This window comes from Meleagris gallopavo, chromosome 6 (assembly GCF_905368555.1).
Source record: "Meleagris gallopavo chromosome 6, MGAL_WU_HG_1.1, whole genome shotgun sequence".
Taxonomy (NCBI): Eukaryota; Metazoa; Chordata; class Aves; order Galliformes; family Phasianidae; genus Meleagris; species Meleagris gallopavo.
The window spans coordinates 25,520,986-25,665,164 of NC_139409.1; the positions used below are offsets into that span (position 1 = coordinate 25,520,986).

The window sequence follows — 144,179 nt, forward strand, 5'->3', positions numbered from 1 at the left end:
ATTAAAGCTTTGATTTTCTTTCAAATGCGACAAGAAATTAGGTGAAGAGATTGCATGTGTTTTATGGTTAGTACAATTTGGGCTTGAGGAAGGTTACCTAATGCACATTTAACATTAGTCAGAAACAAAGCTATTGTTAATTCCCTGCAGATTCTCTTACTATGGCAACCCAGCAAGATAAAGATGAAAAGAACTTGCTATCTTTTGCTGTTGCTGTACAAATCTTTATGCAGTTTTCTTTTAAATGCTTTCAATTAAAGCTGCTTGACAGCTGTCTGAAAACTTGGAGCTAAAAAAAAAAAATAAATAAATACAAAGTGAGATTGTAAAGATTACTGATGATAAAAAAAACAGTCAGGATTCATCTCTACTTTCCCTCTTCTGTCATTCCTTTTTCGTTCCTGCTTTCCTGTTTATTAATATTTTGGTGTTTAGCATGATGCTTACTGTAACTAAGTGTTAATTTGCTCTTTGGCATGTTACACTGAGATGAACCTGATTAATTAAAACAGGAAGCACCATCCCTGAAGCACAATGAGTGGTGCATTGGTGTTGATGCCTTGGGTTCTGTGTATAATGAGTCTCTTAGCTTCAGGCAAAGGGAGACTGCACGCTCTCCCATCTCTGGTGTGGAACAGAATTAACTCTGTAGCAGACCCCTGCTTATCAGCAACCTTGCTATTACTACACCGACCCTGATGTGCATAAGCAATATTTTCATCCACTTCCCAAGAGATTTATCTAGCTGTTGAAGTAGAAAATGAATATTTTACAGTTCACTTGTCTGATCAATTACCTACAAGCTGCTGCAGTATTTTATAGCCAGTGGGAGAGCTGTGTAGGTGATGATAGAGAAATCTGGAGGGAATCTGTTAGCCAACTACAAAAAAGAGACTAAAATTGTGAATGAGCCATCAGTAACAGTCCTTTTGTTCATAAGGATCTATCAAGAAATTACAGTGTAACCAATTAAAGTACATAAATTATAATCAGTAGAATGTGAATTCCAGAGGTGAAGAAATTTGATTGCTTGATTGGAGGGTAATGAAGTGCAGAGATGATTCAAAGCCAAACCCTTCTCAGTGAAACATCTCCCTCAGTGCTTTATTTGCCATTTTTGTCTTTTAGATAATTGGAAGAAACTCTTTCCTAGAGACACTTTGGAAATTAAATGAAATCAAAGTTAAACTGCATACACTTTGTAGTCAAGACATTACTGATCATAACACAGAAAGTTTCAACAGCCTAAGTTCCCAGAGGTTTATTTTAATAGGAAAAAATTATGTTGGCAATTCATTTTAAGAACTTTATACATGATAACTTGAATAAGTGTCATGGTTTGGACTGGGATATTCTCTTTGTAGAGACTTATATGATGCTGAGTTTTGAATTTTTTGATGAAAATAATGATGACAACACACCAGTGTTTTATTTGTTGCTGAGCAGTGCTGCACAAACCAAGGACGCTTTAGCTTCTTATGCTGCCTTGCCAGTGAGGGCCTTGGACATGTACAAGGACTAGAAGGGAACAGAACTAGGACAACTGACCCAGACTGACCAAAGGGATGTCTCATACCATATGGCATCATACTGAACTGTAAAATTTGAGGCAAAGAAAGAGTAAGGGATGTTTGAAATAATGGCATTTGTCTTCTGTATGGGGCTGCTGAATCATGGCCTGAACCTTTGATTGATCACCTGAGGTGAGCAATGAGTCAGCCATGGGAGCACAGGTGAAGGCAATTCTCCTGTGCTGCAGGAAGGGGTGGAGCCTGGCTCCACCTCTCCTAGACCCATTTAAGAGCTGACTGCCAGTGGGGAAGGATCTCTCTCTGGAGATCTGCTCCATCAGGAGTTCATCTTGCGAGCCCAGGATAGGGTGAGTGACTTTCTCTCATTTCCTCCAATATGAATTATATTAGCCAAGCTCCTGGATATATATATACACATATATGTACATGTACTATCTGTATATCCATTGATTAAACATCTTCCCAAGGAAGCATGATGCAAGATGAGCCCTGCTTTCCTGAGACTGGCTGAACATCTGCCTGCTGATGGGAAGTAACAAATGAATTCTTGTTTTGCTTTGCTTGTGCATGCAGCTTTTGTTTTACTTTACTTTAAACCACAACAAATAATTTAGTGAAATCTCTCTTAACTGTTTGCATATGAATTAAATTTTCTCTCTGAACTACTGAATGAAATTTTAGTCTTTTAATTACAGACTGAACTGTGGCAAGTTCAAACTCTTTGAAAATGGTAAAAATACAAAGAAGCAACCTAGAGGATTCTCAAGATACTTTGTGTTTGTCTGTTTAAAATTCCTCCAGTTTGGCCCAAGAGCTTTAAATGTATCTTCATTCTTTAATTTACATACAACCGTCTGAGAAAGATAAGGTTATATTTGTAACAAGAAAATCAAATCTGATTTGACTGGTGATAACAACAAATATCACTTAGATTAAAATGAGTTTTAGGCCTCAAAATCTAAAGCAAAAATAAATATGGGTTTGGTTAAAATTTGTTTACAGCATTGAATGTTCTTTATTTAGTCTACAATATCATCAAGAAGTAAACACTGTAAATATATGTAAATGCTGCCTGACTGTGGAGTATTGGCCTCTTATTACACATTTCATAAATTGCAGGTACTTTCATATTATTATATAGTGCTTTTGAGTTTTAGGAAAACATCTTCCCCATTGCAATCTCTTCATATATCTTTTTGTTGTGCTTTCATCAGTTATTTCTAAGCACAGGAAAATGAACTAAGGAATGAATTTGGTTTTTCTATAGTTCCCTATTTTAAGTAGTCTTTGAATTAAAATTATTCAAAATACAGAAGAAAAACAAACAAAAAAAGGAAACAACCTGCTTTAAATATAAATAAGAATTTGGGACATGAACAGCTGCATTTATCATTAGTATCTGTTACTCTCTAAAAAAATAAATATTACTTCCCTAACACACACTTTATCCAAAGGGAAATACAAAGTCATTTTCTGTATTATTATATGGTTGTTAGTAAAATGCCTTTTGTCCGTTTTGCCAAGTCTCTGAAGACACACTCTTCAGAGATGATTGTTACTGTGTTGGCCCAACCATATACCACTCCTTCACAATGCACAACCTCTTTCAAAGTGCTACTTTATATATATTCATAAAATCATAGAGTGGCCTGGGTTGAAAAGGACCACAATGATCATCCAGTTGCAACTCCTGCCGTGGGCAGGATTGCCAATCACTAGACCAGGCTCCTCAAAGCCCCATTTAGCCTGGTCTTGAATGCCTCCAGGGATGGAGCATCCACAACTTCCTTGGGCAACTTGTTCCAGTGTGTCACCACCCTCTGTGAAAAAACTTCCTCCTAATATCTAACCTAAACCTCCCCTGTCTCAGTTTAAAACCATTTCTCCTTGTCCTATCACTATCAACCCATGTAAACAGGCATTCTCCCTCCTGTTTATATGCTCCCTTCAAGTACTAGAAGGCCACAGTGAGGTCTCCCCAGAGTCGCCTTCTCTCCAAGCTAAACAAGCCCAATTCTCTCAACCTTTCTTCGTAGGAGAGGTGCTCCATCCCTCTGATCATCTTAGTGGTGATGATGTCAAACACCAAGGATGCACTCAGTTCCATCGTCTATGTCACTGATAAAGATGTTGAAGAACACCAGTCCCAAGACTGGTCCTTGGGGAACACCACTTGTAACTGCCTTCATTCAGATATAGAACTATTCATTACTACCCTTTAGCTGTGACCAGCCAACCAGTTCTTAATCCATTGAATGGAACATCTAGATCTGCTGTTCACAAACAGAAAAGGTCTGGTGGAAGATGTGGAGGTCAGGGGCTGTCTTGGACAGAGTGACCATGAAATGGTAGAGTTCTTGATTCTTGGTGGAGCCAGGAGGGGGAGCAGCAAAACTGCTACCTTGGACTGCCAGAGGGCAGACTTTGAATTGTTCAGGAAACTACTGGGGGGAGTCCCCTGGAATTCAGTCTTAGAGAGTAAAAGGGTCCAAGACTGCTGGTCGCTCTTCAAGAAGGAAGTCTTAAAGGCACAGGAGCAGGCTGTCCCCCTGAGCCGCAAAATGAACTGGTGGAGAAGAAGATCAGTATGGATGAATAGGGAGCTATTCTTGAAGCTCCAGGAGAAAAAGAGAATCTACCTCCTTTGGAAGAAGAGACGGGCAACTCAGAAAGAATACAATAAATTGTTAAGGTGTGCAGAGAGAAAATCAGAAAGGCAAAAGCCCAGCTTGAACTCAACCTGGCCACTGGGGTAAAAAGGAACAAGAAACTCTTTTACAAATATATCAACAGTAAGAGGAGGACTAAGGAGAATCTTCATTCCTTACTGTATGAGGCTGGGAATGTGACCACTGAGGATAAGGAAAAGGCAGAGGTTCTGAATGCCTTCTTTATGTCTGTCTTTAAAGGTCAGACCAGCTATTCTCAGGGTACTCCACTCTCTGACCTGATAGTCTCGGCTGGGGAGCAGACTAAACCCTCCACAATTCAGGAGGAAACAGTCAGAGACCTAGTACTCCAACTAGACTGACTCCATGGGGCCAGATGAGATTCACCTGAGAGTGCTGAGGGAACTGGCAGAGGTGATAACCGAGCTGCTTTCCATTATCTACCAGCACTCCTTGTTGACTGGTGAGGTCCCAGGAGACTAGAGGCTTGCCAATGTGAATGCCATCTACAAGAAAGGTTGTAAGGAGGATCTGGGGAACTACAGGCCTGTTAGCCTGACCTCGGTGCCAGGGAAGGATATGGAGCAGACTGTCTTGAGGAAGATCACATGGCATGTGCAGGACAACTGGGAGATCAGGCCTAGTAAGCATGGGTTCACGAAGAGCAGGTCCTGCTTGACCAACCTGATCTCCTTCTATGATCTAGTGACCTGTCTGGTGGATGAGGGAAAGGCTATTGATGCAGTCTACCTAGACTTTAGCAAAGCCCTTGACACTGTCTCCCATGGTATCCTCCTGCAGAAGCTGGCAGCCCATGACTTGGATAGGTACTCTTTTTTCCTGTACATTCTCTGAATATATTGGATTTTATGTCTTCTTATGTCTTCTGTTGTTCCCAGATTTACAGAAAATTCTTCCTTCAGGCCTTAAAGGGATTGGTATGGTCACAGGAAGACAGCTCTGTCATCTAAATGGAGGACAATGTTCTCACAATAGTCATAGAGAATAATAGACTCCTCATTGTCGTAATGCCAAGAGGAACAGTCACAAAACATAGTGAATGCAGGGTGAGAGAATACGTTTTAGTCCTTACCTCAAGCTGAGCCACAATGAAGCCAGGGGCTCAGGACTGGCCAGGGCTGATGGGCTGTGGGCAGCACGGACCATTGCTCCATTCTACTGCTTGCAGCAGAGGGTTAGCAGCTCAACAGCAAGACCTAAATTTATGGTGTTTTTCATCAGCCCTGCTTCCACTTTTTCTGCATTGACATTTAACTATGAAGTGTGTAGAAATATGTAGAAAGTAGAACAGAATGCAAGGCAAATCCTTCCTGAAGGCCAATCTTTTCCAGTGGATTCCAGCCCTAAATTTTGGTATTTAGCAGTCTAACCATAATGTTTTAGGAAGCTACCCTACTAACTGAACACTGATTAACACCGAGACCACTGGGACAAAACAAGAGAGACCTATCTTCTGTTTCTGAAAGATGCACATTTCATATTTTTATACAGAAATTTCTCTTCATGTGTGGATAGTAAAATGTTTCTAATCTGAATCCTTTGAAGTGTTAGCTATGTGAGAAAACCAGGATGAAAGGACAGACAGTTACATGGAGCTCTCAACATCATAGAGAAAATCAGTGTGATAGAGCAATAAAACATTAAAAAAAAATAAAAAAGAGGGAGAAAAAGGGAGAAATTTCTTAGAAGCAGACAACTGTATTTACTACTTGGCAGGTAAAAGAAGACAGTGGAAAAACAGTGTCTTTCAGGAGTGGATGCAGACTGAAAGTGACAGTGTTTATACAGGTTTTAGGAATTCTTAGTTTTGTTTATTTAAATGTTTCAGTCTAATGAATAGCTGGTGCCATTTTTTTTACATTTATTTTTGCTTTTGGTAATTGTTATAATTAAAACATAGCACAGTTTCTTCTAGACTACATGAAATGGAAACAATGACAAAATCACTGAACTTCATGTTTCTCCCACAGCTGAGGAGTTGGGGAGCTTTTGGCTTATATAGATATATATATAAGCCTAAGGCATAATATGTCATTTAATATATATTTATATTATATATATATATATATATAAAGGCATAATATGTCTTTTCTTACTGACAAATCCATATCCTAACACATAATGAAGGAAAATCTTCTTACCTGCCAGAATAACAACTTGCCACACCTATCCACAAATGATTTAGGAAAAATTAAGTGGGCAACTGTACAGAGATCATGAGCACATACAAGCACAACTAAAGTGAATAGACAATGTTTATTCACTATTGCAACAAAGGAATGAGGAGTATACAGTGAAAACAGCAGAAGTTGGAAGAGAGCAAATATGAATACTATTTAATGTGGCACCTAATGAACTTGTGGGACTTATTGCTACCGCCGGTTTTAGAAGCCAAGATTTTAAAGACAAATTAGACAAATTAAATGCAGGATAGGTAGTATCAGTAGTCATTAAAAACAATGATTTGGATGCAGTTAATGGCCCAGGAAATCCTTAAAGCATGCACCGTTTAAGGAATATTTTGTGGAATTTTTCCAAATCCATTTCCCGCTTCTTTAGTGTTCCTTATTGACCAAGACTAAAGACAAGATTCTGAGAGAGAGGATTTTATGTAAGTCATTCTGTCAGTTCTTAAAAATAAAGGATTCTCCTAATATGTAATGATAGAATACTATTTATATTTGTTCTTCAGGATGTTGCCAGAACTTCTGTTCTAGGCAGAACTTTTTTATCAGTAGAATTCTACACCTTTAATAGTGAACCCAGCTTTCAAAATTAACTTGGTGTCCTACATCCTCCCCACTCCACCTCCAGATTTAAAATGATTATATATTATTTATTTTACCTATAAAATAGAAACTAGTCTGCAGTTGTAGTTCTGAAAAAAATATATTCATATTTTTTCTATTATTATTTATTTTTCTAATATTTTTTCTATTTTGCTATTTAAATAGGGAGGTGTTTGCATCACAGATATTATAGGGTGGAATTTCCCAGGTAAGGCTAATGCACAATTACAGGAGTTTTGGTTTGGCTTTTTGAACTCAATATCTCCTACTGTTCTCTTTCTTTACCATTCTTCCAGTATTTTAATTTCTGCAGCATGGAATGATGATGACAGTAGTAATTGTTGCTATGAATTTGGCATGAAAACAATGGCAGCCATAACAAAATTTCTTTATTTGGGGAAAACGGTTGTTGCTGCAATTGCCATTGCAGTGTGTTCCCACCATAAACTATCTGCTCTGGTCAGCTCATATGAAGAAAACTTCTGAGTTCTTTTACCTCTCTGGAGGTAACCCAAAGAAAAAACGCAAAGTCCTGTATTCTACTGTCAAAAATACAAAGTGATTAATAGGATAAGCAAAAAAATAATCGTGGGAGCTTATTTTTTTCTAACTTCTGATATTTTTTTATTCTACATATAGCACAACAAAAGAAAATTACTTTAAGTTAAAAAAAAAAAAAAAGGAAGACAACAAGTCAATATTTTTTAGTATGTTTTTGTTGAACAGTTATATTGAAGTTGAGCTTTTGTAATACCAACAGCTACATTCTTATCTTATCGGAGGGTGTGTTGTATTTTGGAAACAAATCCCATAAGTGTGTCTACTGTTTGGGATTTGTTTGAAGAGTGTTTTTGGTGAGCACAAGTTGCACTTGATGGAGATTTAATTGGAAGCTTTCGTCTAGATTTCTACAAAATGCACACCAAACACTGCCCAAACCACAGGAGATGGAAATGAGTAAAAAATAGTTTGCTATCTGAACACCTCCAAACTAGAAACATGATACAGGAAATCAGATGAAAATTTAGTCCAAATTCACATTTTTTTCCCAAAACTTCCTGCAAAGTAAAGATCTGTGAAACCATCAGATTTGCTGCTAGCGTTTAGCCACTGTAGTGTAGTTTTTGGAATTATTTGATAAATATTTGACCCTATACATTCACATGTTTTCATTATCACTATCATTTTTACTAGAACAACTTTAAAATATTCTTTCAATCAACATGGTACTGTTCCTGAAAGCTTCAAAATACAGTGTTGTACAGTACACTACAGGAAATTTATTTGTGTTGGCTCTCAGTTCAATTTCTGTCATGTTCTCATCAAGGCTGTGTCTGCATTCATTATCACAGAATTATACGTGCTGCCTCCAAGTCTAAGGGCTCAGTCCAGCTGAGATACAGGTGCTGGGTGATGTTTGAGATGCCCTGATGTATTTCTTGATTTTCAGATCCCATTCAGGTCAGTAACGTCAAATCTGATTGTACCTATCTGCTAAACACATACAGCTGTTTTGGATATCTTGGAGCATCTCAGAGGGCTGTAGATACCAACTTCATTAGGCATCTTATTTAATACTATGAGATAGGCAATCTGGGTTCAGGATATATAAATGCTGTGAGCCATATGACATACAGTACCAACCTAGTTCTTATTGGCCTTTTCACAGTCATTTGGGAAAAAAAAAGAAAAAAAAAAAGGTATGGAGGTTGTAGCACACTTCAGTTTGCATCAGACAGAATATAGTCACCATAGTTTTATACCAAAACACATATTAACTGTCTTCACATAAACATAAAGACTGCATAAATACAGGACTATATATTCTTGCTAATTCAACAGAAATGACATTGCATGCTCATACCTGTTCTGGAAGAGCTGCATATGGATGTTAGTTTGCAATCTATATGTTAGTGAAAAGATTATATTCTTCATTGACCTAACCTATCCTGATATATCTGCAAGATAACAATCATGATTTTATTTTTTTTTTTCTTCTGCATCTGAGGAGCCAAAGACCTATATAAGAAATCTTTCATTCATCTAATAGATGCAAGAATTTTTTTTTAACTCTTTTCACTCTGAATTCAAACATGTAGTACACACTTTTGATAATTTCTAGTGCCAAAAGTTTCCCACCTAAGTGTCCCAGACACATGGAGAAATAATTTCTCAGTAACAATCATGTCTCAAGTACCAGGTGCAAATCTCCAGTTTGAGTCCGAGAAGAGTATCAGTTCCCAGACAAGTACAAAACCAGTGATTTTGCCTTCATTCACCAAGAATCACATTACACAGAACAAGTAATTTAAGCATTGACTTTTTCATCCTGTCAGGTGCTGCTTGGAACATACTCAGAACATCTTCCTACAGCTCTGCAATATTTATCCCCAAAGCCCTTTAATTTGGCAAAATCAGATGTTTTCACTAATCATTAATTGTCTGTAAGCAGATTGCTATATTATTTTTGGAGGGACAATTTTCTGGATTTTGTTCATTTGTTCATTTTTGTTTGGTTGGTTAGTTTTTTATATTTCTGTTTGTTTTTGAAATAGGTATGAATGTTTTTGTTCAATAGTTTGACCTGTTCTTTTACAGATTCTACCACTGTACTTGAAATTATTTGGAGAAGACAAATGTTATATTGTTGAGCTTCCTTAATATATTGAAAGGATAAGAGCTTTCAACAAATGCCTGCTGCTACTTAGAGTCAGATTTCCAGAAATATTTTCAGATGATAAAATTCCATTCCTACAAACATGTCTGTAAAAATTCATGTAAAATGAATTCAGAGAAATGCTGGGCATTTCTTCTCTTCTGCATTAGTTTTTGCTCTCAGTAATTTCAACACTGACAAACAATGTGTTATTTGAAATTGTTGGGACACCCCCAGCGCCAGTGGACTCTGATGACTCTGTAATCTTACAGAAAAGCACTATAATTTCCATATAGTTTTAGATTTGGCCATCATCAACCTCTTTTTCTAAAATGGTAAGAATACATCAGAACTTCATAATATAACTTGATCACAACCTACCAGTTATGGTGAAGAACTTACTGGTGCTTCAGGATTTATCTTAGTACAGAGCTTAGTCAGTACCTAAGAAAAGAAGTCTGGTAAGCAGATATCTTTTTTGATATGAGGTATTCTATCTTTGGGCTGGTTCAACGTGTCACTGAAGGATAAAATAAACTATCACTCTTTCTGAAAGGAAAGAAAAATGAAGAAGTTATATATACGGAAGATTTTTTAATATTTCAAAAGCTAAGCAGCATAAAGTGGCAGGTAGCACACTCAAAACAAAGCAGTAAGCTTCATGATTAGGCTTTGAAGTTTCTTGCTAAAGTACAGTATAGATGTTAAAGTGAACAAAGGGTGTTCAGAAAATAACCATATTAATGTAGAAAAAACTACCATTTTCATTTAAAAATAGGAAAAAAAAAACAACGCTCCTGGTCCAGCATTGTTGTGCAGGCTGGGAAAGTCTCGTGGTGAATCAACATACTTGCCCTATTGGCACAATTTTCTAAAACATCCTTTGTGTGTCACTTTTGGAGACACATATCTTTACTAGATAAACCTTTGATGTATGGAACTATATTGGCTTTTAGGTAGATAGTGGTAGCTTTTAGGAATCTCACAATAATTGATAATTATAAGTTCTTGCAGAGCAAGAACTCCGTTATTTGCTATTACTGCAAATTACATTACGATTGGTTGGCTTGAGAGGTAATAACTTGGGAGTGGATTGCTGGTACATTCTACAAGTCCTGTGCTGTGTTCCTGATACTCACCCTCCATTATCACAGATTGTCAGCTAGATCAGTAAAGTGAAGAGAGGATTTCTTCCTACTCTTTTATTGCAGTGCAGTCCTTTTTACCGTAGAAAATGAGTGGAGGAATCTCTAGTAGTTTGACTTACTGATACGTATGCCAATCAGCTACTGAGCTACAAATAAAACAACTTCTCGAAAGACTATGATTGCAATAATGAAAGCTGGAACATTCTTGGCCATATCTGCTCACCAGATCTAAAAACACGTAGAAAGCAAAGACAAGTGTGAAAGCCTGGAGAGATAATCATGAAGGAAATTGTGCCTGCTATGTAACTGCCTAAACTTTAGGGTTGAGGTTAAAAACCACAACAGAGGTTGTGCCTTGAGATATATGAACCTATGACATTCATAGTAATTAAACTAGAATGGAACAATAGGGGAAAAAAGAAAAAAAAGGAAAAAAAAAAAGGAAGAAAGAAAAAAAAACAAAAAAAAAACCCAAAACATATTCATATCTTCTGCTAATAAAAAGACAGCAATGCTTATTCAATTGGAGTTTGGCCAACCATGCAGATCAGGGGACAATATGACCTTAATTCTGGATAAGTTATAATAAAGAAATTAAAATAATACAGTCCCCCGAGATATTGCTCCAGAAAGCAATTTCACAAATAAATCACCTGCTCAAGTGCTACATTGTTATTATATACAGATAGCAAATGCAGAAAGTTCGCAAACTCTTCTCCTAGTAGCAAGTGAAAAAAAAAAAAATGATTTTCCTTCTGTTTAGTCTCACAGATGCTTTCATACAATTGTTCAGTTCATTTAAGAGTAACAATTTGGCAAGCACAAGTTTGACATGGGAAATTCCACTTAAGAGATTTATATAATAATAATAATAATAATAATAATAAATAACCAGTCTCTTGTTCTCAAGATAATTAGAGAAGAGATTTAGTACATTCACTGCAGAGGATGCATCTATTGACTCTAGTTGCCTCTATAAAGAAAAAGTCAAGTAGGGAATGGTATTAAATATAATTTACCACAAGGTATGTTACCACTAGTTACCCAGCCATTCAGCCCAGTTTCCAGGGCTAGTCATTCCTGGGGACTGAGGTGAGTCTGACCAGGCAGTAATTTCCTGGGTCTTCCTTCTTGCTCTTTTTGAAGGTAGGGTTGACATTTGCTTTCCTCCAGTCCATAAGCACCTATCCCAGTTGTCATAGTTATAAACATTGTTTGTTATTATTGACAGTGGCCACAAGTCAACTTCTTCAACACTTAGTATTACCTTTGATCGTACTTTTCAGTGAAGGAGACAACAACCACCTTACTTTCTACTTTCACTTACTTTCACTTTCACTTCCTCTCTCACTCTAACATAAGTTTATTTCACATGTTCAGATCAAGATATCTTCATTTGATATACAAAAGTAAGTAGAATGTCAGCTCACATCACAATAATAGTTTATGGATCCTGCCAAGTATCCTTTTTTCAAACTCCTGAAAATCATAAAAATCATACAGTATCCTTAGTTAACTACACATGGTGACGTTTTAAATGGAGCTAAAAATGTACTGAAACTACATAAACTAATTCATTCTGACTTAGTAACTCTTTGAAAAGCTAGAGATTCTTTATCAATATTTGCTGGTGAGTTTGGGGAAAGATGACATTTACTCAGTAACAGTAGAGACTTTATACTGTATACTTTACCTATTGAAAGTACTTGTAACAGTACAGTGTTGTTTGCCCTTACAATAATTTCAATATAATGTTGACCAAAGCAAATGAGAAAAGCAAGTAGAGAAGATAGTCATACAGCCATAATTCCAGTGTATTACACTCAGAGTATGAGAATGAAAACAGAGTGATATTTCTGTTGCACTCTTGTTTAACTTCTTATTCTATTCTCTGTTTATACTGCTTCATTTCTTTTGTAGTTTGATGATTTATGAATTTTACTTAAAAATGTAAAAGCATACACGTTTAAAAAGTCAGATTTCAGTGCTATGTGCTCTTTACAATGTGTAGTCTGTAACCTCCATTATCATTAATGGGAATTATAGGACAGTGTAAAATATATAAATCCTTTTCTGCATCAAATGTGTGATACACACATATATCATTTTAAATTTTGCATCTAGTTTATAAGTGCTTTTCAAATATCCATATATTAAAACCTGCTGTACTTCATTTTGAATTAGAAAAAAAATAGAGATTTTATCCCAGTTATTCTTTTCTTTAACAAAGCTTATGGAAAAAAAATTAATAACTTTAGTGATGCTATAGGAACAATAAGGAAGATAGCTTTACTTATTAAAATTTCTTCTGCCGCCATATCTTTAAAAGTAGAATCTTTGGGACAGAGAGGTGCTATCATTTCACATTGTCAAGGATATTAAACCACAGAGAAATGAAGATCCAGACCTAGGAATTATACATCGATTAAGCACTGTAAAACCTAAAAATTCAAAATCAACATTTAAAGATGACACGTGAAATCCCTGAGTTTCTTAAATAGTCTACAGAGACAACTTGGAATTCCTAAAGGAAAATTCTTAGTGCCCTCTAGAGATGCCCTACTCTCTGTCTTCAGTGTGCCACCAGTTAATATTTTTGAGCACGTGAACAACGGTTTCATACCAGGAACCACTTGCTGAGTGACAAATCCTGGTCTGAAAGGTGATGTTGAGGAGAAAAGGATGAAGCAGAGCACCTCTTGTGCAGTAGTCTTGTGGGTCTGTTATTCAGTCAAAATCAGATAGTCCTGGGCTAACTTCCTCTCCTTTACGGTATTTCAAACATACTGCTCTTCCTCCCAGAAGTCAGCCTTCATCAAACACCATATCAGTCATTCTGGAGTTTAAAGGGATATTCCCATCTCCATCTGTTCAAACAACTGATTTTCACAGAAAATTAAATATTGACTTTCAGCCAAGAGATTAGGTCTCCCATTTGAAAGGCAGGGATGACAAACAACTCACCTTGTTCCCGGTGAAGTCTCGGAGCTGTAGACCATGTTCTTACTTAGCAGAGGGTAAGCAATATTTTTTGTTGTTGTTATAAAAGCATCTAGAAAAGAAAAAAAACATCTTTCCCTTCCTACTCTTTGCTGAAAATGATACTTTTTCATAAAAATTAGATATGTGGGCAGGCATTCCTTAAGCAAATAATGACATAACCAGAATCTCCCCTTTTTGACTGCTACGAAGCCTATACTGCATAAAAGGGGAAAGGGTGGAGGGGGCAATCTTTTAACAGGAAGAAGGAACTTTTGATAGAAATGATCAAGGAAAACGTGAGACCACACATCTCAAACATAGATCAAGGCCATGTTCCAGGTAAACTGGGAACTTGATATTTGAAATCAATTTTTTCTCTCCTTCAATCAGTTCCTGTGCAGTCAGGACTCTCATTTTGGAGTTGTTAATTTGCCGATAGCAGAACAATGGGCTAAAGGATGTTCATTCTACTCTGAGCTGCAAATTTTAGATTGAATAGTGCCTTTGGGAAAAAAAAAAAGTCAGAATACTTATATTCCATTGGGAATCCAACTGAGTGATATGTTTGCACTAATTGTGGAGTAAGAAACTGAGCTAAGGATTCTGTTATCCAAAACTAGTTATCTAGCCACAATATTGTTCTTTTATTTTGTTTTGTTTTGTTTTGTTTTTTGTTCTCCTTCCTTGTCAAAATTGATTTTGAGAATTTGAAGAGAAAGAAAACTAAGCTCCTTTTAGTTGGAATATATTTACATCATTTGTTTTGAACATCAAGCCTGTCAGTTCTGGTATTTAATAATTATATGTAACCTCCTATAAAAAATTTGATCCACTCATACTTGATACAGACCTCCGCACAAAGTACCATTACAAAATGCACCTTTTATCTTATCCACAGTGAAATCATATTATTACAGATACTTACATTGAAATTGTTTTGTGGAATGAATAAGGTTATGATCATTCACTGAATGCTTTTCAAACTGTACTTCCACCTGCTCCAAATTGACTCTACTGATGGATATTTTTTTGCATTGATGATTTTTCCTAGCTACCTCTAGCTATAGTTAGTCAATGAAAATGGTCTTTCTCTGTGCCTGGAAAATGTTTTATACTCCAGCCATAGTTCTCTTTCCTTGTTAGCGAAAACCCTTTGACTGATAAAATCATAAACTAACTATCAGAAACCCATTCAGGAGCACCAATGACCATTATTCCTCTTAAAAAATAAACAAACAAATTAAAAAAAAAAAAACAAAAAAACCCCCTACCCAAATAAGCGAGGCACAACAGCCAAAGTATTCAGATTTTTAATGCATATTTAAAAGTTGGAAATAACTAGCAAGTATGAAAAATGTATGCTCATGGTATTTTACAAATTGCTCTGTTGTCATGAATCAAAAGCAATAATTTGAAAATTGTAAAAACAAAGTTGTTCAAAATATCTTTTAGCTTTTGATTTTTGATATTGCATTGTAATGTAGAAGTTATATAGAAAAATCTAGTCTTTGTCAATACTAAATCTTTCACTGAGATTAAAAGGCTACAGTAAACTCATTCTGTTTCTTTTCAGGATGGTTGTATGAAAGAAAACAGGGAAAGCAGACAAAAAGAAAAAAGAAGTTGCAGAGGGTCAAAAGGAAGAGTCAGGAAGAAGAATCCAATTATCCAGAGTTTATTCAGAGATATCCATATGCATTTTTTCCTGATGTTCATTCTTTACTACAAATTTAATTATATTCATATTATTTAATAATTTATATTTAAAAATGCAAGTAATTTCTTCTATGTAGGAATAAATGTTCAGAATAATGCTCAAAGGTTCAGTATTTTGTCTCTTTCTGTTCAGAACTGCATTTTTACATGGCAACCAAAAAGCAAGGAAAACAGAATCTCAGGGTCTCAAGATTCTTCAGTATCTATTATATAAATATTTTATGGGAGCAATATACTGATTTACTATAGTAGTTTATAGTACAGCTTACAAAAGGTTTTATGGGTCAGATTGTGAATTTATCTAAGCAGAGTGGCAAAATCAGGTTAAAAGATGGCTACATCTGCCTGGAGACCACGTGTCTGCTCACATCTCTGAATAGGAACTTATACAAATAAGAAGTGAAATGAAAAATCAAAAGCTCAGAGAAGATAGTGCTGGAATTTCATCCTGAAATTGTGAACTGACAATTGATTTTACAGTTAGTGGAAAACATAGATAATCTTGTGTGACTTGCTTACAGCACTGTGGAGCAACAATTCCAGTCCCAGCAGACATATACCAACAGTTACTCAGAAGCATAGTGCAGTGCTATATAGAGCTATATTACTTCTATTTCTCAATCCAGTGTGGTAAGAATTAGTTTAGCTGTCTTTCCCTGCTCTGTTCAAGCCCAAGTTTTCTGATAGACTGTTCTTGGAAGCTAAAGTAAAAGTTAGGGACATGGCATATGTCAGTGCAGGCATTTCAAGAATCGTCAGATATTACTGGAGTAAATAAGTTTGTATCTCCACAGCCTCTTTTCACTTTGAGGGTCATCACAGACAAACATGTCTTTTAAAAGCTGAGCTGAAGAAGAGAAAAAAAATGCAGGGAGAACTGAACAAAGTACCTAGAGTAATTTATTATTAACTAGGATCAGCATTATGTGCTTTCCTAGCGTTAACAGGCCAGTCTCTTCCATTACAGGAATCAATCCAAACAGCCTTGCAACAGGGTTGCAGAGCCATTTGTCCTTATAGAGACAGTAAGAGATGGCATCCAAGTGCCAAATCCAGACAGATAGCTTTTTCTCTAAGTTCCATCTCAGGGCTTAAACTTCTCAGGCATTTGGATTCTTTCAGTTTGAAGAGTTTCACATTTTATTGTCATATTGATTAGTTATTGTTGTTTATACCAGTAAGGTCAAAACAGACCAAACCACAGAACATAGATTAAGCTGAGCCATACACTTAACATAGAAATTTAAGACCAGATGACTAGCTTGGTAAAACAGAAGGAGAAATCTGGAAAAGACTCACCTTTTAGCTGCTTTTTACATGCTGGCTTGTTAAGTGCTTTAGTTGTATGAATGTTTGAAAAGATGAGGGAAATAGCCTATTTGCTTATGTGTTTCAGAGAGTGAGACTGCTATGTCAAAAGGACAAATGTAGCAAAGTAAAGAAATGCAGAGGTTTCATCAGGAGTGATGTAGGGTGGGTTAAGTAAAGAAACAGTAAAAAAGAAAAAGCTTTGAAAAGTGCTGATAGAGAACAACAAATACACAAAACCAGTTAAATCTATCCTGATTAACATCAAAGAAATGGCAAAGTGTCACCTGTGTTTATATGAAGAGAAGCAAACATGGATGATCAAGAAGTGCACTCATATAGCCTGTGTCAATGTAGTTCACCTGCAGCATCAGAATCTGGCAAAGAAATTTCAGTCTGTGAAGGCAAGGTTTGTAAATCTATGTACATCTTGTTGTGTTTCCCCCCTCAGCTTCATTCAAATATTCAAACATTGAGTAAAAAAACCTGTTGCAGAAAACTGCATTATTATGTACCACGGGACTCTGGAAATCCGTGTACCAATTTACTTAAAATGTTAAATTCAGCTTTTAGAAAAACCCTCAGTACTTCTTATCCCATGCCTGCTTTGCGAAAACAGCTATGTAGTTGTTGTTTTCTTTTCTTGATAATGTGCTAGTTCTTTTCTTGACAATCACATAAATGAATTTAATTCTGTATAATATATGAGAAAAATAACAAGTTTTAGAAAGAAAAAGATTCCGGCCTTCAAGTCTGGTTTCCAAGAGCAAAACACAGACTGCTCTGACAATAAATATGGCTTACTGGTAAACTTATTATACATGGCATTTTTTACACTGAATTTGATAAGTTGCTACAGAGTTGCAAAGAACTGATGAAAAAATTTATCTACAGCAGGACATCTCTATGGTGAAGAAGGTATATATTAAATGGTCAAGTAAAGTTTGGTAGCTAACAGGGTAAAAAGACACATTCCCATCTATTGACTTTACTCAACAAGGACAAATATAATCCAATTATAAATAAGTTAAGCAAATACTTCTTAAGTGGCTACAGAAGGAGTAGAAAATACTTATGAGCAACCAAATGTTACAGATGCCCTATGCAAAATTCCATTAATGTAAATGGATTTGTGCCTTCTCACACTTGCACTGTGCTTAATTATTTTGCCACTTATGTAATTAGCTGCAAACACGTATGTGCTCCAAATGTTATGCCTCCTGTTTATTTCCATGGATTCCACAATAGCTACAAAGAGTACAATAATACTATTTTATAGAGCACATTCTCAGCTACAAAACAGTTTTTCAACTTAATCACAACCATTACTATGTACTTTTGCCAGTGATGACGAAGGGCCTATACGTATGCTTGTGAAAATCTGCATGGCTATTTGGAACGTGGCTAGTCTATCATGCCACTGTCACCGCCCCCCGAAACACAATGAGCACTGCCTCACATCCACTGTTTGGTCTTCAGAAATGCCCAGCAAGCATCAATAATGTCAACAGGTGACATTTTTTCCTCATGCAGGAATTCTATGACACATTTTTACTTCATCCACACTCCCATGTCAGATGCTGTGCTGTCAGAGTCCCCTTCTTCTGCTGTTTGTCACACTGCAACAAAATGTAATGAAATCTAGGTGGGAAGGTTCAGCATCTACTGCTATACCACCAACATCCCCTCTGATGTTGTGGGCCAATATAATAAACTAGGAGACATTACTTTCGGGGCAACCCTTGTACATGGCCAATCATCTAGCACTTCCGTAGAGAATTCATAGTGAAATCTCTTGGGTTTTTGATCTCAAATGTATTTTTCAATTATGAGAACAATTCCTAAGCTGATCTTGGGTTTCAGATTCCTGATGAACAAAACCAAGGAAAAGAACAGGGGAAGAATTAGAACTTCATTTTCCAGGTGTGGCAGCAATGTAATATTCATATGTTTTCTAACAGACTGGACATACACTGTGTCATATATTAATACTGCTTTACTTAGATACACATTTAGAGAAAGATCTATGACTATCTGATCATGATTCAAATGTGAATTTGAAGTTTTTTAATGGCACTTGATTTAAAAAGCTAAAACCAGAATAAATAAGTAGGTATTTATCACATTTCATTTAAATATCCTTAGAAACACAGATTTACTGCTAACAAGTTATGACTAATTGCAAATTCAGATGTATGATATTTGATTAAAAGAAAATTATCTGTTGGAGTTTAGAAAAAATATTACTGCAAATATGGAGATAGATTTGTGAGTTTTTATGTGCTTTAGGTTCCTAGTATCTTATAACCTCAAGCACTTTATATACAATGATTAAAGGAAGCAAACATGACTTTTCATGGTTCTGAAGTGTCTGACATTGTCTCTGCTCAACTAGCTGTCATCTCCTGCAGATTGCTGTACCACTGGAGAACTGCAGGAGCTGGCAGCAAGAAGAGCCCTCCAAGATCCCAAAGTTGTTTTCCTGAAGTTGAATAGACAGACATTTCTGTTTAGAAAGCAATTTGGACATTATGTTCCACAACCATTAATTATAATACCCTTCAGACAGCCTAGAGAAGAGATACTGACCTGTTCATCATCTAGCAATTACCTTCCTGCGCTTGTAAACTAAGAATCAGGTTGTCAACTGAATGTCAAAAGATTATCTTCAGTCTTTTTCATCTTTTAATCTTATTCTGAATGATATATACTGCCTCACTAAACACTAATTCAGATCTTTTCTAGAGGCTATTAATCTGCCTCCATGCTTGCTCTACTCAGTTCACAGCCTGGTGTATAACTTCTTTCTCAGAAAAGTCAAATAGATCATAGAATTGCATTTAAACAGATATTCCATTGCTGTTCAGGAATGTCTGGATTTGTGATATCACACTTAAATACACAAAAATATATACTTAGTAGATTTTTTCTATTTTTTAGTAGATTTCTATATTTACTAACCTATAGAAAGCCATACTCTATAAGACAAATGGTTAGCCCTTGTTAAAATAATTAGAGAATATGACACACCACATAGGAATGCTTTCCTGACACTCATGTGTCTGTATTGGATGATCTTTTGCATTAGAGAGAACAAATCAGACACTGAGTGACATGATTTCCTATCGATTTCTTATTTTTGTGCCCAAGTCTTTTAATCCACTCTGAGCAGTATAAGACAAGAGAAGGAAGCTGGTGTACAAGTCAGAAAGTATGTGACCTCTTTCAAAGGTGATTGATTTTCCTATTAGTATATGATTTTCACATTGTTAGGCAGTTCCTTACATATGAATTATGTAGGGACTGACAAGTTCTGAGCTGCTGGAGTGGGATATTGAATCTCTTTTGGGACATGGCTTGCTCATTTCTACTGTGTTATATAATAGTTTTAAGAGGTGTATTTTGGGATTTTAGTAACCTCTGTTTTTGTAAGCACTATGAAACTAGCCCTTAGTTTTAAATTATGCATCTGTTAATGTCACATACTATGTTTTCTGCAATAAGAATTAGCAAGGCCAAAAAGCTATGCTCCCTTTATCTTTTGCTCATAAAATATTCAGATTCAATTAAAAGGCAGTATTGATCAAGGTGGAAAGGAGAATCTAAGCATTATTATAGCTCAAGGGTATGATAATTGTCACCTGTTAAGCTACATAGTATAATGTGGTGATATTTCTCTTAAAACAAAACGCACACAAACACAAAAACAAAAATAAAAAAAACAGAAAACACAAAAAGAAAGGTGTTCCTCCAGTCATCTTTCTGAGATTTAGGCTTGCTTCTGTTTTATTTTTCTGTTTGTTTGTTTGTTTTCACCAAAACACAGAATACCACAGGTCTAAAAAGTTCACACCAGTATGCCAGGTGAAGATTTATAGAATTACAGTGATTAAAATGGAAAAGTGTTTTACAATAAACTCAAACATCTGCCAACTGTCAATATTTACTTATAGGCAGCTTTTGAAATCTTGTAGAAAAATAGATTATTCTTCTTCTCCCGCCTTCTTTTTCACTGAAATCAATATTACAAAAATAAAAAGGAGAGAAATTATGTTTAGCTGTTCTCTTTCAAGATATTGTTGTACTGATTCTAAACAGTGACAAAGGAAAATGATGACCTTTTACTATTTATTTCATTATTGATCTATCTAAACTCCATCTGTTCATTCTATGGTCAGCTTTCAGCTGTTAATAAGGAACTGACCCCATGCCTACATTTGATGTCTGTGTGTATACAGCTGTGCTTGTTTAAACCACGTTGGCACGCACTGCATATCTGTTGAAATAAGATTTTGCTTTTGAGTTATCTATGTTTTTTTATTTTTTTCCCCCATTCTATAACCTAAGTTTTCCTTGGATGCAACTATTTATTTTGATACAAGTGTAGAATCTTCTTTCACCACAAGCTACAAGAACTACATTATTTTGTATTATAAGACAAAAGAAAGATCAGTTGTGAATCTAAACTTTAATTTTGGCTTCTTTTCTTTTGAAAATATATCAGCTTAAAACAAAAAAATGAATGAACAGCAATAATAATACTGTTCGGATGAACATATGTAAATATTCTATTTTAGAATTCGTAGAAGGTATTTTTTTTACCCTTTTTTTGGAAGAAAATGATTATGTTATTGAGTATCAATTTTTAAATAATTGGATAGATTGGATTCCTAAGACTTAATTTATCTTAAATTCTCCAGAGACCTCTGTTCAAGGGGTCCCAAATGGATAGCTCCCAGGTAGAGTATTAACAAACATTAACAAATACAATGAAGTAGGACTGCTGTTTTTCTGTCTTCTTGTTAGACTTAAATAAACTATTTTATGCAGAACAATCATAATCTGCACCAGTGGCGGTGACCCACTCTCACTGTTGCCACTGCTGAAACTCACCACCCACCACCTCACTGTGCTCACAGCCTCAGTTTGGTGTCCATAAATATTCAGAAACATTGATGAATATAAATGGATACAATTTTTTTGCTCTTATTTTTCAACTTAATCACCATCATTAGCTGTACACTTTTGCCAGTGATGAGCAAGAGCTTGCATGCTATGCTTGTAAAAATCTACATGGCCATTCAGAATATGGCTTGTCTATCACGTGGCTGTTGCCTCTCCTGAAACACATCAACTACAGCCTTGCTGAGTTTACTTACACTGTTTGGCCTCCAGTAATGTTCAGCAAGCAAGATTTTCAGACAGTGATTTTCCGTACATCTTATTTTAAAGAATTAAATATCCTGGTTTACTTGAGAATATCCTATTTATCTTAAGAGAAAACAAGTAATAGATTACTGCGTTCAGTGTATGACTTTGAGGAATATTAATGTAATGACAGTTAGGTAAGGTCAGAGTAGGCATCACAGGGAATCTTTAAGTTTTGAATTTGCCGAAAGGATTGAATAATTATTATAGGAAAATCTAAGCAATATTAATGCACTGAGTACTTTCACTGCAATAAAAAAAGGCAAGGGGAACTTTGTATTGCTAGAGGGCATACAGTATAAATCAAAGTAGTTGATACTGTATCCATGCAAGACTATGCATGTGGCAGACTATGTATTATATTAACATGTAGATTATGTGCTAAAAATGTATGTAATAATTAGAATTGCAGAAATAAACTTTACTAAGCTTCTTTAACTAAAGACCATTCTTTTAAAAGCTAATCTTACAAAGCAGCTGTTAGAAGCAACCATGAAACATATGCAATGTAAACTTGCACTTCTATGGAGTACAAGTACTCCAAGTCTATTATTTACCACACCATATTAAAAGACAGATTTTAGACTCTCAGCAGCCTAAAGTTCTATGACTGTTGCTGGAGAAGGAAGACCAGCTCAATGACATTATTACATTAAAGCAGGTAGTAGGTGCGAACACAGGTCCCTAACTGACACCCAAATCTAACTGACAGTACAGATGTATGACAAGATTCCCCACGAGCTATCTTTGAGTAAGAGACTGTTAATGAAGAGGAATATTGTAAATAATTTTACATTACTTGCACCTACTTGTTCTAGGGAAACTGAATTAGTTGAGATTTATTATTTCTTAAAAGCAAAAGAGAAGTGTCAATCTTGCTTTCTACTTGGAAAAGGGGCCTTCAAACAGGGATCAGAAAATAGAATATTCACTGGTTTTCCATCTATATATTAGAAAATAAAATAAAACAAAACAAAACAAAAGCTGTTCTGTTCTCCCTTGCCAATGAAAGTCAAACTGTTTTGATGTCTTCCGTTTATTATGTTTTTGCTCTGGGAATTTGAAACTGAAATTCACATCTATATTATCTTATTTTGGGAAATAAATTGTTTCATTCCTCCATCCATCAAGTAAAGCACACAGCAGTAGATTAATTTAGATTAGGGAAGAAAACAAGGAAAAAAATAAAAAGCCAAGAGAAAACTCCAAGCGATATAACGTTTTAACTGCGAAGTGATAGCAAGAGAATTCTGAGAATTTTCTATCCTGAGAATTCTGTCTGGAAATAAAGCTTTAAAATTAAAGGGAGCAATATATAAAGAGTGCCATTTTACACCAACTGCACATCTATATTTATCATTTTATTCTTGTTATCTTAAGTAATCACAAGTGAACTCTTTCCCATTATCTATCATCATATTTTTTCATGAAAATTGTGCAAATATATATATAGTAGTGGAACTATCTAAGTTTGTAAAATACAGTAAGAAAAGATCATAGTTTGTGTTTCATACCAGGAAACTACAATTATGATTTTCACTTAAATACTTAAATCTCCCTATTTCTCAATGTATTTGCTGTTAACACTTTAAGAAACTACAGTTTTATTGTCAACCTTCTATTTTTAAATGCAAGGCCATTCTGGAGTAGCTCATGTCCTCTTTTAGTCTTGGAAACAAGGAAAGACAACTATTTCTATATCTCATTTGAACCATATCTATCTGATATGAAAGACAGAGATAAAATTAACATTATATTTATATAAAAAAACAGTTAAAAGTTTGAAATCTTTTTTCTCCTTCTTCTGAGAGCATCTATACGCATGATTACTCAAGAGAGTCAGATACTTCCAGTGTATATGTGGTGAAATATTTGTCTGTCTTGGGTAATTATGTACATACCAAAATGTTTATTGGTAATTGGCAAATCTGACCCACCATCTACTTAAAGTGTTGGGGTTTTTGTTTGGTACATGAGGAAATTACCTTGAAAAAAAAAAGATTGCTAAGAGTTACAGAGAATGTTCTTTCATCATCATTCATTGTAGAAACAGGATGGAGGAAAAACAGAAACATAAGAAGAGGAGATGAAAGGACGATTGCAAAGGAAGCCAGACTTCTAAACTGAGCCCTGTGATCTCTCTGTCCTTCTCTCTAATGTGTGTCTCCCCTAACTAGCACTACATTATGTTTAGTAATAGGCATGTGGCATTTTGTGCAGCCAGAATTCAGAGAAAAGGAGATAAAGCACACCCATCCGATGAATCACCTCATAAAACAAAAAACAAAAAACAAAAAACAAAAAACAAACTGCAACTTTCATCTACAACTTGAAGCAAAGCAAGGACTTTTTGGGGGATCAGTATATTTCCATGTATTCATATGTATATATGTATATGTATCTATGTGTGTATATATATGGTCTTGAGCCCTTAGCGGTGCTCCTGAAAAAGCTGTGTAGGGTAATTTCACAGTTTCTTTGTTCTTTCCTCCTCATGTTTCCATTTTATAGGGAACTGACTAGGACAGAGGAGTCTTCAGCCTCATTCATCACAATTGATAATTTCAACATCAATTTTGATGGGAACAATTGAGTCATGAAAGAGTACCTACAAACGCTCTAGATTTCTTCTAGGTTAATTTCAGGGGAAAAAAAAAACAAAAACAAAACCAAAAACAACAAACAACTCGTAAGTATTAATATAGCATTAAATATTAGTATCTTTATCAGGTAACAATGATGAAAAAGTGCCTGAAGGTTTCAGAGTCATAAGAGTGTTTGGGTTGCAAAGGAACTTAATGATTATTTAGTTCCAACTCTTGCTACAGGCAGACACCAAGCCACTTTGCTCGAAGCCCCATCCAACCTAGCCTCTGTTCTTCCACTTGCCTGCCTCCTTTACTACCTCTGGTCCTATTGGACAGAGATGGATTTAATGTCACCTTAGTGCCCACACACGGAAGCACCTTACCCTTCCAGGATGAGAAGAGGGTTGTAGCACGCTGGTTTGTTTTCACATTTCTCCAATCACAAGCTCCATGAAGTACCTTATTCTCAGGGCTCATTCCTACATCAGCTCTGCTTCAGCTCTTTCTGGGTGATAGCATCATCTTCTTGAGTACATATTGGGGTCTGAATTCAGTTTCTAGGACCAAAAGGAGAAGAATTGTTTCTCACTAGTACATGTCAGTACTGCTAAGATGCTCAGAGTTCTTTGTTGAGGTGAATTCTCTCACGTTTTTTTCAATGCAAAAGAATACCTGAATGCCAATAAAAAATTCCTGGCTCAGAGCCATGGACAGAAGTCTCTGTTTCCCTCTCTAGCCAGATACTGATGCATAAATCCAATTCTCTTTCATTCAGTCCTCCACTTAACAGTTCCTCATCTCATTTCTAAAGATCGTAGCTGTGCAAGTTTATTATATAAGCATCCAGTATCAGAACTAGTGAGCATTACATAGACTACTGGAGCACCTAGGAATTTGCTGCTGTATTACCCTTAAGTGGTTGATCAATGTTGCCAAAAATGTTTGTTATTTCCTTGAAAAGAATTCACAAAGGAAGAAGTTTGAAAAGTGAGAACAAAATAATTTCCAGGGATCACAAACCAGTGTAAACTTCTCTGAGGTTTTTTGGCTTGTTATTCTCCTTTTGTGAAGGTCTGTATATGGAATTAAAAAGAAGAGGACCACAAATTCCCTCAACTTGTAGCTAAAAAAATAAATTGGTATGATTTTTTTTTAAAAACTTTATTTTATTTTTAATTCTGTTAATAGAAACTGAGAGTCTGATTTTCCAAGATGTATTTTGTAGCAAAGTGTCTTGCATCTGTTAGATGGCAGAATCAACTCTACTGGCTTTATTGAATTTAATTCAAGTTGCTCTTTTTACAGCTTAATCAATCTTACTATCTCTTCCCCATAAATGTGGCAGTAATTTCTTCTTACTTAGTGAATAAAATTGGTGTTTTGATGAAGTGTGTATTCTTTACTCCTGCAGTCTCATCAGGACTGTCTTTATACTTACAGGAATGGTAAATCTTCTTTCAGAACACCAGCAGTAGCATTAGGATGTATTCATTTTAACCATAGTTAAAGCAAATCTCCTATCTTTTGCTCTGTAGTCTAGTTTTTCACTGTTTGCCAGGAAAATGTATACTCTGTTTTCATATAACATCAGGATAAGTTGCAAAATTAAAGTACTTGAAATAAACAGCTTGGGAAAATAACTTCCAGCTACTTACTATGTAAATGTGTTATGCTGTCATATTCTGAAGCACACTTTAATATTGCTGAGCTGTGATTCACTGACAGAAAACTATGAAACATATTGTCATCGCTCCAATGATGGCAAAAAGCTGGATTTATGGTATATAGGCACTACTATGATAAGAATCTAAGGAGAATTTTGACGTAAAAAAAAAATGGAGATAGTAGAAGAAATATGGATGAGTTGAGGAAATAATTTCTGTAGTCTATGTTTTGTTTTCTGTTCATGTATTTCTTATCTTGTGAGGTTTCTTGTTTATTTTAGGTTTGTTTGAATTTCAAGGAGATGTTTTAAGGCAAATGATGCCTCAGAAAGCCATCAGTATTCAGAAATAGGGCAGTCCAGAATCCTATAGTACTGCCCCCAACGCTGTGTCAGTTCTTGGTGGGGAGCAATTGCTTGTGCATCTCTTGTTATATACATTCTCATATACATACAAATACAATTGTAACTATTTTCCTTTTCTCTATATTAGTAAGTTGTTTAATCTCAACTCACGAGTTTTATTATTTTTTTTATTCTTGCCCCATTCCACTGGGAAAGAGGGTGGTGCTTAGCCATCTGCTGGGTTAAACCACAACACTTCAACAAGGCTAAGAATTGCATGGGCTCCTCTCTCCCCAGGAGTACCAAAGTAAAAATAACTCACCAGAAGAACAGATAGGCAGGTGTGGTAATAAGAGAAATCAGTGTTTCACACATGTAGCAGTTTTATAGAGAATTTTCAAGGGAACTATTTTTTAAATTTAACATGCTTAAGACTTATTTTCTTTGAATTTGGAATTAAATTAATGTGCAAAACATATAAAGATACAGTTGCAGGGACTCAGGTTTCTGAACAAGTATTAAATAGGTCATGAACTCATGTTTTTTCCTAATTCAAAAGATTTCTTGTATAACTCTAAATGTAGATTTCATTCCAATTCAGACCAAAAATAATCTCCAAAATATGAAAAATTAAATTCCCCCGAGATTTTATTTTCTTGTTATGTCTATTCATAAGAATGTTTGCTTTGGTTTGGTTGTTTGTGTTTGTGTTTGTAGTTTTTTGTTTGTTTGTTTTAAGAATCAGTTCAAAACATGTTACTGAAATAATTCCCCATAAAATATTGAAATTGGATTTTGGAAAAAACCCTTTTTTTTTTTTTAATCCTTGCAGATTATTTTCAGCGAATATAGTAAAGGGCCAGAATTTTTATTCAGTAGAAAATACACAAGCAGATTTTCTTTCCTGACTGTTGTCCAAGATAGCACCCATTTCTTCTAACCATTGGTACAACTATCTTTCTGAAATGTATGCAAGGTATTCAAAAGAGTGGGTCCAGCATCTATAACTTAAACTTTAATGACATATACTAAATTCTTCTTACTGAAATTAGTGGATGTCTTTATCAAAGAAATATAAAAATATGAGATTTTATGTTCCCTTTTACTCGTGCTTTGGATAGCAGTGCCTGTTTCTGCCTACATATTACCGATCACCATAATCTAATAAGCTCACAATAATTTAGTTGTTGAAAGCAGAAAGGTCACAGAAAAATTTGTGTAGGTGAAATTCAGGAGTACTTATTTGTAAAATACCAGATGTAAAGCCATGTGGAACTGCATTTTTTTGTCGCATGCTTTAAAAGAAACACCTGTTGAAGTGATGATAAAACAAGCAGATATTACATTAACTTTTATTATTTGCTATTGCTTTTCAAAATTTTGCCTCACAGACAGGCATATCTTTTTCCTGATCTGCAAACTGCTGAGTGCTTCAGGTATCATGGATGTTTTCGGTGATCTGGAATGAGGGTTCACTAGAATAAAGGTTGATATGTAGGGAACAGTGTTTATATCTGCAATTAACTGTGAACCCAAAAAATAGCATACATATTTTTAATTACAGTTGTAATAAAAACTAGTGAGAAATATAGAAGTTGTCATTTACTTAATTAATTTTACTAACCATTCCCAGTTATAATTTACATTATGCATGAAGCCACAGACAAAGTAGATTATTTAAGTTTTGCTTTTTCATTATTCTAATTTATGCCTTCTGGGCCTATGCTTTATAATAAGATGACAAAATATAATGTTGATCATATTTTCTAGTATTGAATATCATTGAAATTAATAAGAAAATAGAGTGAATACTCTTTATGCTCAAAATATTCTGGAGAAATTTAGATTATCCAGAATTCAAGACAATATTATTTAAATAAAATATCTTAAGTAGTGAAACAGTGTGTAAATTTAAAGTGATAACAAAAATATGGATAGGATAGCTTTTGTACTGAAGGTACTTATGTCAAAGAAGCCAAGCTAGATGTATTCCTTTTGCACAGGTCAAGTAGGATGTGGACCTGCTAGAGAAGATCTGGAGGAGGGCCACGGAAAGTGATCAGAGGGCTTTAGCATCCGTCCTATGAAGAAAATCAGAGGGATTTGGGCTTGTTCAGACTGGAGAAGAAAATACTCTGAGGAGACATTATTTATAAAGCAGCTTATATTTAAGACTCAGGAAGAATTGTTATTGTATTCTGTAGTGACAAGACAAGAGACAATGATTTTAAACTGAAATAAGTCAAATTTAAATTAGATATAAGGAAGAAATTCTTTACTTAAGGGGTGGTGAGGCACTGGCACAGGCTGCCCAGAAAAGCTGTGGATGCTGTGGAAGTGTTTAAGGCTATTTTAGATGGGGCCCTGTGGAAACATATCATCATGTTAAATGGCAACATCCTGAGCGATGCCAAGTTTGGAGCTGAAAGATCAATTGTATTCAATATATGAAATATAACAATTACTGATTCACAAATGCAGCTTTAGTGACTCTAGTTATTATATACCTTTGTTCAGAATGGTGTAAAATTCTCTCCACTTTTAAAGGCATAGGCTAAAAATAATAGAGCACATGCTCAATAAAGGATGGTTGTACATAGGAAGTGGGTTGCTTTTGGGATAGAGTGTGTTTTGGTATTGTCATGAGCAAAGTTAATCCAAAGGACAGCATTCTGCCAGAAAATCACAGATTTTCAGCCTGGGGTAGCCAGTAAGAAGCTTATCAGTACCTTGGTATCACCAAGTTCCCATCCCAGCACTGTTCTTCTTAAGAGTCATTATACCAAATTCACCTAATGCTGCCGACACCTGAGGTTGCCTAGGGAACTATTATAGATCACAGATCATGGCCTCAATCTCCATGACATTGTGCTGTTTTTGTATTCCTGGGAAAAATCTGTACTTTAAATTCTACTGAAAATTTCCAAGTAACCTGTAGCAATTATTCCACACTAATCTAGTGGATGTAACACTGTCAATTGCAGAAGGGTTGAAACTAGCTGATCTTTAGGTCCCTTCCAAACCAAACAATTTTAGGATTTTGTGCATTTTCATCTTTTGAGACTCTTGGGTGTAGAGTGTTGTTGAAGAATACACTGGAACTAATGTCTGTGTGCAAACAACCTATCTTCATGTTTTGAGCACTTTGAACACCAGCCAAATGTAACCAACCAGTGGATTGGATTAGATTATTTTTTAAAGATATCTTTCAAATGAAACTTTTCTATGGTTCAGTGATAAAAGTTTAGTAGGGACAGTTCCAAACCTGTAAAAGAACAACAAGTTGATCAGAAGTAAGTCCTCACCTGAAAAGTGTCACTGTCTCACTTACAATAGCTGAATCATCATTGACAAAATTAGATATGTTAGGAAAACATGTCCAGGGCAAAGAAATTTGAAAGGCTTTCACGTAGATTAAGAACTGTTATACTCATGAATTAAGACATGAACAAAGCAAAAGCTAGTCTAACTCATTTTTGACAATTTGTTTTCTAACATAATTAAGTACCTTGTACACAGCTTGTAGATGTACTAAATACAAGGACAGGAGATCATTGCAACTTCTCTCATTCTTTCGATCTAAATCAGCTGTATATGTTTAGTAAACACTTCTAGAAGAAAAGTGAAATTAAGTAAACATTAGTTCTAGCATTTTGTATTTTCAAGCAACAAAAATATTTATATTAATATTTAGAAAACTTCTTGGACATACTATTTCAAGTCTAACATATTCATGGAAATGAAAGTTTTGAATGCCTAATAAAATGGAAGAATAAACTTAAAGTTGGGTACAGAATTGCCTGAAAATATTGAAGTTTAATATACTTCTAAGGTATTCTTGTGAGAGAACTTGCATTGAATTTAGTCAGGCATTCTCATCTTAGGAAATCTTTTGAGGCAGGAGAAAGCTAATCAGGATATTAAACAACAACAGCACACACAAAAAGCCCCACAAACTACATCAAGCACATTAAATATTAATTGAAAAACATATTATGAATTCATGAATGAGTAACAGAAAGTAAATGATTACTTCTCTGGCGTCTATTAAAAATATTTGCTTATCAATACTTTCATGATTATAGCAATATCAGTCTATGTATTTACATTATTCCCTGACAGTGTGATGCAGAAGAAAACACTCATTCAGAATCTGCCTTGTGGTATGCCATGGAAAAACAAGTGACGAATTATTTAAGCCTCCTCTTACAAGGCATTGTAAATCCTTGCTCTCCAATCAAATTTTTTATCTTTCTCCAAAAAGATGATTTGTAGTCCCTCTTACGTATCGGGAAAAGTTGTAAACTCACCTCTTTAACTATAGGGATTTCACCAGTAACACTACTAGTGCTGTAGATGTATTGATACCAATAACCCCTTGAGATAAAAAGGGAGAGAACAGGGATTTTTTTATTTCAGGAATTAGAGCTGACATTTTAACGGGTATCTCATTTCACCAGTGCTTGATAACAACTGTACACAGGCATAAAATCTATCCTACTGTACATGATCCCGGTACCTTCCTATGCCATGACATTCCAGGATGTTCACTGGCAGCATAGCTGTGTTCATAGCTGCCAGCTTATTCAGGCTGGAACTTGAGCCTGTGCTACACCCTCAAGTGAGCGTCAGTTTAGGGGGTTCCGATTCTTCATTTAATTCAGGTGTATTTATTAATGATATACAGAGAAGACAGTTCTTATTGCTTTCTTGTTCTTTTTTTAAGGAAGCTTTCATGCATACCTCTCTCATCAGAGAGAAAACCACAGAAGGGAACAATACCTTAAATACATGCATGCATGCATAAAAAGAAATAAAACTTCTTTTAAACATTGTCAGCACTGGTAGGACAGAAGGGTTTTTTGTTGTTCTTTTTTTGTTCGGTTGGTTTTTGTTTTGTTTTGTTTTTTTGGAGGGTGGGGGGGTGGGGGTTCTGGAAAACATCTAATTGCAGAACAAGACTACTTAGGACATACTTAATTTCAAAATACCAGAAAACTTGATTACTACACAACATGTCTGATTTATGAGAAAATCACAATGAACCCCTATTTTGATTTAAGCAGAATTCAAAATGAGCGCTAAGCAATCTCTCTCTTCAACATCTAGTCACTTAGCAATTGAGAGTTATTCTCTTGGATTTTTTCCTTATTACTCTTTCTGAATATTCTGATGAAATTCAGTTAGTCTCTCCCTGATGACAACAGTGCTGAAGTACAGACTTCAAAAAGGATTTTGTAGGCATACCACAACTCCTTCCACCTTGCCTGGATTAAATCATTAATTAGAAAGGTCCTTTTCATTTAGATATTAAATCTACTGAAGAGCCCCCAGAGCTGGATAAGGGTGCTGTCTGCAGATACTGGGAAAATAAAGCTGGGTGTTATCTTCATAGAACTGATGCTAGCGTCCATGTTAGTTTTATAATCTTCTCAATTTTAAAATACATAGGAGTCTACAGGTAAGTAAGATCAAGGTAGAAGATTAACTGCCTAGTGGGGCTCTTTGAGATTAATTTGAGGAGAGATGGCAGGATTTATTCAAATCTTTCTACTCTAGAAATGTATTTAAAGCTCCTTATTAGTTATGCATATTTGGGGTCTTCTGATATACCTTGATTTGATACACCTTGAGAGCACTCCATTGATTTGAAAGGTTATAACATTGCTTGAAATATAAACAAACTGTTTCTAGTCTTATGTTTCTATGTCAAGTATTTCAAACACCACAGGAATAAAAAGCATAGTAGTGTAGACATTTGCCCACTGTCAATAGAGCAATTTTTATTCCAAAGATAAAGTAGCCACATACAGACAGCATAATGCCATTGTTACCATCTATTTATAGGGTCAAGTTTATATTGAGCTGCTTTTCTGTAGTCACATAAAATATGAACATTTCCCCCTACGGTGCTATAAAGCATTTATTTTGCATCTCCCATCAGGAACTTCAGCAGACACTAATTAACTCTCCAGAGAAAAATTCTATAAAAATAACAAGAAATTAATAGCAATGAAGCAGATATTTTTCCAGAAGAAGCCATACTGAGACAGCTAATGTATTATTGCTAAACTGTGAATTTAACTCACTGGTCAAAAAAATTTAATGATCCAGGGGATATCACTACAAGTCTCTTTTGGAATAAGGAAAGGAAATGCATGCACAAATGTTTGTATGTTCCCAGACTGGAATCTCCTGCATCACTCTGTCAGATCAGAGAGCTGTTACAGATTTTTATTGATTGATTTATTTATTTTAAGAAATTTTGAACTCTTGTATTTGTGAATAATTGTAGAAGGACCACTTTTCTGATTTCTTTTAATATTTACTTTTGTCCTTACATCTCTTTCACAGTTCTCTTACCTTTTGTGGGATCTCATTTTACTGCATACTGCATTCACATCTTTTTTGTTGTTGTTATTGTTGTCCCAATATTAGTATTCAAAGATAATCTATTTCAGATTTTGCCAGGCTTGATTTTCTACTGTTTTCCTGTCTAACACTTGAAATTTCCCTACAGTTTTCCAAACGACAACATATGCCTTTACCACTATAAGTTCCCCTTCAAACTCACCATTTCTGTGAGTAAACCAAATATTAAAGAGAAAAAGCAAATAATCTAAGAAACTGAATGATCATGTTGCTTTGTTGAGCAATTTTATTGAGACTGTGCATTTTTTAAATCTCATTTCTTTGTTTTTTTTTTTTTAATATAATCACATTATTACATATGTGTCTAAAATTTGTTTGTCTTATATGTTCAAAATGACAACAAAAGACAGAAAGCATAATTTCCTAAAATGTTTGGGAAAAACACTATCCTGAACACTATCATAAAAAAAAATATTCACATTCTATGATTTACAGACTCATAGTAATGTATTAGTTTTAATAAGACGTTACACGGATTATTCAAAGACACCAAATAATTCTGTTCAACGTTTCCTGAAGACATGGCAAACATTAGATTTGGATGTTAGATTTGCCTAAGTCCCAAAGCAATTTGGGTTTCAACTAAATTTTTTGTGGAGATGGTTTCAAGAGCAACTACAAAACAAAAGCAATTTTCCATTGGATTTGTGCTTGAAAAACAACCTTACATCTAACTGACTAAAGAATATTACTAGCAGTCTCTTGACTAAACCAAGGCTTGTATTTTCGCAATGTCTTTACATGATTAGAGAATACAACTATGCTGCATGCATTTATATCTCAGGAGAATCATACTGAACCCACGTAGATGTTGATCCTTATAATATTCTCCTTATAAACAGAGAGCTAGAGGCATTCACCATGAAGTCCACTGGGAGGTGAGATATATCTCATGAACAGATATACTCTCACAACGTGAAATAGATTAAAAAATAAACAGGAAAATACTAACAGCCACAAATCACTCACCTGTAAAGATATGTTCTTATCAGACATTACCTCAGAAATGTTTTGCATTATTTTTAGTAATGGATAATATGGATTTCTTCTAGAAAAATTTTGGGCAACAACGCATAATAAAACTGTATAATATTTCTGTGATGAAAGATCCATATAGCATATTACAATTTTTTTAATGCAAAGAAAATGACAGATTTCAGCAGGAAAAATCTTTTTCATAATATGCTGTATTTCCCAGAATAAATTTAAGTATATTTATATATACTTGGTAATAAAAAATAGAAAAACTACCAATTTCAAAATTATAGTCTTATCTACTCCTTGAAATGCATTTTAGGAATATTTAGAAGGCTATTGATATCTCAGACTGTATTAATTATTTGCACAAATACATTTACAGGTTACTATTTTCATGACCAGTGTTAAAATTCTTTATGTCTTCTGAGATGAGAATAGATTATGATAGGAAGTTTCATTTCAAACAAGTCAGCAAGTATGTTTATAATAAATATTATCCTGAATCCTTAAATTTTAAGTTCTGTGATTTTAAGGTTTCAATTAAAGAAGAAAAGCAAATGAAATACATTGGTCCAAGATTTAATTTATTTTGCTAATAAGCAGGAGAAAGATGCAGTTTTCCTGTACGTACTTGTACCAAGCCAACAATACTACTGCATAAAAGCCAATTTAGCTGTTTCATATATATTATATGTATTTAGTGGCGAAAGATGCTCCTAAAAATGTAAACATAACTATTTCACAAAATGACTGATCACTTTATTCCCACATTTAAAAGGAGCAATGTTACAATTTGGCTTCCTACTATATTTGAAATTAATAGAAACACATTTACCGAACCATATTCTTTTTTCCCTCCCTTTGTAATATCTACATGATAAAATATGAGGTAAAAAGGAACCAGATATAAATGCTGTTATTACAAAGAAATATTTTGATTGACCGACTCAGTTTATCAGTAAATGTTTATATGAAGTATAACAGCTCTAAATGAAGACCACCTGAGAATAATTTTAAAAGTTTATTGAATTTCAGTCAAATTCAACTCTGGAGGGTTAATTTTTGTCTGCTGACGTTCCTAATGGAAGATACAAAATAACTGGTTTATAAGAGGAAGAAACAGTAAAGAGGGGTTGGTTTTTGTTTACTTTGATTTGGTTTTATTTGATTCATTTTGGTTTTTCTTTTCTTTTTTTTTCTTTTTGTCTTTTTTTTTTTTCCTACTGAAATTCTCTTCTGAAGAAAACAGCTTGAGAAGTTTCCAATTTCCAACTAGTTTCTGAGTTCTTTTTCCCGTTCCTATTCATCAAATTTGTGGGGTTTTTTTCTTTTTTTTTTTTCTTTTAACCTACCAGCAATAGAAATTATACAAAAAACATTATACTCTAGAGATCTGAAGGATAAATGAGTAGGGCTTTGCTAACTACATGTATTCATTACAGTTCTTGTTATTTGTATGATATCCCTGGCCAATTTACATCCCCTTGAAAATACTCAGTTACTAAGCCATCCCTGAGGCTCAAAGCTCTGATTATAACAATTTTAATACAGTCAATCCTTTTTGCTTCTATAATTTTGCACATTCAGAAATTAAAATACAGATCCAAAACACACTTGAAGTTTTCTGAAAAAGCAATGAAGTTGCAGGCACAAACAAACCCAAAATAGAAAAGAATTATGCTACTATGTCTATACAACAACTACTGCATTACTACCACTTTTACAATCCAGTCATTTCTCTTTGAACGTGAAAGAGAATGAGTGAATAAGGGCCCAGTTAAAAAATAATAATAATAATAATTTGATATGTATATACATGTGTATGCAAGATTCTGAACTGGAAAGAGCTATGAGAGCTGACATAGAATGCTGATAAAATATCCAATATTGATGTTAATTTCTTAGTTGAGAAGTTTACAAAACTGAACTGGGTGAAAAACAAATTCCTTCCCTTTTTTTTTTTTTTTTTTTTTTTCAGCATTGTCAGAAATCTGTATGAAGAAATATCTGAGATAAGAAGAGAAAGTCAAATGCTCATGTGACAGGAAGACAAGATTACTTTGATGAGAAAGATAACTGTCTAAAACAATGCTGAGATAGAAAAAAAAGAGCTCAGAAGGTATAGCTGGAAAATGAGGAAGGGAGGCCCAGAAATTAACATTTGAAGAAGAAGATTTAGATGCATATTAAGCAAGTTAATTTCTCAGTTTATTTTTCTAACAGTTGTATTGACTTTTCTGTAAAGTACTCAGACAATAATGATTAAGTGCTTGGCATTTCCAAAAATACTTTTTGAAATACATCACTACAGTGCTGTTCAATAGCCAGAACTGCATTGGTGTTTTACCTATTTAAAGGTCAACACTTCTTTTTCAAGCTTGTAATCTATCTTGTGTCATTTTTGATTGCTGTTGTGGACTGAATGCTTGAAGGTATCCAGCTGGTTAGTTGTTTTACTAGTATACTGTGCTTCTTTCGGATTAGAATTTCAAAGTACATAGCAATCTTGATTAGTCTATTAACCCTAAAGCGACAAGTTGATTTAATTTGAGAACTGTGGCCAAAGAAAAAAAACTATGCAACTAACTACAAAATTCTAGTTGAAACACAAAAAAAATTACTATGGAAAAATAACTCTTGAATTAAAAATAAATAAATAAATAAATCTATATCGCAGTGCAGTAAGAAAGAAGAATCTCATAATTTTTCAATTTATACCTGTTCATTTAAAATAATAGTGATGTCACAAAGAAAATGAAATAAATGCTAAAAAAACCCCACATTACAAAAATAATAAATTGTCATGGTTTTATATTTTTTTTTTGTTTTGGTTTGGTTCTCAGTATTCCGCATCAATACATCATGTAGTATACTGGGAGTTAAAGTGTTAATGCTCCAATTCCAGGCACCTATCCCTATACGTTACAGAAGTCATGGGATCTGACCCTTCCGGGTGGGGCGGTCTCTTACTGCCTGGCAGTGGGTGCTGGAGGGTGCTTTCCTGGCCGTTCCAAGCTTTTCAGGTTTGAATCGGTATCGGGAACTCTCTCTCTCCTGTTTTATTTGATTTATTAGTCTCAATTTCAATCAGATTGTATTATATTGTGTTATCTTGCATTCCGATATCATAATTAGTAAAATAAGTTTTCCTCCATAGATTGTTGCCGCTGTTTTTTTGTTTTCCTCCCTTCCTTCCCATTTTGTGGGCTGGGAAGGGGAGGGCAGGGGTCTACCGCCCCCTGTCACGGGTGTAGATTGATCTCGTTAACTCCGTGACATAAATAAAGGTGTTTAGCTCTCTAATCAAACTATATATAAAAGAATTTCTTTTTTTATATTCATTCATTATCACAGAGTAAGACATTATGCAAGTGATTTAAGTAACTATTGATTCCATTAAGTCAACCACAGTAAAGGTCTACCACAAGAATTTACTTGCCTGAAATATTAATTGAAATGCATTTTGTTGAGTGTATAAGCTCCATTTTTGGAGAGTAGTATAGGGCTGCAGAGAAATTAAGAGATAAAGTTGTTTTATAGAGAACATGCAGACTGACAGTGTAAAGAAAGACTCTTTTTCAAGGATTTATAAGAGTGTTGCATTAAAAATGAGTGTCTGAAAAAAATGAAGGGTCAGAACCATGTGATAGATAAATGAGGAAAAATGGAAGCTGGAACTAGGGTAAAATTTTTTAGGTTTGAGTGATTTCTGTTCTTGAATAGGAAAGGAATAGAAACATGTCAGTTCTGTTGATTATGTTGATGTGTAAAGCTAAATTCTAATTCTTGTCCACTTGTGACAAATGTCATCATGGATGTATAACCTTATTCTGTCATTCTAAAACAGTTTCTAAGACATGAAGAAACAGAAGTCTAACTCCTTAATTTCCTTAGACATATTCACCAGCTCTCTCTCTTCAATAAATTATATATTAATTAAAACAATTTCTTAATTCATTAACAGTAATTTCTATCCCACTAAAATAGGTCTTTCTGCAGCAACTATAAACAGCTTGCTCTGAAAGTAATGCCGCCTATTGGTTTCCATGAAAACTACAACAAAAAGCACAATAACACTATTTGATGGAGGAAACACTCAGCTACACAACAGTATTCTTCAACATAGTCACCACCAGTAGCTATGCATTTTCACCAGCTATGAACAAAAGCCTGCATGCCATGCCTGTAAAAATCTGCCCCAGTTGTGATGACCCACTGTCTCCGTTGCCACTGCTAAAGTGCACCACCTACTGCCTCACTGTGCTCATATCCACTGTTTGATGTCCAGAAATACTCAGGAAACATTGATGAATGCCAATAAGTGCCATTTTTCCTGGATGAAGGAAATCAATGACATACCTTTTCTTTATACATACTTCTATGTCAGACACCATTTTGTTAGGATGTCCCTCTGCTGCCATCTGTCACACAGCCATAAAATCACAGAAACACAGCGTTGTAGGGGCTGGAATGGACCTCTAGAGAACATCTAGTCCAGCCTCCAGTCAAAGCACTCTCCCTAGACCAGGTTTCCAAGGTAGGCATCCAGGCAAGTTTTTAACATCTCCAGAGAAAGAGATTCCACAACCCTACTGGTCAAAAATTTTACAGAATATTGTGGGAAGGTTCAGTCTCTGCTGCCATATCACCAACATCTACCTTTGATGTCATGAGCCAACATAATAAAATAGGAGGCATCATTTTCAGAGCAGTCTTTGAAGTTGTATTTCTTTAGCAGAGCACAAAAAATCATCCCACTCTAGAACTAGCTAAGATTTTTCCAAAATATATTTTGAATGTGTAACTGCCACCTCTCAATTATTACTTAGAAAATGATCAGATTATTCTATTATATGAAGACACTTTGATCCTGGATTTTCAGGAAAGCCTATTATACACAGAACTGGGATAAAAGTTCTTCCATTGTCCCTTGTCCTTTTTATTGTTATTGTCCTTGAGGATTTTATAAGGTTGTCTAATATAGAGGTCGGACAAATCTATATACTTACTGATTTTGCATTGTAACCAAAACACAATATCCAAGTTTTTACATAAATTCTATAATAATCATGGATAATACTTAATACTGTGAAATCAATTTCAGGGAAAAAAAAAAAAAAAAGTTAATGTAGAACAAATAGATTCTCTATTGAAGACAACTACTAAAAAAAGATATAACATAGAAAATAGATTGGGGTAAAAATAAATCTGGATTGTCAGTCCTAATATTTTGGATTAGATTACCAAGGACTCAGTTGTTGCACAGAGGATATTGAGACTGACTTAAGTGTGGAAACAATTATTTTTGATTCCATATCAGATGGCATACTTAACTCTGAAGTTAATGAGAAAAGAAACAGGAAAAAGAAAACAAACAAACAAACAAAAAAAGACAGAGAAAGGAAAAATAAAGGAGGGGAAATAAAGAGAAGTGGAAAATTCTTTCCAATAGACAATCAGAAAAAAAAGAAATGGGGTGTGCCCTTTTTTTGGAACTTCTGGCATCCTCTCCAGTGCAACCAGTGCTTCCCTGAATACTTCTCAACAACCATGATATTTCAAGACCTACTGTTCTTCAGTTTAGATGCTTATTACACAAGTATTTCTGACTAGAGCATATGGATCAGGGCAAATATTTTCCCCTAGTATAAAGTTATAAAAAAAAAATTAAGCAAATATTGAAAAGTGAGGAGAAAGTAGGGAAGCAAAAGTGGATCTGTGGGTAATGATTCCTCATAATAAATGCAATGTCAGAGGCACAGCAACGGTCTAAACAGTCACAAAGTTTGACTCATAGATGCTGTGAAAGTAAGAACACTTTGAATTACAAGTCTGAGACAATCTGTAGAGAGAAAGTAGCAAGAAAAAGTATACATGTACTATTCTAATGTTGGCAATTAGAATCTCAGATCCCATGCTTTTCTCTAAACTGGAGAGATATCAATTTGAAGGCTGGATAAAGAATTGGTTGGTCATAGCCAGAGGGTTGCTGTCAACATCTCCAGGTCCAGGTGGAGGCCTCTGTTGAGTGGTATCCCCCAGAGGTCTGTCTCAGAATCACTCTTCAACATCTTTATCGATGACATAGATACTGGGATTGAGTGTACCCTCAGTAAGTTTGCTGCTGACACTAAGCTAAGTAGTTCTGTTAACACAATAGACAAAAGGGATGCCATCCAGAGGAATTTGGGCAGGCTCAAAAAGTGGGCATGCAAGAACATAATAAGGTTCAACAAGCCCAAGTGCAGGTATTGCTCGTGGGCTGAGATAGTTCCAGATATGAACACAGACTGAAAGAATTCCTTGAGAGCATGCCTGCTGAGAAGGACTTGGGGGTCCTGCTGGATGAAAAGATAGACATGAGCCAGCAGTGTGCTCCTGCAGCCTGGAAGGCCAACTGTATCTTGGGCTGCATCATAAAAGGATAGCCAGCATGGAGAGGGAGGTGTTTGTCCCTCTTGACTCTGCCCTGTGCGGCCCCTTCTGGAGTACTCGAAGCATGGAGCCCCCAGTACAAGAAGGATACAGAGCTGTTGGAGCAGGTACAGAAGAGGACCACAAAGATGTTCAAAGCAAGGGAGCATCTCCACTGCGAAGAAAAGTTGAGGGAGTTTGGCTTGCTTAGCTTGGAGAAGAGAAGGCTCCAGGGAAACCTCACTGCAGTCTTCCCTGCTTACAGGCAGGAGGAGGACTGACATATTACATGGTGTGATAATGATAAGATCCAGAGGAATGGCTTTAAACTAAAAGAGAAGAGATTTTGTTTAGATGTTAAGATGTTTTTTTTTTTACTTAGAGCAGTGGTGAGGTACTGAAACAGGCTGCCCAAAAAGACTGTGAATGCTCCGTCTCTGGTGGCATCATCAGGTTTGATGAGATACTGGGCAGTCTGATCTGGTGGTTGGCAACCCTGCCCGTGGGAGGGGGATTGAAACCAGATGATTCTGTCTGAGGCAAATCAGGAATAAATGGGAAGAAAAATCTACAGATGTTATAGAAGTAGTTTGGGTATGTATTGCAAACCTGATTTCACAATGAAGTGAAAAGCTTTTCCTTTCTACATCATGGCTCATACTGATAAAAAAAGACCAGTTTCAGGGGACTTTCCTGCCCATTTTTAATTTGTCCCTGGTTGTTCTTTCTTCGTCTCTCTCTTTTTATTTCTGTCAGTCTGTGTTATTTTAAACTACTTCTTCACTCTCCTTTTATCTTTTTCAGTTACTTCTGTGTTCCAGTTCTTGTTCCTTTTTTCCCTTCTCATTTCTTTTGAATTCTTCCCTTTTCCTCACATTTAATGTATGTCTCCACATTTTGATCCTCATGTCTGTCCTGTTCTTTGAGTGTTTCCTCTCAAATGCCAAAGCTCCATTTTCTCTTCATCATTACAAAATCCTACCACCTTCTCTTCCTGCCTCCTGTATGCCCCCCTTTATGCTCTGTGCTCCCCTAACCATTTTTATCTTTAATCCTCTTCAGCAGCCATGCCCTCAACCTTTTCAGCCTTCCTTCCCTCTAGCCATTTCTTTCAGAAACATACCCCAATAGTGAGGTGGCTCCATTTTTGCAGTAGATTGTGGATGTTCAAGTTAGAGAGTAAAAGTCAAGTAAGTTTATATTTGGTGAGGTGAAAGAGCAGATACCAATGAAAAGCTGTGAATGCTTCTGGAAGCTTGAAGTTATACATTTAGTTTTCCAGTCTCCTTCAGTACAGGAACACACTAAGATTCTTCAGCTAAATTTTATTTTAAAGTGCGAGGGGTAATAATAATACAGAGCAAATAGATTTATCTGGTAGCTTAATAAATCTGACTTGAAAGGGTGAATGTTTTTAAAATCTAATGTGTACCAATGATTAACTCCCTAATACTCCAATTAAATTTTATAAAGATGGAGAAAAAAATATGGGAAACACATGAAAGATGCAGTGAGGGTGGTCTTTCATGCACTTGGCTAAGGTAAGCTGGTCCTCAGGTATAAGTCTGCACTATGGGCTAGAGAAAATCAAAGTTGCAAGGACCTGAAAATCCACATATCACTCTTATCTAAATTCAGTAGTGCCCTGGTGTTTAGACAAGTGCTAGGATATGGCTGTTTTAACCATATATGCTCCTATATGCTCTTCCCTTCTGCATTCAGAGCTACGGAAATAGCACAGAGGAGAATATCAAATTCTCTCTGGTGCAGCACCTTTCTCTCTCTCTCTCTCTCTCTCTCTCTCTCTCTCAAATAAATAAATAAATAAATGAAAGACATACGACAGCTTCTATTGTATAAATATATTCCATTCCAATAGCTCTTGTAACCAACTAACCCAGCTCAGTGCAATTTCACCAGACTTAGAATTCATTTTCACAAGCCTCCATTAAGTTCACTCAAAGTTATGTACTTAACATCTTTTTGTCTTTTTTGTTTGTTTGCTTTTTGTTTTGTTTTGTTTGCTTGTTTTGATGAAAACAAGTATCAGGCTGATTCTCATTCAGATGCAAATATTAAACCCATCAAAATAGACTGAAAAGCTCTAAGCTTTTAAACTAAGAAGCAGGTGAGAAGCACCCGTTCGTTTACATCTGTATAGCAAAGGAAACAGTTAAAGAGGCAGACAGTGTTGTGATATTTCTAATTATGAAAAGTCACTTCTCAGCTAGTTTCTAACCATTTTTTGGGAAGAACTGCAGGAGCCTGTGCCAGGGAAAGAAAAGTATTTTATTGGAGACAAGAAATATTGCAAAGCATTAGGGAGACAAAGAAAGCACTTAGTGACTTCAAAGGATGTAACCAGGGGCAGAGTTTGACTGTGACTGCATCTAGCTGCATATCATTTCACAGTGTCCTGTGCTCTAAGTGGTGGTCTTACTTGCGTACTTGTAAATCCAGCGTATTTCTACAAAAGTCAACTGCTGTGAAATCGATGGACCAAATTGATGCTAGTGTAAATTACATCTCACTCTGTCCTTAAGTACTTGCTGTTTCTCAAGTAATGTATATGTTTTTAAAGTCTTCCTGATAGTTAATTTTTTTTTTCAGAAAATTTGCCTTCACTGATTTGGTGGAGTCTTAGCTGTAGACTCTCATTTTGCTTTTTTTGAACTCTCGCCATTTGAAGAGAAATAAGAAGGAAAAGCCTCTTAGCCATTTGCACATAACCAAGATGTTCTGCCAAAAAAGAGTGCAAATTTATCCTCTCCACTTTCTGTGCATTTGATTGTGGAATTGTGCATCTTTTGCTGACATTATTCACATATTTCAAAACTTCTTGATGTGCAGTTCTCTTAAAAAGACCCACTAACACATAGCTTCTTTTTTTTCCCCTCAAAATGAACCAGTAGATAACCTTCCTGGAATTAATGTCATTTCAATGGATACTGTCTGACAGTAGTAACTATGTTGCTTGTTTGTCAAGGCAGATAACAAAGCAGATGGTGCACCACAAGAACATACCTCTGCTGTTAATACAGCTCAGATAGCTGATCAGACAAAAAGTAAAACGAAATATAGTCTTTTACTCTTAAAATATTACTCAGCCTCAGACCTCTTGAATTCTGTCACTCTGAACAGAAATTATTGAGCTATTTGCCAAAGATGGTAGCCAGTTAAATAGAACAACAGCATATCTTATTTTGGCAGCAGGGTTAACAGGTAGATCTATCAAATCACCCCCGAATCACTGGGATGCCTTCACTTGAAAGGATATCTCCATATCTGCTACTTTCATTAATTATGCTCTCAAAATGGCTTCACTTGCTTTCAGTGATGCCACAGCTCCTGCTTCCTGTGCTGAATGTTTTTACTTCTTTGGCTGCAAGAAGCCAGGTTACACTACTTTAGCAGTTTATATTGCTTGTAATATATAGTACATGACAAATCTTTCTCCCAGATTACTTTTGTTTCTCTGAAGTACTAGTTCAAATCTGAAGGACCTAGTTTATATTTATTATTGTCAATTCGAATTGCAGTTGCTCCCAGACAGTCCATTTAGAATCCTACTGCATTAAGTTTCCCATGTAAACAATTTGATCCCTTCAGAAATTAAACATGTTATGTCTTTTTAAATGTAATTCTCATTCTTAAAAACAGATTCTTCCAATTTAGTCTAGGCATAGAGTCATCAGCATGCTTAGATGCATTCACTGAATTACGTTCAGTTAAAAGACTGCTAGATTACAAACTCTTTGGATGGGCAGACTTGCTTTGCCTCTCTGCTTTCAAAACATCATGTGTATGTAGTGTTTAAGGCTATTAATTATCATTGCAAAATTCTTTTATATGCTGCCATATAATTAGCTGATGGATCCAGGTTGTTACCTGTCCCATTGACATGACAGGTCTGCTCTCCATATTTCTCTACTTCTGCAAACATGCAAATGGAAAATGAAGCAAAGGTTTTTGGTGTGGTCCCAATCCTATGTTCTAATCTGCTCTAAAGAAGTCCAAAAAAGAAGGTACGAATTTTTTTCTTTGTTATGATTGTATATTTTTTCTGTGCTATATAGATTTATGTTTTCCTCGCAGATATACTCTTTTCAGCTCCACCTTCTTTCACCCCAGTAAATTTATAGTCCAGAAAAGCATATGTGCCCTGGAAAAGTTTGATGAAAGAGATAATGCCAAAGAATTATCTCCCTATTTTATTAGTCTGTACAGAAAATATACCAGATATTATCTGACTATGATACTTAAAAAATTATGTTAAAATGTAATTCTTCGTTACTTTAAAAGCTTACAATCCAGAATCATAGTGTAATTGTCAACTATGAAAAAAAGGTAGATGATAAGATTGGCAACACGAGATAATTCATGAAGTCAAACCTGCGTTCATGTGATTTGAAGTGCTAGCCTACAGACAAAAACTTTGCCACAGAAAATATGAAAATGGAAGTACAGAAATTCACAGCACCACTGGGAATCTCACTAATCTTAGAATAAACAGTAATGATAGTACCATGCTACATATTTTGTTGAAAGCCACATTTGTATTACATCTGCTTGACCCTTGCAATAAGAATCTTATCTATGCAAATGAAAACTCTTTCCCTTGTACTGACTATACTAATGTCCAGTTTTCTTTCTTGGTACTTTTTATGTGTTAAATATTGAAGTTTACTTACTGATGTCCTGAAAATTAAATCAGATAAGATTTTTAATGTTTTTATGTTTCTCTGATCCTCATTATTAAAGTAATAAGTTAATCATACTTGAGTTCACTTACTTTGTCACGTAGTTAAGCTGTATTTTGTATAGTCTTAACAAACTCTTGATTGGTAGGAAGTCACAAAAGCAGGTATCTTCTCATGATCTGTTTTTCAATAAAATGCAAATCAAAACTATTTGACTACACAGCGATTTACTGCCAATAAGTATCCCTCTTTTTTAATTATATCAGAAAAAAGTCTGCAAAAACAATTTTCTTGAAAAATATTCCTATTTTTGAACTTCCTTTCTCTGTAGTCTATGAAGCCTACCTCCTTCCTATTCTAATTGCCTAGTGCACTACCTGAATATCTGACCAAAATCTGTGAATGCCTACAAAGTAGAATTGAATCTAGTTGTAATTTGAATGTGGTAAACAGGTTTTATATATATATATATATATATTTGATTAATCAACTGTCAGTTAATGTATCTTAAAAAGTTCAGGTGAATTCACAATCTCTTCTTACCATTGTATATAAAATATTTTTTGTTTTTCTGATTTATCATTGATTGGTATAAGGAAATAAGGTCTGCAAAACAGAATGACATAATAATTTATTAAACAAGACTGGATACTAAACAAATTAAGTAGGTAATTTTTTAGAATTTTGAAGTTGAAATTCTCCACACAAGCAGATGAAGCTTGCTCAGTGCAATGCAGGTTTAAAATATGGGTAGTGTGTAAGCTGCAGAAAAGATTCCACCTTCTATCACAGAAAAATTGCTAAAATTGGGCATGGTTTTTTTTCCCATATGTCCATAATCTATCCTCTGAAAATCATTTCACCTGCCAGTTTGTCATATTAAGGGTTTATACCCTGTATGTACAGAATATAGTTAGTATCCTTAAGGTGTGAAGGCTAACGCAAGATTTCAGTGCAGTCTTTAGTTACTTATGGAAGAGTATATAAAAGACAGCAATAGACTTCCCTAGAAGTGCACAGTAACGGGACTGAAGGTAATGGACACCATTTCCAACAAGGAATATTACATTCAGGTATAAGGATAAAATTTGTAATGATAAGGGTGCTCAGACATTGGAACAGATGCCTAGAAGGTGATCGAGCCTCCATCCTTTGAGATATTTTGCCCCAATTACACAAGATCTTGAGCTAGTTCATCTAATTGGATATGGTTTAATCGGAGGAGCTGGACTAGAAAATCTCCTTCCAATGTACTTGATTCTGATTTTACTCATGAACTTAACAAGGAAATGTTTAGCCTTGATAATTTATATAAATTAACTAAATGAATTTAAATTGTACCTGCGATATAAACACTGAATCTGTGTTCCTAGTTGCTGGTAGACATTACCTTGCCAAAATACCCTTCACAGTCTCTTAGATTCATGCCAAAAGCTTTCATCTGAGTTTAGCAATGTTTTTCTACTTTCTCCAGTATCTTATTTCTTGGTAAAGACTGAATGAGGCTTGAAAGTGGTATGGTTCGCTGCCCAATTTTTAGCATACATCAAGGATTCAGAATAACAAATTCTTCAGTTCAAACATAATTTAAAGAGACAGACAGATAGAGAGACAGGGAAAGAAAGGGACAAGGAGGAAACACTGTTTTGATTTTATTTAAAATTATGTAATTAGTAAATATTAGTAAAACAAATATTTCCACAATTACTTGTTGCAGAATCTGTCACCTAATTACAGTGTCACCAATCTTAACATTTGTCAAAAGGCATTGGTAATATGAAGACAAAAAGGAAACTTTCCAGCTTTGTTAACTCCAGAGCTCAGAGCTTGACATTCACTTCTTGGTGGAAAACATATTCCAAATATGAAATGATTATCTAATGAAGTAGGCTGAACCTCTGGAGTGACTGAGATTTCTTCTTTTCAATGTGCCTCTTTTGTATTAAATATAGGCTAGGTTCAAAGTGCTCCTATTCTTGGAAATGATGAAGATTACCTATATAGAGACATGCATAGAAATGTAGTTTGCAATTATACCTGCCTTTAAGATACTCTAGTATTTTTCGCAAAGAAACATACTACTGAAGAACTACTGAGTACTTTGTGAAAAAACAGGTGGAGATATGAAATAATAGTAACAAAAACAGCATCAAAAAACTAATTCACTTAATCTGAAGAAATACTATATTGAGGTATTGAAATATCATAAGATCTGCTTATTAGCAGAAATGTCAGGTGAAACTTGATCTAAAGCATGAAAGACACATTGGAAACCATCCTCTCTCCTTGAGAAAAGATCAACCTACTCAAACAATTCTAGATATGTAAAGTTGAGGCCCTTTTTTAAAATGTCAGAGGTATTCCAGTCTTCTGTAGTCTTAACCGAACTTATACACAGGAATTTTCCACATTTCTTCTGTGATTATTTCACATCTTATCCACACACACACACGCACACATACACACACAAAAGAATAAACCAGAACTTCCATCACAGTATTCAAACTTTGCATGTTTAATAATGTCTTTTTTTTCCTTATTAAACTTCTTCACAATTGAATCTTAAATACTAAAAATGCATCTTCATTTATAATAGTGTTTTTACCATCCACAACACTTTTATCAAAGACAGTCTGCTAACGACATATTAACTCAGCCAGTCCATGTCCTACAAATGGCAACACAATCATACTCCTATAGCTACAGGAAAGAGTAGAAGATGAAGACCCAGTGCTGTTGCAATGGTTTTCAAGTCCTGGACTAGAACTAAGCTGCTTATTTAAGATCTAATATACTTTGGCTTAAGTACTTGATTATGATGAGCCAATATGCCCCATATCATAGTCCAGGTATTCACAGTCATATTACAATTCTGAACTATGTTTGTCTTCTGTCCATAAGCAGCAAAAATATCAGCACCTGTTTTCTTACAGCTAGATTGTCTGCATCTGAGATAGTGTTTATTATGTGTGGTTTATGCCTTGCTAACTCTCAAAAGAGAATCCTAATTTCGGTATGAGTATCCAGAGGATTGAAATAGAGCATGAAACTTAACATTGGCAAGAGTAATTTTTATGATAAAATTGTCCACTTACCCTTTGAGCAAACCTGATAATTTCTACTCAAGGAATCCCACTTTCATATTTGCCTATATATATTCAAGTTCTTTAATAACTGCTAAGGGTTAAAAAAACTTAAAGATCTAAAAACAATTCTGGGGAGGAAAGGGATTGCTTTTGAACTGGCAAAACCTGAATAACTCAACAATTTGTAAATCTTATAAATATGCCATTTTCTGCAGAGGAGGCTGTAGGGCCATGTGAGGCCATGTGCTTAATTTTAAGTCAGAAATATGTAGTAATCCTGAAGCATATAAAACTTAATTGGAGAAAATTTTAAAGGTCAAGGACAAACAACTGAATTTATTAAAATACTTCCAAATCACAGCAACAACCCAAAACAAGATATTCATACACTTTGAATATGCTGCATCTTTATAATCAAAGTTTACTGTGATTTGGGGATAAGATACACAAATGGTCTTTGCAGCATATTTCTGCCAATTTTTATTTCCTTTTTTTCTATTTCCTTGAGTTATTTCAGCATGAAAAAAGCAGTGACTTCTATATATTCACACTACAAATCTTCCTGATACATGCATATATAAGGGTCAAATTTGTGAAATATCTTGAGCCATAGTTTATTTGTTGATATCATTTATTATAATTGCAAATGACTTTTTTTTTTTTTTTTTCCCACTGAGAACTATGCCAGGTAGGACATAAGCATTTTAATTTTCCTGTATTAATGCATCTAAAACAAATATCCTGTTCCCCCTAATATGATCTGACCTGTAGTTCATCTTGCCATCTTAACACAGATTTGCATCTTTGTTCAGATTATTTAATTAAAGATAATAAGCATATAAACAGTGTTACTGGGCATACAGACTATATCCTAAGGTTCATGAAAAGTCTATCAAGAAAAGGAATTTAAAATCAGATACAGTCTGAAAGATAATGAATAAATAGAAACAATTCAAGTAAACAAAGAAACAAGGCTGGCAGATTTTAAATTACGGAAAGTAGCTAACTGATCTTGGCTTTTGATTCTCTCCCCCACCAGCAAAAAAAAAAAAAAAAAAGAAAAAAAAAAGAAAAAAAAATATTACAATAAGACACAAGTATTGTACTCAGATTTAGACTGCTAAGAGCACACGGTTATTGAGTCTTAAATAGCACTGTGATTATTTGAGCTTCTAAAGAAGCCGAGACATGTCGCCTTTCAGAGGGATTATTGGCATGAATAGCACAAAAGAATGAAGGAGACTTGAAGGGAGAAATGAAAGAATGAATAGGGAAAACATCTGTGTGAAAAAGCATCTGTGGAAAAACATTTTACACCTGTTGAGATATTAATGGAAACAAATTCTGAGTGCATGTAGAAGGAATAAATGACAGGAAGGGAGAATATTACTTGTTAAAATTATAATTGATATTGCAGTGGCAAAATCAAACTCTTACAAGTACAAAATGAGAGAACTCAAGTCTTTGAAGTGCAATTCTCTTCCCTGGAGGGTATGCTTTATGAAACACACTTTTAATGCATACTCAAAGACTGTATTTTTTCTGCATGTGACCTTTATCCCATTGAGTGAGTAAGATGGATAGTGACCAGTTATAAACACTAGCTATTCATTATTTTGTTTTACAATCATTGTTCATTCTATGGACTATCTATTGCACATGATTCTAAGGCTGCCTCATGGGATTTTCTCTGGCACTCAGCACTGTGATGCTTCACAAGCATTAATCTATCTTCATAAAATGTTATGTGATATGAGGGGTTATCCCCATATTACAGATATACATTGGAACAGCAAGACAGTGAGAGAGAAATTACCTGCTTATTAACAGTCCACATTTTAAGGTTTAGCAATTTATTTCTCAAGTTACACAAAACAGAACTTAGCACATTGAAGACAATATTCCAGTCAACTACATCTGTAGCTAAGAATGGCCAGAACAACTTAGATCAACAGACGTCTACTGTCTGTAATTACTTCTGCACTGACATCAAAGTAGAACTCTACAAATTACTGTGGAGTGACACAGTAACATACTATCTTCCACATAAGATGATCTAGTATTAAATGTGGAGGTTGGTGGCCCTGCATGTGGCAGGGGTGTTGGAGATTCATGATCCTTGAGCTCCTTTCCAACCCTGGCCATTCTGTAATTCTGTAAGATATGTTCATTCCATTTTAGTAATAATATAGAAATAATTATTAAAAACAATAATAATTATGAGTGTCATAATTATAATAAATATTTTCATGTTACTTGCCTATACATAACTTCCTATATTAGATATTTACTCTGCCTGAAAGAAACAGAACTAGGCTGTCTGGTCCTCAAAATATCCACTGATATTTGAAAATGTAAAGTTTTTTTTTTTTTTTTTTTTTTTTTTTTAACTGAAATGAGTTACAAGTTCCTTGCCTTTCCTAAAGCATTGGACTAAATAACACAAAAAACAACTTTGATATATCAAGAGAAAATATTGCCAGAGATTTAGTCTCCGTGGTAATAAGAGATTCATAATTTATTATTTTTTTTAAAGTTATGTGCTCTAGCAGCCCAGACTTTCCTAAACATCTTCCAGATCAGCCAATTCACCCTTCTTATTTGATTGCAGGAAAAGAATAAATAAATAAATAAATAAAATATTACTGATAGAAATCACAGAGCTGTCGTATAAAAGTGGACACTATTATTAGCATGACTTGTCCAAGATGGTTTTGAAGCCTGAAACTTTTACGGAAATCTATAAGACAGTAAACCTCTGGGAACTGCTAGTGGAGAAAAGACCTTCAGTTTGAATCAGAATTATTGTTCTGGACTTTTTCAGAAACTAAGTTTGAATTAGACATGTGTTCAAAATTTCCTGTTGGAAAGCGTGAGCAGATGCCTATTCACTGTGCTAATTTTTCTGTTTATGCTTTTTTATGTATATTGGATAGCCATTGTATACACTTTATAGTGATGCTATAATACTTAGCAGTGTGATACCTAAGTCTTTTTGTGCATTCAGTTCTTGTACATTAAAATCATATATTGCTTGAATGTATGTCCAATACTTTAGATTAATGTGATTTATCTTTTTAAACAACTACAGAAAGGATATAGAAAGAGTATAGGCTTCTAGGCTAAAATCAACTCATTTTAGTAAAACTAGGGCTGTTCCATGGAAGCTGAAAAAATGCCCATGCCTCCCAAGTAAAGTATGGGCAAACTTCCAATGATAAATTTCTTCTCAGAGAAACTCTGTTTGAAACTTCAATCTTAGAAATATATAGAATAATGCAATACCGTATTTATAGAATAGGTTAGACAACTCTCCATGATGTTTTTTTGCTGAGTATCTGTCACTAAAAACTCTGTTCGTCAAAGGTTTCTTTATTGCATCTATTATTGCTACTTTGTGGTAAAATAGCACCTATCACAAATTCAGTGTAGTTTTTCATCTCTCTTGGAATACAAATAATAAAACCAGAATTACACACTGAACTACCGAAGTGTATACTTTAGACGAGCAAGCTTTCGTCTTAAGCAGACACTTTAAAATATTCCCAGGGGTTGTCATATAATTTTATTTGACATTTAGTTAAAGACCATGTCTACTAAATGATCAGTTTTTCCTCATTCCTTAGGTTGTTATTTAGTACACAATTGTCTGTGTGACTTCCTGTGTTATAAATAGCCTTAAAACTTAATGTTTTTACTACAGCTGTTGTGCTATATGATTTGTTTGGTAGAGAGGGGTGTGCCAAGAATATTGCCCTGCTCTGCACAATGAATTTGGAAGCACATGCACTATATGTTTCAATAAGATGAGCTGTATTCAGCTTTTCCCGTTGACTCTGGTCTGCTATCAAGTAATCAGAATTAAGCATACTGTTTTATAGTTGTTTAATTATGCACACACACTAGAGTAATGCAGTGCTGATGATGCCAGTAGGTACTCTTGAATCCTCATGAACCAAGTAATTTTGTATTTGCTTTCCTTCTCTAACTTTCCTATGCATCCATCCATTTTTATATACAACATGCACAGGATCAGGATTAGCATTTTTAAGCATTCTATGTTTCAGAAAATGTCATAGAATCATCATAGAATGGTCAGTCTTAAGCAGCAATGACCAATTCTTCAGCAGTAGGCAAGAAGATACAACAAATCTCTCGAAATTAACCTGAATTGATCTTCCAAAATTAGGAATAAACATACACTGGTATACAACTAGAATAAATGTTAGGGAACTGCAACTGGGGTTAGGACTTGATGATCTCTGGAGCTCCTTTCCTACCCCTACAATTCTGTGGTTCTGTGATACTGTAATTAATGCTTAAAATAATGTTGCAGTTGGAGTTTAGATTTGTTATTTTGGTAAGATTTTTTTGGTGGAATTATTTGAACACTGTCTTTTTGAAAAGTTTTGTCTAAGTACACTGCATCTTACACTGTATTTCACCTCATAATCATATGATATAATCCACATGTTATGATTTCTTCTTTTTTTTAAATCCAATTTTCTGAAGTTTATTTCCTTCCCTGCAAGGCAAAAATAAAGCCTTTCGTTGTTTTTTTCCTCTGAAAGTATCTAGTTGTCCATTTACCCAAGCAACAAATCTGAAAATATTAGTCATCATTTAGTTAAAATAAAATTTGTAAGAACAAATAATCTGGGGTTTCTGCTGTATATGAGTTAATATCTCTTACTCTAGTGAATATTTCATTAAATAAGAAGTTTACGGGAATTGTAACAAGACAAGACTGACAAAATACCATTAGAATTAGTCACAAAGCCAAAAATGATATGTCTTGAAGGTTCAGCAGTTTTAATTTTTCTTTTATCAGGTGGAGATTTTTTGTTTTTTTTTCTTTTTATTCTTAAAAAAAGTGAAAAAGATGAAGGAAAAGGGAAAAAAAAATGAGAAGGAAAGGGAAAACTAATGGAAGCAATACTAAAGAAGCTGTATTCTAAACACAGCAGAGTTCTCAAACTAAAGCAGGCTAAGCAAGGATTTACCTTAGAAACCTTCCCCATACTTATTGCTGTGACCTATATGAACATCAGCAAAGGTCCAGATCTGTATCTTACACACCCATCATCCTTTTCACCAGGATCTACATGGTTTGACTTTGATCAGAAAGATTTCGTCTTGAATGTTAGATATCTTTTTGCAATTCATATTTTTAAAGCCAATTTATCAAAACAAATACTCCAGTAAAGCTTTAACATAAATAAATTAAATGTCAGAATAAAACAGGTCATCAAAAATTTCTAGAACAGATCATTTTTTTGTGAGCACCTTTAAAGAACAGGAGGATCACAACTCATTCAGTCATTTATGTTGTTCCACAGTTCTGTATTTCCTTCATGAAAGATAGCTTCTACAAAAAACATTTTATTTTACAGAATGAACAAGGACATAACAACTCCAATACATCTCTCATTGAGAAAAGCATTCCTACTAAGGAGATAAGTGATGTCATTTTTGAAAACCTATCCATATTTCTATAGCAAAAAAATATTTACTTCTTCAGAAGAGTGGGAGGGGAGGGCTTGTTGATAGATTTTGACCTTGCTATCATTGGGTTTTGCTACTCTTTACTCTGATTTCCCAGCTGTTGTGAGTGCAGGTAATTGACTTGGTCTCCTCCAAGTCAACAGGATATCTTAGAACACCAGAAATAGGGGAAAAGAACATTTAATAAACACGTTGTTGTGTACTTTCCATGGCAACCATGTGCTGATGCACAAATAAACCAAGAAACTTGGCAGGGCTAATAAACATTAGTCGCATTAGAGGAGCTTTCCGTAGTCAGTTTGGAAAGATCATATGTCAAAGTTAACTCACTTGTAACAAAATACAAAAAAACCTCATGCTATAGAGACAGATCTGTCAAATATTGTCCCATAATCCTAAATCTATTTTGATATTTTCTTTCCTGTAAACTTGTCTGGTTTAATATTTACTGCCATGATTCTTTCCCACAGAGTCTTTAACAGATACATTTTAAGAATGTGTGTCCATATCAAAAGAACACATTCAAAAAGAGTTAATGAAAAAAGTCAAAATAAAGTTCACTTATTACACATTACTGTTATGAGAGTGACAGTAGTGGCTTTGTTGTAAAATCAAACACGATATAAAACATTAATTAGTTTAATTAGTGACATGTGGCCATGATATGTTCAATCGCTAAATGTTTCTAGCAAGTTGCTAAAATTATCCACTCGTCACAAGATGGTCATTTGAAGCACCTTTGCTTCAAGGAGGCTACAGTGATATGAAAAAATTCTTCATGTAATGATTCTGAGATTGATTGTGTTTACCAAAGAAGGGGAAAAGAAGGAATCAGGTGGGTTGGGAATGAACAAGAGAGGGAAAAGAGGACAAAAAGACTAGTTAAATATAAACAGATTGTCTGTCTGAACTCTGCACTGCAGTCTGTCCCATGTTCTTATTAAATTTCTCTTTTAACCACCTTGAATGCATAGGATCCAAAAGAAAAAAAGCAGGAAAAATATGCAATCTGATTCTTAATATATGAAAAAAATCAGATGTCTCAAGTTATAAATATACAGGTTTTGGATAATGATTTCAGAGAAGATATTTGAAAGACAAAGATGTGACAAAAAAATAGCAAATCAATAATGACTGTTTATAGAAACTTTGATTACTTAACAGATCATTTATCAAATGTTCTTTTAAGACGGTCTTCTATTTTGTATAAGTTTTGTTCACTATTCTATTTTACTTCATGAAATACTTGTTAAATAGTTATTTAATAAAGATTATTTGATAAAATTAGGCAAATGTGAACATATTTTTTCTCCTTATAGTGAGAAAGCTTTTTAGTGTTCAGCAATTTTTGAATAAAAATGTTAAATAATTCATGAAGTATTCAAACAAATGTTTGCAAATATATTAGCAGTAAGCTCTCATGAATACACTCTGATATCCAATTAAAGCAATCTAGAATTCTTTGCAGCAATCCCAGTTTACCACTGGATTACAAGAGCTTTTGGATAGTGACTCCTTGAATCCGTTACTTACTAATTTATCTTCAACTATTAAAATAGAAGAGCTGAACTAAGAGTAGAATGTGGTTCTTATCAGTTTTGAATGACATAAGCACCTCTCTTTATATATGAGGTTAAGCTGTTGAATTCTAAAGGATTTGTAGGTGAACCATATTTAAGCAGTAGATAAAGAAAATTAATCTATGTGTAAACGAGAAAAATATTCTAAGAATATATAGAGATAAAACCGATCCAATATACAGCCTGTACTGATATGAAATAATGTGAAGTATTTATGTTTTACTTTTTTTCCCTATAGCTACCCCCAAGTTCTAGAAACCGTTCTTTGTTTCTTGCAGCTTCTTTCTGTTAAATGAACAATCACATTTTCTCATTTTTTAGAAACTATAACTACATTTCTAAGGCTTCACATGATCATGAAAGTAAAGAAATACAAAATTATAATATTTTCATTTGTCTAGGAATTTTAAAGATGGTGAGAAATACAACTGAATACACCATTTCATACTTTTGATGTGAATTTGTGTGCTACATTCCATGGTGAAATCACATGGTTTCGAGATTCACAGCTAGACTGCTGTTGTGGTTTAACCCACCAGGTGGCTAAGCACCACAGAGTTGTTCACTCACATATCCCTTGGTGGGATAAGGGGGAAAAACAAAATAAAGAAAAATAGAGTTGATAAAAATAATAGTTATAATAATAACATAAGACGTATTTACAAAACATGTGATACGCAAAACAATTGCTTATCACACACTGAATGATGCCAGTCCCCAAGCAGCAGTCAGAACTAGTCCTGGTTCTGTCCCTTCCCAGCTCCTTGTTCCCCTTAGCTCCCACCACTAGCAGAACTGTACAAGAAACTAAAACATCTTTGGCTCTTTTGAGCCACTGCTCGGCAACAACTAAAACTTTGGTGTGTTATCAACACTGTTTTTCTCCCAAATCCACAAGATGTATCATATCAAATACAAGGAGAAAAAAATCTCTGTCTCAGCCAAAACCAGGGCAATTTCTCTTAACTTATTTACAAGCAGAATATTTAATCTATATGGCAAAACCTCCATCTGCAAGTAATAGCGTAAATGTACATGTAAATGTAACAGTACATGCCTATGTTTTATGTCAGAACAATAATGCTCATGGAAGGCCACTGTTGGCATTAGAAATACTGTTTAGTTTTGCCACTTGTTGGTGCTGTCTGATATATTAAAAATAGAAGAAGAAAGAAAATCCCAAATTTAAAGGCCTTGTACATGTCATGTCTTAGCAATCATATAAATTTGCAGATGCAAATGCTGATTTAGAAGGAAGCTGTGGGTATTTATTTTGCTTTGAATGTCACTTGGTACAATCCAGCAGCTTAGAAAAAAATAACTATTAGATAGCAACTCCATGAGGTAGAGAGAAGTTATCTTTAGGTACACATTATGTCAATCTTCAATGGACCTTCCCAAAAACAGATTACTTTCCCTTCACCCTGATCAAAAATCCTTACTGTTATTCAGTATATAACAAAACAACCAGGGAATCTCTTCCATAGAATGCAGAATGTATTAAATAAATAGCAACCTGAAAATTTTGACAGATTTCTATCTAAAAAATGTATCTAAAGTCCACATTTGTCTAGTTTTCAGAAAACAACAAAAGAAATTTCTATCTCAATAACATCTTCCAAATGATTAAGACCTATAACTTTATGTTCATATAATTTTGAAACAGAAATTAGAGAGTGTAAACTCATTGCTCACAGACTATTTTTTGAAAATAGAGAACATTGTCTGTACTGTTTTAGTCTTCCACCGAACACTTTGCTATAGAATTTAATTTACCTTAAATCAATAACTTCATGTGAACTTTCTCAAAGGCTGGTGCTTTTTATGAACTGGGTTTTAATGTGGGTCATTATGTGGGACATTTGGTCGCAATCTTAAAATAAGATCTTTTATAGTCACCACCAGGATCTGGATTCTCTCTCACTGCTGTTAGCTTACTCTCCAGACAAGCTAATATGATGTGATTTACGTTAGGGAAAGATTCTTCATCAGAGTGGTGGGCATGGAACAGACTTTCTGGGGCAGCAGGCCTGGCCCCAAGCTGAAGGAGTTCAAGGAACATTTGGACAAAGCTCTCACACGTTGAGTCTGGATGTTGGCTGGTGCAGTATGGATCAGGCAGTTGGACTCAATGATCTGTGCAGGTCCCTTTTAAGTCAGATTTCTCTAGGACTCTGCAGTGATACTAATTTATTTTTAGAACACAGAAAACTTATTAAAAAGGATATAGTATATACGCAAAAAAAACCCCTCACTTTACTATGATAGTTCTAACTTCTTTGATTACCATCTGTGAATAAATAAACAGCTGAGCCGGTGTCATCTTATATGGACACTATTTTTCTCAGCTGAATGTTAATAGATTATCTCTTTTCTCTGAGCTTTTTTCCTTTTTATGTGCTCTAGACCTGAATTAACAGGTCATTATTTCATGATTCTTTTCCAGGCCAATGGTACAATACAATAATTGCACAGACCAGCATAAACAATTTAAGGCTTTCATTTGGATGTTTCCAGAGTGAAATAGACTTGATTCTGATTTTTCACAGTTTAGAGCTACTATAAATAAAAGTATAGAACCGTTACTAACAAAAGAACCAGTACAGGTGATGCAGACTTTAAAAAATCATGGAAGCTTCCATTATAGAAAAGTAACCATTGTTCATTGTTCCACTGGAATGCACTCTAATCTGAGTTAAATAACTGAAGCTTCAGCAGACAACAATCAGCAAGAGTTCTACTTACCTTTTACAGTTATCAGTGACCAATTTACCAATGAAACATAAGTTTGAACTAAACAGCTATTATTTGTATGGAATTTTGTACAAAACAGAACAAAATAAAAAAGACTGAAACAACATGACAGGTCTAAGCCTTAAGGGTGACACATATGTTCATCAATTTTAATTGTGTTTCTAAATCTAATCTTTTGTTTCAAGGTGTCCTGCTCATTAGTAGACAAAGATTGGTAATTATCACAATAATTATATCACAGTTATAAATTTTCAATCAGAGCATCTTCTTTAAAATTAAGAGTAAACATATTGTGTGATATGATAATCGAACCAGACCTAAAAGTGGAAGCACAAGTAGATGGAAGTTAAGTAAAATGAACCATTCACATGCTTCAGCAGGACACCAGGTTCAGTACAATTTGGTCTCAGGATAATTTCTGCTCACTAAAACCAGAAATAACTAAAAACATACTTTTTTTTTTTTCTTTCTTTTTTTTTTTTTTCCCCCAGAGACAGGGGAAATAATGATTGAGAAAGAGAGATGAAGAACACCTTTAGGACAATAACATCCCAACTACTATTGCTTTTCCTGCTAGAGAACTGAAAGAACTTTCGGTTTTTGATGTAATAGGAGAAAGAAATAAGCCTTCTTTAGGAACGGTAAGTTGAAGAAAGCTGAAAGTTAAGATGCGGAAATGATAGTAGGTCAGTTAGCTAAAACAAAAGTATTTTATTTAGTATCCGACAGTTTTCTAGTAGTCCCTTCTCCAGGTTTGCACATGCTAGTATCACAATGAAAGAACTACATTCACTGAAATAAGAGTTAAATGTTGATATTTATATATATCTTTTACAATCAGTCACTAATAACCTTTCCCACTTTTTTGGAGGTGAGATTTTTTTCTCTTATTTGTTTTGGTTTTGTTTATGATTTTAAACATGGCTGCTATCCAGTGTTGATTAAAAATATTTGTAAAGATTAAGTTGGCTATTTTTCCTTGTGGCTTTGTTGTTTATAAGCTTTTTTAAAACAAGATAATAGAAAAGTGTTCAACAGTCTTTTATAACTGTAAACAAATCTTTCTATCACATCAGCATTCTACAACAAAGAGAGAATGTAAATTTCTGAGCCTGATTTATTATAAAGCTTACATTGCAAATGCCCATTTCTGCTTAAACTGTAAAAGGCAGAAAAAAGTCAAAGAATCAAATAGCCTCAACACTTAGTAATCATTTGGTTTTCATAGCAGTGAACTACTCAGTAGATCTGCTCATAGCAGTGCATTAAGTCGTTCTTCACTGAAGATGGACAGCATAGGATACTTGCCAAGGCACTTCTGAAAAGTAACCTTGACTTTCATGGAATCTCTTTGGGCACTAAGTGTTTTTCTTTGAAATTGTGATTGCTTTTATACACTTGAAAATGTACCTAGATATATTTTTATGTGAAATAAAGAATCTTTATGCAAAATCATTTATTGTTCTTAAAAATATTGATCTATGAATTTTAACAAGTACAAGCAAACCATCGTGTTTTCAGGAAGTAAAAGTAACGTATCAGCAACAAAATTCTAATATAGAATCTGCATTTCATTCGTTACATTAAACAGAGCTACCATGATTTTCTACAGAGACATACTTAGTTATTGGAGGACATGACTTTGTGAGTCTAGGCTAAGGCCTACGTGCCGTGGTATGTGTTATTCTGACAATGGTCAGTCACAGTCCTTGACAGAGTCAGCAAGAATAGGGAGATGCATAAGCAGAAAAAGAGCAGCATTAGCAGAAGAGCAACAAGTTACACTTTAGGGTGAGGTAAGAAGTTGCTTGTTACCAACAAATCAGAATAGAAACTTAGGTGAGTGCCTCGTGCCATCCACATACTAAGCAATTGATTATGGAGGAGTTACGTGTGATTCACACCTGCATCCAATCAGAAGCACGTTTTGTATTATTTAAGAGTTGTATTTTTTCCAATACGTGGTCTGTTATCACTTTCATAAAGTGTCAGAGTTTGTTCTATTTCTCCCAACAATTTTCTTTTCTGTTTACTTGAATAATCTATTGTAATTGTACTATTATTATGAATTTTTAACCAAATTACACTGTCATATTACACCCAAGCTTTGGAAACTATTAAGATATTTACTTATGAACATCTTCCATTTCCTACATCAACTGTAGTAGGAACTTTCACCAACTACACTGTCTTTTTAAATCTCTGATTATAAGTTTCAATTTACAAACAATATTATAGTAGTCATAGTTCTGTTCTGGAGGAGTAAAAATTGTCTAAAAATCTGCCCAACTATATTAACTTAATTTCCTCCCATGTTATTCATGTCCCAAGAGAACAACTGAAATGAGTCACTTTGAACACTGCTACTAAAATTGTCTGTCTAAAGGTGAGACTAAGCTTATGTTTAGACATACTGAAAATGACTGATCTGCTGATCAGTATCTTGCATTTACTTTCACATAATCTCACTGAAGGAAATAAAATATCACAAAAAAGTCACTAGCAGCTTTTTGGCTTAAATGGCATATTCTGCTTTAATTTTCTAGTTTTCCTAGAGTTTCTGCTCTGGTGGAATTTTTTTTTTAATACTGAATGGGAAAAGACAAAAGCAAAATTTCCAACAATGCCAAAGAATATCTTTCCTTTTCACCTTCCACTCATTTTCGGAAGAAAACATTCACCACATATCAAGTCCAATAAAGCACTTCTCATTTACATGCCTAACTACATACTCAGTTTAGCCTGCTTTATCTTATCAAAGTGAATTTTATTAAAGAATTTCTTCTCTCTCAGTAACACTATACACTGAAGTATTTGTTGAATTATGCTAGGATTGTGAATGCTCTTATTTTCTTGGTGGGAAAGAAAATAAGGCCAAATGCTTTCTTTTTAAACTTCTGAGAATGTACTGGGGCTTCTCAAAATGTCATTGTCTTGCATACTCTGGATACTATTTAACACTGCATGGAGAAGAAAGTAGTAGAATATTGGATTGATTGTTCTTGCTGTTACTCAACCATGATTATGCCTGAAACACCTGACCAGAGATGGCTGGTCACAGCTGGATAGCACTGGAGCTTAACCATTAGTAGCTAAGGCAAGGAGACAAAATAGATGTGAGCTTACTCAAATCAGAAATATCTGAAATAGAAATAAAAGGTAGTGAAAAAAAAACCAACAGACAAACAGATCAGCAGCCAGACTGTTACACAAACTGCTAACAGATCCAGTGCAACCAAATTAAATTTGTGTAAATATTTTTTTTTTTTTATTAAGTCTCAACAACCTCTCTATGCTAAAACAAGCTTACTGAAAAATAATTAAGGTGGAATATTGCAAAGTCTCCCTTCATACTCTATTAAGGTTTTGTCAGTCTTGATTGAATGAGAGTATGCATTTATTTACCTGCAACACTGTAAGAAATACTTCACAATAAAAGAAACTGCTGAATGAGAAGAGGTGATTGGTGAAGGAACAGGAGGTCAGTTTCTTTATAGGTATTATCAACTGAGAGAAAAATCTCCAAGTAAAGTGAGGTTTGCACCACACTGTAAAACAAATTGGGAAGTGAATATTTTAAAGTTAGCAAAAAGAGATATTAAGGTGTATTTCACTATATCCTCTTTGCTATTATTTCAAGACACAACAATATTACAGAATTCTATTTGAGATACTGGCCTACAATCTTTGATCACACTTACAGTACAAATGTAAAATCAATTCTCTGCACTCCCATTTATCTCAGTACTGATGTTAGCTGACTCTGACAGAATGACTCTTCTGGAGAGGTAATTATTTTACCTCAGAGTGGCATTTCAGAAGCCTTAAATGGTCTGAAGAGATGGCACATGACCCTTAGGAATATTTTATCTCTGCTTACCTCTGAAAAATTATTATTTAACTCTGTGTGATCATGTAGGTCCCTTACCTATCTCTTTTTTATCTCAAAATAGTATGGCTGTATCTTATTTCAGAATCGTTGATTGTTGACTATAACAAGTTTTTAACAGAAAATGTGGATAGAAAACTAGGTTGAATATAATTATTGTCTGCTTTTTCGTAAACACTTTGGGAGTATTAACTTGTTTAATTTATAATTTTGCAAATCATTACTGGAACTTCAAGCTTCATGAATTTTTTATTGTGTCTAAGATAGGTGGTTTGTTCAAATGAAATTATAACAAAGGTCTTGAATTCCAGAGGTTCTGATGAATAATATTCTATTTCAGAACAAAGAGGCAAAAAATAAAAATTAGAAATTCATATACCAAGCAAAACAACCATCAGTCCTCTAGAATAGCTATTCAGATATAGAATTACTCAAAAAGCATGACAAATGCCTTAAAGCACCTTATGATGATACAGACCTATATCTAATTAACCCAAAGCAATGCATTATTAAAAATTATGCTACCTAGCAAATTATAATGAACAACAGGAACAATAACAAAAGAAATTTAAGCAAACATTCAATATATGTGTGTAATTGAAAGATATATAGAAATATATATGTTATACACAAAAAAACGTAATCATTAACTGGATAAGAAATTCACCAGTGAACTGAGAACAAGAAGAGTTAAAGAAACAAAAGCACTGCAGAAGCTGACCACAGTAATGGGAAAGTTGCCAAAATTCCTTTAAACTTTGGCTTTGCCTTTGACATATGAGAGCTGCAGAAAAAAAATACAGTAGCTAGAAAATTATAAGTCTTCATGTTTTCCAGTAGTTTAATTGCAGAACAAGTATTTTCACTTATTAATAGCATTTGGTTGAATTTTCACTCTTATCAGACTACAATGAATTGCACAGATCAGTCTTGATATAATGTAACATAAAGAAATGCAATGCATCATTATGAATTTCATATAAAGGCTTTGTGATCTAGTCCTTAACTATAGTTATTGCCATTTTTAAACTATAGTCTGACATGGCAATACAGACTTTAGATTTTCACAGACTTAATATAGGTCCTGAAATAAGAAGTTCAACTCTATTCGCTGCCTGCAAAAAAAAGGCTCCTCTAGGGTTGGAATCGAGAGCTTAGGTGCGCTGAATTGTTCTCTAGAGCATCCCCTAGACAACTGTGTATAAGACAGTTTTCCTAAAAGAGGCAGCTATGTTATATGCCAGTAGCTATACCATATAAATATCTTTCCCCTTTTGATTAAAGTTTGAATTGAACTAACTCAAAGTGGCTTTCCAAAGTGAGACTTTATTCTCATGCTACTTTCATCTGAAAACACAACATAGAACATAACACCACAAAACAAAAAAATTTTCCAAAGCAGATAGAAATTTGCAGTTTTCACTTACTATAACTGAGATAGTAATTTCAGGCTCTGATCTCTAGTTCATAAGTGTAGTTGTGGAAGGAAAACTTTGTTGCATGAAAATGCCTAACATAGTAGTTGTACAGCAAAGAAACTCCTATGGTAATATTGTTACTGTCCTATGTGAAACGAAACCCCTTCATTTACTGCAGCACCTAACTAGACTTCAATCTTGACTTCTTTTTAATGGCTGCAAAATTTTGTATTTTAATCCTACATTTATTATATTTCTAATTCTGTATTTCTATGACACTACTCAATTCAATAAAAAACAGGCCTAGCTAGATCACAGTCAGAGTGAATTAACAAATTCACATTGCCCCCATCGGTATCACTGGTTTCCAGTTCCATTCTTTTCAATGCAACAAGGCCACTTTTCAGTGAGGGAAACTATCAAGTTCTGGCAGTTATAATATTTTTGCTAGCCTGCTTAATTAAATTAGGAACTACAGCTTACTTGTCACTTTTTTTTTTTTTATTCTCTTCTCTGAATTCTTTAGAGTTTTAGAAATTATTTTCTGATACTGTGCACAGGATTTGTGCATTGTTTTGCTTGGATTTTGTCTCCTCAAGCTGTTTACTGTTTCTCTTTCTGATTCCATAAGTAGTTGCTTATCCAGTTTGCTGTTCTTCAATACTCATTCATCTCAATTGTCTTCCAAATATCTCCTTTTCATTAAGTAACAATATTTCAGATTATTATGCCTTCACTGTATTACAGCAGTTTGGTGGATTTTTTTTTTCCCCATACAAAGTTTCATTTTGCAATTTCTCACCTGGGTTTCTGATGTTTTGACATCTCCTCATATTAATTTTGTGCTCTCACCAGTAACACTACATCTCTCAATTCAGTATCATCTGTTATTTTAATTAACTGTTAATGTCTTCTTCATGATAATCAGAATAGTTGTATTATAAGGGAGATTTTAATAGGTTTAAATCTACAGAAAAATATTTCTGGTTTGTTAACACTTATAAAAGTCTTGGTTATCTAATAAGATGTTCATCATCAACTATACCTTTGAAAAGATGACAAACCTTATGTATGTCTACTTCACTAAAATAAATATATATATACACACACACACACAGATTAAAGCACATTTGCATAAACAATTTACTCACACGAATAAAATTCTGTGGAATTAATTCTTTGTTCAGTTATATTTCTATAGTTGTTTTTTCTCAGCTCATGTAAGTAAATTACATGAAGTCAGTTTGTAAGAGTTGAAAGACACTAGAACTTTGCATTGCTTCTACTAAACCACGTAACTTTAAGCACAAACAATTCTTAAAACATTGGCTAACTGAAATGACCTAAATAACGGCAGACTCAACAGTGTAAATGAAATAATTGCTCAATTTATCATCTACTTCCACTTAGACTTCTCAATCAAGAAATTATATGTGATTTAAAAAAAAAAGCATCTGTCTCATAATGAAAATGGAAGTAAGGTATATGAGTAGGAGATGTCTAGATTTGCATTATTAGGATTTGCTGTGAAATATAGTCTGCTTATGTCATAAGACTGAATATGATTTGTCATCATTCAGCTGTTAATTGCATTTTAAAGAAAAAGACAAAAAATGTACTCAAGGACTACGCTCAGAAGTTTACAATATGGACAGTCAGTAGGTATGGACTTGCCTTAACCATTACCTTAACTTATCTCAGGTATTGCACTGGAATTCATTTTATGCAAAAGTTTAAATCCTGTTTTTTCTCCCTCCACAGTCAGTGTAGGAAGGGAGGGAATCTCCAGTGGGCAGTTCAACTGATTTATCTGAAGATGGATTCAACTCCCTGTGGCGGTGCCTATCTCTTTCTCCTAACTACAGGACAAAATGGAATAGTTAGTTTAGATTGAATGCCCATACTGGTTAGTTTTAGTTAGAAGAGAGGACATCTGAGGTATGAGAAGGGGCTGAGTATCAACATTGTACATCTTGTCCCGTGAGCTCCAACAGTAATTACACTGACATTACACTGGTACTTGTCAGAATGAGAGAGGAAATCTGAACTTGGGCTGTAGTGTTTATGAATTACTGCAGAGCTTAAGAAATCTCTGATTTTTCTATGGGTCAGTGGAAATTCTCACCTGGTCCTTCCAGAGGCAGCGCAGAGCTATGCATAAACTCACAGTGTGTCTAAACAGCACTCTGGGTAATTTCAGCCTCTGGGTAGTAACAGTAGCAGATGCTTATTATATTTAATTATTAACCATCAGCTCTTTGAACTTATCACCTTAGTCTCTCAGCACCTGCATGATGTATGGCAAAATTCTCACAATTTCAGCTTCCATCAGTCAGTAAGTAAAAGATGAGCATCTGCTAGCGCTCACCAGTCCCTCAGGGTATATGCAACTATCATTATGGTTGTTCCTAATGGTGTTTTACACAAAATGAGGTAGGGTCAAGAAGGCATGCTAGGTTATTTTACACATACACAATGTCAAAGCATTTATTGCCCTGCATATGTCAAGTTTTAAATTTAAATAGATAATACTAGTAGATCATTTATTACTGCATTTAATATTTATGCAGTGACATAAATTTATATGTCCTTTTAAATGATTTTGAATTTTAGATTTGGTAGAACTCTTAGGTGCACTTGGTTCCCAGTTAAAGAATGGAAGGAGAAGTAGGGAAACTGCTGGAATGCTGCACTTTACCCTCCTCTGTCATTTCTGCATTTCAACTTATGCCCATACCACACAATGAGGAAAATCCTATTTGAAAGTGAAAACTAACAAGCCAGATTCTCACAGTGTCATATAAAAGATGACATTTTTAAATGCAGGGCTTTTTGCATGAAACACAGGATCTGGAAACGTGGATATGTTGCCTTCAGTACTTCGGCTGCTAATGCACCTGTATTAACATCTCACTCACATACTCCACCTCATTGCATCCATCTGTTAAGGTCAGAATGCTGGCACCCTTCTTCCCTGTTTGGAAGGAATTTACAGCAGCTACTGAAGAGCCCCTCTCTGCTCAGTCACAGATGAAGGTTGGTTCCTATGTGCTATGTATCAGCAACTTTATAATTTCAAGTCTGACTTTCTTATAAAAGATTTTGCATAAAGTAGGCCAGAATAATGAAGCAATTAGCATCAGTCTTCTGGGATGCTTTCAAGAGATTACCGCCACGTTCTCTCCCAAGGCTATCCCCCTAAAGAGGGGGATATCCCTATCAGTGCTGAGATACAATACTCCCTTGCCTCATACAAGATGTGAAAATAATCTGGAAAGTAACATTTGTTATATCTCAGAGGATTCAGCAATGAACTTTGGAGATCATGTGACTCTAGCGCAAAATGTCAACATAATGGTATATTGATATGTCAAAGGTGTGTTACCAGAATTTGGTAAATTGTGAAGAGACTCCCACCATGCTGAAATGGGAATAAAATTGTCAATTAAAATCTGAACAGAAATACTTGAATATTTCACATAAGTCATTTTTCTGTAGTATTTGTCATACTTTGACTCCTTTTTACAAAGGAAGTTGAATGCAAAGCTCTGTGTTTGTATACCATAATATGGCCCATATATTTTAAAACCATAAGTCTGAGAGCTTTCAGAATGTAACAGTTTTTAAATTTTATTTTTCCTGCACTGCTCAGTTCTCTGAGAACCCTCAATTCATTCAAATGTAATTTCTAAATAAGCTGCAGCAAATCTAAGTTTTTTTCACAGTGCAGTTTATGCTGGTAGATAACAGAGACTGTCCAAGGGTATATAGGCAGATTTGCAGCCTAAATTTTAATGGATTTTTTTTACAGTGTCTGACTGCATGATTTAAAATTATCATTTTTTGCAGCAGTTTTTGTACCCATCTCTCCTTGCGAATGTTGAGTCAGAGAGTTCAGAGTACTTAATTAAAAATGTAGAGACAAGTATTTTACAGCCTGACTGAAAACCAGCAGTCAATGGAAGACATCCACTGACTTCACTTAGCTTTAGAAATCTGTACCAAAGCTTGATGTTTATTCATTATATATTTGCGGACATCATTTTAAATTTGTTCTCATCTCCTGTTATCACACAATCTTAGCTAGGCACAGAAATTGAGGGTTTTAGCCCTTCCTTCCTAGGAAACTAATATTGCATTCCCTTTATTTTGCTAAACTTATATTTAGAAAAGTAATTACATAATTACATAATTACATAATGACAAGAAACATTTGCCTTTTATTAACTTTTGGATTTAACAAAATTAGGACCAGAGATCAGAACATTAGTAGTGGGGCCCTGGTGCAAGAATTGAAATGAGATCCTTTTCCAACCAGCTGTTATAAAATCTTACCTTTTTCTGCAGTCAGCAGTCTGGAAACATCACTGCAGTTACACTGACAGCACATACGGTAGCTCACAGTTGTACTGTAGGACTCTCAAAATTTGTTTGCAATATCTGCAACTGAGAAGTAAAACAGAAATAGAGCAGTGACCTTAAGTATTACTGACTGTTCTGCTGTGCAAAATCAGCCGGAAGGGTTAATTAAAAATTAACCTTCATCTAAGGCCTGAGAACATCTACCTGGACTTCTTGGTTCTATCCAGTCCCTGCAAGCATTATCTAAAACACAAGGATGTTAGATATGTGAAAAGAATTAAAAATAGGCAGTGTAAAAGACATACAACTGTAGAAAAATTTACCAGTAATAGTTTTCGGTACTCTTCTAACATGAAAAAAAGTTCAAATGAGAACATGACAAGGAAGGAGAAAGAGATCCGTAAGAATCGTAGTCACGGGATGACTCAGGTTGGAAGGGACGTAAAGGATCATGAATCTCCAACCCCCCTGCCACAGTCAGGGCCACCACCCTCCCCATTTAATGCTATACCAGGCTGCCCAGGGCCCCATCCAAACTGGCCTTGAACACCTCCAGGGACATGGCATCCACAACCTCTCTGGGCAGCCTGTTCCAGTACCTCACCATTCTCATAGTAAAGAGATTCCCCCTGACATCCAACCTAAATCTTCCCTTCTTCAGCTAAAAACCATTACCCCTTGTCCTGCTGTTATGTACCCTTTCAGAGTGGACTCCCCTCCTGCTTATAGGTTTCCTTTATGTACTGAAAGGCTGCAATTAGGTCACCCTGCAGATGACTTTTCTCCAAGATGAACAAGCCCAGCTCTCTCAAAGTTTGTAAAATAAAGAGAATTAAGCCAGATCTCCCTCTACCTCTATTCAAATTTTAGATAGAGTTCTCCTTCACCATTTGAGGACAGAATCTGAAAATGTCATCTCCCCATTTTCATACAGTAAATCTAGATGAAAATACATTGTAAATAAATACATTAATAAATAAATACAGTGCCATTAGTAATGTCAATCTCTTGCTTTTCCTTGCCCTCCTTTCCCTTTTCTTCTTTTCTTTAATGATAATTATGGCACCTCATATTTTAGAACTACAACTACTCGAGGTTCTCCACAGGCAAATAGTAGCAATGGGATCAGCTGTAAGAGTTTCACAGAAAGAAAGGATCTTGAGAGCATTTTGGTGTTAATCTATCAGTCTAGTCAATAACATTATAGATATGAGGAAAGGGGAATTATAACTGTATTTTTGTGTAAAAATCTATACATTAGGAAATTAGGACATTTCTTTCAACTAAATCATTCTATGATCTTTCTGTATGTTCTTCTAATGCAAATCCCTCTGGGCAACATAGCATCTATAATGAAGGAAACAGATGTTTTCTTGTTTTTATTTATTTGTACAGTAGAACCTCAATACTTTATATTATTGCATGGGAAGATCTATTGTAAATGACAGATTAAATCAATGCTTTGGGGATCCAAATTTTACTCATTTATTTCCTAATTCATTAATTTCCTAATTGTTTTCAGTAACATAAGTTAATAAATCATCATATTCTTATCGGTTGTTATTAGTACTGTTTCTACCTCAGTAAAATTCTGTCCTTAACAAAATAAATAAATAAATAAATACAATCTGTATTCTAGTTAAATGAATATCTTGATGGTGCCTAGAAATAGAGAAGGACTAATTAGTGAAGGAATCCTTTATAGTGCATATATTATCTTTACAAAGTCATTAGGAAAACGAATGTCCAAATGTATGTTGGTTATGTGAAAGAGCATGTATTTCATGGGTTTAATAATGAGAAATAGAATTATTGGCTGGTTTGGTTTGAAAGAGACTTTTAAGATCATCTAGTTCCAACCCCCTACCATAGGCAGGGACATTTCCCTCTGGTAGAGGTCATCCACAGCCTCACTGGGCAACCTGTTCCAGTGTCTCACAACCTTCGCAGTAAAGAATTTATCCGAATATTTAGTATAAACCTACCCTCTTCCAATTTAAAGCCATTTCCCCTTGTCCTGATGCTACACACCCTTATAAAAAAAATCCCTCCTCAGCTTTCCTGTAGGCCCTCTTCAGGTACTGGCAGGTCACTATAACATCTCCTCAGAGCCTTCTCTACTCCAAGTTGAAGAGCCCCAGCTCTTCACACAAGGGAGGTGCTCCAGCCCCCTGATCAGCTTTGTGGCCCTCCTCTGGACCTGCTCCAACAACTTCATGCCCTTCTTGTGTTGGAGGCTCCAGAACTGGACACAATATTCCAGGTGGGGTCTCACGAGAACAGCGTAGAGGGGCAGAATCACCTCCTTCAACCTATTGGTCACACTTCTTTTGATGCAAGTCATGATACAGTTGTCCTTCTGGGCTGCAAGTGCACATTGCCAGCATATGTTGAGTCTTTCATAAACCAACACCCCCAATCCTTCTCCTCAGGGGTGCTCTCAAATTATTCTCTGCCCAACCTATATCTGTGCTTGAGATTGCCCCAACTCAGGTGCAGGACCTTGCACTTGGCCTTCTTGAACTTCATGAGATTGGCCCACCATTCAAGCCTATCCAGATCCTTCTGGATGACATCCTTTCCCTCTAGCATGTCAACTGCACCATTCAGCTTGCTGTCTGCTGCAAACTTGCTAAGGGCACACTTGATCCCACTGTCCATGTCACCTACAAAGATATTAAATGACACCAGACCCAACACCAATCCCTGAGGAATGCCACTTGTCACCACTCTCCAATTGGACATTGAGCCATTGACCACAACTCCCTGAGTGCGATCATCCAGCCAATTCCTTATCCAGTGAGTGGTCCATTCATCAAATCCATTTTTGCCCAATTTGGTGACCAGGATGTCATGCAGGACAGTGTCAAATGCTTCCCACAAGTCCAGGTAGATGATGTCAGTGGCTCTTCCTTCATCCATGGAAGCTGTAACTCTATCATAAAAGGCCACCAAGTTTGTCAGGTATTACTTGCCCTTGGTGAAAGCACGTTAATCACCTTCATCTTCATTTTTTCATGTGCCTTTTTGTTTTTTCTTTTTAGCTTTCATGTGCTTACTGGGGCCTTCAGGAGGATCTGCTCCATGATTTTATCAGGCATAGAGTTGAGAGACTGACTGGCCTGCAGTATCCTGGATCTTCTTTTTTTCCTTTCTTGAAAAGGGGTGTTATGCTTCCCCTTTTCCAACCAGTTGGAACTTTGCCAGACTGCCATATTCTTTCAAATATGATAGACAGCAAGCAGTTTCACAACTTCATCCACCAGTTCTCTCAGAACCGGTGGGTGGATCTTGTTGGGTCCCACAGACTTGTGCACCTTCAGGTTCTTTAAATGGTCTAGAACCTGATCTTTACTTACAGCAGGCAGCTTTACCTTCTCCAAGTTATTATCACTGCTTTCTGCAACTTGGGCTGTGTGGCTAGAGCCCTTGCTAGTGAAGACTGAGGCAAAGAAGTCATTGAACACTTTGGTTTTCACTACATCCCTCATGACCAAGTCTCTAGTTTCCTTCCAGAGAAGGTCCACATCCTCCCTGAACTTTTTATAATTGATACACCTGCAGAATTTCTTCTTGTTCCCCTTTATGTCCCTGATTAGATTTAATTCCATCTGGGTTTTAGTTTTCCTAATCTGATCCCTGGCTGCTCAGACAACTTCTCTATAGTCTTCCCAGATAATCTGTTCCTGCTTCTACTCCCTATAGACTTTGATTTCGAACTTAAGTCCAGGAGTTTCTTGTAGATCCATGAAGGCCTCCTGGCACTCTTACTTAACTACCTTTTTCTCAAGATGCACTGCTTCTGGGCTTTGAGGATAAAGGATACAGTCCTTGAATACCAACCAGCTTTCTTGGGCCCCTCTTCTTTATCACTCTCCCATATCACCCTGCCAAACAGTTCCCTGAAATGTTTAAAGTCTCCTCTCCCGAAGTCCAGAGTAGCAAGCTTGCAGTGCACTCTCTTTGACACCCTAAGGATTTTGAACTCCACCATTTTGTGTTCACTACAGCCAAAGCTGCCCTTGAGCTTCACATTACCCACCAACCCCTCCCCATTGTCTAGCCCCAGATCAATCAATAATCTCTATATTTCTTTCTCAAATCCAGCTAACGTCTTTAAAACCAAAAGGATAAATAATATCGTTGTCAATTCCCGTACATCAAAGTCCATTGAATATAATTATTTGTTCTTATCTTGACTGTAACAGTTTGTATTTGACTAAAATCTAATTTCTGTCTAAAATGTATTTTCTAAAATTTAATGTAATCTACAGATGGAGAATCCTACTTGACATTTCACTCATGTTATTAATTATTTTACTGTGCTTACTTCTCTTTATCATCTGCCTACTAGCTTCCAGCCACAGGTTCTTGTATATCTTCTTGCTAGATCCTCTTGAAAAGAGTAATCCACTCTAAGAGCATCCTCTGTCTTTGCAGTAGTAGATAAATAATCCAGGCTTTTATACAAATGATGGAGAGTTTTCCAGTTTTAAGGATCTTCCTGATCCTTGCTGGTTTTTTCAAGCTACCTAGTAATTCCCAGCTTCCTCCCCCATTAACCAGCTGTTTACTAGTCATCTTATATGTCCAAGAACAATATCATTGCTTTTTAAAGTAGCCCTTCTCTTGGGAACCGGGAACTCGTATTCTACTCCAAGATCATAGCTTCTGAAGACTCACTTTGCTTTTTTGGTCTTCAAGATTTAATATTAAAAATAAATTTCAACATTTTTGTGTTGCAATAGAATAGTAGTTATGTGTCTAATTTGCAAGCTGTATAGTCAATGAACGTACAGATGTTAAAATTATAAAATATACCAGAGTTTGGCTAAGCAGTTACTATACCAAAAGAGAAAAACAGAATGCTTACTCATATTCTGAGCTTGCTATAAAACTCCAGAGGAGATATCTCCAGAAGAGATCCTTCCCCACTAGTAGTCATAGCTCTTAAGTGGGTCTAGGAGAGGTGGAGCCAGGCTCCAACCCTTCCTCCCATGGCTGACTCATTGCTCACCTCGAGTGATCAATCAGAGGTTCAGGCCATGATTCAGCAGTTCTCATACACCAGCTAAGCTAGACTTTCCTAATCTTACCATCCATCTCACCCCACACTTCTGTACCCTTCACACTACTATAGTAATACACCTCTTCTCAATACTGATTGCATATTGATGGTTTTATTTTCAGACATGTTAGTAATCTACCTTAAAACTGTGCTATTGACATTGTATACTGGTGAGCAGTTCGTTAATTAGATACAAGGATGTATTCATTTATCCACTTATTCATTTATCTACTAATAATTTTGTCATTTCCTGTTAAAAATAGGGCAGCAGTAGAATATGGGTCTGTTTCTTTATCTTTAATCATTTCTTTCCTTTTTTTTTTTTCCCTTATTACTATGATTTCCTGTGTTCCTTATATATTTTAAATTTTGACTGTCATTTTCATAAAAGAAAGTTATTTTTTAGTGTCTTAGCTTTCTTCATTAATCTTCTCTATAAATTTTCACACTTTTGTTTAATACGTTTCCTTCTAGATCACCATTTATTTAGAAAATGATTCAGATTATACAGATATATGCTCCCATTAGCCAATGATAATTGGTATAATGAAAGGAAGTGACAATCACTTTGTACGACCAGTTGTGTGTCTACCCAGCTGGGAGTAATTATCAGTGATGGGAGAAAAGATGTAGAGACAAGAAGTATTTGTCTACTTCCTCAAATTCCTTCTTATGCAGACATTCTTCTGAGACTAGGGCAGAAGTTCCCGCAGTACCAGATTCCTCCAGGGTTTGAATCTTTCCAGTCTCAGTAGGCTTACAGCAACTTCTCTTTTCTGCTTGGAGACTGATATCTTCCCTCGGAGGCTGGTATCTTCCTCTGACTGAATGGAACACAGTTCATTTTTGGGTTCCCAAGCTGAAGTTTTCTCAATACAAATCAAAAACAAATCAAGTACTTAATTCATGTCACAAAAAATATTCTACTAGGATACAGAAAACTGATAGGACATTTCCACAAGAAGTCTGCAGTTTACTCACATGGCTCAGTAATCAATCTTCATTTGTATGAAGCAGATATCTAGACTGAGCCCCTCATATTATGCCCACTACATCTGGGTACTTTTGATTTTCTTCTTAACTGGAAATCATGCAGTAAATATAGATAATTCTGTCCAAGCATCTTAGGAACAATCAGAGATCTCAAAGTAATCCAATACTAGTAGAACTATGACAATACAATTCAAATAGCTGTAAATATCCAATTGTTTTTGGTTTGCTGTGTTTTCTGGTTAAAAATATATATATAAATATTTTTTTCTTTATTCAACAGGCGTTGAGGACAGTAGTAATAATACACGATAATGTGTTTCATGATTCCTGCTTGTTAATGTTTTCCTCTCTTTGTTGAAGAGTTCAAGAATCATCACTGGCATTTGAATAAATCATAGAATCATAGAATCATAGAGTGGTCTGGGTTGAAAAGGACCTCAATGATCATCTAGCTTCAAGCCTCCTGCTATGAGCAGGGTCTCCACCCACTAGACCATGCTGTCCAGAGCCTCATCCAGCCCAGCCTTGAATGCCTGCAGGGATGGGGCATCCACAACCTCCTTGGGCAACATGTTCCAGTGCGTCACCACCCTCTGTGTGAAAAACTTCCTCCTAATATCTAACCTAAACCTCCCGTCTCAGTTTAAGACCATTTCCCCTTGTCCTATAGCTATCCACCCTAGTAAACAGCTGTTCCCCACCTGTTTATACGCTCCTTTCAAGTACTGGATGGCCGCAATGAGGTCTCCCCAGAGCCTTCTCTTCTCCAAGCAAAACAAGCCCAGTTCCCTCAACCTTTCCTCATGGGAGAGATGCTCCAGCTCTCTGATCATCGATGTTAATGTTAAATGTTAACTTTCACAACAGCTGATATATAACCCTCACCTCCAGGACATATGTCTAAATACACATCTAATTTACTAAGATTGCAGATCACTAGAGAAATTGTGGCTAGAATTCAAAAGTGCTAAAATGCTTTAAAAGAGTCATAAATTGATTTCTTCATGAAGTTATGTAAAAATCTAAAACCTCTATGTGGATAATACTTTATGGGAACTAAATAGGTTGCTCTGAAAGTAATGCCTCCTATTTATTTCCATGGAAAATACAACAGCTACAGAGAGTGCAATAACACTATTTGATAAACCAAATTTTCAACTACAAAACTATTTTTGAACATAGTCATTGCTATTAGCTATGCATTTTTGCCAGCAATGAATAAGAGCCTGTATGCCATGCCCTTACAATTCTGCACCAGCAGAGGTGACACTGTTTCACCACCCACCACCTCACTGCTCACAACTACTGTTTGGTCTCCATAAACATTCCGCAAATGTCAATCAATGTCAATGAGTGCCATTTTTTCTGCATGGAGGAATTCAATAACACATCTTCGCTTCATAGGCGCCTCTGTGTCATATGCCATTTTATCAGATTTCCCCTCTGCTACCATCTGTCATTCGACAACAAAATGTAACAGAATATTGGTGGGAAGGTTCAAACTCTGGTGCCATGTCATCAACATAATAAAATAGAAGGCATTTATTTCAGCGCTACCCTTTTATATTATAATGGTCTTACTGCGTGTGTCTAAATTATTACTGAATGTGACTGGGTGTTTCTAATCACACAATTATCCTATTTTATTCTTGTCATTTGCTACTGTTATTCAACTCCTGCCTGCCACATCCATCTTGGCTTTGAATTTACAGAAAAGTCACAGGTATTTAGAACATTGCAATCTCAGAATGTCAGCCAGATCTCTAATCTGAGGGCATGTCACAGCACGGTGGAAAAGAAGGTGAAATGTGTGTAATGTAGAGTATAAAAGGCTCCATTTGCTATCCTCGAATTTAGAAAAGTGAAGAATCCTACCAAGACTTAAAATAATAGAGTTGTTTAATGTTTGTAACTATTCAAGTGCTTCTCAAATGAGTGTTTTGTTAATGTATTCTCAATCTGAAACTCAATCTGAAACTGCAGGATGTAGGAATATTTTAGTGTCTATGTTTAAATTTAATACTGTTCTATAATTATTCAGCATTGAGATTGGGAAATGGTTATAGTTCTATTTGGTAAGTTTCCATCTTCAATGATATTACCATGTAATATGCAAGCTTCAAAGTATTTTCATACTTAAGCTTCAAGTTTTTGTGTTGGTTAGTCTTAGAATTCTATTATCACTGACAAGATTTAGATATAAACTTTGTTGGGAATATCAAAGAACTCCAGAGGTGACTTCCCATTTGTTAAGCCAAGCTTTTTATATAAAATAAACGTTTTATATAATGATAGGAATAATTATATAAGAAGATCCCTGTGTGAAATAGTGTCTTCCTTTCAGCATCTCCATTAGCGACAGGTGAGTCAGGTGATGTCTTTTTGAATTCCCATTAGGAATTTAACAAAGTATCAGGTTCAAAATACATGAGCTGAAAATGCTAAGTTAAACCCTACCTTTAGGACACAATAAGAAAGGTAACAAATAATATTTTACTGTTGTATGAGAACGCTGTCCCTTAGCAAAGTATTGTGAGAAATGTTCACGTTCAATAGTCCAGGCTCAGGCAGAATTTGCTATGAATCACGATTTACTTCACACTTTTGCAATAGCAGGCAACCGTAAGAAAAAAAGGGTTCAAGAAGTGGAATGACACAACAGTTTATGTTTCCAACTTCCCAGCACAGAATCCCTCCAGTGTAGCCCATTGATTGAGGACTCCAGGGTTTACAGCATATCTGATGCTTCTAATTCCCTCAGCGGATGTTCTGCCCCTGCTTACTGTTTGGTTTACCCCTATCATTTTTGTTTAGTTTTTACTCACTATAGTATGCTGCAATAACTTCTCTTTGTTAAACTTCTCCTCTGGCTATCATTCAAGTTGCACCAGTGCATCTCCTTATGTTACTCAAAAATGCAGGTCTTCATTCTGCAAGCAGAATTTTACCATGTATCAGAAGCTCCATGGCACCTCTTTGGACTTTTTACAGTCACAACATCATTTTGTTATGCAAAAACAATATATCTTTACACACAGTACTTTCTCCTGAGATAGTGTACCACCTGCATGTACTTTGAGCTTCATGAACACAGCATAGAGCACAACTAGGTTAACTAGGCCAGTGACTGTAGGTCATCCTTCAGAGCAATATCTGACACTGAAGTGTAGACACATTTAAACTACAGGAGTAGAAAGAAAATATAAATAACAATAGAGTGGTTTCAAATCTATTTTCCTTACTTCTACTACAAATAATTGCTACACAGTTATTGCAGTGTGTATTTTAAACATTCCTAAAGGAGTTATTCATTAAATCTGTGTTGAAAAGAATATTCTAACGTATTTACTCAATGCTGTCTCAGTATCTCATGCACTCTGATTTTCTTCCCGTTTTTCTGAAAATATTTCATCAGGAAAACTTTTTTTTTAAGTATGTAAAGAGAAAGTTTCTGTATTTCTATTCAAAAAGTATGAGATTTATTGTGGGACTGTGTGCATAGTTCATGCTCAAGATCTCTCATACATTCAGAAAGTATGTCACATAGAACTGATGAGTCATGTTAAAGGGGCCGTTTGTCCTGAATTTTCAGCAGACATCCAACAGTCTTGTCAGAGCAATAAATTTCCACTGTAAATACTTAAGGGCAAAAATTTGTCATTTTAAATTGTTGAGAAAGCACCACCTAAGGCAAGTAGAGAATAATACATGACAATTCAAAAAGGAGATGTCTGCTACTCTTTCTGCTCCTGAAAAATGCCTAGATTCTCAGACAAATGGCCAAAGTATTTTTACTGCAGACATATCTTCTGAAATCCAACCTTATGACAAGCTAATGTTCAGTGTTACCACTTAAAAAATTGCTTGGCTCTCTATTTAATGCCTGACTTGTACAGGCAAAGAACTGTAGTCCTCCTTTTAATTTATTATTAAGCACCTAAATCCCATTGAAAACAAGGAGTTATATATATAAATATTTTCACAGATCATAGAAGAGTCATAGAAACATAGAATTACTTGGGTTGGAAGGACCTTAAAGATCATCTAGTTCCAACCTCACAGCTGTGAGATCAGGTACCAGATCAGGCTGCCTAGGACACCATCTAACCAATCCTTGAATGCCTGCAGGGATGGGACATCCAAAGCTTCTCTGGACAGCCTATGCTAGCACGACATCATCCTCTCAGTAAAAATTTCCCCCTGATGTCTAATCTAAATCTCCCCTCTTTTAGTTTAAAACTGTTCCCACTTCTCTTGTCACTACCAACCTGTGTAAAAAGTTGATTTCCCTCCTGCTTGTAAACTCCCTTTAAGCCCTGGCAGGCCGCTATCAGGTTTTTCCTGAGCTTTCTGTTCTCCAGACTGAGTAAGCCCAGCTCCCTCAGCCTATCTTTGTAGGAGAGATGCCCCAGCTCTCTGATTTTCTTTGTGGTTCTTTAGATGTGTTCCAAACACTACATGTCTTTCTTGAGTTAAGGCCCCAGGCTGGGATTCAGTACTCCAAATGGGACTTCACGAGGTCTAAGGAGAAAGGGACAATCATCTCCCTGTCCCTGTTGGCTACCCCTCTTTTGATGCAGCCCAAGATATGGTTGGCCTTCCAGGCTGCAAGTGCACACTGCTGGCTTATGTTAGGATTTTCATCTCTACCTGTCCTTCTAAGCAGGGCTGCTCTCAAGTTCTTCTTCCAGTCTGTACATACACCTGGAATTGCCCCAACCCAAATGCAGCATCTGGCACTGAGATGTGTTGAACCTCATGAGATTCACATGGGTCTGCTTTTTAAGCCTGTTCAGGTCCCTCTAGATGGCACCTCTTCCTTCCAACGTATCAACTGCACCGCTCACTCAGATTGGTCAATCTAAGATTCAGTGTCAGTTTTCTCAGTTGCTAATAAAATCCCCAAAATACAACTCTGCTAAAAAAAAAAAAAAAAAAAAAAAAAAAAAAAAAAAAAAGCTAAGAGAAGAAAAAAAAGAAAATAACAGAAGGAATATTAATCTACTAAAAATAATATATTAGATACTTTACATTCTTCAGTTTTCATATTTCTTCTGTGCCCATCATCTCATTGCTTAATCTCAGGCATCTAAATGTCATGTTGCCTGAATGTTCTTATAACGCAGTAATATTGCTGTAACATGACTTTGAATGTAACATGATATAAATGGGTTACTAGAACATTGTGTCTGTGCAGCTTTGTGCGTATGCGTGCTTTTCAAATAATTGTTCTTTTTTCGAGTGAACAGTTAATGGATCATAATGAATAATTATTACAACATTTAATCATTAGAAGTGATATAATGTACAATTGCAGACCACTGAAGAAAGAATGAGTAGTGCATGTTGAAATATATGTTGGATGCTACAAAAGTAAGGCTTCATATTTATTTCTATAGAAACTGCAATAGATACAAAGAGTACAATAACACTACTTCATAGAGGAAACTTTCAGGCATAAAATACTGTTTTTCAACATAGTCACCACCATTAGCTATGCATTTTGGCTTGTAAACAGAGACTACATGATGCACTTGTATAAATCTGTATCGGTGGAGGTACCACTGTTATTGTCACCATTGCTAAAACACAACACTCACTGCTTCTCTGTGCTCACATCCACTGTTTGGTCTCCGTAAGTATTCAGCAAGCGTCAGTGAATGTCAATGAGTGCCATTTTTTCAACGTGAAGGAATTCAGTTCCACACCTTTGCTTCATATCCACTTCCATGTCAGACACCATTTTGTCTGACTGCTGTCATCTGTCAAACAGCAACAGAGTGTAATGGAATACTGGTGGTAAGGTTCAACAGCTAGTGCCATACCACCAACATCCACCTCTGATGTTGTGGACCAACATGATGAAATAGGCAGTATTACTTTCAAAGCAGCCCTAGAACATAAAAATAGACACAAACTAACTTTAAATTGAGTAGGAAGAAATCATCATTCTCCGCCTGAGAACAACAACAACAATAAAACAACAACAACAAAAAAAAACAACAAACACAATGAGTGTACTTCTCTTTGTAAAGAGCTTTGAATAGTGATTACTTACCTTGAAACTTTACTTTCATCTTTTTGAGGAGCACTGGAAGTACAGCGTCAGGGAAAGAGGTAGCTATTAAATTTGTGTATATATCAGCTTTACTTGTATTACCACATTAATGACCATAATAACTGGATAATTTTGATTGCGTGTGATAATAACAGTGCAGTTGTACTAATAATAAATTGTTAAAGCCTTAATTTAAATTCAGACTTCATACAGCAGATATGTTTCTTTAGCTCAAATTGCACAGGCGTTTGGACTGACAGTTAAATTTGAATGAACCAAATTTCACATCACTTCTGTTTATAAACTGCTCCTGTTTTCATTCTACACCTTCAGAAAGGATAACTTGTGTAATGCCTGGGGTTGTTTACAGTATTCTCAGAACAGGAAGTATCAGTACTTGTATGAAACACATGAGAATGAAGAATTAGGAATAATTTCATGAAACCACTTCTTTATCTAACTTTCTTTCAGGACTGAGCTGTAAGACATTCACTTTCTGCATGTTCAGAATTTATCAAAACTTTTGTAAACCTGTGCAAGATATTATTCTGTTAACATCAGTGTCTCAAAGCTTGCTGGGGACACAGATGGACTTGTCCTAGTCCAGGCAAGTCCTGGGCAAAGGTTGTGGAATCCTTTGTCTGGAGAACTGTGATGGACAAGGCCAGGGGCAAGGAGAAAGAGATAAGCTGCTATTTAGCAATAGCTGTGAAGCGGTCTTTTGTGTGGACTTATCTCAGGATGATGGCCATCTCCGGGGATACTCACATGATTCTTGCTCAAGCGCCCCGGGGATGTCAAGTAGGCAGGAGGAAAAGGAGGATAAAAAGAGGAACCGAAAACCATGAGAATAGGTGTCTGCAATCAGATCCCTCACCATGGAATTCCTGCGTGCTGGTGGACTCCCCTGGGCCTGCTACCTGAGTCCTGCTGCTTCCTCCTGGATCGGCTCCGCGACTTCCTTCTGCCACCTGCTTGCTGCCCAAGGCCGGCCACGCTGCTTCTCTCTCCCCTCCCTGTTGCTTTTGCCTCGGACAATTGAAACGGCGTGCAACGGAACCGCTGCTGGATCCAGGTGGTGACTATCCCCGCTTTACGCAATTCTTGCTTCTTTCCTATCTTTTCTATCGTCCTCCTTCCCTTCTCCGTTTCCTGCCATCTAATCACTAAAATAAACTCATTGTTTTGAAACAAATGAAAATAAACAGAATAGATTTGTTTGTCTAAGATAGTTCTCCAAAAACCCTAAAGGACAGAGCTTTCAAAGAAAAAGAGATGTCCAAATTATTGGATAAAAAGTAGATGTATCTCTAGTTATATCTGTACACAGTCTGTATCCAGAGTATCCAGAACTGCAACGATTTGAAACAAACAAGTAGTAAGATACAAGGATTGAAAAGCATCTCTACTTTCTGATGGTAAGTATTGGATAGATATAAGAAGAGTTTGTTACTATCCTGGCTAAAAAATAATAGTAAAACATTATATGATACTTTTGATTCAAGGCATTGCATTGTTAGATTCTTTAGATGACAGCAGCAACAATAACATTGGAACAAGGCTCAGTCAAATTCCTCTAGATGAATTAAAAAATTGGGTCTTTGAAATGGATCAAGAAGCACTTTTCAAGAGATGGCACACCAACCTGCCTACAGATATGACTCCTGCCACGATTATCAAAATATGAAAAGAAAAATTGGTGTAGTAAATGAACATATATTAAATAGATATTAATACCAGCAGGCTGAGAATCAGGTAAGTAGGCTGCTGTCAAAATCACTGTTAGGTGAATGTTTTAATACCACTCCTAGTGATACATTTCTGAGATGTGTTATTAAGCTGACAGCATTCCTTCTCTCCCTAATAACTATTTCCTTGATTAATGTGATGACTTCAAAGCTATGATTGGACAAATAAGATAAGTTTCAGAGTAGGTGTTCGGTACTCCTCAGCAGAGGCTTGAAGACAGTTGACTGTCAATCAGAAACCTTGTAAATAGCAAATGAATTACAATTTGTGTGCTCCATCATGCTATAAGCAAATACAAAGTTTACATTTCAATTTCACTACCAGTGGGTAATAGCAGAAATTATGAGAGTTACTCCAAAAGTAATGCCTCTCATTTTATTATAATGGCCCATGATGTCAGACGAGGTTGTTGATGGTATGGCAGTATAGGCTGAACCTTCTTACCAATATTCCATTACATTTTGTTGCTGTGTGACAGACAGCAGCAGAGGGGCAATCTGACAAAATGCTGTCTGACATGAAAGTACGAATGAAACAAAGGTATACCTTTGTATTATGTTTCCTATACCTTCATATAGAAAAAATGGCCCTTGTTGACATTCATCAACAACTGGTGAATGTTTGTTGAGAACACAGTGTGGATGTGAGCACAGTGAGGCTGTGGGTACTGAAATTGTGAAACATAGAGTCGCGTCCGCAGTTGCAAATTCATACAAAATCATCATGCAGGTTCATCACTGGCCAAGGTGCATGGCTAATGGTGGTGATTACTTTGAAAAATATAGTTTTGTAGACAAGGATCTGCTCTATCAAATTGTGTTATTGTGTTGCTTGTGCCTGTTGTAGTTTCCATGTAAATAAAAAGGAGACATTACTTTTAGAGAAACCTACATATTTTAACAGTCTTCTGTTATTCAATATTCTGTATTTTCATATATATATAACTAGCTGTAAAGTTTCATTTTGACTGAAATTTTCCATGCAAGGTTTCAGCCCAAAGGTGAATATTTTTAATTTATTTTCTTATAGTAAATGTGAGCAAAATCAGCTCGTTTCCATTACCTATGCAAGAAGTTGAAAAACATGTTCTGTATAAAGAAGGTGTTTTATGTATGCAGAAAGCAGCTGAACTTTGTATGAGGAAACTTATACAGTTAATACAGAAGATTAGTCTCCAAGCAATTTGCAAAAATAAATATTAATAAAAAGTAAAAATCTTCTTAAAACAATTATGCAATGTGTTCCATTGTTATTTTCTGCAAAGTCATTTGCAGAAATGATTCTGACTTTGCCACTTAGCTTATAATCATGTTGCCATTTATCTGCATTCAGAATCACATGTGAAAATGATCCTGCATAGTATGAGAACTGCAATTCTAGATCTGCTTGTTACTGGTTTTCATTTAAGTATTTTCTGGATCATAATTATGATGTTTTCCTAAGTAAACTCAATTCCACAAGTGGTATTAGTGTTCCTTCCTCCTTGAAAAGAATAAATTTGAGATTTGGATGGTTTCTCATCCATTAGAGAGCATTGGTAGTCATTCCTGGTCAATACTGTGGACATTCATCACAAGTAGTATTGCTAAATACTACAATATTGTGGGTTCAGGAAACTACAAGGGTAATTTTTTAGTTATTCATATAGAATTTTCTAATTTAAATTTGTTTCTTATTCAAATGAGGAAGTGGAAAGTTAAAAAAGATGATTCTTACCATCTTCCTCAAACGAAGAATTAAGACTTAGAAAAAAGCAATGGCATCTGACATGCTCTTTTGTATTCAGTGAAACACCGAAGTTCAAAATTTAAAATAGATTAATAACTGGGAGACAAAAAGCAATTTTTTTTTTTTTTTTTTCAAAAACAAAGTATGCACAGTCTGGTCCAAAGCTGCGTGGGGTGTAGCCCACAGAAAACCTATTATGGATTGTCCATACTCTGTCCAAAGGAGTTGTTCCTCCCTAGCCATCTGCCCTTAACATAGGCTCCTTCTCTAGCAGTATATATAGACTGCTGGCTTTTCCTGTAAGATTTATATTATCTCTAGCTTCAGGCATGTGGCTATTCCTGTTGTTATGAAAAGGGTATACCACCTTAACTCCTTTTTCCTTTCATTTTACTTCCCATTTCCCTTAAACAGATTGGCCCCTGAAGGTTTGTCACAGATAGCAGTCATCTTCTATGTAGAAGTCAATGTATATGCTGGGCTTTTTCTTATGTAATATACAGCATATGCAACAGGAAAGTTATAAGGCTACTAATATTAAAAATGCTGTCTATAAATGGCACTGCATACAGAAATTTCTAGCTACAATGTCCATTTTCTTTCTAACATGAAACCTAAGAATTTTCTTTTTATCTTTTATAGATCTTTACAGAATTCAGTGAATAAACCTCACTTGAACAGAAGCACAAACATCATGGGTAAAATAAATTATCAAACTAGATATACATTTAGAAAGATATAAGAAAAGAAGCAAGTTTTATACTCAGAGAAGTCAGTTCAGAAAATACTACATTCTTGATTCAACATTGTAGGACATTCTCACTTTTTTTTTTTTTTTTCCAAAATTGTCCTACCTCACTCACATAACATGGGTCTCTCATCACTGTATGAAGTTACTTAAAATAGTTATTATGTCTTTGGGAAAAAAAAAAAAAAGCAGAAAAAAAAGATTGTGATCATTTCTTTCTTCCATTGAGAACAAGACTATATGTTTGTTTTCCTAAATACCCAAAATGAGTCTAGATTAAAGCAATGGCGTTCTGAGACCTCCCTAACTTTGCTTGATGCCTTCTGACTTGCTTGCCTGATATCAATATTAAACATACCCCAGTAGGTTTAATTTCACTCACTGTCACAGATCTTGGCAGATGCAGGCCAAAGCATTCGCATTCTTGTCTATGTTTCTGACTTGTTTTTCCAAGGTTGTGCATTATAAGCATAGTTTCAAAAGTGTATTCTAATTATGCTTACCTCAATTTTATCTCATTCATGCAAGGGTCTGCATGCAGATGCCTCACACTTGATCAACGATTTTACATATATGTCACATATGTATGATGAAAATAATAAAAATATAGCAATTTAGAAAAAGTTTTCTTTACTTATTCTCTTTTCCCAGAAGAGGAGAATGTCTAATAAGGATTGTCTTCCTCACAAATGTATCATAAGGCTGAATTAATTAATGTTTGTAAAGTACTTTGAGACCTCTATATTATTAAGTGTCCTGCAAGTTCATTTCTCCTAGTGACTCAGTACTCCCAGAAGCATCATATCCTGCCAAATACCCATGGGCAGGCAGCCAAAAGAGAAATAACAAACAGGGAACCTGTACCAGAAGAGATCAAACAAGAAACCCATTGAAGTAAATTGTCCAGAGAGAGAGGAAGGAAAGGAGAAAAGACAAAACTGAGGACAAGGAAGGAGCCAAGTCCTTCCTTTCACCCTACAATTCGACTATCAACCTTCTTCTTTTGCTTGCCCTTTTTTTCTGAGATTTGCTAGGGCATTTAAATCCTTTTCCCTCCATCTTCCATCTTAGAACACCTTCAGGAGACTCTCTGAGGAACCAAGTAAGATGTTATTAGTTAGAATGATATATGTTTAAATCCCAGTTTGCTTGCTTGCTGTAGGGGCTCCTTCTCCTTCTTAGTCTATATTCACCCAGGCCAAATCCAAAGCTCAGTGAAGTCAATGACAGTCTATCCCTTGATTATATAGAATTAGGCCTCTGTGCACCCTGGGATATTGCTAAAATTAATTCACTAGTGTCTGTAGAACCCTCTGGAAAAAAATAGAAATAAATTGCTACACATGGAGAAACTGACATTACTGTTTCCTGGAGAGATGATTGCAGATTTATTTGCTTTTTCTTCTGTGTTTAGTTTTTGTGATTTGGGATGCTTTTTTGTCATCAAAATATGCATGCAACTGAAATGCCAGTGCAGGGCGCTATGCTAGTCCCAAGCAACAGAGGAAGAGTCATGGTCTCTTTTCACTTAACAGAGGTTAGAATTTGTTTCATCAGTAGTACCTTGACAAATGCATCATTGTTTATGGACCACTGTTACATGTCCAACAATAGACAAGCCAGGTAGAAGACAGGGCTTATACTTCAGCACATACTAATGAGGTTATTCTTCATGCAGCTCCCTGTGGCCAGATGCTGTACTTGGATGGTGTCCCACAGGCACTCTGTGTGTACAGCTACAAACAGTAAGTTGTAAAACCGCAGTTTAACTGTCAATTTTGCTAGAGAAAACCAGAAATGAGTATCAGAGGTAAAAGGTGTACCGCACTGCTGATAAGGGAGGACTCTACATCCCCCTCCTCACCTGCAAAAACAATATGATACTGCTTAGGCTTTTGCCTAAACCTTCAACATTCAACACTTCTAATATATGTGCATAGTAGGGCATGTTCTTCTGCCCACAGAAACAATTTCAAAAGGCTACTACGTCTATGAAATTTCAGAGTCTGTGTTCACACTCTTGCATGTTAGCAGGTAGAACAGCAGGGCCCCAGCTCTATCTTGGCCAAATGATTTAACTCTTATAGAAGTAATATTACCTCCCTCTCAAAACAGACACTAGTGCTGCATTTAACTGCTGCCACTCCTTGAAGCATCTCAAAGGCTGTCAGGAGGCAGACTGGGAAGGTCTACTGCCTCCCTCCTTGCCCAGGAAAGTGAACAGCATGAGTTCCCCTGCTGGGTTCGACTTGTCCAGAGCAAGGACAAGTGACCATCACCTTCTCTAAATGCTTCAAACTTTATGGCACGAATTATTTAGTCTCGTCAGACTTCAAAAAGCCTTTGTCATCTGTCAGAAGCAGCTTCGTCCCTCCCCATGTGCCAAGCAGTGCTGTTTTGTAATGAACAGCTTCCATCAGAGCGCACATTTTCTCATCCTGTCTGACTCTGCTGATCATTCTTGTAATTAAGTCTCTTTTGATTCTCTTTGGCAGCACACCATCTGCACAAGAAGGCACACCTGGAAAGTGGTTTTCCTCTGGTTTTGTTATCCTTGATTAAACTCTGTTTTAAAGCAGAGAGCCTTAATCAAAAGAATTGCCTGACTGGAAGTAGCTATGTCTGTCTTAGTTTTGTCACAGATTCCCTCTGAAGACTGCAGGATTTGGATTTGCATAACAATTTCAAAAAAGGGCTCACTGTGGAGGAGTAATATTTTCAGAAGGATTTCACCCTTAAGAGAAAAAATCCAACTGAATGAATTAAAGGAGAAAATAATAGGGTACCACAGAAATGTGATAGATTTCAATAGCAATTACTATAAAATCCTATAGAATTTATTAGAAAAATGCTTTACTTTAGTAATATTATTTTATAATTCACAGGAATTTCACTCCTGAATGAACTTAAGGAAATGTAAAAGGAAACACTGGAGGGCAAGTTTAAAGTGATGCTACCCCACAATTTTAGAAAATGGAGGCCATGTCAGTGCTTTACTTCACAAGGCTCAGCAAATGTGAGGCTATGTGAGGAAGAAAAAAAAGGAAAAAAGAAAAAGGAAGAATCTTTTATACTCAGTTATCTTTGAGATAGGGCAGGATCAACAAAACATAGTGTTTATTCTGCGCTGAATCACACACGGGAAGGAAGATCCATGTGGATTCAGGTATATGTATGAAATTACATGTGCATGTATTGCAGAGAGTTTCTAGTGCCTCGTTCCAGGCCATTCCTGAACAAAACTACATCTCATTGCCAGCCTAACACCAACCCCATGCTGGAGCTCCTAGCTTATTACAGATCTCTAATGGCTTCTGGTAGCGTGTAACAAAGCTCTGAGTCCCTGTACCTGTTAACAAAATGACAAGCTGCTTCCTGCCTCTGATCTCTCATCCTGACCTCTGCACCACACAGAAAAGACAGGAAACTATATCTTTGTAATGTGAAAACTTTTTCCCTGGCCATTTACAGTAACCAAAAGCAACTAGATTGAAAGGTTGAGACAAAAGCTACCAGGTATAAAAATAAGCTCCAGGAAAAGAAAAAGAAAAAATAAAACCGGTACAGTTTTTGAAGCGATCAAATGCAGAGAAAGAGGTGTTTACTAAGTTTGCAAATAGTCTGTGCTAACCAGTTTTAGCTTCTTAACAGCAGTGATATAGCTTTAAAAAGCAACAGTAGAAAAGCACTTAGTTTACTAAATAATATGCTTTTTTTATCCTTGATGAAAGGCTGCTTCTTATCACACAGACATCAAGGCAAGCCACCCAGTGGTACTAATTTCAAGCCCTGCTGCTGTAATGCTTACTGCATAGGATAAAATGGCAATGGATTCAAAAGAGTTAGCGGTACATTTAAAACAGAAATAATACTGAAAATTGTTAGCTTCTGAAATATGCATGAGAATTTTCGTAAAACATCTGCTAAGAACTGGCAAAGGTCTATAACCGATAGTTGGGGCTGGGTGAGGCATGGAAATAAAGGTAAGTACCTGAAAGATCTTTGACACTCTCAGTGGGTGTTATGCTACGTGGTTTGTAGATCCCTCTTACAGCAGTGTGGGTTGCTCTTTCTTTTTCCCACTTTACATCCTTTCTCTGAAGTTGTCTGTTCAGTCAGCAAACATGCTTCCACTTGAAGCTTCTTTGACCTGATTTATATTTTAGAAAATACACATGTTACAAGCACAATTGAATGTTCAGTTCCCACTTTCACCTCTGGCACTATTCCTTCCCCCTTTCCTGAACCAAGTCTCAGCACATCCTTTCCCCAAGCTCACATAAGCAGAATGACATGCTCACTAAAAAATAGCTTTTTCTATTAGCTTACTTTCATTTAAAAAAAAAAAGAAAGAAAGAAAAAAGAAAAAAAAAAAAGAAGGAATTAAATACAGATCAGAATGATCTGCTAATACATGGCTTTTTCTAGTATTTTCTTTCCATAGACAAAAAGGATGCAAATATAGGTCTTTTGTTTTCACAACACTGATTCACATAATTACTCTTTTTGTTCATACCTTTACAAATTGGCCTTAGTTTTGAGATTTATCACTGCATCACACCCACCAAAACAATTCTGTTGAACTGAGGAACTGCCTGGATCAAGGCAGCAGCATTTCTAGTACCACACTTGAATGAAGCCATGCAGTAGTGAAATAACCAATTCTATCTTCTTGGTATCACTGTTTTATAAATCACTGCAGTGACATCTGGATAATGTGTGACAGGCACAACTATTAAGACACAGTAAGAGGAAAATATTTTGTGTGCCTGTGGGTGTTGCAAAACTTCGTGAAAAATTATTTAACAGCTTGAATTAAGCTACATAAACAACCTCTCTCCATTTGGTTTGCTTACAGTAATAGTAATGGGCCTTGTTCCTAGCTAGAAACTGGGAAGATCATCTTGTATGCATAGATATATTATTTAAACATAAATAATACAGTCACCAAAGATATCAGCTCCAGTGCAGTCTTTTTACACAGAAAAATCCTACTAAATAGGATTAGGATTCTCTGTGAGTTATTTAGAGATGCCTTTTTCATTCTCCCTGGAATTATGCTTCAGCCAACACAGGGTACTGTCATCACTGGGCCTCGTGATCAGAGTACACCTTCTTTACCTATTTAACATCTATTTTTCCTCAAAGGACATAGTGATCAAGAGAACTTGGGATATTAGTGATCCACATACAAGTTGACCAGAGTAGGTGCAGGCCAGTGCCATGATGCACATCCAACATGGCCTCCAGCTGCACAGAACTATGCAGGGCTTTGGGCCCCAACATCACCTCAATCAGTGCACAGTGACTGAGAAGCCTGTTGGCAGCTCCCACACAGCTGTAGAATCATGGACTGGTTTGGGTTGGAAGGGACTGGGCCTGCCCAGTCCCAACTGACCTGCCATGAGCAGAGCTACCACCCATCAGTTAAAGCTGCCCATGGCCCCATCTAATCTGGCCTTAAATGCCTCTAGGGATGGGGCATCCACAGCTTCTCTGGGCAACAACCCATGACTTCATGAAAGAATGCTGAGATCTAGAAAATGTTTTCACCAACCTCTAGATAACCATTAAGTTCACTTGAACATAGTCATCAAGGTCTCAATTCAGTTATCAAATGCACATTGCTGCCTGCCGTGGTTTAAGATATCAGAGACGTCCAATAGAAATAAGGAGATCATTCTTTTTTTTTCTGACAGATTAAAGCCCATTTGGAGGTCAGAGTATGTTGAACTACCCCATACATTTTTCTTGTTGCAGAATTAATTTGAGGAATAGATCCATAGAAAGAGAGACACACAGGCACTCAACCAATGACTGTATTTGAAACAGGTATAAAGGGTTATTTTGGATCCCTTCAAAAAATCTTAAGTAGTCTGACACCGCAGATTTGCCTGAAAGTTCATCGGACACTATTTTCCTCAGTTTTACTTCTCTATCCATATCATATTAATTCTTACCTTGACACTTGCTTCACTTGATTCAGAGTTAAGAAAACGGCTTAACAAGGAGTATAGATGTGCAAAATTAAAGATGATTTATATACTCACTTAGTAAAGTCACTTCAATGCTTAAAACAGTTGAGACTGATCTGGATCTCAAATCTTTTTAACATTACATTCAAAAATATGTCTAGAATTTCACTACATTAAAGAAGCATTACCAACTTTGGTATTATAAGATCTGCAAAAAATAAAAAAGTGAATAAAGCTACTGTGTAGAAGGAAGGAAGGAGGGCAGAAAACAGTTAATTACTTTCCTCATCAGTATTGCTTTTAAACCTGGGAGAGCTGAGCATTTGGGGCTGATGAAGATACAAGAAGGAATCTGTGGAACTAAAGTTGCTGACACTGAAACAGTGTGCTTGTGATCTGGACAGATGAGACTAAATGCCTTGAGAAATAAAGTTTACTTTCTTCTCGATCCTCTGGGGGAAAACAAAGTCACAGTATTTTTTGTATCAGACTTCATGAGATTTTTTAATGTGAAAAAAAATATATATATATATATATATAAAAGCATTTTTCCTTTATGAAAAGGAAGTGCTGAGGATGGAGAAAAGATGGTCTAAGTTTCTCCACTCAAAAAAGTATAAAATAGAAGGTTTTCACTTTTGAAAGCCAACATAATCCACAAAAACTGTATTTTTGTGAAATCAAAAACCTTTTTTTCCCCTCAGGAAGTCATTATTTTTCAAAAAAATGTTTCATGTTCAACACCATCTAATTAGAGAAATACTGAAATCTCTGGTCATGTATTGCGGTAGAATAAGTTTTCAATTTAAATTTGAGCCTTACTAATTTCAGTGGGCAAATATCCAGTTATATTCCCATTCCCAGCTTCAGGCTTTTGCCTGATGATTTAACAGTCATCAGTTCATATTAGAATTCAATCTGATCTTCTGAAGAAAATATATAAATGTAGTCCTTCATCGCATATGAGATAATGCTACTTAAGTTTGCGCCAGTTTATTCAGCTGCTCTGAGCCTACTGATCAATGAAATTCAACTAAAAAGTTACAGTACTGAAGTTAATCAGTTCTGTTAAAAACTTTTGGTCAGGTAGACACGAAACAATTATATTTCCTTGAGAAAAGAAACTTCAATGAAAAGCTACATCTCACTTAGCATCAAAGGCTAAATCAGTATTAAGAAGCAGGAAAAAAGAACTTGTGCTTGTGACCATCCACACTATGCATACAGTTTATAGGTATGTTGCTCTAATTTGTTTTTGTGAATTCTTATTTGAATTTGAAGTACATTAGTTTCAGTCCTGGAGAATGTTTTGGGGTTTTTTTTATCTGAAAGGAATCAATTTCAGAGATCCCACGTGCAAACATATATTCACCTAAGGAACTCAATCACAAAAGCAAATCTTATGAAAGAAGTCATTTTGTTTCTACATTCTCTCTTTACAGCATTCGTCATAGGGATGAATAGAAATTCATTGACTACAGAAGCAATAAGTTCTCAATAGGAAGTCATAAGAGAGGCAACTGGTTCCTTCTGCATAAAATCAAATTATCAGGTAATAATAAAAATTAAACAAGATGGTGCGGGACACCACTTGCAGATAGAAATACTACATCTACTTTTTCGCTACAAGATTTTGTTCACAACAAGAGCAGAAAAAAAGAAATGATCATAGAACATGAATTAATAGTGGAAGTGACCAGATATTCAGATACGTTCTTAAAATTGTGAAAATTTATCCCAAAGCTCCAAATATTTAGAAGATTGATGTTAATCGCAAAATCAAAGAATGAATTGGGTTGGAAGGGACATTAAAGCTCATCTAGCTCTACCCTCTCTTCTGTGAGCAGGATTTCCAGTCACTAGATCAGAACTGCCCAGGGCTCCATCCAGCATGGCATTTAACACTTCCAGGGATGGAGACATTAATATAAAGCAGCATTGGGATTTTCAAAGGAATATGACCATTAGCAAACTGATGATTGCCAAATTAGGAGCTTTCTTAAATATCTTCTGTGCGTTTAACACAAAGGGGTGACTGACCCGAAAGCTGATGGCTTTGCCCTTCAAAAAAGGCTCTTGCCTCAACAATACACAGAGACAAAAAAAGTTAAAAACTGGTACTTCACTCACACTTTTCTGGCCCTGAGGTACTGATTTAGTACCAAATATGTTCTAAGACATAATGCCTACACTTTTAGAAAGGTTAATGTTAATGGTAGTGACCACTTAATTGGGCTTGCTTCCCTGCTGTGCCCACCATCCCTCCAACAGGAGAAATGAAAAATAACTATGCCCTGCAGTCAAATGGTCAGGCAAGATATAAAACAATTTCCAGCAGACAGCCACTTATATTGAGGAGAAAATGAGAGAAAAGCTAGGGAGACAGACTGACAGCTCAAAGGCTCAGCAGAGAATGAACTTTAGCATATGACAAGAAGGAAGACATGAGGTGAAACATTAAAGATTGCTACCAGTTTTGGGGTAGATTAAACATATTTTGTTGCTGTTACTTCCTACAGTAAACAGAAGCTGTTTTTTTTTCTGTTGGTAAATTTCACCTTCATCGATAATTCATTGTAAGTGACATCATAAAGACATAATATGAGACAAAGCCAATGTGCATTAATGGTTTAAACTTCAAAAAGATCATTAATAAGTTAAGTAATCCTAGAACTAATGAGCTGGATCCTGCATATATTTGTTTCTTGTCCTGTTCCTTAATGCTGGGTTGTTAGACTAGAAAGATTTGTTTTCCAAGTGCAAATCACATTGAATGACTTTATCAAGCTGCATTCTTCACAGTGCTTTCATTTTCTGCATAGATTTGATAGAAAATTACACAAAAGCTGAAAATGCCTTATATATTTCAAAATGTAATAATTGTATACAGTTGTAATTAGAATGGAATAAAAATAAAGAAAGGTAGCTCAGAAATATTTTTAAATAACTGATAGTTGGTTTTTCAGCAAGAAGGATAACAATTCTTGTTGATTTTCAGCAAATATATAGCTAGGAGTCTTAAAAATATGTTTTGACAAGATAGTGGAGTATTTGCAATAACTTGTACATTAACGTAAACTTCAAATTTCATCAGATAGTGGTATTGAAGGGTTAGAACATATAGTCATATTCTAGTTACAAAGTAACATATGATTATTAAAACATTATATCTGCAGATACTGGGAACACCACTATTTACTTTGCAGGTCTGACTTTTGATAAATGTCTTCCCCAGATATAATACATATTTTCTAATTTCTTATGAAATGCAAAGGAAGGTAGCATCATTGTTTCACTTGTAAGTATTATCTAAAGAGAAGGAAACACAAGCAATTGAAAGGCATGTCAAAATATTATTTTCATTTTGCTGATCTGATGACAGTAAATGTTTTCTCCCTTGACTTCAGAGAGATTCAGAGGAAAGTATTCACTGCAACTGCTCAGGCAGTGAAAGCATTTTCCCCTTCCAGCAAGAGCTGCCACGTTTTCAGCCTAGCAGTGAAACCAGCACTGAAGCTCCAGGTATGACACTTTCAGGCTACTGAATGGATAGAGAAAATTGACTCGGTATGGCTTATTAGCAGCAGTGAAGCAGCACAGTGAGCATTCATTCTTTTCATCATAATAATAAGCCTTTTTACATTTATTTGCTGGAGATATTATTTACTCTTACTTACAGTGGCTTTTCCACAATGACTACAAATGCTTTTGTGGGAAATTGTGACTACTCGAACAAGGCTGAAATAGCTGCAAGAGTACACAAAGAATATAAGCATTAGGTCAAGAAGATTGTAATGGTTATTCATTTGGGGTTCAGACAGAAGCAAATAATATGACAGGCTACATTTTTTACTGTGGCTTTTTTTTTTTTTATGTCACACAGTTTGCAGAAAAAATAAGCAGGATATAGAAGCACAGAATCATAGAATCTTGTATGTTGGCAATATATATCAGTATTCAGTAGAATGGCTCTCTATTTACATGAAAATTTGACTTTGGTGGGCTATGTTGATTTATGTTAACTTACAATAAAGTTCTTGAGACTTTAATAATTGTTATAAACACAAATTTAAAAGCTATGTCCAGCAATGCCCAGCACTGGTAGGCTGGATATTGATTGCTGGCCTGCATTTTTTAACGCAGCATGGATTTCTGATGAGTCTGTTATTTATGGAGCTACTTAGTTATAGCACAAGTAGACTTAGATGTCTTTCTTAAGGTGTTGTTTTTTTTTAATGCTGATGCACTGACTGCTCCTCCATAAACAAAGATGGAAAGAGGACAAAGTGAGCAGTGTCTAAGCTGTGCCATTATGCGATGGAATCATTCTTTGTCTGTGTGTCTCCAAAGACAAGAGACAATTGGGAAACTACTGTTTCACCCATTCATTTACCTACATACATACACAGTAAAACACAGTTTTAGGATTTCTTAAAAATATTTATGCTTCATTTACTTCCAATATGACTTCCCCGAACAAGATTATTTTCAGTTTTCAGAATATGAAATCCCTAAAACTTTTGACTCACCTGAAAATCTTTACAGAAATAGACTTCTTCTTTCCCTATTTGAATTAGGATGTAAATCCATTTTGTAATATGTGCCAGTGTCGTTTGTACCTGTTTGTATGGAAATATACATTTACTCATGTAAAAAATATCTGACTATAGCTAAGACAAAAATTATGATAAATCAGATACCTAAACTGGAGGAACAGAAATCTTGTTGGATTACAGATATGAATCCCTATGTATACATTCAGAAATACCCCACAACTTTAGTTGGAAGTGCCCTCTCATAATGTCTTTGATCGTCTCCCACTCACAGCCTTGGATATAATAACCAGCTCATATTTTAAAGCATAAAAAATTGTGGAAGTGGAATCTAGCAATTGGTTTACAGCCTTTTCAGCCTTAAATCAAAACTTCTTTTTCAGATAGTAAATCAACAAAGGGGAGCCATTGAAACATAGGCTGTAAGTTATGTTTAAAGTGTTTTAAAACAAAATAATATGTATTTTAAAATAACACTCATAAAATTATTTAAATTCACAGGAAAAAAAAAATATGAAAAGTGAAAACAAAAGGAGATGCAATAGCAAAGGGCATTTTATTGCCTGACATTATATTTAGCACTCTGAGGACGAATTTTGCACAACTGATTATTCAGACTATAAGAAGAAAGGCTACAATTGCATCCGATGCGTCCATGCAACAGGTTTATGTTCTGTTGCATGCAAATAGCTGTTTTGTATATGCAAAAACAAAGTGTTCAAAGCCCTTTGAGTCTGCTGAGTCTCTTATTAAATGAAAAATATGGATCTTGCTGTGCTATTTAAAAAATATTACCCAGTATATCATGAAGACATAATTGAAAGAATGATTTTTTTTCTTCCTTCATCTACCCAAAATAATACTATCTTTTTTTTTAATATTTCAATTAATCCTAACTTAAAAAATAAAATGTGTACTTTTTTAAAAAAAATAATATAAAATATATCATTGATTGTTAAAAAAAAAAAACACTTCATCTGTCATATCATTTGAAACTTGCTTCAGGACTTTGTTGATGCGTATTCTTGTTGATTTTTAAAGTGATCTTTATATTTAAAATTGATCTTAATCTTTCAACAAAACTTTACTTTGCTATGATGTATCACTAAAATTCACAGTCCTTGATTGCATCTCCATAATTTTAGCTCAAAAAAAACAGGTCATGCTATGATTCCCAGTCTTCTTCATAGTCACAAGGCTGACAAGAAGCTCCTAAGTCCACTAAGAAGCCTGGTGGTTGAAATAGGAATAGAGTCCTTTTGTGCTGTGTTTGGAATTCTCTTCCCTGTCACATCATAATGCCTTGTTTCACAAAGTACTTCTGTCACCTCTTTTTTAGGACGACAACATACTTCATGATAAGAAAACTTTCAGTATAAAGCTAAACTAGATTGACCCCAAACTATACTATATTCCCAAGCTTTTATGGAGTATACGCAATAAAACTTCCCACAGGTGTGAAGTGCTAAGTTACAAGGTTACTCTCTTCATTAATTATGAAGAAAGAGGAAATATGTCCCTTACAACCTTATTCTAATATGTCAGCTATAAAGGACACTGTGTTTTCCCCGCTGCCTTGAAGGACCAGAACAAGACATATGTGTGTTATTTTCTTGTCTTTTAATGCTCAGAATATCAATAAACTGGAGCTTGTAGGTGCACCATTATTTTTTCTCAGCTCATACAATTGTACACATTTTACAGAAATTCTCAAGAAAGACTTACATTACTGATTGATCATGATCTCTTTTTTCAATCTCTATAACTTCTCAGTATTTCCAAGCTATTTGACTTTGATTTTAAAAAGTTGTACTTTATCCAGAGATTTTTCAGTTTTTCAGCTCTGTTGCTTGCCCACTGAAGCCTTATGCTGTGCTGTTACTCCCTCACCTGCTCTTTCAGTTCATTGCAAGTTGCTCATTTTTTTTTATCATCCCTTCACTTATCTGGGGTCTACCTGTTAGAAAGGTTAATGCATTCCCATTGCAGTGACCACAAGCTACAAGCCAAAGTGCTTCCAAATCATATAGAAGCAATTTATCTGGCATTTTAAAGGGTAAAACAAGTTATTAATGAAGCTTTCAGAACAATCAGAAGCAGGCTGAACAAATGCCTGCTGCTTATGTAAGGATTTGCGTGTAAAGCTGCTTGAAAATGCTTGATTTGCCTTTTCAAGTAGCTTTTAAAAAACTCGAGAAACATTTCTCTGTATTGCCAGATCTCTGAGTAAAACTCAAACATCAAGAGATTTTTTTTTTTTTTTTTTTAATAAAGAGTCTAAAAAGTGGCAAAGAAAATTTCAAAGACTTATTTCTCCAGTTTTTGTCAACAAATTTCATGGAAGTTAAAATAATTTCCAAAAATGTCTACTCGTGAGAAACCAGGTGCTTACATCTTATACATACATATATTTATAATTATCATTATGCATTACCATATTACATTTATTCATAGAATCACCACATAATCTGAGGAATGAAAGCTGCTTAGCCCTTTGAAGAGTTTCAAGTAATAATATATTTAATGAAAAAGCAAAGTATCAGCAGTCTGACATCCAGTGCAAATACATACCAGACATGCACTTTCCTCCAAGGCAGATTTTGGATAGAGGTTCCCTAGAACACTACAGAAGTCCTTTGCCAGTTACATTAACATAAAGTGAGTGGGGTGACATTTATTTTGAATAACAATTTCTAAAAACAAATGCTTTTTTATTTTCTTTGAATGTCGATTTACTAACAGCACAATAATAACTCACCATGCAAGGACTGCAGTCAGCGAAGACTGCATCTCTTTTAGAAAGCTGTACTTTTGTTCCTTAATCCTGTATTCAGGGAATACTGCGAGTTCTAATAATCAGCTTGCTACTTTGTGGACTTTGTTGTTATAAATGTATTAAGTTTTTCATAAGGCAATCTGTATTTGCAATTAATCAAGTGAGTTGTCTCTTTAAGATAGTAGCCTAGCAACTTCCCAGAAGCCAGGGGAAGTCCCAGTTGGTGCTGCAGACTGATACAATTATTATCTCAAACCTGATCTAACTTGTGTGAGTGTTTCAAAACAGCCTTCTGATTAAAAGAACAGAAAAGAAATTTTTGTGGAAACTGGAAAAACTGTTACATCTTGGTGTGTATTCTTTATGTCCATGTTTGCTAAAGAATTTTTCATGTGGAAATTACTGGTTTATTTGTCCATAAATTAGTACAGTTTTGTTTCCCATTTACAAAAAGATCCAACTATGAAAAGAAGCAGCTGATTTTCATTGGTTTTCTTCACCTAACCGTTCATTCAAGTGGAGCAAAACTAGATACTGGAAAAGTGACATCATTCTTTCCAGCTAAGTAACCAAGCGTGAACCCCTGAAGTGGATTATACTGAATTTGTCTCAAGGTGTCCAGATTTCCAACAAATACCTTGCATTTTTCATTATTTCTTATATGTTTAAAATAGCATTCTGCTTTCTCCTCCGCTTATAACAACATGAACTGCTATATACTGCTATGAACAACAGCAAATATGCTTCTGAGAGAACAATTTCTGCTAGCAGGTAATAGCAACACACAAGGCAGGCCTCTATGCTTGCGTCCTCCCTGAACATAAGTCTAAGCTCTTTAACAGCATGGATATTATCTATTCCTGTGCAGACAAGTCAAAACATCACAGTCAGGGAAAGCTTTCTTAATTTTTCAGTATACTTTCTCTGAGTATTTGACAATGGTTAAAAGCCTCTCGCTATGCAGGTATGATTTAAAACTTTCAATTTAACTTCAGTTTACAGGGACCAAACTGACGGTGAGTTTGTCTCTTGTGTAAAATCATCTTTGTTGCTCTCCTGAAGATATTCAGCCAAGCAGCAGCTGAAACTCCTTTTCTGAGAGCTCCTTGTATTCATTACCAGAGAAGCAGAACAATTCAGATTCAAATTGCTGAAAGGATTTCATTTAAATCAATATACATTGCTTCAGGGCTGTCTATCCAGGGTCAGATACAAAGACTGTTGTAAACAACAGTAACTGTCTACCGCAGACAGAGACGCTGAATGCTGACAGGCCTAGACAACTGGTTCATATAATCACCTACATTTACATGGTTTGTATGACACGGAGGATGTTTTTTTTCTTTCAGTACCTGACTTTGCAAGTGTTTTCCTACTACACGTACCTCTAAACTTACTCTATTAAAGAGTATATAATCAGTGACCGAAAACTTACATTATTTTTTGAAGTGAGAAACTTAAAATTACTCCAAAAAATTAAATTCCCTTTTTTTTTTTTTTAATCTTGTCAAAGGACTGACTAAAAAGTCAAATTCTATAAAACTTAGTTTTACCATCTGCTAATTAGTATGGTTATTTCATCTTGCCATTTAAGTCCATTTTCTCCATCTTGCAGGGTGTTATACTGCTGCTTAAGATCTATGGATGGTTCATAGAGTCAAAAGATGATTTTTATGTCACTTTTATAAGATTTCCTCAGAAAAACTGGATAAGGCTCAGTGTTCTCTGGACAGCAATCAAAGACCTTTTTCTCAAACTGCAAATAGTCAATGACTGATTCAGATCCCAAAGCATGAAGATTTTAAAGGGACAGAAATCAATACAATGCAGTTGAAAGGAGTAGGAGGAAAACAAACTGAATTAAATGAAAGAGCAAGGGAGTCGACAGAGAATGTTTGCCTACCTGTTGTCTTCACCTTTGCAATTCCCAACCTTGACCTAAAGAGTTCTTCGGTTAGAAGTCCTCCAGGCTTGTACTTATATATATGGGAAGCAAGTACATAACTGAACAAAGATGAATCTGTCTGACACTGAAGTATCAGGCTAGACATGGTATCCTTGTCCTTTCATTTGCTTACATGGTTTAGGAATAAAATGGTCATTCTACAGAATTAAACTATTCTTATTCTGTATGTGCAAAGCACAGCATGATCGCCTGATTATATCTTCAGAAAGTGTAAATATTGGGGCTTTGTATAAAATACAAATACTTTCTAAAAATAACCCCAGTGTGTCAGTCTCAATCATACCTTCCAATATGCTACAGTGCTAGTAGTATAAGTTAAATATACTTCAGGCAGGCGTGAGCAAGGAAGAATTTCATTCAATCAGTCTGGACTATCTGTCATCTAGCTGAGCTGTATCATCCATTTACAGTTTTGTTTTATAAGGCAAGTTAAACAGTAGTTTTAAGAAGACAAAAGACATAATTCTTGTGTGACGAGTAGCATAGAACCCTTCACCACTGAACTGAGTAATCAGGGACACAAGACAGCCGCTCTCCTTGCAAGCTAGGAGACATTTCAGCATAGTCACTTTGTCTGATGATATCTTTCCAACTGTCCAGCAGCATGGGCTGTCATGAGTCTGAAAATCTCAGACAAGTCTGTTTTCAGTTGTGTTCAATCAATTACACAGTGAATCTGTGCTATACTGCTGACACATCATATTTTCTGAAAATAAGCAAGTCAAAAAGCATACAGACAGAATTACAGGGAGGTAGCTCTCATTACTGAAACCTCTACAGGGATGTGATCTGAACAATGCTTCCACAAGAAAATTGAGTTGTTTGTGGAAACCCAATTTTCTACTTCTGGATATCTAATTTCAGATGAGAACTGAACCATAAAGTGTATTCCAGAAAAGTCCGAAACTTTGGCTTTGTAGTCATTTACAAATCTGAAATTATCTATCCACCCAAATCACCTACTTTGTTTTCTATATTCACTATAGAAAATAATATTTATAAGGTCAGCAATTGTTGTCACATTGTGGCATACAATGCTATGCAAAGAAGTTCATATATAGTCCATTTATGTACTTCTACTATAATATTGAGAGTTAAAATAACGATATTTAAGAATTCACATAAATTTAAAGATTTTACAGTAATCTGTAGGTTTTCACCAGTAGTTTTAGATAAGGAACTACTATATTGGAAACAGAGTTACTCTAGCAGTCCTGAAAGCCTGTTGTTCAGAGGCTTAAAACATTGATAAGTCAACATAGCATGCTTTCTTCCTGTGTTCTTCAGATAATTAGAAGATTTTCATCCGGTGGATGTTGACATTTCAGCTCTCTGAACACCAAATTCCATAGATATACCTAAGGAACTACTAACTACTAAGAACTACTAAAGGATTCTTAAAGACTATAGGAACCATTTCTTTACTTTTTTTCTTTATTCTTTAATTATTTTTTTAGAGTTACTCCACAGTTGAATCATTACTGTAAAAAATAACATATATGTATGTTCTTGAAACCACAGACTAAAGTGCTAAGGGTTGTTTAATGGAATGGGTACTGGTATTGATTTCTCATTGCTTAAAAAGGAACTTGCAGGTTAATCAGATCTGCAAGTGTCTTTCTCATTATTTACATTGCTGAAGAGGATTAAATATTAGGGTGAAAAGACTAAGGTTTGCTTTGCCAGGTAAATAAAAATCAATTAGTTGTCATTAGTAAATGTGTTAAATGTAGCAAGGTAACAAATCCTGCAGCCCTCTTGAGGATGATTTTTCAAGACAGAGTGGCCTCTGAAAGGCAGTAAAGACATGCTTATGAACAGGGAACTATGTAGGAGGTATTGCTCACTCCCTCTTCTACTTAATTCTGTTAACCTCTTTCCCAAATCTGATTTTTCATGTAATGTGTGATATTAATCTCCGCAGGGGCTGGGCAATTACACACAGCTGTTTTTCTTTTAATCTTGTTGCCAATACATGGCTTGGACATTTCTTATGCAAATAGTTTGTGTTTATGACATTCCGATTCTTTAACAGATCTGGAGACAGCTAATGAGACTGGATGTGGATTTTGATGAATTTCTGTAATGCTTAACACCTTCACCACTTATTATTTAGTAGATGTAGCAGCAAGTTCTCTATCCTTGTGCATTTGCATCCCTCTGGCTTCTCGCAAGATGGATTGTTTATTATTGTTTGCCAAAGTTTCTTGGTAAACTCCTACACATTCCAGCAGCTGTGGTACCAAGTGTCATGTTCAAAAGCTATATCCCCTGGCTTTGTATCAAGATATAACATACATGGATTTATAGACTGGGGGAGTTGAGCATAATGTGAGTCAAAGTTATAAGTAAAATGATGTTTTATATTTATTTTTATGTCTGCTTTCTCTTTAACAGTCTACCTATGCTAGAAGCATGTTTTTTTTCTCCATCTTCCTAGACTGGCACATCATAGATATACAGGATCTGTACAAGGGTAGGTTCTACCTCCTCTCATGGTGGGATCTACTTCTGCATTAAGGAGTACACACTTCTAAGCCTAAGTAACAGTAGAGCATGTTTTTATCTCATTCAATTGCCTGACAAACAATGCAAGTCAGAGAGCACACCTTATCAGCACTGTGTTTGTTTACTCCTGTATGTCCATATACTGTATAAATCTCTGAGTCTATTTGGCTGAGATTAGAATGGAAGAATCGACAAAGTGACATGAATGAAATGCAGTTTGCATTGTGAATGTGTGTGGAATAGGTTTCATTTTTAAGTATCTGAATAAACCAGATTGCAAGGAGAAAACAAGGTGCTTGTTTTGCACGCTGGGAGCTCAATTTATTTCCTGAATTGGAAGAAGAAAGATAATTCACTTTTTTTTTTAAATTGATAATAATTGAGCAAAGGTTGTTGTGGGGCTACATCACTAAGAAGGCTGGACATTTCAGTTTTGTAGCAAAAAGCCTCTTGCCGTAATGTCAGAAGCTAAGGATAGTCAGTACTTTAAAGGACAAGGACCATAATCTATCTAAGTCCAGAAGAATTCCGGACAAGACATCAGTAATATCTGATCTTCTTAAGCAAAGGATTTACCATTTTGGCCTTTTAAATAGTTTCTCATTAAAATTGCTCCCATCTCTTCCTTGTTCTTGCAAGTATTGTAGTTCTGCCTGGAGCTCACACAAGTCATGGCAAGGGCAGGAGGCATCTTATTGCTTATAGGTACCACTGAATTAGCTGATTTTCAAACTTCTTTTAATTACTAAGAGTGATATCTCTGTTCCTTTGGCTCCTTGTGTCTGCTTCTTTTAAGCAACTGTAATGCCTTACTTCTGTTCCAAGTAGTACTAGAGGAGCCAGCAGCAAAGACACCTGGTTTTGAACATCCTTACAGAGTCAAAAGTCACAGCATGATGTTGCTATGATGAAAGCTAACATCCTATAAGGATACATTAATTAATAAGAGAATTATCACCAGGTTGAAGGAATTTATTATTTTCCTCTATTCAACCTTCTGGAGGTCACATCTGAAGTCTGTCAGTGAAAGAGCACACATACATACAGGAGCAAAGGAGTTGAGTTTTGTTACAGCACATGAGAAAACAATGGAAAGTAGAAGAAACAAGCAGCTCAGGGATGCTCAACCTTCAGTAGTATTTAGGGAGAGAAAAAAGAATAACCATGAATTCTCTGTGGTCATTTTACTATGTTAATATGTAGTGAAATAAACAAAACAAAAAACCACAACCAGTTAAAGATTTAATTTCAAGAATTTGTTTAAAGAATTTCAGCTGTGAGAAAATTACAAACAGCATGTGTACATAGTGACTAGTTTCAGTCTTAGGAATAGGTAGCTTGATGTAGCTTAATCAGAATAACTAAATGACACAGGCACAGTCCTGAGCTTACCTAGACAATCTGCTACATGTTTTAAGTCTGAAACTAAAAGTTATTAATTCCTTTCTTTTAGGCAATAAGTCAAGTACATAAAGCTCTCAGAAAGAGCTTTTCCATTTCTAGATGGCTGTTTGCTTGATTCAGTAAGCATTTTGTTCACCATCACATATTCTACTAATGTGTTTGTCTACAGTTATACGTGCCATAAATTGTTCAACAGAAATATTCCAGGACAGTGTGTTCCTATAGAAATTAGTTGAATAAAATATTATAAAAGCTTGTGATCAATACCTTATTTAAACAAATAAGTATTTTTCTTATGGATATTTTGTACATTTTATGTGCATTCATTTGGGCATGTTGTTATTAAATTGATACGAGGCCAGAGTAATTCAGTTGACATTTTTAATTGCAAACTGTTTGGAACTTTTCATCCACAAAATTATAGACAGAATTTGATTCCTTGTCCTGAACCTCCTGAAGTCAATGCTCTTCATAACAGCAAGTAGGGTATCTCACATGTTCAGTAAGATATATTACATGTTAGAGACATTTTGTTTTTCCTAAGAAGCATCACACATAAGACTTTTCCAAATAAATTCTGCACCCAGTTGGGTTTCGTCTTCATTGCAGGTGACACATTTTCTGCTCCCTGATCTTTCATGTCATCTGCTACAGTGACACATTTAACATTCTCCAGCAACTTTCATAACACTTAAAAGCAGAACAAGTTAGCAAAATGCCCTGTCCATTTCTGTACTGTAAGTTTCTCTCACATGAAACTAAACAGATTTCCTCCAGCCTAGTATGTGTTCGTGAAATGCTGAGAAGAGAAAATAATGAGATTCTAATAATCCTGCTGTTCTGTTTATCACTGGAGAAATAAGGAGAGAAAAAAAAGACTTGACTTTGTAGTAATAAAGCACTAAAATGTTCATGAATCATATTCTGCATGCAAGGGTGGCAGTGGGGCAGGTCCTGTTCTCTACACACGTCAGTAATTAAATGGCTGGCTGTAAAAAACAGTACTCCCTATATCTCTAAATTCTTTAAATTCCACTATTTCTGAGTAGTTATTTTCTTCATGTGGCTTGTTTATTTTTAGTTCACTGGACATTTCTGTTCTGAGTAGTTCAAGGATACAATGACTGCAGGTATACCGTAGCATGCTAACTGTTGGTTATCCATGGTGCTTTATGGAGCAGATTTCCCTTCCCACTGCTTGTAGTGCAGTACAAAAAGGAAATTTAAAATGGAGTCATAAAATAATTGATTCACTGACATGTACTAGCAATGAACTCACAGTTCAAAAAGGCAGAGGAGCAGAACAGAGGACTGTCACATCTAACAGTGACAAATACTGTTTAACTGTTCTGAAATGAAGTTAATACTGAGTGTTACTTGCACAGCAGATGAGGAATATGACAATGCCAATGGGTTGTCTTTTTCTGAATACTTTAATCCATTTCATGCCTTTTGACTGACACATTGTTTTGAGCTAATAGGGGCAAACTGATACTGAAGTTCTTATTTCATATTGTTGGTGGATTTTTTTATTAATTGCTCATCTTTTCTTGAGAGATTCAGCACTCCAGATGGCTCTGTCATACTTTCAGTGTTTGCACAGTAGGAAATAAATGTCTGCAGAATTTGCACACTACAGAGGCCACTGGATAGCTTTCAGATGTGGTCCACAGGATTATATTTTATGGCACTGCCTGAGATTTTGTGCAAGGAATGGAATTTACACCACATGATGAATAATTAATAAATATTCAGCAGAAAGCAATCAAGCTGCTGGCTGCTGGGATCAGCAACAAGCTCCACTGGGCCCCTCATCATCTGAGGCAGCTGCTCATCTTCATCCCAAACCTGAATTATTTCAGAAATCTAAAGATACCCAGCAGATGCTACATTATCCTTCTTTTTTTTCTAATGAACTCCTTCAGTAATCCAGCCTGTTAAGTAAAGATGTAGAATAGCCCCTCAGCAAAGTTACAAACTTACTCGTTCCATGCAGTGGTTTGTATTGCATCTACAAAATATTACTCCATGTTAAAGAGTGTGTGCAAAACTCACTCTGTCATGATACCAAACTCATCAATAGAACTGTACACATTATTAGTAAAAAGTAAAATTCTGAAACAGTACAAGCTAGAAATTAACTAGAAACAGCTAGAAATTAATTTTCCCTGACTTACAAGTGAAGATGACCGTGATGATGATAGCTGATAGTGCACAATTACTGAGTACACCTTTGAAAAATATAGAATGTAAAAAAACACTTTCATAAAAGGAAACTTCTTATCCTATGATGGGACAAATGGCCTTTTCATGTTACTTCTTAACTGTTAGTGTTTGTACTTGTGTCCTCCTTTTAACTATTAACTCAGACCATAATATATTGTTCCTCAGTATCATCACCTCGCATAAAAAGATACTGTGGTTTGCTTTCCATTCTGGACTACACCCAAATTGGATCTGCCTGCTCCAAGTGTTAGGTACATCGTATGTCTTACAGGTTTAAACTAATCCTGCAAGCTGTTCCATATGGGCATAATATTTATATGTATTAAATAAACTGCAGGATCAGGATTCTTTCTTGGTTAGAAATCAGGTACAAACTGTTTAATCTATTCTTCCAATTAATAAACTATTTTTACTACAAATTTGTTCTTTAAAACACAAAGGTTCCTAGATCTCATTGGTCTAAATAATTGTAAGCGTCCACTTTTTACTTTTCTCTCCTTGGATGATATTATGCAAAAGGGTATTGAATCAGTAGTTATTCAATAGAATTGTGGGATCTTTATGATTGAATGTATGGATATAACAAACATAGGCTGCAATATATAATCTTTTTCTAAGAATAACAGCATTTGAGAAAAACCGCCATTATATTAATGGGATTTTCTAAATACTTTTAACCAATAAAACATATCACCCTAAGAATCGGAGTGGAAAAAGAAAAATAAAAATTTTTAAGCATGATATTCATGAGTTAGGGCATTTCCTTTTAGTTTTTATCAATTTTAAATGATGCAATGGGTATAATTCAATTTAAAGGTTTGTGTTTTGCTTTCATCGTTTGTAACCTTCACTGCCATGCTAATTGCACTTTTGGCATACATATCAGGGTTTTATGTCTCAGAAATTAAACTCTTAATAAATTAAAAGTATTTAGGACATTTATACATATTTACAGAATTACTAAAATTTTCTGTATTAAATAACACTGGAATTGGAATATTTCTTATGCAGTCTTCCTCTGGTAAGACTCCACTTCTGAAAAGTTAACCATCAAAGCATTATTTAGTATCTCTTAAATCTAATCTAGTCCCACTTACATTAAAAAGTGGACAGAGTTCCTCCTCCTTTGACATTAAGCATTGGGATATATGATGTAACTGTATATGCAGTTCCAGCATCATTTCCACTGATGTTTTTCCATTAATATCAATAGAAGCATGGACATACATATTTTGACATACATATATTTTGCGACATACTTTGACACACATTCTTTGACACACATTCTTTGAAATATTTTGATATATTTTGTGATCATACTTATTTATTTTTTTACATATTTATTTTTTCCATATTTTGAGCTCTTAGTAAGAGCCTTCCCTGTGATGTTTTATGCTTTCAATAAAGAAACCGTAGATTAATTCTAAAATTCTGGCTTGATCCATATGACGGAAAATGTCAATTGCTATAGATAAGAACTGGCATTTGGCTAGCCTGCTCCACAGACAGAACAGATTAGATGCAGATCAATGTACAATAAATGTCTCCTTGTCCTAATATGTAGTCAGGTGCCTTCCCTGTTCCAAAACCAAAGTCCTATGTTAGCATCTTGACCCCACTTCTTTCATTCTAGCTCTAATGAGAAAGTGAAATGTATGCGCTTTCAATTTTCATCATTTTTTCTACTTCACAATATCTCAGGTCTAAGCATATGACAAGGAATTGTGAAACAGCATCACAAGGTTTCTTAAAACAGTATCTCTCAAAGGCTGGCCATCAGTTAATGTCTGACAGTTCAATCAATAGGAGATTACATCAAGAACCTATTTCCTGCAGGAGTTCAGTAGAAATGTCTGCACTGAATGGCTAACTAAAAATTTCTACCTATATCATTATGTGCAGAAACACACTAACTATGGTTTTATATCTTTGCTTGACTGGTTGAGTGATGATCAAAAGTCTAATTGTACAGGATCAAAACTGCCAGCAGCATATCATTTCTCCCATGAACACTTGTGGTTTTTTTTTTTTTTTCTTTTTCTCTTTCTTTCACAGAAGAGAAAGCACAGTGGTTTTTAAAGCTAGCATTTCATCTTCAGGTTATCACTGCCAGTTCATACACATATTGGTCTAGTAAGGATTTAGCTAATGTAACAAGGGTCTGATCCAGCTCTCCTTGAAAATCAATTTGAGATCCTCCCTCATCTCAGTGGAAACTAGATCAGGCCTCAAATAAACTGGAAATATTTTCTGGAGCACGGAGGACAGTGAGACATATAACTCCTAATTCCTATTCATTACATTGAAAATCTCTCCTAATAATTCTTTCCCAGTGTGAGATAGCAATATATATCAGGGAAATGTAAAGGAGCTGTTACATCCCTAGACATACAAAATTGCTGGCTTGTTTTTCATCTTGACCTGAAGTTGCTGTACAAGTACTTTGAAAACTTCTACTGTCCTATTTAAACTGGCTGGAATTCAGACTCTCTTTTAATGATTTCTATGGGAAAAAATAATAATAACAATGATAAAAAAAAAAAATCAGAGATAAAGCGAAAATATGAGGGGCTTTTTTTTTTTTTTTAATTTTAAAAAAAGCAAGTGCCAAGCTAATACAAAGTAGTTGAGTACCACCATTCTGTACAAGGCTCCCTTACATGTGCAACATTTTATTTCACTATATGTTTGTGTAGATTGAGTTATTGCATCAGGAAGATGGAAAATAAATATTTCTAATTATTTTCCAAATACTACTGTTTTCTGACTGTTTCTACGCTTGTAGCTACTCTTTGACTTTATAATAAGAGTACAAACGCATCTTTGCCTTCAATGGATTGTGACATATAGATTAATTATAAAGGACAATCTCCTTTTTCTGTCTGATATCTAATGGTCCAGGTCTTTGGCTTGGAAGGTCATTTGTCTTCTGTACAGTAAAAGAAGAATGGATAATCTCAATTAGTTGAATTATGTTTAGTACTTCATCTTACCTCTACACAAATATTTGTTTTAAAGTGTATATGTGTAATCATTGTTCCATCAAAGACCTACATTATGAAATATGCAGTTATTAATGAAATACACAGTTATCAATGACTGAAAGTAACCTACCACAGTTTTTTGTTCTTCAATTACATATTTAAAGAAGAAAGCTCTCTAGATCAAAAATCATAATTTTGTGGCCCCAAAGTGTTCTTCCAGTAATTTTTTGTTTGTTTGAGAAATCAACTTCTTAAAAAACAAAGTATATACCACAGAAATTTGGCTGTTGGTGTGCATCTTTAATTACTCTTACTAATATCATAGAAACAGAGATCATAGAATGACTTGGGTTAGATGGAACCTTAAAGATCATCTAGTAGCTAAGCCCCAGACAGCAACTTGCTCACTCTTCTCTCCTTTCTCATCTGAACTGAGGGAAAGAGAATCAACAAGACTAATTATAATATTGCAAGAACCCCTGCTCCCTTGTAATCCTTCTTTTTTTGGGGATGCTCAACTGCAGGTAGATAACAGCAGTCTTTTAAGCAATGGGCTCTTTCTCTCGTGAGTCCTTCGAGGCTAAAGATCTAGAGCAACATAAGAAGGACATAAGGTTTTGTACTTACTAACGAAGTGACACAAAAAAAGCTGTGTTCTTAGAAAAATGGGTAGAATAGAATAATTAGTTAATCTGCACAGCAATCACTCAAGTTATGTATTTATTCACTGCTGATAATACACATTCAAGTGTCATATTCAAATGGAATATACTTAAACTTTTTGCTTTGTTAAGTATTTCTGCCCTATAATCAAACATTTTGATATTTAATCTTGACACTGCACGACATAACAAGAATTACCTATTTTAATATTGCTGGATGAAGTTATTTATCAGAGTATTGATTAGGCTTCTCTGAATTGCCAAACCTCTCATTTTATTTTCAAAAATGTATCACCAAATAAAGTTTCTTAGACCCTGCTGTTTTCAAGTATTGACAAATGACAGGTAAAAGCTTGAGTCTAGGAGAAAAATGAGTATTTGGTCATCGATAACTATGGCAATAAAATTTTGTTTAATGTGTCTTCATTTCAATAGCATACCAAGTATCTATGTCTTTTCCTAGTATGCAGGGAAGTTGACAGTGTTTATTTTTTTCTTATACTTTACCAATTATGATAAGAAACAAAATAGAACTGTTTATTTACAATTTCAGTCTTTGATAATGTTTTCTGTCATTATGTGTGAGGGAAATATAACTAAAGACTGGCTTCTTATTTAAGAAAAATATCTCAGAGTCCAAATATAATGGGTGAAACAAAAGACTCTATCTACATTTAAGGCAAAGAGTTACCTCTTTATATTTAATGAATGAATATTTATTGTTACTGTTATTTTATAATATCTAGGTGTCCTATTGTACTATATTTTAAGTAAATGACTGTATCAAAAAGCTTGGCATTTAGCATTAAATATATATAAATAAGTGAAGGAAATATATAAACAAGTAACTGAGACATATCTGAGTTTTAAATTACTTGCCCTGAGAACTAAGCATAAATCTCCCAAGTCCTACTATGCCATTTAAGCTTTTGTACATAAACCACAAAACAGGCATTTAGATTATACTTGATTATCTAATGGATTAGAACACAGACTTAAAACTTGCAAACGTTTATAGTCACTATTTGAACATCTGTCCTTATTTTTTAACAGTCAAATTTTCCTCCAAATTACGGTTCCTTAATAATAAAGTGAGACCTTGTGCAGACAATCCTGAGCATGACTGGGGATATAGAATTTCACTCATAACAGCAAATTTTTGTTAGGCAGCCATGCTTTCATCCATTTCCCTTTGCTTCCCTTAGAAACAGGGGCCCCCATAATAAATAGCAAGATCACAGCAGAAGACATGAAAGTATAGAAATTGAACAATGCCTGGGTTTATAAGCTCCAAAAGGATCTAACAGGAAAAAAAAAAAAGGCCATAAATGCTGAAAAGACAAAAGAGATCAGAAAAGGTAAGGAAAAAGCTGAAAGAATGAGACCAAAGGAAAAATAAAATAGGGAACTGCTACACTGTTGACACATCTGGCCCAGGCAGGCAGAGGGTCTGACCTAGCAGAATGTCAGACCTTATGCCTGATCAACACTACAGCTTATTGAGCAAGAGCTCCTCCACTGATCACTGGAGAAGGAGGACTGCTTTACTATTTTGCTATATACACCAAATTTATTTACTCTAAGTCACCAACTTCCAACAATCCCTGCTTCAAATTAGCTCTTAACTAGAAAAGTGGGACAAAGCAAATCCTTCATTCCGTGATGGGGAGAGGTAAGGAAAAGTCTTTATATGACTAATGGAGTCTTCTTTCCCTACATTAATTCAAAGAGCTGTCTTCATAACTGAATCATGCACCAGAATACTGTTGTTCATCAAATTGAGCAAAAAAATTCCTTATAGCACCTCATTTGTGAACCCGAAGCCCAGTTCAGCAGCCTTGGTCATGAAAGTGAGAATACTCAGAGAGAAAAAATATCTAATGGAAAGAATAGCATACATTCATTCCCTTAGGTTTTCTTTTTATTAGTATTAATATTATGCATTTAATACAGTGACACCATTCCACTTCTCTATGGAAGTCATGACTGCGTAAACTGTGTTACAGAGGAATAACAATAATCTTAAGTAAAGTTTCTCAGACAGTTATTTCATTCAGTATTTAAATTAAAGGAAAAGCTCTGTAATTATTGTGTAGTAGTAACAAGATGCATTTCACTTTGGACTCAATCACCTTTCAATTTACAGAGGATGGAGCAGATAGGGGATAGTTGTACTTCTTATGTTGCTTCTGTGTTTTATCTTAGTATCACTGTAATAATTCCAGTACTAGGATTTAAAAAAAAAACAAAAAAAACATTCTACTGAAACTCAAGCATAGAGACAATTTAGCATTTAGTGAAAGATATTATAGAGGAACAGAAATATGTCTTAGTGAGTTAATTTTGTATAATTCAGAAAAAAAAGCTCAATATCAGACAAAAGTGCAGCAAGTCAAAGTTTATATTTTGCACCTGTAAGCTAACATATCCGAACTCTGCACCATTAAAAGAGTGGAAATAGAAAAGAGTTTTCCTTCTATGAAAGCAAATTCTGGAAATGAGGAAGGGTCATAAAGAAATATGGATTTTATGCAGTAAACAATTCAGATATGATCTCTCTTTCTAGAGGTATAAATTTTGAATACACCTCACCTGCAGTTTTTGAAAATCATGCACTCTTGTCTTTTAGCAAGCCGCAGATGTATCCATGTACACTAGGTCTCCCCTTAGATTTGTGGATATTCTTCTGTTGGAAAACACTGTAACATGAACAGGCAATTTCTTGTCCCAAGTTCAGTATCACAAATTTACAACAGTGAAATTAGCATTTTATTCAATATCTCAGTACAGTAAAAATTTCCCAATAAAAATATCTTCCTACACATTCAGTAGACAACAGCTCTGAGCACATATTTTCTTTTTCATACCAGAGTTTTATACAATTATCAGCTTAAGCTTTAATTGGATTTAACTAATTGGTAAACAGGATTTTTATTCATTAGTTTTATACATGTATCAGTTGTTCATTTAACGTTTAATTTGAATTCAATATAAGAAACTGGATGGCTGAGATTTGTTACAATTAAAAAAAAAAGAAAAAAAAAAAGAAGAAATGAAAGATCTTGGCAAATCACAGCAGTTTCTTCACTTTGGAATTTTAAATAATGTTTATTATTAAATCTGATTGTTTTTATGTACATACATAATCATTTATTATATAAAATACAGCATAAGTTTCTAAAAGAGCTTCCTATGGAATTTGGTATTTTACATGATCAAAATGGAAAGGAATTAAAGAGCATTTTAGTTTAATTTTAACCAAATCAAAAACAAAAAAGAGAAAAAATGCAGATTTGGGAAATAGAATAAAAGGTTGGCATAAGGTGTCAAGAGTAAACACAGGAGAGATAAAATGCTTTTAAATAAGGGAAGAGAATGTAAATAAAGTTAGAGACGATAAGAGGGGAAAAAAAAAAACAAACAGAAAAAAGATTTGGTAAAAAACAAACTAACAAAGCACGTCCTTTACTTTTTTTCTCAAAATCCAATAATTTTAGTAAGTGTATAGACAACAGTTATTGGTGTGATATATAAATGAGCCCAGTTGCCATTTGACAGCTGTCTAGCTTTTAAAGTTCAATCATCACCATCTCATTTAGTGAATAAAATGCTTCCCAGTAATCTCAGCTGAGGAAAAAGGAATGATAGAGGTCTAAACTACTGTCCACTCACCACTAGACATAGCTCCTGCAAACACACTGCTGGGAAGAGAAATTGAGTTGTTTTACTACTACAGTCAATATCTTCCTTTAAATCGTGTCTTTGCACAAAGACTTGGGCATACACTGCCTGTGACTCAAAAACACTGCAATGCACTTTCATAGCTGTGAGAAATCATTAAGAGAGCTGATTTATTGGGATATCAAGAAAGTGGGATAAATGCTAGCACTGTTGAACGTCAGACTTTTCGCTTTCATTTAATTTTCTTTTTCAGTTCATTATTTCTAATCTTGAAGTAGAGCAAAAATAATTTTTATTTTTTTCTAGTGGACTTCCTGGCTTAAGATCAACTAAACTCTGTAAAATTTGTGTGAATAATTAAGCTCCTATTCACATTTGCTGTCAAACTCTCAAATTCTATTTAAACTCAGATGCCTCCAGATTTGTTCAGCTCTTAAAGAGATTTCCAACTGCATGTTTTTAGCATTTCTTTAGCTTCCCCTTCTTCACATGCATGTGCCCTCACAGACAAGATACTTTAATATGGTCAGAACAGTAATAATGCTCATCTTTATCACTTGGAGATTAAGCAAATAAAAATTCCATGAACTCATATCATGTTCTCTTCCTCTGCAAGTCGTTTCACTGCCCAGGAATTCCAGTTATAAGTAGCTGTTAGAATTGATGTAGGAAGGGACACATTCTCCTTAACTATTAAACTAACCTAAATCCCACGTAATTCCACTGAAGTCAGTAGATTTTCTCTGGATTTAATCCAGTATAGTTGAAAGCAGAATTTGGCCCTTTGATTTCTGCTGCCATTACTCAATTGTTGGAAGATTTACTGTACAGGGTATGCTTTGTAAAACTAACACACTGTAGCATACTTGTTGATCTACTTACCAGCAGAGTAAGAGCTTAATATTTGGCACTACTGAAAGTTCTAAGTAAAAACAGATGGTAGAATATTCCCAACTGAGCTCTAGTATCAATTTTCAAGGAGCAAAAATAAAGATTTTCACCAAACTAGACTAGTTGAAATGGAGGTAGTTTAGCTCACAATGGTTTGTAATATACTGAATCACCTCTCTGCATTCTGAATGGATAACATGAAGATTTGATAGCAAACCTAGAAATTATTTTTGTTAAATGGGAAAACAGGAAAAAAATCCAAATACTCTTGGATACAGCACAGCAGCAAAGAAGTTTCAATTTGTCATCAGAATTCAGAGCAAACAGTCACTCTGACTGACTTCCACAAGTTTTCAAGGAGCTTGAAGGAGATGAAATGAGAAAGTAATTCGTTAATATTTGATTACAAAAATGTATTTAAGATTGCCAAGATATTTGACAGGCTTTATGAATGAGTAAAGAATAGAACGGATGGGAAACATACATAAGAATAAAGCAAGATAGCATTAAATATTGTTAGAACAGTAAAAATCTTCAAGATGGCAACATTTGTCAAAAATTTAAAAAGAAGAAGAAAGAAAATAAGATGAAATTTACTCCAGAATCTACATTATTATCAACAAGATTATGTCTGCCAGTTTTACTTCAAATATAGACTGTGAGAATTTATTTAGATTTTTTGTTTGTTCATCTTAAAATGTTAAAATATTTTTTATCAGCAAGAAGAAAAAATATATTCAAATATTAGATATACTTTTGATAGCAGGGAATAGCAGCTATTATGTTAAGATAGAAACATGCATCTACTCCTTCCTAACCTATAGTTTGAATGTGGACCTGAACAGAAAGAAAAAGAACAAAAATTGTCTAGAGAACAGTAAGATTTTGGAAGATTAATGTGTGTGTATATATATAAACATATGTATAATTTATTCACAATCTCCATCTTTTGTTTCTAAGTTAATGTTATGCAAAATTGCCACCTGCTCCCTCAGCAGTATTTTTGCTCTTTAATACCCAAACTCTATTCTGAAGATGTTTCGTGTTTGTTTTCAAAAACTTCCTGTAAAATATTGGAGGGTTGTAGGGTTTTTTTGACAGTAAAAATAAGAAACTACCTTTCCATTTGGGCTGGAACTGAGATGAAATGAGGAATGGCTGCCACCAAGCAGAAAATTTGCTCACTTTATGTGTGCCAGTTAATTACGACACTTCAGAGGCGCTTCTGAAAGGATAAGGCAAGCTGCATAAATTTAGCTGTAATCCAGGCAGGCAAAACTAATTTGCAGGGGATGGTCTTATCTAGCTGCTGCAGCTTTCTCAGAAAATTAACCTTGGATATTTGGGCCCAATTCAGAAAGTGTTTGATTTTTTTTTTTTTCTCTTCCCTGCTCAGCATAAGAGAATTTTAAATTCAATACAATACCTGAGTTTTAAGAGCCACTACGAATGCTGTAGGCAGTTCAGTGTTATTACTGACAAGCAAAAATATATATTTATATACGTACATACATATGATTGTCCTTCATGCCCATTATCCTGCCTTCTAGTATGTGCATCAGAGAGTTTATCACCATATGTAAGGGAGGTGGGGAGGGGGGGGAAAGGAGGGGTCTTTGGATTAACAGAAGATGGAGCTCATTTTAATGTACTTAGAAAAATTCATCAAAGTTCATTGCAGAATAAGTCATGCATACTGACTTGTTCATTCCAGTGGAAATGAAGAAATCCCCATAAAAATAGAAGTTTAATGAAGTGTTGGAGCGAAGTCCTGCCTGTCATTTGAATTACCACTGATTTAGAATTTTCCTTGATATACCAATATTGGTTGTTCTTACTCAGCACAAATAAAACTTTACCTTATATTTGACTAGTTTCTCCAGTTCATGGGTGAAAGATTTAATTAATAAACTTTGCCAAATCCACCTTAAAATATTGAGGCATAATATATAAGTATTAATATTATATAATATATAAGAAGTGTTACTGGCTGCTTAATATTTTGCAATCTATTTTGTCAATTGCTTTTTATTTTACCTAACAGTGTCAATGAGTTCACAGTATGTTTCTCCTTTGGCCAGACAATAGTGACTGTAGGAAAACATGAAAGTATGACCCATACTTTTTTTCTTCTGCACTTCAAGTGATTTGAAAAGATCAGATGGTTTCTAGACAACAAAAATTGTTACATTTGTTCCAAATGACAGTATGAATTGTCCAAAACTGGCCACTCAAAAATATGTCAAAGATTATTTCGAAAAAAAAATAAAATAAAATCAATAATTTTAGATGGATTCCTCTTTCTTCTCTTCTATTTGCAGGGAGATATGTACTTCCATTGGAACTATTCGCTCCAGACTAAGCATGATTATTAAAATGGAATCAGAGAAATGTAATTAATACCTTTTAGGTCATTTCACAGGCTTCTTTCTTCACCGACAAGATGCCTAAATTTAAGACAGCCAAATTCATACTAAATTAATCTAACCTGTAGTTAAAACCCATCAACTCTTTTGATGTTCAGCAGTATGTTAATGATGAAAATCTTTTAAATACATGCTCAGTTGCCATTCAATTTTGATTAGCCCTTGAAAATACAGCTAGCTTTCAAAAGGATCTATACATCTTATGTACATATTTCTGAATATTCTAATGCAGAGTAGAAAATTGCATGACAGTGCAACCCTTACTCTGAATTTTGTCAGGTTTTAACAACCATGGGCTATTTATGATCAAGGAAACATAAGGTAATTTAACACTCCCCTTCTTCTTCTCATCTAGCTTCAGCATGCCCCAAGATATCTTTTATTCTTCCATTATGTCACTGTAATTTTACATTAGTGTCAAGTTAATGAGTAGCTGCCACTTAGATGATGCTGATTTTTGCCTTCAAAGCAGTAGTAAGATTACATGTAAATATAAATGTCAACATAACCATTCTATAATAAGAAATTGTCCTTTCATTATTGCAATCATCAACATCATTATTATTTTTATACTTATTGCTAATTAATTTTTTACCGCTGCAAAAATTTAGCAATGTGCTTACTAATGATTCATGTAGGAAAGTCCAATTCATACTCAGTAGAGCTTGTATTAGAAGAGAAATACAGCATATGAAAGACAGAAAGGTGACAGTTAAATACATAGTTAAAATCAGGTTATTTTAGGGAGTAGAAAAGAGGTTCAAATTTAAAAGTTCATCCTTTATGTTTAAGTAAATATGAAAAAAGTATAACAAATAAAAAGAGAAAGAGGCACATAGAATGAAAAGAAGTTTGGACAGAACATCTGACTAAAAATCACAACAAATTTTTGAGTTTGAAGGTATTTTTTGCATTTATATTTTAAATGTTATGGTATATAATATTCTCAAAGGAGAGTTTAAATTGCTTTCATTTCTGAATAAAAATATTATTTCTCACTGAAATTTTGTTAAAGTTAGTCAATGTATCTTTTGAATATATGTATATTTCATTCAGGGCAAATTAACAAGGTCAAGCTGCAAGAGATGGGAAGATCTTGATCTTCAGGAGATTTTTGCTCGAGTCCTTACCAGATGCTCACAGAAGTACTGATTAATCAAATACCTTAATTTGTTAGGTTTTGGAATAAACCAAAAAAATTAAGAAGTGGTAGATGAAAGAAGGAGGTTCAGCTACAGTGGGAATATTACTATTAACATCCAGCAGAATGTTAATCATGCATGCTTGAAGGAATCATCAGCAAAATATCATTGATAACACTTAGTAAGATTTTAATCCTTCCCTGTGCAAAGAGCAGTCAGTCTCTGTAAAACGATTTCTATTACATGATCAACTGAATATTAAGAATAGATTTACTAGGAGGTTTGTCTAGATTTATGTAGAAATTAAAATAAGAATCTAATCAAATTTCCATATCCTATGCTAATTTACTTGTTTCCTTTATGTGAACATTCCTACAATTTTACATATACAGAATAGTCTTGATATGATGTTCCATGTTCCTAAGCATTATACGTGCAACTAATTAAAATTGATGCTAGGCATCTCCCAAGTTACACATGTAGATTTATGTGACAGTCAATAGAAAAAAAAAAGAAGCATCTCCAGTAATGCATGAGATCTTAAAGTAGCTTTATGGTATGATTCATCTTCTCTTTCTCTACTAAGAAAAAATCTCTGGGAAGATGCTGAGTTATTAATTTATCTCATAAACAACAGAAATTAGGCATATTGAATGATAACCTAAATACTCTCTGTAATTAATTATGTACTGATACTTGAGTGGTTACTTAGTTTTCCATTAGACAAGGAAAATTCTAGACAGAAACCATTAAACTTCTTGGAATGTTCCTCATCAAACTGAATCCCAGATGAAAAAATTCCACAAAGTAATTTTAATACATACCCTGGTTTAATCACAAATGATAATGGGTATTTATAACTGAAGTCTTCAGAAATCATGCTTCTGTATTTTAGTGACTTCTCAGCATGAAGTGGCATAATAATACCATAGACATATAGTGTAAATGGACTAATAATAACATAGTCACTACAATAAATGGATCCAGCAGTTGTGATAAACAATATGTATTAGTTTAGAACCACTAGCATTGCGTTTATCATTGTCTAAGAAAGGATATGAAGTATAAAATGGTACTTATGAGTACCTACAAACACACCTTTGTATATCATTGGAAAATTCAAAATTATAACTGGAAAACACCAGTAATAACTACAAATCCAACCATCATTTCCACTAATATTTTTCTTTCAAATTAGGTCTGTTCTATTTCCAACAAATCCTTTACACATGTTATTCATGAGCATCGTTTTCTATCATTCAAATAGACTAGCATGTGATAAAGGCAGTTTTTGCTAATGAGACATCAAAACACCAAGTGACTAGTTTTTAATTTAGCCCTAGGTAGAATGCTGTAGTTTAGAGCCAGTGATCCATCACTAAATTTGATTTCCTAAATGTATAATTAATTTATATACTATATGATGATATTTAATTTTATATGCAATTCAAAATGGTGTGTTTAGCCACTTCTGAATAGAATTCTGACAATCTTACTAAAAAATATGAAAAACATTTTTCTTCCATGAAGCTGTCCTACCAATAATTTTTCTTAGTTATTTTTTTTCATTTCATTTACATTGCTGACTTTTCCAGAAAATCTAAGTAAATATGTCATTATGACGTAAGAAAAAAATTGTATAAGAGGAAAACTTTAAAATACTCCTATGGACATTGACTTAGGATTAAAATTAGTCAAGTTGTGGGCATCAAAAATGATCATCAGGATGCTTTAAAGCCAATATAAAGTGTTCTCTTTGTTCATTATGTATTGCAGTCTCATTAAGATCTTTGGTTCTATAATCTGTGACAACAAAGGGAAAAGGGCTGGTTTTCTATTGGATTAAACATCTGTAAAATAGTGAATAGTTAAAGGGAACTCCAAGGCAATCTGCCTGCTAGGGAAAAAAAGAAAAAAAAAAATGTTAAAGAAATAACCAAATAATCACATTAAGGGTATTTTTGTGGGTAAAGGATGCTTTTTGTGTCTTGGGAATGTAATCAAAGTTTGTGTTACAGTAAAGACTTCTACTAAACTTGGAACTCCAGAGTTGTGCCCACAGTCAGTACTAGACTGTGTTTAGTATAGAAATTGCTTTCTGAGAAAACACAGTAAGCTCACATTGTTTTAGTAAGCATCAACGCTGTAACATGCTTGTAAATTATACATAAAAAGCTTTATAAACCACAGAGATTTGGCCACTACACTAAAACATTGGTTAGAAAGAGTAATTGAATAGTCAATAGAATTTTTCAGTTCTTGGTCAGCATAGGGTGTCTATAATGTGACAAACCTTAGGGATTTTTTTGTTACTAATGTCTGTTCAACTGTTCAGTGGAGGAACAATGTGAGATCAAGATGATCTGAAGTGGGATTCATGTCACCTATCTTTAGACATGTAAAAGTTAGATGTCTAAGCCTGAACTGGAGAGAAGCAGGCACCTCTAGAGGGCAATTTATTTGACCTATCAGATTCCTATTCTAGTCAGAGATGAATCACCCTCCAGAGATGCCTAGATTTCTCTATTGACTATAAAGAGAGCCTAGGGCAAGTAGTTCTGCACTAGACTTCAGAGTTTCAGACATGTAATTTAGAAGAGAGTTATCCTACTCACTGTAGTGTTAAGGTTTAGTTTTCACAGTTAATCATTCATACTGTTTTCAGATTCATAAAATATCCAAGGACTCATTCTAAAGCATTTCTCATTTGCTCTTTTTCATTTCAATTTTCAGTTGTCATCTTCTTCCCAAGCGCTTACTGCCATTAATTTTCATTCATTTTCTCATTAAAATTACTCATTAATAGAAAGCTTATTGTAACTTCTCCATATTTCACCTTCCTAAACAGATGTCTAAGAGATAATAACTGGAGCCCGTTATATAATCACTTAATGCACTTAATCCAGCTGTTACCCATTCTTAGGATTTTATTTTCACTTCTGAGATATCTGAAGCATTAATTTTTATGCATCTAAATATGAAATAAATGAATGGTCTTTCTCTATTTAGTCAGTGATTTAATGAGATTATTCATTCAGAATTCTGTATGTTATGAATCCTGACCCAAAACACTCAGAAAACTATGGGTTACAGAACTAGTGCTTGATGATGATTTAAATTTGTTCTAAACTAAAGAGTTCAGACATTCTTCTCAGAGTGATCTTATGCTAGTGTAACTCCATTGACTACTGTAAAATCTTTCCAGACATAGCAAATATGAGAGTAAAAATAATCCCAGGCTTTCACTAGACAGAAAATGATGGTTACATTAATTATTTAGTTTTTTATTCTCAACAAGAAATTAGATTAATTAAATCATTTTATTAAATAGAACATAGGTTTGATATTAAAATACATAAACAAATAAATAAACATTTCAACACTTACTTCCAAGGAGTAGCAAAAGATTTGTAATGTTCTTTTCTCTTTGACCAGTGAAAAACTCTTGATTAATCAACTGTTTTACCGAGCAGTTAATTGATACAAAGAGCAGCTAATGTTCTCCAGTATTTAAAGGCAAATTTTTTAAGTAAGCATCCATCATGTCTTGAAAGTCTTACAGAAATCGTGAGTGCTCTCATTTAAATATATATGCATATATCTTAACATCACTTCAGTTATTCTAAATATTTAAAGAGAATATCTTAATATAAAAAGTATTATAATATAGAGAGAGTGCGATCAGCATAAAAATAATATAATAGCCTTTCACATTGCTGAGTAAATGGGGCATAACCTTGAATATGAAACTGAGAGGCTGGTGATTTCCTTTGACTGTATTAGAGATTTTATGACACATCATGTGGGAGAGGAAAACAGTTCAGGAAAGTTTATCTCATCTCCCATAGGCATAGCAATCTTTGCTTACTTATCCTTAGGTTGTCATCATGAGCAGGTGTTTCTCATTTTCTGAAGGCAGTCAGTACTCCAATAACAGAAATACATTTTTTTGTAAGGAATTAAGGACTAGAAATGTTTTGTTTTGTTTTGTTTTGTTTTCAGCAATATATAGACTTACTGTGCCTAAATGGTTTCTACTATTTAATGTCCTATTGGTCATACTACAGATTTAATCTTACAAGTACTGGATACTTTCCAAGCAAGATGACTTGCCCCACCAATTGAATTTTGAGATCTGCAACAAAAATCAATTGTCATTAATGAGAGTTTTCCCATTAATTTTTCGCTGAGGATGCATTGAATGCTTGCAGTAAGGGTTTAGCAGCTACAGGTCTAAGACTTCTCGTGACCTGGCAGGGAAGTGTTAATGTTATACTTTACCCTTTGATTTTGTTTTAGAAAAACATGCTGGATTCAGAACAAGAGTTATAATTAATAAGATTATGATAATTGTACATTTAATAAGTATTTTGAGATTTTAAGCAAGATAAGACTTGTCTGAAGAGGTGTCTGCAGGATAAATTGAAAGGACTGTGGATCATTTTAAAGGAGCACTGTCAGTGTCAGCAGTCAACTGTTGGGAAAAAATCTAACTCTAAAAATGACGAAATTAAATGTGAGAAAAAGGTAAGTCTGTAAATAATCTAGTTTTTTTGTTCTTTAGAAACCTCAGTTCCAATTATATGTGTTGTAGTAATAATCACAATGTGAATGAAGAGTCCTGAAACCATACATTGGGGTGCTTATTCCCAAGTGAGTCCTCAGACTGCAGAATTACAGTCCTTATTCTCTCCAGCATTAATGGTGTGCTACATACAAATAGCACAAAAATAATGAAGATAAACTAGTAGCTCATTTCAGGAGTGGTCTGATTATCTTCTGACAGTTAAGGACTCAGGATATCAACCAGGTAGGCTCTGGAATTTCTTCACTAATTTCTGCACAGATACATTTAAGGACTGTTTTTTTTTAAAGTGGGGAAGGGGAAAGCACATTGACTATGGCCTCATTGAAGAAATATATTTTGAAAGAGCCTATCTATATTGTAAACAGCCTGATCTTTTAGTATATATTAAGCACATTCCATTCAGGAATATTTTTACCTGTTTTTAACCTTTTTTTCAATTCCTAAATACAGTTGTCAATTAGGTGAAAGCGTGAAAGAGGCAGCAGGAGCTTAGAGTGGAACAGAAAGAAATAAGTCTTCATTCAGCACTATTAGGTTATAGATATCCTCACCTCAGGAAGCCGTACAACTTGAAAGCTTTATATTTGAGCTTTTTTAAGCTTCTCTTTTGTCCATTTACACCTAGATTCTGGGCCATATGGTTAGAGCAGTGTAGCTATTTCATACAGTAAAATGCAATGTACTTCAGCTCAAGGCCCAGTCAAAGAGCTAGGAACTTGAAGACACTCAGCACGCTACAGAAGTGAAGATAGAAATTTGAAATGATTTTATTCAGCAACAAATTAAACAGTATTAAACTTTTTGAATGAGTCTGCACAATATCTTAATATGCTTGAATTAATTCAGGTTAGTTTTCCTAAGCATAGACAAAGAACAAACATGAAAGAATTTAAAAACTCCAGTTTACGGGCAAAAGGAATGAGGAAAGTGTCCAAAAAGGAGAAAAAGACCTGAGGAGCAAATAGTGTTGTGATGGTGACAAAATGAAGCAGTATTTTGAACCACTGCACATTCACTTATTAGTGGAAGTGGAACAAAATATCTAAAAAGACTTGTCATTGTGTCAGCCTGCCATCTTAGAAGTGATAATTGTACAGTAATTTATCACTGTCTCACAGCTAAAAGTAAATAAAAGTGAATTTATAGTCTGAACAAAAATGTGTCAGAATTCTACATCAAGCAATAAATTTTTCATTAAATGGAAGCAGATGACAGCAATGGAAACCTACTTAAGTTAGTTTACTATCACCAAATATGCTATTTCTCTCAGTTTATTACCCATTTTATGGCATTCCTGGATTCTATTATATAACAAAATATAGAAATTCTGGTGAATCTGGAAACAAAATATCTGCTCACTAATCACAATACTTTTCACACTTTTTGAGGCTTCCAAGGCATCATAGACTGGTTTTTATTAACTATTTTATTGTCAACTTTCATGCTTTACTCATATATTTGTTTCACCACGGTATGTAGAATTACTTAGACTAGAAGATATAACCCAAATAAAAAATATCCAAATTATTTGGATATATTCTGAGTAAGTAGAACCAGTCATCTCAAACTGGGCATCAGTGGAGTAGTATTATTGTACTCTTTGTATCTGTTGTAGTTTCAAGAGCCAAAAGTAAGAGGCATTACTTTCAGACCAACCTACACAGCTATCCTTTCAGTGAGCCTCAGTTCTCCTATACACTGAAAGGACACTAGATCTTATTTGGGTAAGAAAAAGGGGTAAAATGTCAGAAGATGGCAGATGAAATCTGGGCTGTGTGAGGTAGCAGGATGTGTAGTACCATAGCGAATGAATAGGGCTGGGGTCTGCAGATGTATTACGCACAGTAAGGGAGTAAGGGAGAGAAAAATTGGGCTGCAAATATCTATATGCACAAGCAGTCCAAAATAAACCTGAAAGCTGCTGTCTGCCAGTCAAACTGAACTTAGAGTTTTTTTCAAAGTGTAGAAAAGTTCTTGATGGCTCGTAGTGGGTGGACTTAAGTTCTGCTGTGAGCTAACACATCTACTGACTGCACGCAGTGCTACACTTGCAGGTGTCTGTAACAGGCAATAATGGTCCTTTCCCGTTAGAGAATTAGCCTATGTATGGAATGAAATCGGGATTTGGGGGACAATACCTGTGTAAACTCAGAAAAAAAACAACCAACAACCTACATTAAAAAGCTTTATCTGTCAAAGTTAACCTAAATCTGGTATATCTTAACTCTTGACTGTCTAACTGGAAATCTTAGCTTTATTAATCACTATTTTCAATGCAGATTCAATAGAAATTCACTGTGCTATTAGTAATTAGTTATAGCAAATCAAACACTATAATACGTTTCAGTTTTCCTTTAGCCACATAAAGGCATGATATTAGTGCCTTAAGATAGAGAAAATAGAAAGGTTACAGGGGTATAAATTGGGAAAGACAATGATTTATTTTTTCTCTCAGAGAAAAAAATCAAATCAAATAAAGAATTTTCCTAGCACAAGGTAAAACAAACACTCCTATAATTCCTAAAACGGAAAAGTAAGCATCTTGAAAAACGACAACAAAATAGAAAGAAATGTTTGTCTACATCTCTAAATGAAAAAGAGTAAAGAAAAGTGAAATGAGATGTGACTGTTTCTGAGCATAGGGATCTTTACTCAATACATTCATTTTCTTTAGTTGTCAGAGAAGTAAATGTTCCAGAAATATGGGAGCTGAAAAATTATCCTTCTTTTGGTGAAACAAAAGGTATAAAGATGAGATCCAATGAAGTTATGTTTTGACAGGATGGACAAGGTCATACTGCTTTGCAGTTTCAATAGTCAAACTGCATAGTTTTTCTTCTCTTTTATCCAACAGTCCAAACACTTATACAAGTTTATCCTTTAAACTTACCTTTTAAACTTATAATCACAACTGGCTGACTGTTACAACTAAGATTACTTTCAGAAGTACCAAATTTCTGGACTACTTTGATTTATGCCACATTTTCTTTTTTCCTTCAGGCTAATATAAACTCATGCACCTTGAAAAGGATGGGTTTGGGTTGAACTGAGTTTATTTTGCTTTGTTTTGTTCTGTTTTACAATGGGAGATTCTGGTGAAATAAAGACATTCATGAGAAGTTAATATTCTAACAACTTTCTATCTCCACAGAGATTGGATTAAAGCCTTCTGAAAGCACTCTCAAATTGCAATAGCTTGGGGTTTCATTTTGACTATTTTTTTCATTTGAAATGTAGTTTATGTATTATTTATTTAAATAACTTTGTTTGAGTTAAGAAAAAAAAATCAAAGCAAAAGATTTATCTTTTGTGTTTAAAGTGAACTGTTCCTGGAAATTCCATTTTGAGGAAATAAAAAAATACAGTGTCATAATTTAACATTACTTTGTAGCTAAAACTTTCAGTTACTTTTCAAAAATGTTATGCTACATTTCAATTTTTTTCATCAAACATGACCTGTATAGATATAATTTTACCACCAAATGAATAACAAATACAGAAACAAGAAAGTGATTTAGTTTGATATTATTTATATATGCATATATATGTAATTTATTTTGTTTACAAGGGGCACATTCCTGTTGTAGACTTTCACTGTGATAGAACTGCACCTTTAATCTCCCTTTTCATAGTAGTACCTTGGCAGTATTGCATTCATCCAGCTGCTCATTTTTCCTTGGCTTCCATGGGGGAAGCTGAGATCAGATACATAGCATCCACATATACTCGTGGCATTTACCTGTTAGGCAAAGCAAGATCTGGGCATGTAGGAACATATTTTAACTAGCTACATAAATCCTCCTGCAATGGGTATTTTTTAATAGTTCTAAACTCTACAGGTAAATTAAAAAAAAAAAGAAAGAAAGAAAAAGCTCTACTTTTCTAGTCTCTGAAAATTTCAACTCTGAGCAAAATTTATTCAAATTTTAAAGCCATTATAGCTTGAATGTGTTTCAGTTTCTTATTAATCTGTTCAAGGACAGAATCTCCTTTAACTCAGGTAATTGTACTCAGAGTGGAGCACTTGAAGCATTTGAGTATGAATCACTCCCATGAGCAAGGAATATGACATTTAACGTTCAGAAATTAGTACATTTCTGGTCTTAGTTGTTTGCAGTGTTGAAACATAAAGATAATACCTTTCCAGAAATAAGAAAATAAACTTGTCTGAACAGACCTATATTTTTTTTAGCATGAATTTGATAGCTGTGAGTAATATTTATTCTCATAGGCAATGCTAGGGACAGTGTACGCTTCACAAGGCCTGTTGTGGCATCAAAGGTGATTTAAATGGCATAACGCAGCAGCTGGTAATCTCATGGGCTAAACCTGCAACTGATACCCAAAGTGCATTTTCTTTTTATTCCCCTTGAGTGAAAACCATTTGCATTTTTCCTTCAATCAAGAAAGGCAAAGAAAGCATATTGTCTTATTCTCTTTCTTCTTCATAATTTTATCACAATGTGAAAGGATGTTTATACAAATGCAAATAAAGATGGAATTATTGCACCATTCACTCAGAAAATAGTGCATGGCGTGGCATAAGGGAATTCAAAAGAATGATGAAAATCTCTATGCCTAAAATATGGAGACTGAATGTTCTCTACTACACAAATTTTCCTAGACAATAAAATGGAAACTTCATATAGGTCAGGAAAGAACAAAAGCGTGGGTAGGGCATACGCAAACTGTGAGATCAAGTTCAACCTGCAGTCTGTTTGTGTCTGAAGATAATGTCAATGCAAATTCCTTGATGCATTCCAAAAAAAGAATACCGATTCATTTCAAACAAACATAATGCATTAGAGAGATGTTAAGAAAACCAAAAGGTTTTCTATTTTAAAGTAGTATTTTCTGGATATGTTTTCTTTTCTTTCTGAAAAGCAAAAGAATTCTTATTCTCAATATAGAATATTTTAATTGCCACACCCCATCTTTCTGTATTATGTCAGCCCTTAATAAACATAAAATATCTAGATTATCACAGATAAACACTGCTGTATTCCTCATCTGAAATATTCAATGTATTTTTTTTGTTGTTTTGTTTTGTTTTTTTAAGCTTTTGAACTTTCAATGATTATGGGATGTGTAACTTGAAGATGTTTGTCATTAAAAAGTCTTCACTACTAGTTCTTCTAGTCAGTGAATCTGTCAGTTCTAGCTTACTATGTTTTTACTCACACAGAAATAAATTACCATCATTTCTTTAGCTTTGTTTACCAGATTCCTACAATTTTATTCATGGTTTGACACATCTAGATTTAAAAATTCCCACCCAATTGTGACAACATTTTTCTATGTATTTGAATTATAACTAGGAAGATAAAACAGTTTCCCATCCAGCTTACTCTGAAACCCTCATAAGTAGTCTCAAGAAGTTTGTCTCAATATGGAGTGATGTTGAGCTAGAGTAAAAGCTCCCATGCCATTTCTCATCTTTTCCTGCACAGATGGAGTGAAAGGGCTTCCCCGAGGGCCTCTGGCAACTAACATAATCAGATCACCTAACGGCTGCTCTAAGTTTTTGTAAAAGGCAGTTATCTCCTCAAAGTATAATCATCCATTCTAAATTCCTCCAGTTATTTCTTAACAAATAGTCAGTGACTATCATTTCCACCATTTCAATGAAGTATGCCAAATATTGCAATAAACTAGGCAGCACCCCTTCTATATATGACTACCTACTTTCTCTTACTAAATATGATTTTCATTTATTTGGCAACAAAAGGTGCAGAGCTTTTTTCTTAATTTAGCAGCTGGAAGAAAAATAAATAAATAAATATAGGGCAGAAACCTATTGATCTGCCAGGGGTAGAACTGCAGCTGTTGAAAGTCAGCAATGCACTGAGCATTTCAGAAAGGACATGCTGATTCGTGCCAGCTGAGAACTTGGCTTGGCTCAAAAGACTGGGTAATCAAAGATGTCAGTTGACTCTGGAAACATTCATTAAATGGCAGGTCGTGTAACCTAAGGGGACTTAGAAGAGCTTTCATTCAGTTCCCTCATCCGTATAGTCTTTTACTACCTGACAAATAATCACTGCAGACATGCTTTTCACTTCATTTTTAGCACATCTCAAAAGGAAGGCATACATCCTCTCTCCCAAAGTACGGAAGGAACAAAAAATATTCTTTTAAACGACAGGCTAAACAAGCTACTAAATGGTACTGATATAAAAGGTTGTTTATCTTGTATTTGTTTAATTTATTTTAAATGAGTGAAAAACAATAAATCTCAGTCATCAACAATGCTTTAAAACTTAATTCACCACTATATAACTTTGGCTTCATTTCAGTGTACTTTCACTGACTTTACAGAAGATATACATCACCATAAAAGTAGACTAAAACTTTATTAACATGCTCTGCTATCTGCCATCTGTATTTTTATATTCTTACTGAATTTTCATCTATATTGTGAACTTTTGTTTTATTATGTACATAAAGAAACAGACATATGCTGTGCCCTTGTGTGGATCTTCACATGTGCTCAAGTATATATACACTATCTATGTAGACATATTGCAATGAGTTCACTGTGAGCACAGGTTCTTATCAGATAATTGCTTCAGTGTAAATGGTTTCCCCATGTCATATTTTAGCAGACTGCTAAGGATATTTAACATGCTCTGAAGCTGCCTGTTTTCAGTTCCACATTGTGACTCTATGATGTAGGCCATTTTTTGTACTAAATGCTTTGTATTATGTGTTGCAAATAAGTATTTAATTTGCAATTCAGTTAACAGGCCTTTATTGCACAGTAAAAATCAACTGAATTCACAAGTCTCCTTTTTATGATTTGATCCATTCACAAGAAAATTTAGCTGCTATCATAATATCCCCAAAATTGCATCAACAATGCACATAAAATTAATATATTACTAGCAATGAAATGTGGATATCTAACTGAAATGAAGCAAGATACACAGAGAAAATAAGCTATAAATTACTATACTTCCTTGATGTCAGAAAGTATTTAAATTAACTTATTCTTTCATTAATGAATTCAAATCAGATTTACTTACTTGGTTTAGTTACATGACAACCAAATGGCTAAAGAAGGCTTTTAGCTTCACAGTGTGAGTAATGGAAGCATAGCTACACCCACAGTTTTTATGTATCTCAACTCAGCGGTATTGGATTGTGATTTATATTACTGACACCTAAAACATTCACATACACACATAGCATACTACATTTGTCTTGAAAAAATAACTATAGGGTTTCTAAAAACTGAAATAGTGAAAAATGAAATAGTTAACAAATAATATATTTGACCAGTCAGAAATTTAGCTTCACTGACACTGCACAGCTGGGGGAAGAGTAGGGGAGGACTACATAAAGTGTTGCAATGAAAGTGAGGAATACTGAAAGTGCAGCTCACCCTTCCAACCTCTACCGATCACCTGGTTTCAGTAGGCAAAATGCAAATTGAGATTGTAAGGAGTGATAGAATGTGGCTATTGATGTAGAAAATATTGAGGCAGGATGAAGTTTGAGAGAACAGTTGCTTTTAAAACAGCAGGAACAAAATAGTAATTGTTACTTGTTTTATTTCTACCAGCCCACCAAACATTAAAATAAAGGTCCTAGACTCTAGCTGACCTTGACAAAATAATTAGACTGAAGCCTAACAGAAGCATGAAAAGAAAATGAACAACAATTCTCTGCTCAAAAACATATGTTTTACACTTTTTATACACAAAGCTTTTTTTTCCCAGAATGAAAATCCATTCCTGTGCCATCTCTTCACCTTAGCTTTTCTCATACATAAGCTCAAATGCAGAGGCCTTCCAGGCTGTCATATATGTCATCATATATAAGCTATTCCTTTGCCAATCTTCAGAGCAAAATCCAAAATCTGTTTTCAAATCAGCAAGCTCTATTTTACGTCCCAACCAAAGTAAGAATATTATAGAATTGAAGTGAATTCCTCAATCCATTGTCAGAAAGCAACAGGCAAAAACTGCAGACTTATGTCTTAACAGCAGACATATGTCTCTCCTTTGTAACTCAGAAAGACATCATCACTATACCAGTATGAATTTCCAGCTAATTTAAGAGGCGGACTTAAAAACAAAGCACTCTCGCTACTGAACCCTTAAGTCAAGGGCTGAATAAGAGTTGGAAAACCTGCACTGAAACTTTGCACTTGACCAGTGGCTGGAAGGAAGGTTATGCTGACAACTGTTTTTTACAAAGTTGAAGTATAATGTGATAACTAACAAGCAGTAACTCTGTTAAGCATTCTTAGCATCAGTTATGTATCATCTTTAGCTGTATACTGAACTGACAGAACAGAAGCCAGCTAGTGCTTGGAATATATGAAAGTTTACTGGTGAGCACTGTGTCCCTACTCTAGTTCCTACCATTCAGCCCCAAAGCTGGCTCACCTCCTGTCGGCTTTGCAAGAAGTGACCTCCAATGTAGGTAGTGACTCACTTTGTTGTTTACATGCTTCCCAAGGCAACATTAGTCCTATTACTTAACTCTACAGGCAGCTAATTCTTTGTAATAATTCATATTTCTGTCAGTGCTAAAAACAAATACCTTATGTTGTATGCTCCTCATTATGAAGAAAGGAAAGTTACAATCTTCAGCAGGTGAGACAAATCACGTCTATCCATCACCTACTGTTCGAGATAGTACAGTCATAGTTGCAATGACTGTTCATCTGCCCAAGAAAGGAGAGGGAGAAATAAGTCGCTCTATGATCAGATCTCACTCCAGTATGGATATAGAGCATACCAAGGGGTGTATCATGAACTATGAACAGAAATGACAGCTCTCCAGAAACTAGGGTCAGTTTGCATATAACCTAATAAATTTCAAAGTTAACTTTCATGTATTTTATCCGACATAATCAGAATGTTAGACTGAGATTCACATATTATTTTGACACAACTAGGAGAGTTTGTTATCTCACTTCAAGTCTGTTTAAAGTTATTGAAAGTATGATTTATGTAGCTCTTAGTCACCAACTTCATAAAAAGCCTCATGGCAATGATTGTAAGAGTTCTTCAAAGTGAACCAAACCTGGAAATAAGAGCTAAGTAAGAAGTTCTGTTAAAGCTGCAGGTGGTGAAATTATCTAATTTGCCCAGGCTTTATTTTAATAGGAACCTTTAAAGTTAGCCTTTGTTATTTCACAAGGTTTTTTTTTAAAGGTGTTTTAATAAACACTTTTCTGTTGTTGTGAATCTTTTCATCCACCTTACATCTCGTAGACATTATCAACCTTCACTTATCTCAAAAATCTTCATTAAGTCTCACACTGATTATTTCTAGCTTGGACCTCTCTTTCCCATTTAACGTTTTTAATCGGTGTTTCCACAGAGACAGGCTTTGAGGATTATTTTTCCCCATTTTGGGTCACACCAGGGCTACTTCTGTGAAATTCAATTAGAACCTTTTAACAGTTCTCTGTAAATTTCATCACTTCAAATAAAACAAACAGTAAGATCTTGAAGGAACTGTGTGACTGCCAGAAGGGTTTATCAGCACTTTGTCAGGAAAAAAAAAAAAAAAAAAGTATTCGTTTTGGGCAGATCAATCTAATCTACTTCAAATGACACGTCCTTGAGCTCCGAGTGGTATGCACCTAATATTCTGATTTTGTTAATAAATAAATAAAAACAACAGCATTTCATCTTAGTGTGAAAGACTATAGAATGAGCTGACTTTTATCTGCAAAATTATTACTCAACAGCATTTACTTTTATCTTCAACTTTACTTGGAGGCCTATTCTCAGAGTATCCATGCTGTCATCCTATTATAGGCCACCAGAATAGCCATCTACTTTATGCGTACTATTAAACAATAAAAAGAATTTCAACCCAATGGTTACTGTATTATGTTGAAATGGAGGTCCTGAATTATATTATTTAGTATGTACACACACACAGACACACATAAAATTTTCAAAAGAAGAAAAAGTTCTACAGGAATAACAGATACCTACTAAGGGAACACTCTCTTAAGCTATTAGGTTAACGTGGAAGAAAACTAAAATAATAATAATAATAAAAAATGCCCTTCCAGTAAATTGGCATAGGAAACATAGAAAATTCCCAAGTAATTCTATCTTCTGAACTCAATATAACTGGTAGAATTACACTGCATTTGAATCCCTTCCCATTCAGCATATGGTTAATATTTCTAGCAATATTCTAAAGCATACCTTTTCCAATACAGTGTGTTTTACTATATATCCTCAGGCCCAGCCATTTGAGAACCCAACACTCAATAATATCAATAGGAACTTACAAACTTACAGTCTATGCTGCTTAAAAGCTCAATACCTTGATGCTTTGGATTATGATTCTGTCATGATTTGCTCACAAAAGAAGAAACCAGTAGCAGATAAAGATTAAATTGAAAAATTCTGTCTCCCAGGGCCACTCTTCTAATCATTCATCTACACATTTTCACCTTAAAATTGTCAAATTTCTTGTTGAGTAGAAAGAAAATCCATAAAGAATAAATCTGTCAACTGTGTTACTACTTTAAACTTCTAGAACTATTCTAGAGGACTCAGCTAAAGGAAAAGAATACTAATCTTTACTGAATAAGGCACTAGTGTCTCACTGATCACACGTATGTTTTTCAGCATTTATTTTCTATTTTTGTTGAAATATATCCAAGTTTTTTTTATTATTTGCTTTCCCATGTACTTTTACTGCCAGCTGCATTAATATTTATTAGTTTCTTAAGTACAGTGTATACAATATGAATTGTTTACATAGTCACTGTTTAGATTATTACTTTTCTTCTCACATTAACGTCATCACAAACATAACGCCTTCCATGGTAACCTGATGTTGATTTAATGACCTGACTGGCTGTCTTATCTTCCAAGATGTTTAATGTATTTGTTTTAGGAATAACTGAGATCTCAAGTGACTACACAAGCAAATTAGAAATCAGCACAAAAATCTACTGGTAAAAGATGATTACAGGAGTTTGAATATGAAATTAATGAACAATCTAAAGATTCAATGTCTCTCCCAAATTATATTTTCCACAGAGCTGCTAAGTAGATGTTGTTTTTTAATTTAACCATTGATATAACTTCAATTGGAAATTTAAAAAATAATCCCAAACCTCTGATGCAGTCACCAAAATACATATTGAAAATCTGTCAGAATTTAAACATTTCAGCAGAACTGGATAGAAAACTTGTTCTGGCATTTTACCTGAAATAACCAAATTGAATCTCATCCTGGCTGATAGTAATAGAAATTCCTTCAATTTCTGGACTGAGTTTGGCAGTGCTCTTAACTGTTCAGATGTGATATCACCACCATTCATCAACTTTCAGATACACAAATCTTTACATCTCTCAGTGTTCCAGCAAGAATTCTTCACAACATTTTGCAGGCAGCACTCCATACACTCTTCAGATGTGTGTATTCATGACCACATGACAATATTTTGTTTCCCTGAGGTTGCTATTCAGCCACGTAAGGTAATTTTCAGTCTTCCAGATAATTAGGTATATATGCCTTATGAGTTAAGGAGGAATTCTAACAGTGAGATACCAGTCATATTAACATATAACAAATATACATATATAATAAAAATATAAATATAATAAAATATAATAATATAACCCCATGGTACATGGTAATTATTCTATCTGTATACGCCTGGAATTTCATTGTAAGCATGTTTCTAATTTCTCTGTATTACAAAAATTGAGAAGAGTTCTTTTGAGGTTTTATTTATTTATCTATTTTTCCATTGTGTAGTTAAAAAGTCTTTGTCTTGCAAATGGAATCATAGACAGCTAAAATACTGATATTTTATTGTAATTTGTTATATCTGTTTTGCCATATACTGCTCAACACCTAGAAGTTCATGTCTCCCATTGTGAGGCAATATTGCCTTGCTATTAGTTTGGTCAACAAAAAATAACACTGCTATGACTATTTCACATAAATACTCACAGAGAAGAAAAAAACCAAATACATTTAAACAATTGAGATATAGGGCCATGTATTGTTCAGAGTTAGTCACATGTTACTACCAAACCAATTGGCTCTATATTAGCTAGATCTGGAGGCCACCAGCAAGAGAAATTAAGCCTGACAACAGTCACCATATTGTTATATCAAAGTTTTTTTTAAAAGATTTAAGAGACAGAAAGGCAGACATAGGATTGTCAAAAGAGGTATGAAATGAGTATGCATGAATTAAAAATGAATGTACAATATTAACACTTATTCATTCTTGGGCAGGTTTTCTTGGGTTATCTTCCAATGACCATTATGTCAATAATATCACAGTGTCATAAGTTGGAATTTTAAAGGTGAGAACGTAAGGAAAAGCACAAAATAAGAAATGGAAACAACTCAGAAATTTGAAGACAAAGCAAAACTTTTATTTGATATTATTGTGGAATTATTTATTTATAATTCTCATTAGCAAGTCTGAGCCACCTGTATTTAGGTAATTCAAACTATCAATGCATTAAATCCATGCATGTATAGAGAGCTTGAAATATTTTAATGCCAGAAATTAACCTCCCCATTACATTAAATAAGTGACAATGAAGAGCAAAAGATTTTCCATACTGTCTCCAACACATTCAACTACAAAAGAATGCAGAAATCCATAATCTAGCTTTGAATCCTGGACTACTTGTGGCGGGCTAGTCCTACCTACCAGTCAAGCAACCAAGACCTGCTCACTTATTTCCCTCCCATGACAGGACAAGTAAGAAAAGAAGAACCTCAACACTGAGAAAACTTGTGGGTCCGAAGTTAATCACCATCACAGGAAAAAAAAATTGTGGAAAATTTAAAAAAGTCATATTGGCAGAACAAAGGGGAAATCACTTTCTCTCCCTGCTGCCCACCCCTCTTTCAATGCAGCCCAGGATATGAATGGCCTTCTGGATTGCAAGACCACACTGCTAGCCCATGTCCAACTTTTTGCCCACCAGGACCCTCAAGTCTTTCTCTGTAGGACTGCTCTCAACGAGTTCTTCTCCCCATCTGCACACAATTCAAGGATTGCCCTGACTGAAATGCAATGTCTGGCAATTGACCTTGTGTCAGGTATTGCATTTATTAGCTTCATGTGGACCCACTTTTCAAACATTTCCAGATTTCTCTGGACAGCATCTATTCCTTCTGTTGTATCAACTGCACCTCTCAGGTTCATGTCATCAACAAACTTGCTGAGAGTGCAGTCAGCAATATAATATAATTACTAATTGAGTGTTTGGAAACAAAGATGACAAATATTTAAACAGTTAGGGAAAGCATATTTCTTCCCCCTTTCTCAGGCTCAGCTTCACTCCAGACACCTTCCTGCTTGTGCATGAATCCTGTCTTTCATCAGTACAGGCTACATGCAGTCACTTCTGTGAGGTGACAGTCACTACAGGAGCTAGGAGTCAAGGCATAGTTGTTTCCACCAGCCTCTCTTTTCTTTCCCAGTTCTTCCAGTGTTTCTTCCTTTCTCACTGGTTTACTCTTCTCTGCTGCTCTGATGTGAGCTGCAGTCCCTTTAGGAAAGCACCTGCTTCCGAGGGTTATCCACATGCTGCAGTTCTTCTGGGAGTTCTTCAACTGTGCCAGCGTGGAACACCTGTTTTTCTGGCCTTGCTACTCCCTTTTAATCCTCTGTTCTTATGTGGGGCACTATTAGAACTTTGCATCTTTCATTACATGAAAATAAAGATATATATCACTTTTTCAGGCATTCAGTTAAATGCATTCTTATATTGAATTAGAATATGGTAGTAATCTAGTGCTTTTCAGTACTGCAGAGTCTAAGTCATTGCTCCAACTGGAGATCTGAAAGCAAGCAATTATTGCAGAAGTATCAGGAAGAATTCTAGCTAAATCTGCAGGCTTTTCTTGCAGCTTTCAACAACACTGGCTGCAAGTAGGATTTTCTACCCTTTTTTTTTGTTTTCTTTTTCCCATTTATGATTTTCCTTTGGGGTAGATGCTGTTGTAATACCTACATCAGACAGTGACTTCATTCCTCAGGTAATGTGATTGAGTTCTGCACAAGTTATGCAAACAAATGGAAATGTTCTCTCTTTCATACGTGCATGCTGGTTCTACTTTAAAATACATTCAGCACACTCCATGGTTTGATCCCGTGCACAGCTAAATTTATGCAAAATAGCCTGTTTAATATAGCTGGTAATATATTTCAGGCCTATCTTTTATTTCTTCACTCTCTAAAAATTATACTTGGGAAATATATATTTTCCCAAGTTTATATATATATAAAACAAAACACTTCCATTACAGTTTAGACACAGAAATATGTATTTCTATGAAGTATGTCCTGATTCTATAAAACTATTGACTCTCCACAAAAACCTTAGTTCTTTTCACAGAGACATGCCAATTGACACAAACTTGAGGAAAGACTGAGATAGTATTTCTGTGCATAAAATAAAGAAAAAAATAATCACATTTAACTAATTTCATCATAGCATATTTGGAACTTTATGATAATTTCTTTCTTTCTTCCCCTTTTCTATGTTAATATTAAAATCCTCACTCTTAAATTAAAATTGTGTAATTATGTATACATGGATTGTTTTATCCCATTTCCATTAAATTAACCAATACTAAACAATCACCACCAAAATTTATACCAGGCACACAGTCCTCAGCACAGAAGTTGGATGGACACTTCTGAACCGGTAAGAAACTTCAGATAGTCTTTTTGTACAGGGTCAAAATCTCTATCAGTTGGCCATTATTTCCAGACAGCTGTTGAATAGAAATTCACAAGCCATCCTTCCCATTACTGCCATGATGTTTACACCTCAAATCAAAGAATCTCTAAAGTTTATCTATACTTGTTTTTAAAGTGAGAAAGTACTAAAATGTTCAATTTTAGAGTAAGTGGAGCATAAAAACTATGACTCTACAATTTAAAATCTTTAAAATAAAAACAGTAGCAGTTGTTCTTCAGGTAGACCTCCTGTGATTAGTTAAATACTCATTATTTATCTTGTCTTAGTTGAAATCACTATAAAGGAACCACTCTGTCTATCTCTGGAATGAAGCCATTCTTGGAGGAGAATGCAGTGATCACTGTATGTTCAATAGCATTATATATACAGAGGAGATTATCTAGCTGCAAAATACATGATTAATTAACATACACTAAAGCTACACAAGCTGGAATCTGTCCAGGACAGTAATAACTAGCATATTTCTCTTGCAAAGAGTACCCTTGCGTCTTTAATGACCCAAAGTTGCTTTGTCCTTGGTTCTATCTCTTAAGGTGTTATTTTAGAATCCTGAAACATGATATCCCACTGTAGTGAAGAGCTAAAGGAAAACGAAAAGGACAAAACATCAACAGTATGCATTGTTTAGCTTAAACAAACCCCAAAAGCTCAGGAAACATGTATTTTTAATGAGAAACAAGGGTTCGTGGCCAGCTGCTTCACATTGTTAGAAACTTGTTAGCTCCAGCGAGATGTACAAATAGGGACTATAAACACAGTACATAGAAAATAAGGCCTGCATGGATAATCATACCTATTAAAATAAATGGCACTGAGAAGTGCCAAGTTCAAATATTGACTGACAATTCAGAGCAAAACACACTGTTTTTCTTTGCTACCTCAGTAAGAAATTAGATGTAACATAGGTGCAATGACAAGTGAACCCTCTTAAGATGTATGTTAAATTTGAATTGAAATGGTTGAGTGGAAATATGGTACTGCATATGAATATGATGGCCTCTCTTTTGAGCTCTTTTATACCAATAAACTGTACACACAAAAGGATCATGCATTGGACTTATTTTCAAAACACAACATAAGTAAAGATTTTTTCATCTTTTGTGAAGGCTATTATGAAAAACACAGAAACGCAGAGAAAAAAACTATCCCACAAAACACTTTCTTCTTCCCTACTAATGGCAGGGAGTTAGCCAGAGCTGATGGACTTCTAGCAGATATGTCAAAATTTTCACACCTGTAATTGAAGAGATCTACTGAAAAAATACATTTGTATAATATTAAATATTTAAAATTTCTCTGGCATCAAAATTGAGGAAAAAAACAAGAACTTTACACATGATTTTTCCTTAGTAATTTGCTCTGCTGAGTTTCTTTTTATTTTATGTATGTCCATAAGAAACAGGAAAAAAAAAAAAAATAGAAGAAAAAAAAAAAAAGAAAGAGAGATCAAATTCTCTGTCTAAGCTATTTTTCCATAGAGGTGCATTAATGTAAATTAGACAAAATGACTTTTCCTCATTATAATTGGGCTGAAATGAGGTGGAAGGAACAGAAAGACAATTAACATTAAGGGTTTTTCCTTTCTTTTCTTCTGTTCTTTTCTTTCTTTTTTCTTTTTTTCTTTTTTTTTTTTCCTTTTTTTTTTTTTTTTAATCTTCAGCAATTCGGAATGGGTTTATTGCCTGATGGTAGAAGGCTGTCAGCACTGCCAGACAAAATTATTCTGAGACCTTCAAGGCGCTTTGTTTATCGCATTTTTCAATTAACCTCTGCATTTTCACTTCATCATAATGCCTGAGCCAATTCACACCAAAGAACAAACAAAAATCCCCATTTTTCTGTCATTATTTCTTTGCCTCATAAAATCAGGCAGCTTCTATTTTGTCCGTTGTTCACGGGGAGGTAATGGATGTGCATTTCAGATCATAGGAATGAACCATGAGTGGCAAAGGTTTTAATATAAATTGCATTTCTACATTATTTTTTTTATTTTCCTTTCTGCTTATGAAGTAAGAAAAATTCATCAGGCTTTATAAATTTAAAGTTCAATATGAAGAACTTGAAGTAGATATCCAAGGTTCAATAATGAAGTCAGAAGGAGAAATTCATAATTTCATGACTTTAAACATCTTTCCATGCTAAGAGAAGCAATAAAAGCCTTAGAATTCCACCACTAGATTCACAGCAACCATAATGTTAAGCGGTGTTAGTTAAGAAACCTTTTATGTAAGATATTACTGAAATCTCCTAGCTAAAACTCAGATATTTTTAACTACACAGAATAAATATCTTCTTGTTGACCATATACTCTTCGCCACTTCTACCCCCCAAATTGCTGCTGACCATCTGGAATCTAGATCAGAAAGGAATGTCACTCAGTGTCTGAACTTGAACAGTTTACATATGTATGAATATGTATACCAAGTAAGCTGAAACAAGCACTTCTTGTTTAAATTTGGATTCCCAGCCTTCAAAAATGATAGGCATATATGTTACAAATTCACAGTTATTTTTACACAGTTGTGAAGTACTACTGACTGCATTGGACAGTGTTCAAATGAAATGTTTGATGGTGTATGGGGCTGCTGAATCACAGCCTGAACCTCTGATTAACCACCTGAGGCGAGCAATGAGTCAGCCATGGGGGCACAAGTGAAGGCAATTTACCTGTGCTGCAGGAAGGGGTGGAGCCTGGCCATTTAAGAGCTGTCTGCCAGTAGGAGATCTACTCCACTGAAGTTTCTCTTGTGAGCTGAGGTTACAGGTGAGTCTACCTATCATTTCTGTTTCCTGCTTTGGTGTAATAACATTGTAGCCAAGCTTTCTGTTATAACCGTAACATCAGTATATTCATTAGTTGTGCAGATGGTCAGCTGCTTGCATGGATGATATGTCCCCTGCTGCTCCCTTTCAAGTCAGTGGAGAGTAATAGGCACTTTCAAGGTTTGATTTGTTTCACTTCTTTTAGATAGCTTCTTTAGGATGAGAAGAATTGCGCTTTAGACTCTAGTCACTTTATTGACTAGATCTCCACTAGCTGTGAATGGAGCCCAGGGCACAAGCACTTTCCCTGATGAATCCCATCCATTTTGTTTTACCCATCATCTCCTCCAGATATTTCAACAAACAGATCACTGACTAAATTTAGGAAGCCAGTGATTTTTAAACAGCCAGTAAGACTGACGAAAGAAGTATTTCAGAGAAAAAGAACTGAGTTACGGATGTGCAGTAGGATTTGGGGAAACATACTGAATTTCAGTACGCTGGTTTTTTTTTTTTTTTTGGTTTTTTTTTTTTTTGATGCTTACTAACAATTCCTTGTTCGGTGTTAATTCTCTATTCTTTTTTTTTTTTTTCCAAGTGACAGCCACATGAATTCTCAGCTATTCACTAATAATAAATCATTTAAAAAAACAGTGTATTTTCATTGCATGATTAGGCAAGTTATGAAGTCTGAACTAAGCATGACTGATACAGTGAATGCCTGTTGTTCCACATTTGATGTGGGTATCTGCTGCAGATCTAAAGAAATCTGAAAGAAGCTTATATCAAACTGAGCATCTGGGGTTTGGACCAGTATTAACTAATCAATTCAAGTACATTTAAATTGTCTCTAGAAGTAGAACGTACCTTCCTTTGCTGTACAGATTTTAAAGGACCTTGCAAACATTAGGATTTAGGCAGCAGGGCACTCAGTTTCTGGCTTGGAATTATAACAGTGAAGAAAATCCGGTGAAGGAACATATTCTAAGCAATAATAGTATGCAGTGTAAGTGTACACTTCACTAGGCAAGCTGGCTTGCTGATAGTCAAGGCTTACTAATTTGGGTGCGGTCCTAAATTAAAATAACTCATTTTGAGAATCCAAATATCTCTGAATCACTCTGCCTACTAGCTTTATTTGAAATCCAGTGTGTAGTGTATTTGCACACTTTTCATATCTTAAGCATCTGCGTAAACCTATATGACCATCACATTCCAAGAACCACAGCTTTGAATTTTCACAACAAATAGCTTCAAGTTAGAGCTGTGATTTGGAGGATTCACTATTGCATCTTATCATGTTTTTTTTTCTTTTTAGGTGACTAGAAATCCACCTCTTGCCTATGATCACATTTGTCTTAACCAAAGAACAATCAAATATTTTCATGTGCCAACTTTGTGTTTCTCCTGTGAAAACTTTGATAAGTGAGGTAGGTTTATTACCAACATGTTCTTGGCATAGAATAAGCTGCATCTGTTTTACCTGCTCATTACAGTGTTGTTGACTCCTAACATATCAATAACACACTTTCCACAAAATAGAAATTTGTTTCAGAAGGGAGCACTGACATCTAGCATATCTTGAATCTCTAGATTCCTTGAAGTGAGCATAGCATCATGAAATACTTAAGTCCTCAAAAAAAACCTGAATATCAAAGGTAAAATTTGAAAATTTTATGTCATGAGCACCAGTAAATACAGTAGAGAGACAATTCCTTCAATCACACAGACAAATGTCCAAGATTTCATCCCTAAAGACACTGAGATGAGAGATTTCTCCTAGCAGCACATCTATTTGTATTTTTCTTGAAAATCTAAGTTTAAAGTGCTTAAACATTCTGGTAAGACAAAGTTATCAGCTAGTGGAAAAAGATCTATAATCTTTACTTTGTAGAGTATACCAATTTGATTGGAAGAAAAACAACCATAGCTAGCAGACTTAACAACAAAGCTACCACCTGTGGACTGCTGATCAAACAGAAAGAAAAGACCAGAGACAGGACAATTGAAAAATCTCTTACACAACAAGAAATTTACATCAAAGTTAAGAAACTTAAATGAGTGCATTCATTCAGGTATCTTAGAATTACCATCACAAAGGAGAGAAAGTCAGAAGCAGAAAAAGTAAAAATGTATTTGTAATAGCAGCACTTGGAAAATTCAACAGACAAGAATATCTGAAGTGAATCAAAGGTAAAACTCAGAATAATTATGTACACTACAGGCCTGAACATGAGTGAAAAATGGATTCCAGAAGTATAAATAGAATGGCAAATTTAGGCCTACAAAATCAAAATGAAATCATCAATCAAAAATAAAAGCATTGAAAAAAAAAAAAACCTACTAACCAATAAAAAGGCTCTCAATGGCTATTTGAAGAGAAGTTGGGAAAAAGAATTGTATTTGGATAAGGAAATTAGAAGCAATTAGACAGTTTCTTCAAACAATTAGATACTAAAGATACTGCATGACAAATAGCACAAACCACCATTACTACTCACCTAGTATGCATATTCTGTCTGCTTTTCAGAGGAGAACCTGGCAAGTTTTATGCGTACGTTTGGTTATACGATGCAGCCTATGGGTCCTACATCTCAGAGTGAGCTCTCAGGCACAAATTGGACTGTAGAATGAGCTTCATATATGCACATGTACAGTGAAGTAGGCAGTTTGTGCAGGTACACTAAGTCCAACAGTAGCAGTTACTACTGAATCTAATACATATGTGCAGATAATCTCCACTGAGCAATCAGTATAATGAGACAGAGAGGTAACAATGTTTTCAGGTTGCACTTCAGGTCAGACAAACTTTACTAATTTAATGCATTATGATAATTTTAAGCCATAAAATAGACGTCCAATCTGTTCTCACTGAAGGCCCTTCTGTTTTTGGTTTTGCCTGTTTGCTTGTTTGTTTTGATTTTTGTTTTTACCATGCTGCTGAAAGCAGCATTTGGCAAAGGGACTAAAACTTATGCCAGTAGTGAGAATGGTTTCCCAGAATGCTTCTGCTCTGCATTTCTGTGCTCTGATAAAGAATACTCTGAGTCTGCATAAAGTATTAAAAGAAAAACTCCATCTGACAGCATTTACCACACAAATAACTTGGGTAAGCTATTTATGCCCTCACAGATTCTTGTCATGGGTAATGCCAGTGATTAACTAAGAAGATCCCTTGGTGCTTTGGAAGCAGGTCTGACTGCATAATAGGAAAACATTCAAACCTATGTCACGGATATTGATTCTGTCAATTCAGAACAAGATTTCTCAGCTTCAAAGGATTCCCCATTGTCAGAGCACTTCCACTTTCTCCAGAAAATTGAGTATCTCATGATTCACTCTTCTAAACAGTGATCAGTCCCTTTGAGCCTGGCCTGTGCTGCCATGTTTATCCGAAGAACATTTAACATCATGTTGCAGATGAATAATGAAATGAACCTTCAGTCTATTAAGTTCCCTTTAACATTCAACATGCATCCCTTTCTGGGCAGTATAAAACCTCTGCAATATAGAGCAAAAGTTTCCAAAGGTCTGAGACCCCCACAATAAGTTATCACACCACATTTTCTCATTATCGTCTAACAAGAAATCCACTCATTCCATGATGGAAGAAGATCACAGGACTATAGCTGCCATCACATAAAAAAAAAAAAAAAAAGGAAAATACATATTTAAATAATCAAGAAAATAAGTGGTTCAAAACAGAGACTACATTTCCAATTGTTACCAGGATACAACTCTAAAGCCAGGGGATTTTTGTGCAAAATGCTAATGAATTTCCCTCTGAAAAAAAAAAATCATCAACAAAGTTGAAAAGCGTATGTTCAGTTTCAGTGAGATCTGAACATACAAAGTACATTCTTGATCATTCTTCATCACATCTGATACTTCTCTGGAAAAGTAAACATGAAAGCATTGGCTAGACAAGTAACTATTTATATGCACTTAGGCTGTTTTAAAATCCCAAATCCTTTCTGAGTCATGAAAAAGACAAACTGTTATTCTGACCTGCCCTGAACAGAAGAATTTCAGAGGTGAATGATGTAAACATTCTCAAGAGTTACCAGCATCAACATTGGACATATTCAGTTACTGAGGAATCCTGCACCATAGGAAAGCTTACTATAGTGCCTAATCCATAAAAGTTCACAGATCTATCCCACAATTGAATATCTGAAAATCACATATGTGCAACTGATAGTATGTACCTGCATTTTTTCATTTCATAGAAGAAAAAGCAACATTTTTTTTAGAGACAGACAACAAAAAAAAAACAGACCAGCATGAAGTTAGAAAAACTAGCAGTGTATGCTCTCAGAGGGCCTTGAGCTACTGATGTTTTTGATAATATTAGAGGAGTCAGGTGTCAAGGCTCCATAGGACTAGTACTAGAGTCTGTTTTACTCCAAGGAAAAATACAGTAGGGCTCAAACACTTGTATACATAAAAATATACTAGCATAAAAATAGATGCTATCTTCTTTAAAAAAATCATCACTAATGAGAGAGTCAATTATATAAATGTCATCACTTGCTGGTGTTCTAAAGATGATGAGAATCAGAACATATAAAAAATAGCAAGGAAGCATTTACACATAAGTTAACTACTTCTGAGAATTATAACAGAATTCTTTTATACAGTTTGGGAGCAATTACCCTAGTAGGATGGACAGGAAGACAATAAAAAGACCAAATGGGTTCCCAAAGAACAGTTAAAGATATTATTTTTGTTGCACAAAAGATTCAGAAAGATTATTCACAACTGAGGTAAGAAAATATTTTGTTACAAACGAGCTGAATGAAATCTGAGATTTTA

At 35.0% G+C, this 144,179-nt stretch overlaps 1 long non-coding RNA gene across 1 annotated transcript; it reads left to right on the plus strand.

The window, feature by feature from the left end:
* Window positions 1–36,811: 36,811 nt before the first annotated feature.
* On the plus strand, window positions 36,812–117,769 carry LOC104911402 (uncharacterized). The gene is made up of 6 exons (XR_014884246.1): window positions 36,812–37,058; window positions 44,358–44,474; window positions 58,566–58,715; window positions 65,143–84,037; window positions 85,766–85,832; window positions 86,583–117,769. It is a non-coding gene; the product is annotated as an uncharacterized LOC104911402 (long non-coding RNA).
* Window positions 117,770–144,179: the final 26,410 nt, after the last annotated feature.